General features: G+C 36.4%; 5 protein-coding genes across 13 annotated transcripts; 1 reads left to right on the forward strand and 4 right to left on the reverse strand.

The window, feature by feature from the left end:
• Nucleotides 1-5,421: 5,421 nt before the first annotated feature.
• On the forward strand, nucleotides 5,422-14,220 carry LOC102229312 (heterogeneous nuclear ribonucleoprotein C-like). Of its 4 annotated transcripts, none has more exons than XM_023335862.1 (9): nucleotides 5,422-6,256; nucleotides 7,154-7,263; nucleotides 8,374-8,642; nucleotides 10,409-10,481; nucleotides 10,621-10,671; nucleotides 10,773-10,939; nucleotides 12,049-12,162; nucleotides 12,259-12,437; nucleotides 13,657-14,220. In XM_023335862.1, exons 2-9 carry the CDS (start codon nucleotides 7,259-7,261, stop codon nucleotides 13,765-13,767), a joined length of 969 nt encoding a protein of 322 aa, XP_023191630.1. In that variant the 5' UTR covers nucleotides 5,422-6,256; nucleotides 7,154-7,258; the 3' UTR covers nucleotides 13,768-14,220. The 4 variants fall into 4 exon arrangements, with proteins under 4 accessions (XP_023191630.1, XP_023191631.1, XP_023191632.1 ...); XM_023335863.1 differs by having other exon boundaries at nucleotides 5,422-6,140; XM_023335864.1 differs by having other exon boundaries at nucleotides 5,422-5,561.
• A 3,607-nt stretch (nucleotides 14,221-17,827) lies between these two features.
• Nucleotides 17,828-22,371, reverse strand: LOC102229572 (putative ferric-chelate reductase 1). The gene is made up of 7 exons (XM_005796546.2): nucleotides 22,240-22,371; nucleotides 21,790-21,873; nucleotides 20,622-20,888; nucleotides 19,477-19,590; nucleotides 19,144-19,285; nucleotides 18,904-19,023; nucleotides 17,828-18,669 (listed from the first exon to the last, which is right to left on the reverse strand). The coding sequence occupies exons 2-7, from the start codon at nucleotides 21,865-21,867 to the stop codon at nucleotides 18,617-18,619; spliced, it is 774 nt and encodes a 257-aa protein (XP_005796603.1). The 5' UTR covers nucleotides 21,868-21,873; nucleotides 22,240-22,371; the 3' UTR covers nucleotides 17,828-18,616.
• Nucleotides 22,372-29,760: 7,389 nt separating this feature from the next.
• Nucleotides 29,761-43,395, reverse strand: LOC102229833 (myb-like protein X). The gene is made up of 20 exons (XM_023335825.1): nucleotides 43,301-43,395; nucleotides 41,792-41,842; nucleotides 41,527-41,586; nucleotides 41,386-41,460; nucleotides 41,243-41,308; nucleotides 40,294-40,359; nucleotides 40,054-40,107; nucleotides 39,901-39,975; nucleotides 39,736-39,807; nucleotides 38,888-38,944; nucleotides 38,477-38,548; nucleotides 38,333-38,392; nucleotides 37,657-37,728; nucleotides 37,485-37,532; nucleotides 37,322-37,384; nucleotides 36,749-36,823; nucleotides 36,636-36,675; nucleotides 36,487-36,538; nucleotides 35,341-35,755; nucleotides 29,761-33,851 (listed from the first exon to the last, which is right to left on the reverse strand). Exons 4-20 carry the CDS (start codon nucleotides 41,437-41,439, stop codon nucleotides 32,307-32,309), a joined length of 2,886 nt encoding a protein of 961 aa, XP_023191593.1. The 5' UTR covers nucleotides 41,440-41,460; nucleotides 41,527-41,586; nucleotides 41,792-41,842; nucleotides 43,301-43,395; the 3' UTR covers nucleotides 29,761-32,306.
• A 3,618-nt stretch (nucleotides 43,396-47,013) lies between these two features.
• On the reverse strand, nucleotides 47,014-65,158 carry LOC106700164 (microtubule-associated protein futsch-like). 6 transcript variants are annotated; one of them, XM_023336096.1, is made up of 25 exons: nucleotides 64,990-65,158; nucleotides 64,854-64,888; nucleotides 63,035-63,101; nucleotides 62,241-62,312; nucleotides 62,084-62,140; nucleotides 61,164-61,223; nucleotides 61,032-61,091; nucleotides 60,895-60,954; nucleotides 60,745-60,810; nucleotides 60,588-60,644; nucleotides 57,542-57,607; nucleotides 57,252-57,329; nucleotides 57,114-57,167; nucleotides 56,964-57,038; nucleotides 56,817-56,861; nucleotides 55,418-55,465; nucleotides 53,320-53,409; nucleotides 53,146-53,181; nucleotides 52,766-52,858; nucleotides 52,616-52,666; nucleotides 51,136-51,180; nucleotides 50,401-50,478; nucleotides 49,816-49,855; nucleotides 49,367-49,418; nucleotides 47,014-48,558 (listed from the first exon to the last, which is right to left on the reverse strand). In XM_023336096.1, exons 4-25 carry the CDS (start codon nucleotides 62,298-62,300, stop codon nucleotides 47,697-47,699), a joined length of 2,133 nt encoding a protein of 710 aa, XP_023191864.1. In that variant the 5' UTR covers nucleotides 62,301-62,312; nucleotides 63,035-63,101; nucleotides 64,854-64,888; nucleotides 64,990-65,158; the 3' UTR covers nucleotides 47,014-47,696. The 6 variants fall into 6 exon arrangements, with proteins under 6 accessions (XP_023191864.1, XP_023191865.1, XP_023191861.1 ...); XM_023336097.1 differs by having other exon boundaries at nucleotides 57,542-57,604; nucleotides 63,035-63,142; XM_023336093.1 differs by having other exon boundaries at nucleotides 63,035-63,142.
• A 1,754-nt stretch (nucleotides 65,159-66,912) lies between these two features.
• On the reverse strand, nucleotides 66,913-104,854 carry tep1 (telomerase associated protein 1). Its single transcript, XM_023335726.1, has 56 exons — nucleotides 104,719-104,854; nucleotides 102,445-102,896; nucleotides 101,506-101,697; nucleotides 101,273-101,422; nucleotides 99,810-99,974; nucleotides 99,590-99,727; nucleotides 98,807-98,878; nucleotides 98,549-98,673; nucleotides 97,925-98,082; nucleotides 96,898-97,007; nucleotides 96,740-96,818; nucleotides 96,352-96,541; nucleotides 95,318-95,636; nucleotides 94,361-94,513; nucleotides 93,146-93,214; nucleotides 92,068-92,186; nucleotides 91,908-91,982; nucleotides 91,095-91,235; nucleotides 90,730-91,021; nucleotides 89,770-89,891; nucleotides 89,581-89,694; nucleotides 89,060-89,177; nucleotides 87,938-88,126; nucleotides 86,788-86,975; nucleotides 86,560-86,707; nucleotides 85,810-85,989; nucleotides 85,638-85,730; nucleotides 85,423-85,558; nucleotides 84,780-84,939; nucleotides 83,639-83,772; nucleotides 83,464-83,552; nucleotides 83,229-83,343; nucleotides 81,968-81,994; nucleotides 81,657-81,867; nucleotides 81,367-81,487; nucleotides 80,621-80,745; nucleotides 80,433-80,532; nucleotides 79,992-80,147; nucleotides 78,726-78,941; nucleotides 78,307-78,363; nucleotides 77,515-77,650; nucleotides 76,310-76,561; nucleotides 75,494-75,645; nucleotides 75,274-75,381; nucleotides 74,356-74,460; nucleotides 73,830-73,959; nucleotides 73,657-73,742; nucleotides 71,418-71,544; nucleotides 71,206-71,336; nucleotides 70,842-70,966; nucleotides 70,328-70,471; nucleotides 70,116-70,215; nucleotides 69,183-69,432; nucleotides 68,908-68,990; nucleotides 68,146-68,250; nucleotides 66,913-68,026 (listed from the first exon to the last, which is right to left on the reverse strand). Exons 2-56 carry the CDS (start codon nucleotides 102,892-102,894, stop codon nucleotides 67,907-67,909), a joined length of 7,950 nt encoding a protein of 2,649 aa, XP_023191494.1. The 5' UTR covers nucleotides 102,895-102,896; nucleotides 104,719-104,854; the 3' UTR covers nucleotides 66,913-67,906.
• Nucleotides 104,855-115,197: the final 10,343 nt, after the last annotated feature.

Genomic DNA, 115,197 nt, shown 5'->3' on the forward strand with positions numbered 1-115,197 from the left:
GGTGATTTGTTGTTTGTTAAAACAAGTTGATTCTTCATTCCAGGAAGTTACTCACAGTGAGAAGAGTATCCAGAAATTTTACTAAGTAAACATAGTGATATTTCCTAATAAAATTACCAAAGTGAAAGTAAAAAGTACTGTGTAGTAAAAATACTTTTTCCAAAACGTTACCCAAATAAATGTAACTAAGTAAATGTAACTAGTGTACTAGTTTATACAAATTATGTCAAAAAGTGAAAGTATGGAACTCAGCAAATGTCAGCTGTCAAAATTAAATTAAAACTCTTGGAAATCAGTGTTTTAGAGTTTTGCTTTTAGCTGTATCATCTGTTTAATGATTACTAAACAATATATATGTCAAAATTACCTGTTATTGCAGAGTCATACTTTCATAGCACTCAGTGCCAATGGCAGAAAAGTCAGGTACAGTCTATACATTTATTTTAATTAAAAAGTATTTACAGCTTGAATAAAAGATAAAAAGATATGTTTAAATTGTAACTGTGGGAATTACATTTAGGGAAAAAATGTCTTATAAACAAAATGTTAAATGTGATTTTGTTGACACTGCAATAAATATGGCAACTTAATGAGATGAGAAAAACAATTTTAAATTCATTAGAGGTTTTAATACTATAAATATTGGTTCATAATTTAAAGGAAAAAATGTTCCTGAGCTCTATTTTTATTTAAAAATATTGTGTTTGCTGAGTTTTATAGAACTGCTGAGTTTATGTGAAATCTTTATGTATTTAAATCAGCAGCCAGTTCCATAAAATACGCAAAAGATTCTGACTTTGCTTTTCTAAACTGGCTGTATTTAGTAAGCTTATTATCAAGCAAACATTTGTTTATATGAAGAATTCCAGAAATATTTTTCTATTTATTTCATAATTATTTACCTGTAAATTTTTGTACCTTGGAATTAAATTTCTATTCTGAGACAAACACAAGCTTTTTTGTTCCTTAATTTAAATTTTAAGTAGTGAAGCTGTCAACTTGTACGCTCATAACTGCTGTCACGCAACTTTAAAATTGTTTTATTTGTCATTTAAAGGTCACAAGGAAACGTTTTTGCCATATTTTAATCAGTACCAGTTGCTATAGCTATTCTGTGTGCACAAATAATAAGCAAGTGAGTATTTTGATAATCATTTTTATTGTATTGTATTTTCTAACTCCAAGCTGGACGATCACAGCAGGTGTCATGTTGGTGATATGATTGAAGGTTTGGCCTAATTATTAGACAGCTTCTTTAAATGGGGCAAAAGGAGATTTAAAGGGACAGTATGATGTAAAATTGACTTTTTTGAGCTTTGCATCATGTTACAATGTTATCCTCTCATCAAAAACATACCTGGAGTATTGTTTTGATTCGTTCATGCATGTTTGAGAAATCCTTTTATCTCCATGACAACCATTCAGCTGTACAAAACGCCTGGGTGGATCTGGCTCCGCCCTCGAGTCGTAGCTCCTCCTCTGAGCTGCAGTTTTCAATCTTGTGAGCTTCTGCCTCACAGAGCAGCGAGTCTCCCACTCAGCTCCTTCAGACTAGCCAGCAGCAATTAGCAAACACCTGGTGGAACTGCACATCTGCTGAACTCGTTATACAAACTTACTTCTCAGTGAAGTGGTGATAAAAACGTTGTAAAAGAGACAGCGGCCCAATTTCAAGGTGTTAAATCATGAAGTAGAATTTCTTTTAGGACATATTTGATATAAATGCAATTTTTATAACAACTGAAGGTAAATAGTTACCTGATTGCTCTGTAAAATGGCACTTTGTACCCAGAAAGCACATGATACTACCCTTTTTAAGAAGTGTAAAGTTAATTGTCAACACACAAAAAAATTCCGACTCCATGAAAGGAAGGCTGGTCACTGTTAAAAAAAAGAAGATTGGCTATATTGGTCACAGATTTATTTTCATAATGTCAGAAATGTTTATTGGAAAGTTTTGAGTTGTTTATAATTTTCACTTAAACAGATGAAAATAAAAAAGTGAAAAGGGAACATGTGTGTTTTTCATTTAGTTGCGTAATAATTCTGCACAACAATAGTTGCCCAGTAACTGAACACATTTAGATATTCTCTTAAGAAAGAAGGAACCTCACTTTTACTTTGGCCTGCTATGCTTCTGTTAAGAAGTTATGAAAGGTGAGGCTCAAAACCAGCTTTTGTAGGGCCTCTTGTCACTTTAAATCCATATGAGCTGCTGTTGGCCACGCCCCCAATTCAACGTTTACACTCGCACTGAAAATGTCCGCAAACAGATGCACAACTGTACGTCTTTGAAAGGCACAACCAACAAGAATGCACCGAGTGGTTTCTGGGTGGTAAGTCAACAACAAAACACTTGTCTTTTCAAGCAGCGGTAAAACTAGCTGACCAAACGTTCTGGAAGTTCACTTAGGTTGCTAAGTAACGGGCTGAGCTAGGCGGGGGTTGCTAGGTAACAGGCTTAGCTTTGGTTTTCGGTTTATGAACAATTTGGATTTTACTGAGAGCGCTGTAGTTGGTGAATAATATAAAGAATCTCCCAAAAAAGAACTTGCCTAATTATTAAGGCAGATCTAAAGGCAGTCAGTTTGGCCTTTGGGCATTTTAGAAGCACGAATGGTCTAAATTCTGTTTTAAACTCTACAGTTTGATGATATCCCTATATAATAACTCCCAATTCACAGTGATTATGAGTTCACATGGCTCCTCTTCACTTTATGGTATTTTTATTTCCAGTGGTTTCCCTGCAATTTTATCTCAGTATGTTTGAGGTTGTAAGTACTGACCTCACACTGACCACGTTCTGGTTTCTGGTCTGCACAGTTTCCAATGGTTTATCTCTCTCATCATCAGCTCTGCTGTATAATCCGTAATGGACTGAAACTTAATGACACCCTTTACCCCTCCATTACTGCCAGTCCTGACATTTAGATAGCACAGGGCTTTTATTGTGCCAACATTTGAAACAATCACAATCAAAGGTTGTACAACGGCCTGTCAAATGTCCTGCTTGTCCTCTAGCTGTAAAGAATACACAAAGGAGGCCAACAACATAAAAAACATGTCATCTCTGTACAAGACTGGATGGTAAAACCTGCAAGTCAGTTACATTTCTGCGTCTCGAGATGATGTTCGGAGCTGTAAACAGGTCCACTGGGACGCTGCTGTTCCAAACAAAACCAGATGGGCAAAAACAATTCACAAAAGAACATATTCTCCAGGAAAAATTGGGACATAGGGGTTTCTTCGCTAACTAGATGCAGAAAACAGCTGGTATCAGTCTGTTTTGTTTGCGGCCTTTTCTCCCTAAAGTGGCAAAGTGAAAATTTAAGCAAAGGGTCACACAAATATTTAATCCAAAAACGACACACCTCCTCCTGTGAGCTGCAGTTTATTTTCATTTTTAATGGACCAAAAGCCAAACTGGAAAAGATTTCTTGATGTTGCAATTGGTACAATGTTTTTTTTTCCCCCTTATTCATTATGGATTTATTGGAACTTTCTGGTGTTACATAAAAGCCAGGAAATAAAAGATTAATGTTTTTTATAAAGGCAGTTCAAATGAGGTCATAAAAATTCATCATATCAATTTTAATTTGTTCAGATTGCTAAATGTATTTTGAATTATCAAGGAGAAATGTTGAAAGAAGTGCTGTTGGGCAAGAATAAGAACCAATATTTTATATTAACGTCCACCTGCATGGATCACCTGAACATTTCAACCAAAAAGTTCAGCAACATAAATTACAGCAATATAAGAATATTTAAGTACTTTATTGGGATAAGTGCTTTGGAGTCCTCTGACTTGATAAAGCGATATACAAATTAAGGTTTTTAAGCATTTGTAGTACCGGGTTGGTCCATCTCTTCCTTCAAAACAGCCTTTAATCTTTGAGGGATATGTTCAAAAAAGTGACGCAGCGATTTGGTCCAGTTCTTGTAGATTCTTGCCGTGAATCGTTCATTTCTCCACATCCCAAAGGAGCTTAATGGGATTTAGATCTGGTGACTGCAGAGACCAATGAAACAGCCAGTTTGATGAGATATAACCATTTCGATATTGTAGATGGTAGCCATCAAAGCTCTGCATTACACCAAATTTGAAGAAGCCTGCAACTGAAGACACTCGTTTTCTACGACGGAAAATGGCCCAGTCAAAGTCAACTAAAAATCTCTTTTCTTTTCCATTCTGATGCTCACTCTGATGTACAGAAAGTCATATAAAATATGTTTTTACTTATTCTTGAAAGTTAAACTGTATGTCTTCTCAAAACCACAAAGAAAACACAACTATTTAAACTTCATGGGCAACACTGAATTTCCCAAACACATAATCTTTGTGCCTGTTTTTAATTGTCTCCTGCCTATTTATGCAAACATTTTTAACATCTGTTTTTTTGGGGGGTTTTTTTGGACATCTGTCAAGATATGTTTATTTATAAGTCTGATGAAACAATTCCCTCTGCAGTTGTCAGCCCTCAGCAGCACCATAAATAATAAATAAATGGAAACGTCATACTTATGCATTATTAGCTTGAAGTAATTGAAAATACTGTACACAAAAATCATTTATGTATTTTCCCATGTGTTTAATGAACACGCCAAACCTTTCCTGGATTTATTTGTTTAGAGGACACTGCCCTCTGCTGGCTGCCTGCGGCAGCACATAACAGGCTTTCTACATTCTTCTCCAGTAAATCCAATTTTATTGTTCTGATTTTATTAAATACATATTTTAAAACTTAACATGGGTTTATGTGGCCTACTTTATTTTATCTATAATTATTCGTGTTATTTATAATTTAAATTTTTTTATTTGTAGCCTAACTTAGCATATTTCTACTTCTTCTCCTTTACTTCAAAATAAAAGAATACATGCTTTAGATTTTAGAAAGGTACAATTTTTAATTTACAACAATGCAGATATAATTAAATCAGTTGCTGCTGAGCATGACCAACAATCAAAATATAAGTTGAATCTTCTTTATATAAGAAAATAGGCATGTTATAACCTTTAAAAGATAATTAGGGTAAAATCAATTGAACATGTGCATTTAAAATTCGTTTTGAAAAATTACTGCAATTTAATTCACATAATTTACATAATACCTATCATTTATATTTTACATTCTTGAAATTTATTTTATAAATTATATTACTTTACATTATAATACTTACTTTTCAACTTATACTTTTCTATTTGCTATTTGTTTATTTTAGAATTCAGAAATACTATTTTTAAAATAAAATCTGTGTTCATAAAGTTGAAAGCAAAATAAATATAAATATTTTGCCCATAGTACACAGCCTATCATGTTTTACTCACCTGGTCACACCGGAGGTAGCCAAATTTCTAATGTCGTGCTTTTCGTAGAGACGCCGCCCCTCCAGATTGCTCCGTAAATCAAAACCAACACATCCTTCTCATCACTGCGCCATCGCCTGTTGCGTTAGCTTGCTGTTCAAAGGGGGCGAATCGCTTGTGCACCAAAAAGGACGACCTAAATTGCAATTTGACCGATTTTACGAAAAAACAAGACATTTTGCTCGTACAGGTCGTGGTGAGTATTTTGTCCCCAGACATTTTTTCATTTTTCCCTCCTTTTTCTTTTCTTTTTGGATTTTTTCCACGGTGATTTTCCATTTTGCGAGTGGACAGAATGTGCTGGCTAGCAGGGTTAGCTGGCTTAGCTAACGTGGAAATGCTCGTCCCCCTCAAAGACAAAAAATGCAGATTGTTTTTTTTTTAGCGCCACAACATGTTGGAAGCATGTTAGATACACTTTGAACTATTTTTGCAAGTTTGCCTAGCTTTATATTTTTCTTTGACGGGACTGATTTGTTTTTGGCTCGCTTTTCAGACAGTCGGACAGCTAACGTTAGCTTCAGCTAACATCGTCAGAGGCAGCAAAATTTTAATCCCCTTCAGATTATTGATGGCATATTTATCAGAATTTTTCAGGTTTTGATTTTTTTTTTCACAAAAACTGGTCAGATTGGTTATTTTTTCGTGCCTTTTTTTTAAGTTGGTGGTTAGCTAACGCTTGCAGCGCTAGCCGGCATGGAGCGCTACCAAGGCTAGCGCAGGCCTTGTGATTCACACTTGAGCCCAGAAGAGGGCGCTGTTGGTGTCCAGGCGGGTGTGTTGTTGATTGATTTGGGTTGTTTTTGTGAATCGTTGTCTTCGGACTTTTTTTTTTCTCACTTTGTCTTCACTTTTTTTTAACGGAGTTTTCCCCAGTTTTTCCCTCGCATGGTGATTTTTTTTTTAAAGCTTTGGATTGCAAGTTTTAACACATAACATGATAAATGCACATTTAATTAAACATGATGTATGAAAAGTGTCTTCCTTTGGCTGTTATTATGTGTTTCTCTGCATTCACTTAGAGGTACATGCCCTTAAGGCTTTTACATTCCATCTTCATGTTTAGCATATAAATAAAAGGTTAAAAGTCAATTAATACGTAGAGGTTTAATGACCAATGGGATTATTAGGGAATGGTCCTCAGTCATTATATAAAGAATATAAAATATATCAATTTACATAACTGAGAGACGCCACTAACATGGATGCTGTTGTATGAAATGTTGCTGCTTTTCTCATTGTAGTTAAAAGTAATATTGTCGGTTTATCTGCAGCTATTGTGTTATAAATGCAAAGTCTTTTATTTTTTGAAATTTTTAGATGTCTCTAAACTTTTAAATCATGCTTTGTTGGAGCGAAACACATCTAAGACCTGCAGGACACAGGCGGATCACTACCACAGTTGCCCATCCTAGATATTTTTGCAGCATCTTTACACTTTAGTGATTTAAGTGTGTATGAAAAATTAAAAAAACTGTCAAATAGATGGTTTTACTAATGGTTTGCTTTGATGGAAGATATTTGAACATTTTACTGCTTGAATAAACAGATTTAGTCAAAAGTTATTATATATATGTAATATTTTGTGTCTTAGATTGATTTCTTAACCTTTTTAATTTAGATTTAAATTGATACTGCCTCGCTGTAGCTTTAAGGCGCATTAAGTGCCTGTTTGTTTGGGTGGTGTATGTTCTGGAGTTCCTGCACACACTCCGTCCAGCCCAGGTAAGATTTGGTGAACGATAACCCTGCCCAGCTTGACTGAGGATGTGTTTTCTGTCGCCTCAGTAAAAATCGCCAGGGGGCAAAGGTGAAGGTCCAGACACCAGCCCAAACTGAGCCCAGCCCACAGTGTCAAACGTCAGGCAGACGAGATCCCCGCACACAGACGCTATGGAGTGAGTGAATGTCGAATAAATCCCCCCCCACTGCGCTTTCCTTCTCTATCAGCAGGAGGGGGGCAGAGTTACTGTCCATACCACTGATGTTTTCATGGTTCTCCTCCTGCAAACAGCAAAAATCTGATCTTAAACAGGAACGGCGAGGCCATAAAAATATACAACCAAAACACAAACGAGTGCATTTGTCACGGATAACATTTAAACTGCTCTGCATAACTTCCTTATGTGCGTCAGCTTCACATGCATGTTACAAGAAACCGGAGCTTTATTGACTTTAAAAGCTTTGTGTTTCTCCACGCGAGGAACTGCTGCGTGTGTTCGGTTGGGTTTAGAGGAACATGAAGCGTTTAGGCTGCGTCCGCATGATAAAATATGCGCAGAGGAAGCGTTGCTATGTATGGTTGTCTGTAGTTTTTGCATTAATCTAAAGAAGTCCCTGCTTCCTTTTATGAAGTCGTTTACATGTTTGATGCTTTGTATCTGTTATGTGAGAAAAACACGCTAGTGGTGCATGAATTTTATTTTTGAGTTTGTCACACACCTTCATGTGGTTTTAATTTAAGTTTCTGAGGCCTGATTATGTTTATTATTTTTTCCAGTACAATCAGTGCAGCAGGTTTAATAATGAGAATTAAGATGATTGTTTGAATGAGTGAAACAATTTAGAGCAGCTGAACAGCTAGAGATGTATCGATCAACACTTACCTACAGAGACGGATTTATTAAGAATATTTTAAGGATTATTAATTGAGGCATAGAAGATTTTTCTGGATAGTTTAGAAAGAAAAAAATATATAAACAAAGTTTGTGCTTTTGGTTTGTGTGTTTAGACCAAAACTACTGAGCGTTTTTAATTGGTAGTAAACGGGAGAAAGCATCAATTTTTGACTAATTGATCAGAAATCATAGCAAATAAAACATGAATTGTCAGATTGATTGATGCATCTCTAGAGAACTCCTGTCATTTGTAGATTTCTGCTCCACAGAAAGCTGTTTGAAGCCTAACTACTCAGACTTTCAGAGGACTGAAGCGTCTCTCATCCTTCCTGAAAATCTCAAACCTTCGTATCCGTTTTGTCTGTCTGTTTCTCTCTCTCTTTCCGTCAGACGTTCATCCTCCACTTCCAGCCTCATGGCCAGCAGCAACGTCACCAACAAGACCGACCCGCGCTCCCTCAACTCCCGGGTCTTCATCGGCAACCTCAACACCCTGCTGGTCACCAAGGCGGACGTGGAGGCCATCTTCGCCAAGTATGGGAAGATTGTCGGCTGCTCCGTCCACAAGGGCTACGCCTTCGTTCAGTACGCCAACGAGAGGAACGCCCGGGCCGCCGTCACTGGCGAGGACGGGAGGATGATCGTCGGGCAAGTTCTCGGTGAGGACTTTAGCTTCTGCTAGCGACTAAACCTGGAGATTAATGTAAAATACTTCTCATTAGTACCTTAAGTTTAGCCCAACTTTATTTATCTCAAAGGGAAATTAAATATTGTGACTCGCATCATCAAAGTATCTTCAAGGTGTTGTTACTGGCAGGAAGGATTTCCAGTAGCTGTCAGTCTTTCCACAACTCTGAAAAGGCCTCTGACTGAAACCTGTTGTTGTGACTCATGACTTTAATGACATGCTAACAGCTAAATGTTAGCCAGCAGAGACGATACTCCAGAGTAGCATGTCCTGTTAGCAAGCAATGCTAATCCACATCATTTGCTTTTGCCTCTCTTCTTTAAATCATTGTCTGGCTGTGTGGTTTGGACTAGGCCTAAAGCGACTAATCAATTATTGAAATAATAATCATGTAATTTTGTAATTGATCTTTAACTGTAGTAAACAGACTAAAAAAGGCAATTTGCTGAAAGAAAACATATTTAGAGCTATATTGAAGCCAAAACTTTACAAAAAATATTTAATTCAAGGTAATAAAAAAAGGCGTTTGTTAAAGGAATAGTAAGTTATTGCTTTTAAGGTAACAAAATATTTATTTTCTTATTTAAAAAATGAATTGAGTTATTTATTTTTCCATTTTTCTAATACTGCATTAAAAGAATCAAGTGGTTAAATGAAAAATCTGCAGAATGTGCTTTTTTTTAATCCAATAGTTAATAATAATTGATTACTAAAATAATTGAGCTTCCTCTTTCTCTCTCTGCTCTGCATCCATAAATCCGTCTTCACTTCTGCAGGGTCTTGGGGTCGTAGTTCAGATGTTATTTGAGTTTTTATTTGCTAATCGGCTGCTTCTAGTTGTAAAAACAACAGCTTGTTGCCACGGTTACGCATCTGACTCTGAAAGTTAAACAGAAACAAAAACAGCACAAGTCCTTCCAATTTCACAGAATTTAAGGTCAGAGGGAATAATTCTCCAAAATGGATCGCCTCCACCGACCTCGCTCCGACTGTGGCAGCGGACGACTGAAAGTTTCCGGTATTCTCAGATCCAAAACTTGTCAGCATTTTTACGGCCATAATTGTCCACTCCCGTGAGTTTTAAATTCTCTGAAGAAATACATCTAGTTTTGACACGTTCTGACTACGTGGCTGTCCGTCCTGTAAACAGCGTCGCGCATGAGCCTGACGTTGACGCAACATAGACACACACGTTGCGTGTGGTTACGCATGCAGCTGGTGGATTCATGTTAAAACAAACCCCAAAATGCCTTATATCCTTATGACAACACATGTTGGCTACACATCTGTGGCTTTAGATTTAGTCTCCGAGTTGACCAGTCAGAAATATTCCAGAAAGAATACAAGCATGTCAAAATGAGCTCAAGTCGCTCTCTGGATATTATTGGCTTGGGAAAAGCCATTTTATAATATTATTGGCCGAATGCGGTGTCAATCAAAAGGGCTCTAGGCTGCCCAATAAAAGCGTCATAATGGACACTGGCAGAGTTTAAAGAAGAGAAAAAGGCAGAGAATTCAGACAACCTAGATTTGTGCCATGGATGGGATGCCGCCAGTTAAGGGGTTCATAAATACCTTATTACATAAAGCTTAAATGTTTTTATTTTAATGAATTGATCGTTTCAACAAATGCAGCCATGCAGTTTAAAATGTACTATTTAGGTGAAAGTTCTTCATGTTTTGTCTGAAGTGTTTTTATCGTCCCTGCTTAACGATCCGTTCTATCTTTTATCTCAGACTGTAACCTCGCCGGAGAACCCAAACCACACCGGTCAAAAACCTCCAAACGCTCGGCGGGAGACATGTACAGGTCGGTGTCTGACCCACAAACGGCGCCTTCAGCTGATGCAAAGTTAACAAACTGTTTTTAAAAGAGGCTTAGAGAAACACTCTGGGAATGCGACACGCTGACATATTTTCACCGTGTTGTTTATGTTCTCCCTTTGCAGTAGCTCCTCGTTTGACCTTGACTATGATTTTCAAAGAGACTACTATGACAGGCGAGTGAAAGCCGTCTGGAAAAAAAACAATCACTGAGCGCCTCAGTCAACACCTAGTCTGATTTCTCTTTCGCTTTCTGTTTTTTTCCGTATGGTTCCAGAATGTACTCGTACCCGTCTCGCGTCCCTGCGCCGCCGCCGCTGTCGCGGGCCGTCATCCCGTCCAAACGCCCGCGGGTCAGCCTGAGCGGAGGGAGCAGCCGGCGGACCAAGAGCAGCTTCTCCTCTTCATCAAAGAGCAGCCAGAGGACTTCATCGTCCAGAACGAGTCAGTGCTCTCACCGAAAAATACCTTCAGTTCCTAAAGAACATTCAGCACTGCAGCTGGAAGACGTTTAAATGTACATAAAACAATAAGGTGACATGGATCAGGAATATAAAATCTGAAATTTTCCTTAAAATTTCTGATATTAATCTATATTTTTTTCCAAAATAGAAACCACAAGTGACAGAGAATATACTCAAAAAGTGACATTTATTTGATTAAAAATAAAATCCTGATTTTTTTTTTTTTTTTTGTCAAATCATTTCTGTTTCCAATCTTTTTTATTCTAAAATACAAATAACAGAAAATATTCTCCAATAGTGAATTTTATTTCATTAAAAATTAAATCTCTTGTTTTTTTTCATACCATTTTTGATTTTAATCTATTTTTTTATAAAATAGAAATTACAAAAAATTAGAAACAACAAAGGATATTCTCAGTGTTTTTTATTTTATTTATTTTTTGTCATACCATTTCTGATTTCAATCAGTATTTTTCTGAAATAGAAATAAGTGACAGAAAATATTCTGGAAAAGTACCAAAGACTGAATTCAGATCAACTCTGACAAAATATTACAGCCAGTCTAAGATTTTTTTTTTATTTTTTACTTCCAGATAAAGTTTAAATAGAGACTAAAGCGTTAAAAGCGTTAAAATTACCAGAATATAGGCGTAATATTAGGAGAACAACAGTAATTCTGAGAACTTTTACATGAAAACTAAAACATTTAAATGTGGAAAATTGAGTTAAGTTATGCTTTATCAGTAGTCAAGTTAGAGCAGCGATTATTCATAGTAAAATTACTGAAGTAAAGGTAAAAATAGTCTTTTTTTCCCAAAAAAGTTACTAAAGTAAATGTAATTGAGTAAATGTAACTATTTACTACCAACTCTGGCTACAAATGATCAAGGGAATAATAACGTCATGTTGCATTTTAAGCAAAAAAATGCTTGTTATGTTTTTTAATATTGTGTAAAAAGGCTTCAATGGTTAAATGAAAGCCTCCAGAATGTGCTACTTTTTTATCCTGTAAGTAGTCAGAATAATTGATCAAATATTAGTTTCTGGTTCAGACTGTAGAACAGAGGCTAATCTTTTGTTTCCGTGCAGTGAGGGTGGACGAGCTGCAGATCATCAAGCGTGAACTGTCGCAGATTAAAAGCAAAGTGGACGACCTGCTGGAAAGCCTGGAGCGAATGGAGAAGGACCACAGCAAGAAGTCTGGTACGACGGCGACAGTTTCCTGCAGAATACGGCCGTTAAGTTCATCTGATGCTGCAGGTTTTTAGTAAATTCACATTTTTGATGTTTGTTTTGTAGCAAAGAGCATAAAGCCAGAGCCGGGCGAGGTGACCTCACCGCCGCACTCCAGCAGCAAGAAGAACGACGGCATAAAGAGAGAGAGGGAGAGCCAGGACATGAACAACTCGGATGAGGAGGAAGAGGACGACGATGACGACGAGGAGGAAGAGGATGGAGACCTCCTGGAGGAGGAAGAGGTGAGAGCGGTTACCAAGCCGTCCAGGGTGCTGCGGCATAAAATGACTGATTTTACTTAAACTTTTTCAAAAAGTTGCTACTTTTTTTCCAAGCATCGTTTTTGCCATAACTTGGCATGCATGTTTCCATATTGGAGGTTCGGCTTTCCAGAAACGTCATGAAACAAGAATTTAATAGGCGTATATTACATCAGATATCACTAACTAGTGACTTCTTCTAGAATCTGGAAATTATAAAAAAAAAAGAATGAACCAGATTAATGAAGGTCCACAATTCACTTCTTAATATCTTGGCTGAGTAATTTGGATTTTTCTGTGACATTAAACAAGGAGCAGTGCAACTGAAATGTTAGTAAAATTTTATTCTTTGTTTTTCCCACATTCTCTAAAAAGGCATAATACTCTTTTATGTCTGTGTCAAAGTATTAGGGCTAGGCTAACATAAAACCCATTACAAGAGTAGTCATTTTACAAGAAAAAGTGTCACCAGAAATCACTAATAAAAGTAAAAATACTAGGAGAAAGTTGTAATGGTAAGAGAAGAAGCTTGTAATTATATGAAAAGTCGCGATAATAGTGTGAAATAACCTCCCCAACCCCCAAATTATTAAAACATAATTTAACACAGCGTTGAGGCAGAAACATTTTTCTCGAGGAATTTTAATAATTGAGGTACTGGAATCATTCGAGGAATCGTTTCAGCCCCAATACGAGAATCAAGTCGTAATTTTACATCTCCTACACAACAAAATATTTAAAATTAAAGTGAGGAATGTCTGAGATCTTGTGAAGTTATACTTTAGTACCAGTTTTACAAATTACTTTATTTTTTTATTTTTTAATGCAGGAGTTTGAGGCAATTGTTCAAACGTCTATTTATGTGGATTTCAATGAAAGAACCTAAAAAATTACCAAGCTGATTACGTTATCGAAGCTTTTGTCGTTAAAACCACATTTTTCTTGTAATTTTACTTTTTATTTTGCTAATATTAATTCATTTTTGTATTTATAAAAACTAATGTAATACTACTGCATATATAAACTTCTGAATTTGAAAAAAATGATCACTATTATTCTGGTGATTAGCAGAGTTTTTTTATCCTGAGTGCTAAAAAACAGGGAAAGTTTGGTCTGATTTATTGTACTTTAGTTTATGTATGTTATGATTTTTATCTTTTTAGTAGTTTTAATGTTGCAGTTCTGCTCACAAATCCGTCAGGTCAAGAGTCAGGAGAGGGAGGAAGAAGAAGAAGAGGAAGAGGAGGAAGGCGAACACGTGGAAGGAGACGAAGATGACGGCGACAGCGTGAACGGTGACGACGACTCGTAGGCGGAGACTCGGCGCGGCTTCCAGAAGGAGCTCCGACTCCTGTTTTAACACTCAACGTTGTAGATAGAAACACAAGTGTGCACGAAAACACGAGCATGGTGCGCACACCTTACTGTCATGTTGTCCCTGAAGATTTCCTTTTAGTTTTCGTTTAGTTGTCCAGTATTACTGTAACAGGAATATCTAGCTGTAGGTTTGTGTTTTGTTTCTTCTTGTCTTCGTGTGGAGACGGGAACATGGACTAATAATGTTCTCAGAGACACCAACTCGACGGACATCTCTTAAAGCGAGGACGGGAACTCAGCCACAGATTAGTTTTTAGCTTCTGCGTGTTTTTCTTCCTCATCTGTGAGTTTGTGTATGTTCATGTCAGTTTTTTTACATATATAAATATATAAACACTTTTTAGTTTAACTGTAAAGAAATAAATTGCAATAAAACATTAAAATCAAATCTGAGCCTTTATTTTGCCCAAAAATCTGTTTTAATTACTGCTAAAATTAGGGAAACATTCGACTTGCAATTAAAAGTCGATTAATAGTTTGGATTTAAATTATTTTTAATCGATTACTGTAATAAGGTCCATTTAGACCGCCTTTCAGTGTTGTTTGGCCGCCATCCAGGAGGGGGCGCGGCTGATAATACTTCAGCAAGCCAATAGGAAAAACAAATATGGAGGAGAGTGAAAGAAACGGAATGATTGTTATGCGATTCTGTTTTGAAATATAAACACTCTACAAGGTCATTAAAGACTCCGTTCATTTCAGTTTTCTTTATAAACAAACTTTTTAGTTTAACTGTAAATAAATTAATTTCAATAAAACACAAGTAAATCTTAGCCTACATGTGTTTTTCTTTGGCTTTAAACTGTTAGTAGTTAGTAAGCGGACATTAGTTAATTAGTTTCGGTGTTTGGCCCCAATCCAGCAGAGGGCGCTGCTTGTCATCCTTGAGCCAGCCAGAAGAGAAACAAAGATGGCGGAGGGCGAAAGAGAGAAGGTCCGAACAGAAACGAATGCTGTGTATGAGCGCGGTTCTGTTTAGAAATATAAGCTCCTTAAAGAATCGGTTAAGGTCAGTTTATATGTATATACAAACATACTTTTTAGCTCAACTGTTTAGAAATAGGTTGCTATGAAATTGCTGATAATGGAGGGCGCCGCTGGTCATCCTCCAGCCGTTGATACAGATACAGAAACAAAGATGGCGGAGGACACATCTAGTAACGGGTAAGAAACGATCCAAATGGCGACCGGTGTGGAATCTAAAATGCGTTTTATGCGGTTCTGTTTAAAGTTTAAACTCTCCACAAGCTCCTTAAGGAGTCCATGACATGATAAAACCAATTCAGATTTTTTTTTCTTCAAAATCGCTGAATTTTCGCATTTTCCCATTCAAATGCTTAGGAAGCGCAGCTGGTGAGGCAGCAGCCAGCTGAGCCTCACCTGGGATTGATCAACCTCTGGCTAACTGCACTGCCTGCCATTCTATGGGAGCCCGTTCCTCCTCTCTGTACGTCACCAATAAAATGGCTAAAAAACATTTAGTATATGAACAGATTTTCCATAATTTAGCTTATGTATTTAATGTACAGTGTTTTTTATCACCAACTGTGTGTAACGTGCTTCCTGTGCTGAGGAGCGATCAGAAACGGCAGAGAACAGATTTGAGGTGAGGCAGGCAGTTCTCCTGCTTCATGGCAGGGGGCGCTCATGATCCCAGACCATGTGACTCCACAACTGCAGAGTAAGAGACAGTAACAGCGAGCTAGCCATACAGTAAAGTCAAGTGCAGCTATATATTTATAGTTTTCTCCTCTTACCACAGCAATCACTTATTAATTATCACAAAAACCATAACCTAAAACCATACTACTGCAACAGACTGAATGTTCTGCTCTTTGTGTGGGAAATATTTTAGTGTTTTTTGCGGCATTGTTCTCAGTGGCGCGTAGCTGCGCTGAGACAGAGCGAGAAAGAAGTGGTTTTGAGTTTTACTTTAACAGTTTTTTCCTTTGCTGTGGAGCACAGCACAAAATTAATATCATCTACATGTCCAAGTTTGTTTGAGCGGCTATGGATGACATGTAATCTTTTTGCCCTTCAGCGTTGTCCGCATGCGCGAAATTTCCTTATATAAACAATAACATGCAGGGGGTCTATATTTGTAAATCTGATTTTGATTAAGTCAGTTCCTCACCTGCTATGAACCGCACTGCACGTCACTGGGTTGAACAGGGTTGAAGATTTTCACTAAAAGTAGCCATAAGTCCACTAGTCAGCTAGGGTATGGAGCAACATATTATATGATGAAAACAAGAAATAAATATATTTTTCAAAGTCTGTTCTTTACTTTTTCCCAAACAACAATAAATATCATTTACGTGCGTAACAGTGTTGGAAGGTTGAGCTTGACGATGATGATCTATGAATAAAAATAATGAAATATAGGCAAGAATCTTTAATAACACTTAAATCTCTTTACAGTGTGAGCGGGAAAAGACTTAAATGATGTCACTACCCGGGTGCTGAGGAAATTGGACTGAACCATAATTTATAAAAAAGAGGGATTGGTATGCTGTTATAGGGTTGAACAAAACTGGAGGGACATGATTAAAAAGTGCTACTTTATAAATAATTCATGTATTTTTCTCATACTTCTTTTATTTAGGTTAAAGTATACTAAAAATGCTTATAATAGTAGACATAATTTGCAGTTACTGGCTATTTTTTTTGTTTTATATTCAGTGAAAAATTAACATTGGTCAGTGGGGACATGCTCATTTGGCTGACCTCTATGCTTCAACAACCCATAACATTTTTAAAAACATAATTTTTAAAATATATTTGCATGTTATATTACCAAGACACATGTATATTTCCTTTTCTTGATTTTTCTCAAAAAATGTTGTTTGCATTATATGAGAATCTTTGAGATAAGCCGGGCGGTGACACACAAAATGCACCGAATTCAGAGAATGACCCAAAACAGGTTTGACATGTTGATGGAACTTAACAAATGCTGAAGTACTGAAACCTGTAATAACAGGAAAGAAAGGAGACGTTTAAACATTCCCCACACTTCCTGAGGTACCTGTTATATTGCCAGTAAAGGATTACAACAAATCTGTTGTTTATTCAAGTACCTATTATATGGAGGGAGGGGTAGAGAGCAGAAATTGTTTCGAAACACATCAATGAAAAGATATCATTGAACATTTTTAAAACTTGCCTTATTTTTCTCATTTGTGTTTTTTCACCTACTAAGCTAAATTACAGGTCCAGTATGACAAAATACAAGTAAACATTTCTTTTAGCTTTTATAACCAAGATAGATTGGTTGTATTAAGCCCTGAAACAAATAACACACGCAGATCACCGAGTCAACTGGTGATTGACATGGACCTGAACATTCAGATCCACATAAAGACGGTTACAAAGTCAGCCTTTTATCACCTGGAGAACATTTAAGGAGTTAAAAGACTAATGTCTACAATGCAAGTTGTAGAGAAACTCACCCATGCAATTATCTTTAGTTGCACTGATTACTTTAAAATACTTATGTTAGTTTATAAATCACTGAGTGGCTTAGCACTAAAATACATTAAAGTTCTGTTGTTGTATGAAATTTTCAGACGGCTCAAGTTTTCTGGTTCTACTCTCCTCTGCATCCCCAGAAACAAACATTTAGAATTTAGCATTGAGTTTTTATGCTCCTCTGGTCGGGAACGATAACTTAATAATAATTAGTTTTATTCATAAAAGCTGAAACATCATAAAGTGTCCTCTGGATTACAACTTTGCATTACTTCTTTTTATTTTGCTACTGTAATGTAATATTTTTGTATTTATCATGTAAAGCACTTTGAATGGCTTTGTTGCTGAAATGTTTTATACAAATTAGCTTAACTAAAATGAACAACTGGGGCACCGCAGGGCTTCGTGTTCGAGCACCTGACATACTAATGAATAAAAATCAGAGACAGGTAAGACATTAATCCATATTTTTGGTGATGATAAAACATAACTTTGCACTCATTTAGACAAATGCACAAAAATACTCAAATTTAATATGTTTATTGTCAAAAAATAGTTTATAAAGAAAAACAGTGATGTGGTTATCAACATTTTCTCCTGATTTTTCCATTGTCCTTTGCTAAATGTCTCAAGCTTTCACATTAAGTTTCTTACATACATATCTCGAAGCAAAGCAGAGTGCTCATTAAAATGTGCTTTGTCATTCTATCAGAGTTCAACCATCTTTCATATCCTCTCACATAACAACAAAAGGCATCAACTTGTGCCAAGTGGCTTGTTTTCTTTAGCCGTATTGTGATATCTGGAGCTTTTGACAATAAGATCCAGAATGTTGGTCGACCGCCAACGAGATTGAAATCTTGCGTTCAGTTTAGTCATTTTTCTGGTGTAGTGAGTCCTGGTTTTATTGCTAACTGACAGATGGCTTTATCTAATTAATGAAAACAAGACAATCCTGAGCTGGGATGGGCTCCTTTTAAGATGACAGTCAGATTTAATAAACAGACGAGACCTGCTCACATTTCATTTCACACAGTAATAAAAACATTTAAAGACAGTAATTGTATTAATAGATATGTTTACATTATTAAAAAATATATACCTTAAATCACCAAAACGTTTGCAGAACCTGAGCTATTAGTTTCTTCATCTCATAAGTGTTGAGAACAACCAGTGCAATATATAAATCTCTGAATTAGTTTTGTAAAAACACTTCATAAACAGCATGACACTCAGTTTTTGCTGCGTTTTAAAGCAGCACCCTTCACTGTGTCTTTGTGGGGTTATAATAGCTTCTTCATCTCTGGGTTTGATCAGGCGAACGTCAGGATGGACAGTGTGACGAAGCTGACCAGAGGCAGCACAGCTGGAGGAGAAAAACAGAAAGACGTGTTAATTAGAGAAGGTAATGTGAAATTACAAAGAATGGCACAAAATTTAAGTAACTGAAGATAGAAAACTGTATAAACGAGAAATTTTATGTCAGTTTCGAACTCTGTTTATGGTGAAATGTGGATTTCTCTGCTCTTATCTGAGAACTTTTTTTAATCTGAATAAGAAACCATTTTCTTTTGGTTGAGCAGAAATTTTAGTAGTTTACCATTAGAGTAGAAAGGACGGTTGGCCCCTGATGGTTTTGCTGTGGTGTTTGCCGAGGGTAGGAAGTTGGAAAAGTCTGTAGCATTACTGGTTGCAGCAAGTTGGAAGTTGTTAAAATCAACTGAAAAGAAAATAATTGTTTTTAATTCATGCTTCAAACGTGCAAATTTCTATCATTTACTAAACTGGAAACAGCTAAACACATTAAAAAAAGTATACACATATATGTTTGTGCTCTTACGTCCTGTTCCAGATCCGACGACCATACGAAAGGTGGTATCGGCGGACCTGAGTCCAGCTTCGGTGGTGACATTCAGACTAGCGACGTTAAACGTACACTTGATGTTGGTACCGTTGACGATGTTTTTAACATCTGTCATAGCCTGAAAATTTGAAGTCAGATTCATAAATGCTATTCCATAAATATCTAGTAGATAAATTTTAAGTTAATAAATGCAGATCACATAATATTTTGTGAGTTGTGAATACTCTTACTTTCCTTTTTACCATAAAAAATGTATTCAAGTAATTTTCCGGATGTAGGAACAACGCAGTGTTAAAAGTTAATCCTTACCTTCGCTAGTGTACTGTTCGCAGTTTTATTGACTGCGTTATAAATCGTGGACATGCTGAAGAAAGACCCGTTGTTTGAGCTGTTTTGACCACAGATAAAAAGCATGATCTTTGTCTGTGGAGAGAAGCAATGCAACATTTCAGTCAGAAATTATGAATATTGCACAAAGTTATGACTTTGTTTAATTGTCTTCAGTTTAACTTACTGTACACCATCATTCGTCATAATATTTATGTCGCCTAATTTTATTAAGCTGAGCTAAATAATGTTAAGCTACATGCATTTAATGTAAGCTAACACTTACGTTAAGCTAAACGCAGCATAAATAAATGGAATCAAGCTAAAGTAAGCTTAGCTTAGCTAAATTTTGATGTTAGTTAATACAGTTTGATTAACTTTGATGAGGAATATTACCGCTCAGTTCCAAAATCAATGTCATAAAGCCAGACTAAGCTAAACTAAAACTCGCTAAACTAAGCTGAGTGTCATTTAGCTAAATGGTGTGACAGCGAGCAAGTATTATAAAAATGATAAGAATCATTTTAAAATGTAAAGTTACAGTTTTAGTCAAAACAAACAGCTACAAGATGGGGACAACCTTTGTTTGTTTTTTAAATAATAATTTTAATAAATATAGTTGGATTAAAAGGTTGTGACAGTATTTTTAAAAATCTTTGAAGTAAATTTTTTTTGGCATATCTGTTAACAAGAATATATCAACAATAATAAAATGTTGGCACTATATTGTGTTATATCAACAAATCCTAAAGATTTTTATTGGACAGTTTTGAAAAAATCTGCCATCCACTTCATTTATTCTACCTTCACACATAAGCAAACATAAATCAAAGTAAGTTTTTATTTTACTGAATGGATTATTTAGATAGATTTAACTATTCTACTTAATATGCTACATATAAAGCCCATAAATACCAATACAAGTACAAAATAAAGAATTGTGCTAATAGAAACAGGAAGTTGCAGAAAGGTTCATTGTAATATTTGCAACCATAAAATTTAGGCATCATTAAACCCTTCTCATATATTATGCATATTGTTCAGCTAACTTCCATTATTTTGTATCTCCATGTATTTTTTTCCCAAACATTTATTCGGAAGTACTTTTGAAAATTTAAAATAATTACCTGAGCTTCGTTGGTGAGACCTACGGCGACGTATCCAGAAGAGTTCTCTACGGAAGAGTTCCCTACGGAAGAGTTCCCTACGGAAGAGTTCCCTCTGGCAAAGTTCCCACTGAGCTCAAAGGCCAGGTCGATGCCATTTGGGGCCTTCGACGCTGTGGGGCGAGCAGATCCAAAAAGACAATCGGTGGTGTTGCCTGCGGGGTCGCAGTTTGCAGGATTCTGCACGCACTGTTTGGTTGTGCCACATCCTGTTTTAGAAATATCACCCTACGGAGACAAAAACAAACCCAATAAGTCAATAAACAGTCAACAGATTCTTTAACTTCTTTGTTCTGGTGGAGCTCTAACGTAAAGGTTAGATACTATTTCTGTGTTAATTAAATTTAAAAATCAGATGCTGTTTCTGTTTTCTTGCTCAGCCGCTGAAACGTCTGAGTGTTAAAGCTAATGGATAACTTTCTTCAGTTGTCCTAAGCTTCAAGTAAACCATTGGTTACAGTTTAACAAAACCAAACCAAAAGATTTTGAGCTTTTGTTTGTTTCCTCATCATCAGTCAAGTCTTTCTATTTGTCCTCTGAGTCTTTAAAGGTTATTCAAACTGCAATGCTTTGAAAATTTCCACCAAATCTAAGTAAATTTGTGTTAGTAAGTTGGATTTTAGACATTTTTGTAAGTTCGGCACTGCAAAAACACAAAATGTTACCACATATTATTTACTTAGTTTCCAGTGCAAATATCTTAATACACTTGAGATAAAACGAGTAACTTTTCAGCAAGAAATAAGAGATTGTTTTAAGTGAATAACTCCTTAATATTTATAAATAAAACATTAATTCCACTGGCAGATAAATGAATTTATAACAAGACATCGTTCCCATATAATTAGTGAAATAATCTTCTAATGGAACTAGAACTTTTTCTTCAATATTAAAGAATTATTTACTTAAAACAATCTCTTATATCTTTCTAAAAGGTTTTCTATTGCTTAGTTTTGTCTTTCTTAAAATGTATCAAGATGTCTGAACTAGAAACTAGACCAAAATTACATTAGGTAAGATTTTGTGTTTTTGCAGTGAGATCTCTTTATCTTGTAAGTACATCAAAGTTGTTGGTTATAAAGTAGGTTAAAGTATTATCATTACAATAATAATAATAATAAATACTAACCTGTGACAGTACTGGCTGGAAACTGAGAGCCAGGAAAACCATCATTGCGGCGAAAACCTGCATCATCTTATGTTCCATTTCTGCCTGGAAAATATAAATATTTACACAAATCATGTTAAAAAAATTTGTTTTTAGGATTTTTATTTAACAAAAAACATTAAAATGGATTATTTAATTTTACAATATGTCTTAACTTTGTATACACAATTGAAATTTGAAATGTAATCAGATAGATACATATGATAAAAAAAGGATTTATGATTATTCTGTTCTTTTTCACAGAAATACAACAGAAAAACATAAATAAATCTTATTTAAAATGGTTTACAAAATTACTTTAACTAATTTGGTTTACTAAAAATGATCAGATTTAAAGTTTTAATGTTTAAATTAGTAGAAAAAACCCAAACCGGTTCTTGTAAAGAAACATAAAGTAAAGTCTTGACTTACTGGATGTGAAGTTTGGTTCAGGGAGGTGTTGTTGGCAGCAGGTGTTCTGGAGTTCTGTTCAGTGGGGGAAGCTGATGGAGCTTTTCTACATCCACCTGGAAAGGGGCGGGGCTTAGCAGGAACACCTGTCTGGGTACTAGGATGACACAGGTGTACTTTTGTTTTGTCTTTCTGTCAGTGGAAAAAAAGGTTTCTGTGGAACGAGTTTGACCACTGAGGGGATTTATGAGATATATTACAGTCAGATGAGATGGTCATCTTTAGATCGTACAATCAATAGATTTTTTTAGTGTAATGTTACAGAATCTTAACTGGATTTACGTCTGGATTTAACTAGGACACTTCTAAACCTTCATTTTGCTGCTTGATCCTTCAGCAAAGCAAAAACACAAAATATTACCAAGTATTTTTGGTTTAGTTTATCGTCCAAATATCTTAGTACACTTGAAATAAGGCAAAACTCACTTACAAGAAACTTTTCAGAAAGAAATATAAATTCTTTTAAGTAAATAATTCCTTAAAATTGATTTTAAAAAATGAAATTTTTCCATGTTATAAGTGAAATAATCTGTCAGTGGAAGTAGTACTTCTTTTGTCATCAATGTCAAGGAGTTATTTACTTAAAACAAGCTCCTATGTCTTTCTGAAAAGTTCTTTCAAGTGTGCTAATTTATTTGCTCTAGAAACTACACCAAAAATAACTTGGTATGTTTTTGTGTTTTTGCAGTGTAGTGTCAGTTTGAAATGCTTTGTTAATTTTACCAAACTTTTTGTAACATGGAACAAAATTGTCAAGTCAAAATCACTGGTGGGTCGAGAAAATAAACTAAAAAAAACCTAAAAATGTTGGAAAGGGACGATATTTATTGTAAAACCAAAACTTAAAAAGAAATTTGCCCTTTTGTTGTATTAAAAGAAAAGAGTCCAGTTTTCAAATTCTTTTAGTTTCGGTTGAACAAATTTATTAAGTCAAGCAGTCAAGCAATATTAAGTCAAGCAGTATTTCGGTCGCTGTATTATATATATTTACACAAATTATGTTAGAAAAATCTGTTTTCAGAAAATTGTCAAGTACAGTAAGTTTTCTCAAAACAAAAACATTTTCCTACAAAAAAATGCTTTCCATTGTAAGAAAATTATGTTGGTAATATTTTGAACCTGATTAAACGTTTAATAAACAGGTTTGTATCACTCTTGTACTGCAGATGTGGGCCACAAAGGATCAGTCCAAGGGCCACAATTGGCCCCCGAGCCACACTTTGGACACCCCTGCTCTAGATGAAACAAGAAGTACGTCTTTCAAAACATTTTGTCTCTTGTCTTTTTGACCTTCTGGATGAAACATTGATGCACTTTTGAAGTAATTTTATTGTTATTATCAGATAAAACCTGAAAATACATAAAAAATGTAACTAAATGTGTTTATTGCATCAGAGAAATGGAAATTGTTCAAAATAGGAATCAGAAGATCTCAAGAAGCCCAGGAATTGGAATCAGCCTGGAGAACCCGGATCGGAGCGTTTATACTATAAAGTAAACTTTTTATTACCTGAGATTTTAACTTTAAAATATTAAGTTCTAAAAGCTAAAATCACCAAAATGGTGTTGGGATTTATTTTTCACCAACTCAACAACAAACTGACAAATAATCAGATTTTTTTATTGTTTTTTTTTGTAGGAAAATGGCCCACGCACCCCACTGTGAACACCTTTGCAGTAAAGTCTTTTAAAAACATGTTATTACAGACCCATTCAATAAATTAAAATATTACTGAAAAAACTCGCTTATTTTTGAACCTTCATCACCAAGTAAAAACAAATAAAATAGATTAATTAATTGGATGTTTTCAAGCCTTCGTTTCTGCCAGTTATGTTGATTTTCCACTAACAGCTAAAGAAAACAAGACATTTTGAATTAGAATATTAAGTCAAACTAGTAACAAAATCTTGTTTTAAAAACAGAATTAATCTAAAAGTCATATTTTTGTATTAAATTATCTCTGGAATTGTGGTCGGAGGGCCACAACAAATCCGTCTAATGGCCACAAAATGGCCCACGCTCCCCACTTTGAACACCCTTGCTGTAAAATCTTGATACCTGCTCAGATTTTAATCTAAAAATTACAGTTTCAAAGAATGTAAATGTGGGGTAATACCTACTAAAAGCTTATTAAGGTGAAGAGTATTTACACATAAAATAGTTGCGTTACAGCAGTGTTGAAATGTTTTTCAGGTGATGGGGCCACATGGTAATTAGTTAATAGCATGTGGAATGCGACACCTGAGACGTTTTTAAGGCTTTGACGTCATTAGGCAAAGAAAACTGGACGGTTTGGTGCCATGATGCCAAACCAGGAGGGGCTGCATTCCTTCCTAGCTACGCTCTGGTTTTGCCTTTCGATTAGTCACCTTAATGCTGGACGTTTTCCAAATTACATCATCTGGATTTACAGCCACCAGCGCTGCAATTAAAACAAAAATATATTTAATCTATTGTTGTAGAGGTAACCTATTGATTATATTTACAGGAAAATTTGAGGTCGGTGTTTAAAACTGGATCATGTTTCTGTTGTTACCAGAAGAACTCAGGAAAACAAGTCTAATTTTAAAAAACACCGTAAAACATCAAATGTTAACATTACTGCAAAAAGAAAAAAAAACAATCTATTTCGATTAATCCCACACCGTCAGCATCTTAAATGTTTCTCATTTTTTCTGGTAAGGAAGAAAATAAACAATAATGTGGAGCTGGAAACCTTATCGACTGGATTCCGAAGATGTTTTAATTTATGGAAACTTCTCGTAAAATTGCCCAACATGAACTTCCTTGTTTGGAATAATCCGTTTTTATTCAGCTTACGGGACGAAGGCGGTGAAAACTAATAAAGGAGAAAGACAATTTTAGAGTTGAGCTTCAAATGGGATTCATTTACTGCATTGCATTTTATTTCGTCGTCACTATTTTGATTTTTTTTTTTTGTATAAATGCGACATAACAGCTTTTTTACTTTGGGATCTGTAAAGTATTTTTGGGTTTGAAAATGTCTTTGGTTTCTGCACCTTTAAGCAACTCTACTGGCGATAAACAAAAACATGCATTAAAGTTACCAATGATAAGAGAATTAAAGAAATAAAACAAGATTAGATCATTATTAGCCTTCTTAATACAGTTGGAGATTAACTTAATCAGTTAGTCAGACTTTTTCATTCAAACTAATAGAAAATATAAGTTTAAGCTAATGCATTGAAGTAAATAATACCGTCACTTTCTTAAAATAATAGCCTATTAGACATTTTTTGCCAAAAATGTGGCCAAAAGAAAATAATTTTTGACATGAAATGATAAATTTTAGGAAGGTGACAATACGTAAACAAAACACAAAATAGATTTTTTGGGATGTAAATCAAACTTATAAAAGGTAAATTAATAAAAAATAGAAATGTAATTTTTAATTGAAGTAAAAAAAATATTTAAACAAAACTTAAAATAACTAATTTTATGGGGGGGAAATAAAACAGTATTAATGTTTAAATCCTCTTCATTATGCAATAAAGTATTATTATTTATTTGTATCTCAGTGAGTTTCAGATTAAAAGCTTTTAGTTTTCCTGACAAAAGTAATGATAAAACAAACTTTTCATTATATAAAAGTTTGCAATGATAAAAACATTAAGGAGATAAAACATTATGGGATAATTATTAATCTTTTTAATTTAATTGAAGATGCAAGTAAATGCAATTATTTTTGTTTTTGAACTTAATCAGACTTTTATCATGTAAATTAACAGAAAATAGAAATTTAATGCACTGAAGTAAAGAATATTACAAGACACAAAATAAACAGATTATTATTTTTTTGAAACAAAACAATGAAAAAGTTTAACTTTAAAGCCTCTTCACTGAACAATAAACTCTTATTTATTTGTTTATTGTTGTGCTTAAGACTGAAATTTGCTGCTTTTGTTGGGGAAGCTCATGCATCTGTTTTATCTTTTTGTGATCCTCAACCCAACAGACCGCCTTTGTTCTTTTATTTACTTTCCGGCTCAGAACTTCTCGTGGCCGAACCCGGCCCAGTTACCTTTGTTTAAAGAGCGACAGAGCAAATAATAGAATACAAGAGAGACAATGAGGCCTTTCATTGAGAGTAGGTCCATTTGAATACTGCTGCGAGCATCGCTGACCGTCGCAGAGACGTAATTTAAATAAGAGGTAATTAACTAAACAACCTGTAGCATTGTTGGTTTATAAAACCATAAAAAACCATAGAAAAGAGATTAGTTTAGACTTGAGCCTCTGTTTTGTTTTTGATTTAGGCGTTTTGTGGCGAAGTGTCTGAGTGTTTGAACAGCAGGGTGGAGCCGCATATGGAGGTCAGATCAAAGGTCACCAGGTCTGTTTAATGTTCCATCATGACAGAAAGTTCATGTAAACGACTCCAAGCTTTTAACGACGCAGTCTCAGCTGGTTTTATGACCATTTTCACCCCCATGAGCTCACAGCGACCTTAAAGGTGACCTATTACGCTTCCTTGAACATGTCAGGACAGGTTTATGGGCTACACAAAACACATTCTTTACATGTTTTGCTCAAAAACATTCTTACATGACAAGATTTTAGTCTGTTTTAGTGCCTCTTGTCACTCTAAATCCAAATAAGTTGCTGCTGGCCACGTCCGCCCGACTCAACGTTTACACTCGCACATGCAAAAGGCTGCAAACAGATGTGCAATTTTGCAACCATAGATCTTTGAAAAGCAGAAGCAGAGCCTCCTGCACAAACAAGAAGAATACTGCAGGTGGTTTCTGGATGGTAACTCAACAGTAATTCTTGTCTTTTCCAGCAGCCATTATACAGTGATAAAATCAGTTGACTAAACATCTTGGAGCTCAGCTGGGGTTGGCTGGGGTTGCTAGGAAACAGCACAGAGCCCATCGAATGTGACTTAACTTATTGTTACACAAATTAGCCTGGTAAAAAACCAGACCTCTCTATTCGGGCTGGTGACTTGCTGCTGAGAAACGATTTCTTCCTTTCGATTCTGTTGAAGCTTTAAATTTTACCAAATTTCTAACGTTTAGTTGTGACGTATGTAACACACCAGTTTGACCCTATGAAGCTAAGAAATTGATGTCATTGTTCTGTTCGCTGATTGGTGCGGTGGAAATTCTGCCAGAGGAATCCCAGTGAATGGGAGAAAGTCCAGACCGTCTGTGAATCGAGTGGAATTGCACAGAAAGGCAACTGTCAGGCTGCCGGAAAAAACGCTGGGTGGATTTTTTTAAGTACTTGGGCTGGTTTTAGAAGCAGTTCAAACCCAAATAAAAGTATAAAAATATTGAAAAAGTGAATTTTGCGTAATAGGTCGCCTTTAATGGCCCAATGACTCCTAGTGTAACCCACTAGTGTAAATATCCCACAACAGGAAGCCCAGTTCTTCTAGGGCTGGGCGAGGTGGCTGAATTATCTTAAAACAAATTAAACTGATTATAACTGAATCACATGCTGCTTTTTGTAAACCGGTATTAGTAATAAAGTATTAATACTGGAGACTATTTTTGGATTCATGGGTGGAGACTCTTCTGAGAACCTTTCATTTCAGTGAAATCCTCTTTGCTGTGGTAAACTGGTTTTGTTTTTGAGAACAGTTTGATGCGGTGACTCACAATCATCTCTCACTTTGAAATGTGACGCTTTACCACAAACCAGACGCACCTGCAACTGTTACATTATTTCTGTGCAGAATTGCTTGAGGCAGTTCCAAAACATTGTGCAACTACAGTAGTTCCTTAGTTTGCCACAAATATTGGCAGGCATTGTTATTTTTGAAGGAAGGGAATTTGAAGAAAGAACAGGGAAGAGGTTTTAGATTTGAATACGCAGCAGCAAAACTTCCAGCAGATTGTTTTTGAATGCGTTGCGTATGTTTCTGAGATTAAATCTGCCATTAAATCTGTGAAGCATCCTAAGTTTGAGTAGTGCATGTATATTCTGAGATGAGATCTAGATCTCAACGGGGTTTACCTGATTAAATAAAGGAATATATATATTGGAATGAAGGATGTAAACGTTTTGTTTATTTTCCACATACTTAATGATCTCCAGACCATTTTGAACTGAGAGTTTAAAGCTCTGTACTCATCTGTGGTGAGAGCTCAATACAGTCAAAGTATTAAAAATATACACAACTCCTACGATGGCAGTTTGGCTGAATTGTTTTAATATTTACTACTTTGCAAGGGGCCTGGTGTAGATACAAAAAGAATAGTGAATATCCACCAAGAAGTCTAAAAAAACAAGGACATTTTTGAGTTTAAGAAGTTGAAAATTTTCTAGAAAAAAACTTGGAAATTTCTGAGTTTGAAAAGAAAAAATTGCTAGAAAAAAACCATTTTGAGATTAATCACAGGAATTATTTTTTTTTCTTTTTTTCTCTTTAAGAGAAGAGTTTCAATCTTTTTGACTTTTGGAAATTTTCTGAATTTCAAATGTAATAAAAAAAATTGTAACTTTAAGAAATTTCCACGTGTTTTTCTAGAACATTTCTGAGGTTTTCAAGCAAATTTCTGAGGTTTTCAAACTCAGAAATGATCTTATTTTTTTTCTAGAAATAAACAGATTTTTCACACTTTAACCTTTTTTAATGCCTTAAAAAAATCAAAACTAGTAGATTAAATTCTGACTCAAAACATCATAAATCATGCATGGAAAAATCCCCAGTAAGTTTGGTTTAAACATAAAAACACTGTGTTCTTGTTTATCTTTGTCATCATGCTGGTTCAGTTGGAGGCCAGAACATTCAGAAACTATCTTAAATCTCACGCCTCTAACTTTTCTCCCCATTAGTCATAAATTCCTCTTCTTGGATTTGTTCTTATTCTGGGAACATTGATTTCATTCGTTGAATCTGATCATGGTGCCGGCCAGAACGGCCTGAGAATGTGAGGGAAAATTCTTTACCGCCCGAAAATGAAGTTGTGTCATCAAACACCGGTTGCATCCAGCCGCTCCGGCCTGCAGGTATTTTGTCAAAACGATCACATATTTTTGTCGAAGGAGCTTTCCTGGAAGGAATGCATTAATAGAGAAAAAAATGTGTTTTAGTTTGCTTCAGTCGCAAGTAAACTCCTGTTTTATGTAAATACACACCAGCGGTAAAGGCTCTAAAACTTTTCCAGAGATAAGAAAGAAGTTAAAAAGCATCACCTTTAGTAAATAAGCCCCGACCTGAATGTAAAGAAAGTTTCCCCCGTTTGTTCCTTCAGGGCCCTTTGTCTCCATATTTACAGACTCTGATTAGATATTCAGTTTTAGTGGAGGACAAACAAAATAATCTGATAAGATTATCTGATCCCTGATCAAATGGTTGGTATGTTTACGTTTCAGAAGCTTTCTTGATAAAATCCTAAAAGAGGATACACAAATGTGATTAATTATATTTTATTAAACTTGATGTGAACTTTTTTTATATGTTTTTCAGATAATTAATAAATGTAAGTAAGTTACAACATTTAAATAATTGTTTTCTTACCATTATTTTAAGGTCAAGTAAAAATAATTTTTACTCACGTTTGAAAATGATTGTGATTTGAAATGCGGGGCAGCAGCACCCTCTTGTGGTGGCAGAAGGAAGTGCAACATAACGGTAATCAACAGAAGCGAGCTTTATATTGCTCTTAAGAAATAAACTCTGGGGAAAATAGTTAAAATAAAATTAATTAATTTGAGCTTTAGCATGGTTAAGATTAGGCAGAAACTTTAAAAAATTGAAAAACCCTTTATTTTACTGTTTTCAGACTAGTTTGACATTCTTTTATTATTCTGTTGTACATAAATAGTGTGAATAGTTACTTAAAATGAGTTGTTAACCAGAAGTTTTCTACAACCTACTGGTTTTTAAACATGTAAGAATAAAATTTAACACGCAGAAAGAGGTGTAATGTTTAGCATTCTGGATGTAAAGGAGTAAATAAATACCATTTGATGCTAAACTCAGTGAATTATGAAGGATTTCAAATGTTTTTGTTTGCTAAAGCAACTCATGGGGGCACCAGAAACAACCAAACAGGAAAAGCGCCTTAGTGCTGCCAATCAATCTTGTGTACATGCTGCTCAATGAGCTGATGGCAGAGAAACAGCTTACCTTTACACAAAAACTATTCACAACAGCCTCTGGGAGAGCAAAGCATAGCAGCACACAAAAGCCTGATTGACAGCGCTAAGACCCGCCTCCTGGCTCTGATTGGTTGTTTCTGATTCAGTTGTGTATTTCTTTAGCTGGCACTGGGAGCACTGGGAGAAGGCAGAGAAAGGCTTCTCAGAGATTATCTCTCTCATACTAACCTGTCATGACAGGGTGGCAGTTTGAACAAAACTGTAAAATAAATAAATAAATAAAAGTTACAAGTCCAATATATCTTTGTTTAAGACTTTAACCTTAATCTTTGGTCAGTAACTGAGTTTCTTATAGGACCAAGTTGAACTATTAGAGCCTATCCATCGAGCTAGCTAGCTAGCTATCTAGTCAATTCTAAGCTTTCTGGCTCCCCCTAGTGGCCATTTACTTTACTACTCATAGACATAAAAAACCCCTGTAACAACGATTTTTTTAAAATATATATTTTATTTGTTCAGTAAATAACCAGCATCATAGAAAACCAAGTTTATATATATGTATATATATAAACATAGAATAAAACATTTTAAAAAGCAGAAATCTTGATGTCTGGTTAAAGTGCGCTGAGTGGAAGAAAGTTTGTAACAGTCACAAATTTCAACCCGTTGAAGCTCCAGGTCGGTTTTTATAGCAACCGAATATAAAAAAGCTGACAGTGAAAATAATATTTTAAAAAACTAGTAGACGAAACTATAAGCAGCATTTTGTTTACAAATAAGCACTTAAATATTTGCAGTTTTACCCCAAAAGCAGCAGCGATATAAAACAGCAACAGGCTCCATGTTTCCCACTCAAACGTTGAAAGTTTTGAAAACAATATTTTCAGAGAAAAGTATAAAAAAGTTCAAAACTCAACAAACATAGTTGTGTCAGATCATGACTTTATTATTGTAAAAAAAAAAGACCTTATAGCCATTATTAAAAATGCTTTTGGTTTTTATTTGTCTCTGAAGAAGATTCATGTTAAAACCTCACCGGTGCTGTTTCTTAAAACTGAAATTAAACCGTTGTTATATTATGAATTACTTAAAAAGTGATGCTTTTTACTTACAAACTGTTTATCTGAGGAACTACAACAACTTTAAAATTTAAAGAGAGTATTAAAAAGCGTCAGTATTTCTACATTTTGTAGAAGTTCCATTATTGGTAATTTTTCTCTCAGTGTAAACACATAATGTTTAAGTCAGTTAAAAAGCCCACTGCCCTTAAAGCTGCAGTACGTAACTTTTATAAAAAAATATTTATTACATATTTGTTGAAACTGTCACCATGTCGAGATGCCAAACAGTAAAAAATGAAACAGATAATCTGGAAAAAATCAATTTCCTCTGCCTTCTCAAACCACCAATCAGAGCCAAGAGGCGGGTCTTAGTGCCTGAAGGTTCTCCATGTTGGACCTTGAACATCTGCAGAAACTTTTCTCCATCTTAGAGAAAATCTTGCAGAAAATCCTGTTTTTCCTCTTTTCTGTGATTTTACCACGTTAGTTTGGTTTAGTGTGATCATTTCTTCTAAACTCTGGTTTAGATGTTCAGGCTGTCGTGCCCCAGGGCGTCGTATTTGGACCTTGATCCGTTCCAGCTGTGCCCGTACTCCCTGCCACTTCCTCTCCTCCTCTTGTTGTTGGTTTCCTGCGGCTCTCGAGAAGCGCCTCCAGACGCTCTTCACTCTTCTGCTCTGCTCTTCGTTCTCCCTAACGTGATGACTCGTCTTCCTCTCCCTCGGAGATTCTTTGTCTCTGTGGCTTCGATGCGAGTCTTTTCTTCCCGTTTCCTCCTCTCCGCTCCTCCTCCAGCTCTCTCTGTCTCTGGGGTGACTTCCCCTCTCCTCCCTCCTTTCTCGTGTTTTTCTCCGTCTTTCTCGCTCCAGCTGCTGTGTCTCCTCGACGTCTCAGTTCTCCTCTGGGATTTCTCCTCTTTCTTTCTGCTCATTTTCAGGCTTCGTTTTGATTTCTGGGGTTTTGTTCGGTTCTTTAGACTTTTCAGGCTTTTTCTCGGGTCTCTTTCCAGGCGACGTTTGGTTCCCAGTTTCTTTCTCTTTCTTGCTTCCTTTCTCAAATTGTTCTTTTAAAACGTCTTTTTCTGCTTTCACACTCGTTTCATTTACCTTCTTCTCAGATTTGGATTCAGACATTTTCTCACCTTTGTCTTTTTCCTCCACTTCTTGTTCCTTCATACTCTTCTCTTCCTTTTTCTCTTTCTTTATTTTAAAAATGTCCAACACCGACTCTTTGCTCTTCTTTGGCTCCTCATCCTCCCTTTTTTCTGCCACATCTTTTTCCTTCATGCGCTTCTCCTCTTTTTTCTCTTTCTTTATTTTAAAAATGTCGGCCGTCACCTCTTTGCTCTTCTTCGGCTCCACTTCCTTCTCCTTCTCCTCCACTTCATGTTCCTTCACACACTTCTCTTCCTTTTTCTCTTTCTTTATTTTAAAAATGTCAGCCGTTACCTCGTTGCTCTTCTTCGGCTCCACTTCCTTCTCCTTCTCCTCCACTTCATGTTCCTTCATGATCTTCTCTTCCTTTTTCCTTATTTTAAAAATGTCCAACACCGATTCTTTGCTCTTCTTTGGTTCCTCATCGTCCTTTTTCTCCTCCATTTTTACAGTTTTCTCCACACTCTTCTCTTTCTTTATTTTAAAGATGTCCAACTCTGATTCTTTGTTCTTCTTTGGTTCCTCCTCCTTTTCCTCCATTTTCTTTTCCTTCACACTCTTCTCTTCCTTTTTCTCTTTCTTTATTTTAAAAATGTCCAACACCGACTCTTTGCTCTTCTTTGGCTCCTCATCCTCCCTTTTTTCTGCCACATCTTTTTCCTTCATGCTCTTCTCCTCTTTTTTCTCCTTAATTTTAAAGATATCCAATGCCGTCGTCTCTTTGCTCTTCTTCGGCTCCACCTCTTCCTCCTTTTTGTCCAGTTTCTCCTCCAGGAAGTCTATCTCCTGCTCCAGCTCTGCCAGTTTCTTCGGGTCGGGCTCAAACTCATCCTCCACCTCCACTTCCACCTCCTCGACGTCCTCGTACTCCTCCACCTCGATGCCGTCCATCGTCTTCTGCAGCTGCGTCTTCACCTTGTTCAGCTCCAGCAGGCCTTCCTGAAGGTCTTTGCACACCTGCCGGATCTTGGCGGCGAACTTGGTTTTGGCTCCCTTGTGGAGTGTGTGGGAGTCTTTGGCAAGGAAGAAGATGTCCAGGGCGAGGAAGAGGGCGGACATGACGCCCGTGGTGACGCTGACGGCCTTGACGGCCTTGGCGGCGCCGCCGGCTGCGCCCAGAACCTGAACGGTGCTAATGAGCTTATCGGTGTTGATCATCAGGGCTTTCCCCGCCCGGCTGCCCTCCTTCATCACGTGTTTAATGTTGTGGTTTAGAGCCTTTTTGGTGGCACTTTCTGAGTATTTCTCAAAATCCCACTCCTCCAGGGTGTTCATGCCCTCCTACAACAGGAAGCAACAAAACCAGACGATTAGCAGCTGCCTAACCATAGAACTGCACAAACTGAAATGATGAAAATGAATCATCTTAATGGAAACACTCATGTTTTTTCATAAAAGGTTTGAGCGCTACACTGCAAATAGTTTTTCATCAACTAGTATTGATGAACTAGTTCAACTGGCAGATTGTTTCAATTATAGCATAGGAAAAATGTCTTTTGTAAATGAATTAATCTGCCATCAGGACTGGAACTTTTTCATCAATATTAAGGAATAATTTACTTAAAACAAGCTCCCATTTCTTGCTGAAAAGTTACTTGTAAGTTAGCTCTCATGAAGTGTCAATAAACAAGCAATAAACCAATTAATCACATAATAAATTAAAACAACTCAATAATTTCCATTTGGATGATTTATAGTTTTTCTACCAAAACCTGGATGATAAAAATCTTCAGTCTGGTGTTTTGGTCTCAACCAGCCATTTTTTGAAGGACAGTTTTGTTTGCAGAGACTTTATGATTTATTAATTTGTCATTTCTGTTTGTTTATTTTTATTTTGGATATTTAAAATGTCTTCCAGTTCCAGTTTTTTTGTTTGTAAATGGTCTCAAAACAATATAATTTATCGCAATAACTTCAATTAATCGTCAAGCAAAGTGTTTTATTGTGACAGGCCAACGAAGAAGAAAACAGGAAGTAGAGTTCTTTGTGGTTTGTTGTTAATTTCTTTGTTCGGACAACGTGCAGCTGGCTCCATCAGCGCTCTCTCACCACACACAGTTCATAGAAAGTTTTGTGTCATTTACAGAAAAGCGATCACTCTTCTCTAAAATTGCTGACTATAATTTCCTCAAAACACTGCATCCAAAGCATAAACAGATTGTCGCTCCATCACCTCAATAAGACACTGACCTCTCCTCCTGTGGCTGAATAATCTTATGTAGCTGTTTACATCCGTCGCTGCCATCATTTTAATGACTTATCACATCAACAATCATATTCACGTTTAATTTAATTTCTTATTTAATCAACGCACTGCATTTGTGAAATTGTTTTTGTTCAACATTAGCAGAATATCGACAGGGATCTGCTCACATTTGTAATGGAAATGCAGCTAATGATGTTCGATTTTACAGAAATACCAAACATGGCTTTTAATGTGAGTCTTAATGTGAGACTTTGGCTGTTTCTAAAATGCTTCTAAAGGTCATGACCTCCAGTTCAGCCAGAGTATCCAAAATGGTGTGTTAATGAAATATAAAACTTTGCATTTGCCATTAAAATTTTTCTAATTTTATTTTTTATTTGTTTTCTTGTTTAGAAATCAATGAACGAACTGAACACAGATTGATTTGCTTGTGAATGCTTAAACTGGTCTCTTTTCGGTTTTCTGGAGGTCTTTTAAGAGTTTTTAATGGACTTTTTAATTGAGTTTTCCCACCATTTTCAGGGGAAAAGTTTCCGTTTTGTTGTTTTAAAATAATTTCCTCACCTGAACGAACTCCAGGCACATCCTGATGTCCTGGATCTCCTCCTGGTAGCCCTGGATCATCTTCTCCACCTTCTTGCGGTCCATGTTGGAGTGCACGGTGTCGGTGATGTTGGCCGTCGCCGACGTGATGCTGCCGGCCGTCGCCACGCCGATCCCCACCGCCGTGACGATGATCGACGCCCCGAAGGTGAACGGAGCCAGGATGAGGCCGGTGATGGTCGCCACGCTGCCCGCCACGCTGGCCACGCCCCCTCCCACTGCGGCCGACACCGTCTTCTTGTGGAACTCGTCTGCGGCGTCGGCCATCGCCAGCAGCTCCAGGATGCGGTGCTGCAAGGACGCCCCCCGCTGGTTGAAAAGGTGAACGAAAACACTGGCTGCCATGTAGACTCGATCGGCTGCCTGCTCCATCGCACTGCAGACAAAAAATAAAAATCAAAACATCAGGATGGAAATATGGAAGGAGTTTCTACAGAAACAAATCTGCAGTCTTTGATTTATTGGTTTATTGGACACATTATTTTGTTATTTTGCCAATAAAATAAACATTTAGACTTAATTTAGCTTCTTATCAAAAATATTACGCTTATTTTTATGGGGCTATTATTTGTTGCTGGAGAATGAAATTTATCTTAAAAAATAACAACAAAAACCAAATGTATTCGACTCACTGTGAATCTGTCCACATGATTGGACTGAATGAACTACTTTATAGATTTCAATAAATAAAGTGAATCTGTTTTTGAAGCATCTTCAGAAATGACTGAGTATTTGGGCCATACTAAGAACTAACAAAAAATAAAACTACCAGAAGAGTCATAAGATTATGCCTTTATTCTCTTTCTTTTTTTAAACTTTATTCTCATAATATTTTGTCTTTATTTTGGTTTTTTTTTTTTTACTTTATTCCTGTAATTTTGTGACTTTATTCTTATCATGAGTTCATGCAATTTTATTAATTTTTTACATTTTTCTATTGTGACCCTAAAACACCACTGTGTCCAGACATGTTTTGTAAATTAAAATTATGAATGGACGGATGCACAAATGGACAGAGAAATGCAACATTTTTAAAAAGTAGGACAAGGAATAAAGTCTAGAAATATAATCCCCAATAAAATAAACCTTTTCTTTTGCAGTTCTTACATTTGTTCATCTTCCTCCTGGAAATTTGAGGTCTCGTTCCACTCGGTCCAACCTGGAAACCAGCGGCACAAATCCGTCAGGCAGAGAACAAGAAACAAGCATGAACCAAATTCATGTTAAATTTAAAACCAGTACAGTCTGATATCAACCTTCCGCCGAGTTCCACCACTCCATCAGCTCATTGTTCTCCTGAAAACAGATCCTTCTGTTAATCTGGAGTTAGTCAGTTATTTAACATTTTTTAAACACGTTTTAATCCCACCTGCTCCATCTGGGCCACGCTTTCTTCAGTGGGATATGCTGCCATCTCCACCGGCTCCACCACCACCGTTCTCTCCTGATTAACAAATAGTTCAAGTTTCTGGAGGGTTTTTTTTGTTTTGGTGATTTTTTTAAATCAGAAAAACACACAAATATTTCTTATTCTCATAAAGGGAAAATATTTTTGCTCTAAAAATCTGGATTTCATTCAATCAGAGATGCTGTTTAAGTTCTGTTTCTCTAGGCCTGATAAACACTAAAACAATGCAGGAAGAAACAGTAAAACATTTTAAAGGTTTACAATGTGAAACAGGAACTTTCAGTATGAAATAATTTCAGCTAAAAACTCCAACATCCTTTAATCAGTAAAGGAATAACGATGATTAAAAGTACATGTGCACTATTTAAAAAACTTCCTTTTTAGTTCTTTATTTGTTGCAATAAAAAGCTGGAAAAAGAAAATAATCCTTTAAAGAAAGGCTTAGGATCTGAAGTTATATGTCAATATTATAATAAAGATAAGAAAATAAATAATTTATTTATAAATAACTTGTGGAAATTAATTTATCTTGACCTGTGGAGTGTTCAGCTCCTCCATCTCAACGCTCTCCTCAATCACAGGCATTTCACTGGATTTCTGTATAATTAAAAATAAAATAATGTTAAATAAATGTATCTGTTTTTAATAAAGAAATAAGTCAGTTTCATATGTAAAACCCCCATTAAGCAGAAAATACCTCGTTGGACATTCTGGGAAGAGTTTTCTTGACTCGGAAAGACACAACCTGTCAAACGTAAATAAGAACAAAATAAAACTTCAAGAAAAACTTTACATTTCGCCACTATAAATTACTCCAAACACTGTTTATTATTCTGCAACTCATAAATGACGAAGTAAAAATAACTTGCTCTTTGTTTCTTCTTTATGGTTCTCTTGCAACTCAGTCCGCGTCCAGCAGGTGGCGTCGCGTCTTCATCTTCCTGCAAACCAACAAATAAAGAAACAAAAACATCATCAGGTCACTGGAACATAAAACTGCTTAATTTAGATTTATATTTGATTTTACTCAATATGAACTTGTTTGTATTTTATTTTCTGCAATTAAAATCAAACTCGAGATTCTCAAATTTCAACATAATCAAAGTCAAAAGCTAAATCTTTTATATAGATTAATTTTGCAGAGATTTATTTCAGGTGTAAATTTATTTTAATTTGATCATTAAAGTTTACAGCTAATGAAAAAACCCAAACCCAAAAATATTGTCAAAGAGGAATAAATAATTTTAATACAAAAAAAACTCTTAAATGCTTTTTTATCTTGATAAACTCTGTTTGCCACATTGCTGATACAACTTTTTCTACCACATTTTTTCCTTCCACTCAACTTACCATAATTAGACAGAACCGATCATGAACAGACAGTTTTTTATATTACTCCATGTGGAATGAATCTAATTAACTAATGATTTAAAACTAAAATAATTTAATTTAAAGAACTAGTTTGAAACCTAACGTTTATATTGTTACCAGCAGTAGCAGAATATTTATATTTATTTATTTTTTATAGAATCAGATTGTTTTTACCTGCTGCTCCGTATTTCTAGGTGTTCGTCTGAAAATCCCGGACATCCTGGCTTTTTTCTCCTGTTTCATAAACATTATGAAGGTTTAATTTAAATTAAGAGGGAAAAAAGTGTTAAGACTATAGTGTAAATCTAAGGGTCTTACCTTGGTGGTACTGGAGGTGTCACAAAGATCATCTGTACTGGCTGACAGTTTTTGTTGAGAGGCGCTGTCGTCCTTTAAAAAGAAACATTTAATCATTTTAAGGAGAATTCAAACAAAATGATACAATATGGACAAAACCTTGAGATCATACCCAAATATTTGGACATTTTTAGTGAATTAACAAACATAAAATACAGTTTTCATCAAAAAGGTCTGAAAATATTTGAATTCTGGATTAAATGTTTGGATTTGAGCTAATTTAGATCCTTAAATCTGTACAAATTAAGAAAATAAAGCTTTATGTTTTGCTCATGTTATCGGTTTTGTGATGCTCCAGTGTTTAACTCCAGAAATGACTAAAAGGATTGTTAATGTTTGCTCTAGTCAAAGGTTTTAGGTTTTAGCTCTTACGTTCCCGGCCTCAGTGAGGCTGTCCCAGCTGGACGACAGCTGCTTCGTCAGCGGATCCTGGAAAAGAGAAAAATCATTTCAACATTAAATTTCCAAATCACTTCAGCAATTCATGAGCTTTTATATAACATACTGCAACTGATGTTTGCACTGCACCAACACGAAATTATAGCAAGTAATTTTGGTTTAGTTTCTGGTGCAAATATTTTAGTAAACTTAAAACGAGAGAAAACAAACTTACAAGTAACTTTTCAGCAAGATATGGAGCTTTTTTTAAAGAAAATTATTCCTTAATATTGATAAAAAAGTTCTAGTTCCATTGGCAGATTATTTCACTTATAACAAAATATTTTCCCATGTAATAAATGATATAATCTGCCAATAGAAATTCAATTTTTTCATCAATATTAAGGAATAATTTACTTAAAATAAGCTCCTATATCTTCCTGAAAAGTTACTTGTAAGTTTGTTTTCTCTTATTGTAAGTTTATTAAAATATTTGCACTAGAAACCAAAACTACCTGCTAGCATGTTGTGTTTTTGCAGTGTGGATGGATGTTTTCAGTTTTATTATCTGCCAAAGTTGATGCTAACCATCATAATATTATTACTTTATCACAACTAAGCAAACTGTTGTCATAAAATGAAAATCGTTGCTTCTTCCTAAAGTTTACTGAAACATCAACCGGACATGAAAGTATAAATCCGACTTCAGATTGGCAGGATTTGTTCAAAGTAACATTTTCTGTCTATTTTAAAGAAGAATAAACATGTTGAACATCAGAGGTGAACAGTTTAGGTTTTACAAATAAAATAAATACTTTTAATGCATTAAATGGTTTCATCACCTCAGCAGCAACAGAGCGCGGAGACGGTTTGGGCGACTTTTTACAGAACCCTGTAAGTCCTCCTGTTTTCTCCTGCAACAGATACTCCCTTAAAAATATGCTAAATATTTGAGAAGAGAAACTAAATTAAGTCAAAATGTTAATCTCGATTAAATTTTCTTTTACTTTTGCTGGGTTTGCCTCCTGCAGATCTTCAGCGCTGCCAAACAACGTTGTGTTTTTGCCGGTCGCATTTGTCCCCTAAAGACACAACAGAGGTTAAAATCTGGATAAAGAATAAAACAGAAACAAAAATGTTCAGCAGAGTTTTTATTCTACCTCCTCTGCAGGCTTCGCACTTCTCTTAAACATGCCGCTGAAAATATTTTTGTCCTAAAAGTAGAAAAAAAACCACAACCAGATCTAGAAGTGTTAGACAGGAGGTGGATTCAAAACGAAACATATTTGATTTTCAAACTTTGGAGGAAAAACACATTGATTAGTTTTAAAGGGATTAAAGAAGAAGAAGTGAAGTTCAGGTTTTCGTTTGGCTCAGAGTGTGAAACCGACGGGACTGACCTCGTCTAGCAGGTTGTCAAAGCTTGAAGATCTTTTGAATTTTCCAGCCAGGCCTCCTTTTTTCTCCTGGAATCACACAAACATGATTAATATCTATTAATTTCATGAAAAACTGAAATTGGACTGAATATTGACCATCGAGTTATCTCTGTAGCCGCATATTTAGGCTGCTGGAGAATAAACTGATCACTTTCTCCTAATACTCTCCAATTTCAACTATTTGCTGCAACTTAAACTACGGCTGAAACGATTAATTTGAATAATTTGACCCATATTCGTGTTTATGTTTATAGGAGGTGAAAGAAAAACATTAACACATTTATTAATCCACCAATACGACACTGAATAGTCTCAGGATATTAAATCAACTTTAGCAGCAGCTGGTCTGATCCATGTTACAATAATTTAGTTTATTTAGTATTTAAGGTAGCTTAGAGTTATGTCCTAATTATGAGATCTATGAGATAAATCTCATATTTATATGGAATCGATGTGTTAAGTCAAAGTTATGAGATTTAAGTCAAAAATCTCATAAAACATATCAGTATAGAAAAACGCTCGTCTAAATGCACAAAACTCAAACAACACAAAAAGCACAAACTCTTACCAAGTAATTTTTGTCTAGTTTCTAGTGCAAATATCTTAGTAAACTTCAAATTAGACAAACTTACTTAAAAGTAACTTTTCAGCAAGAAATAGAGGCTTGTTTTAAGTAAATTATTCCTTAATATTTGTTAAAAAATACTAGTTCCTTTGGCAGATAAGTTAACTTAGAACATGAACAATGTCTTTCACGTGTTAAGCTTTAAGCTTTACACTGCAAACATTTTTAGTTTTCGTTCAAATAACCGAATGAAGAAACGTTTTCAGCTCATCTTTGAGGGCAGATTTCAGCTCAGGTTCCCGTTAAAAAACGAGAGGAAGTGGTTTCATGAAATGAAATGGAAACCTTTGGGCCGGTCGGGTCGGTCAGGTTCTCACTGCTGGCGGACAATCGTCTTTCAGTGTCCATGTCCTGCAGTCAGAAGCAGAAAACGGTGAAGAAAAACCCAGAATCAGGAGTTTTGTTTATATCTGATGAAGCTGCAGTACCTCTGTCTCTGCTTTAGCGCCCTCTGCTGCTAGCTTCTGTGTTTTCTTAAACATGTTGCTGAAAATGTTTTTCTCCTACAAATATGACACTGAAAGTCAGTAAATGTTTTGATATGATACTGAAGGTGTTGAGATCCAGACCTTGTTATTCTCAGCCAGGTGTTCACAGCTGGCTGACAGCTCCCTCTGAGCCTCTCTGGCCTGAAACAGAAAGTCATTTAAGAGCTTTTATATACGTTACATTGGACAACTGCTTACTGGAGTCTCAGTCTTTCTCCTTTGGGCGTCTTTTTGAGGAGTCCACCGAACAGACCTCCACCTTTCTCCTGATGAGACGTCAGAATAAAAGCTTGAGGATAAACCAGGAGGAGAGTTTGATGTGTTTTCTGGGTTTTTCCTCACTGACCTGTTTGGTGTCAGATAAGTTCTCAGTGCTGGCCGAGTCAGAAACGGCATCCTGGAAACAAAAACCAGAGACTTTCAGACAGCCACGGTACCCTGAAGAGAGTCGGTAAAAGAGGAAAAATGTTGATTTGATGGGTTAACTGTAGAAGGAAAAAGCATGGAAGAAAGAAAGAAACAGAAAAAGAAAGAAGGAAGAAAAAAGGAAAGAAGGAAAGGAAGCAAAGAGAAAAACTAAGCAAAAAAGCAAGAAAGAAGGAAAAGTAAAAAGTAACCTTCCAAGAAATTCAAGTAAAGGTAAAAATTATTTGGTAAAAAAGTCTACTCAGCAGCTGATTAGTTATAACATCTGATTTTATAAGTAAAATTATGTCATCTGACAGTCAAAATTATTAGTCGTATGTAAATTCTGATATTTTAAAGATATTTTGTTATTTTTATAAAATAACAAAATACCAAATTCAAGCAGAATTGTTGTTTTCCAAATAAATGTCTTCATTATAAAACTTATGAAACTAATACTTATTATAGGTAATGTAAATATACTGTATGTCAGAAAAGAGTAAATTACTTCCAGTGACAAGGTGTGACATCAAATGTGTATATATACAGTATGTATGTGTGATTTCCAAATGGTACATCAGAATGAACATATAGAAGATAACATTACATAGATAGAACATAGATTGTGTTCAGACAGGAGGTCTCACTTCAACATAAATTGTAGATGTGTGTCTGTGTCTGGTGCATTTCTGGTTAAAACGTTCTTATTCGTCATTCAATGAAGTTACTCACAATGGATAGAGTAACCAGAAATTGTACTCAAGAGTAGTAATACTTCATAATACTTTAATCAAGTAAAACTAAAAGGTGTGTGGAACTATTCCTACTTTTGTAAAAAAAAAAAAATGTTACTCAAGTAAATGTACCTAGTTACTACTCACTTTTAAGTAAATAATATAACTGAGTAAATGTAGTTACACACACCTATGCAAAAATGTACGTATCTATAGATATCCATCTAAAGAACAACTGAACATTTTCTATACATCAGAAACAAAAGTTGAAGAATTGAAAGGAGCGAGTGAGGAAATAGTTTAAATTTACTGACAAAAGTTTCCTTCGTACATTAGCAGAAATTAGTTCATAAGACAAAAACCAGAATGAATGAAGCTTAAAATCCACCCGATAGCGACTGTAATAATTACACAGCGTTTTATCACACACTTTCTGTACAATTACCACAGTATTTCACTTGGACAGTGACATCTCTGAAATATAATCGTAAATTATATATATATACATTAAGCAGCACGTATGAATCCTCTTCATTGAGTTGAAGTGAGCTCTGGAAATAGCCGTTGGTACGTTTTAGCTAAAGCGCTCGCGCAAACTTGGAAGCTCCAGAAAGATCGTCTGTGGTCGTAACTGACGTTGGCGTTTAAAACCGTTAACCGCTGTAAGACGGACGAAACTAACCGAAGTTAAATGAGGCCGATCAGCTTGAACCTACCGGAGATCCTTCAGAGATCCCTCTACGATCCTCTCCTCCAAGTTTCAACAGTGATCGATATGTATAAAAAAAAAAAACGAAAACAAATGGGAGGCTCCTTCACTGTCATCAGACTCTCAGGAGTTTTAAAACTTCGCACTCAAGATGCGTTCAGGAGCTGTCCTAAAACATGGAAAAAACAATTATTTCACAAATCTTTTTTTTATTGCATACTATTTATTAATGTTCAAGGGATTTTGAACATATTAATATTCTCAGTTTATAGTATGAAAAACTTCAGTGTTTATATTTTGTGTCAATTTTCATGTGGGATTGACAGTCGTTGGCTTTTTAATGTTGTATTTTTCCCTTCATTTTAAATTTTACACAATAAAAAGCAATTTGTTTACATTTATTTGTAGATAATTTTTTATGCATGTTTTTAGATTACGTTAAATGCTGTGGAAGTGATTATAAACATAATTTTTTATAAATAATGGCTATTATGTGCTGTTTGAACTATTATATAATGTACAAAAATGTATTTTTTATATATTATTTTCTTTCAAAAATAAGATACAGGCTATGAATTTACTAGTTCTTTTAGTGCCAGGAGTGACACTAAATAATGTAAATAATAGTGGATGTTGTGTATAAATGTCTAAAATTTGTCATCACAAATGTCTGTCAGTGAAATAATGATGCAGCTAGTCTGTTCATGCACGTTGCCTGTCCATCCCATGTTCTCATGTTTCCTAAACTGCGTTTATCTCCACGTCTTATAATCCACAGATTCTGACACCACCCAAAGGTGACTTCACCTGTGGAACAAAGCATCTTTAAACAAACCCAAACGCACCCGCAGAGCTTCTCTGCCACAAAATTATCTTGGTGAAACTTCATGTTGCATAAGAAAAACACTTCCTGACCAGCAAAAAGAGACCACTGACCAAACCTCTCTGTGTTTCAAGTTTCTCTCCTTCCTTCAGGATGAAAAGATGATTAGAGAACTTTTGTCTCTTCTCTGGTTTATGGCTGTGAACTCACCTGAGACAAGGGCGTGGTCAAGTTTGGTGGCTACCTGTGTCTGCATGTAACGCATAAATTTCACAATAGTCATGATTTTCACATGTCAATATATGTTAAAAGTGATTATCCAAAATTAGAAAAGGAGGGGGGGAAAAGAGGTAGAAGTTGGAGTTGAAACGCTTGATAACCAGTGTGGAAAATCACTTGCTGCTCGTGTGCGTTGAATGTCACATGAGGAATTCCCAGAAGATCATGTAGCTGAAAATCTTGTTCCACCACATTTCAGCTCCTCTACACATGTGTTGTCACATGTTGAGTCCAACAAAGTTCATTAAAAACATGCAGTGAAAGTTTGTAAATTTAGTTTATTTCAATACCAAGATAAAAAGAGGATTAGAAGGCCAAATATGTTGTATTCAAACACAATATACTAAAAACGTTAAAGTGTAGCTTCATCTGAGTAGCATATAGTTGCTGCGAGAAGTTTTGTATGTAATTATGACAATGGCATAAATGTCATAATTTTGGTTTACCAAGTCATTTTAGTAACTGTCTACAGTGTGCAATAGAAAAAAACACACTGGTATTTGTCTGAATACCCTTCAGCCAAATACCAAAGAGACCTCATAATGTGACACCAAGTTCAATTTAGTGACTGTTTGGAATCATCATCCTGTTGGACGAAAGTTGAATACAGGTTTCAAAAACACTCAGCAGGAAAAAGGAAAATTTGTTCAACAGATTTAAAAAAAAACACTGATGGAAGACCTATAGTCTACAGTGAAGGATGCATTAAAAATTCATATTATTATTCTTATTGTTTGCTACTCCTGTAAAATTAAAATCAACAGTCATAATGGTGTGATGTAAGCTAATGATGCTAATGGTAGCAGGTACGCTACACACCGTAAAGTAGCTTAAGATTGATGAAGCATCTGGTGTTGACATGTTGGTAGGGGAGGTTCCAAATGAAAATATGTTTAGCTTGTACCACTGCATAAATTAAAATATATGCATGGGCTGTAATTCCTGTAAATAATTAAAAAATCTTGGACTTTGTATGCACTTCTTCCCTCGCAAAGATCTTTATAAAACAGACTATAAGGCAGCTAATTTGGGATCAGAGATTATGGATTTATTTATACAATGAATTTATTTATTTTTATTTTATTTTACTTAAAAAAAACAATATACTTTTTTTGGCTGAATTAAACTAAATGAGGCATCAAAGTGCTTGTTCAATAGCAAAACCTGCGAAATGTACAGACGTGGCGCCACTAGTTGTTAGTTTTATAATAAAAATGTATTTAAACTCACATGGACAGTTTATTGCACGTAGAAGTATTTCTAGTCCAGCCTTTACAGAACAAAGAAGACCAATAAATAAACATTTGCTTCCAACAGGCAACAGAGCAGATGACACCAGAACTAAAGAAGACATTTAACTTTAAAGCAACAGTACAATTAGAGGGAAATATCATAATTTGCATACCTCACGTAGTGGATATACAATTGTCTGTTTGGTTTAAATTAACTTAGTTCAAATGTACCAGTTAATTGATATTAAACAATTCAATAACGCTGATTTATATTTTAAAAACTCACAGGCTTGAATTTAGTGATGGAAACCAGCAACATTCATAATCATTCAGGGTGAGATTTACCAGCTAATATTTCATTAAAAAGTCTGGATTAATAACTTTTTGCTGAGATAAAAAACAACGTTCATAGATTTATCCTTGTCAAATGACAACAGAGAACAAGAAGTGGCTAAGAACATGAACTAAACTAAATAAATGATGTAAAAACTCTAAACTCTGATTCACATTTTAACAAAGTGCGTTAAAATAAAGAATAATCTGTAGTTATGTTTTTGACTTCTTCATCTTGAATTTGTCGACAAAGAAACATGTGACCTCATCTGTTAACAGTTTTGACCCTAAAATGTAACTTAAAACTGATCAAATAAGGAGGCAGATTTAAATGTTGCAAAACCCAGTAAAATGTTTAAGATTATTCAAACTATTTAGCTAGGGTTAGGGTTATTCAAGCCTGAAACAATTTCTCATCACCCAGATTCATATCCACTAGTTTCTATAAAACAAAATTTCACTACTGATAGTTTAAAAATTACACCCAGTGACTGCAGCCACCGTTTTAAGGCATCATTGAAAAAAAGGCACCCATCATAATGTAACGTAGAAATCCCAAATTGAGGTGACCCTATTTAAAAAAAAGGTCTGTAAAAATAACACTATCGAATCAATTAAATCTTCAAATCTCACTTCTGAAATAAGACGCGTCACACAATGGCACACCTTCCAGATTTTCTCTATGAACCGCAGTTTAAGGTTGGTTTCCTACTGATGTGGTGTTTTGATTAGAACGATTCAATTTGAAAGTCTCCTCAATGAGACTGGAGAGGAAACAGCAGCCAGGAAGTTTTAAATAAGTTCAGAATGTGTAACGTTTAAAGAGTCCTGTTAAAACTTTAACATTTAACGCAGTCTGCTGTGGGGAGCGGATTATAAAGTTAGACAGTACAAAAATTAACAGCAATATTTCGGCTTATTTAGTCTGTCATACAGAAAAAAAATTTTGTTCATTTTTCAAAGTCACGTTTTCACCATATTATTCATACATTTATAAATCTCAGAGTTCCAAACAAAATATTTAATTCACAAGCTAAATATTTAGGACCAAAATGAATATTTATTTTCCAAACTAAACTTTTAATTTCTAAACTAAATATTTATTTTTCAAACAAAATATTTAGCTTGGACCAAAATATTTAGTCAGCAAGCTAAATAATCTTTTAGAAACCAGGCTAACGTGCCAGCTAAATATTTAGGTAGAGAGATATTTCCAAACTAAGTATTTAGCTTTCTACCTAAATATTTAGCTAGCATCCTAGCCTGACCTGCTAAAAAAATATTTATCTTGCAGGCTACCATTTAGTTAGCCTGCTAACTAAAACACTTAGCTAGCAACTTGAATATTTAGTTAGCAGATCAGGCTAGAGTACTAACTAAATATTTAAGTAGCAAGCTAAATACTTTGTCAGTTTGGATAACTAAGTATTTAATTGGCATCTGATTTGTAAACTAAGTGTTTAGCCTAATTCAATATTTAGTTTGTAACTATATTATTTAAATGTAGAATAACATTGACAAAATATGACTTTGAAAAATGAATCCCTGATTTTTTTTCCTCTATGACAGGCTCAATAAACCAAAAATATTGTTGTTAATTTCTTACTGTAACATTTATAAGCAGCATCCCATAATAGCCTGTTGGAGTCAGACATATTCCCGGTTCTCAAGGTCCTTTTTTATAGCTTTTTAAAATCCGGTCGATCTCATCCTCATCTGAACTCTCATCATGTTTCTCACTTGTCTCTTTTGCTCTCGCCCTCTTTGCCGCCTGCGTTGCCTTCTGGTGTGGTGCTGTGCAGCTCCTCCCAGATGGTGTTCAGCTCCACCAGCCCGTCGTGCAGCTGTGTGGTCACCTCCCTGATTTTGGCTGCAAACTCTGATTTTGCCCCTTTCTTCAGCTCCTTAGAGTCTTCAGCTACGAAGTAGATGTCCATACCGACAAAGAGCCCCGTGAGGACCCCAGTGGCCATGCTGGCGATCTGGACCGCCCTGGCGGCCGTGCTGCCCGCCACGTTGGCGATCTGCACCACACGCATGATCTCGTTGGCGTTGATGAGGATGGCCTTCCCCGCCATGGCGCCGTCCTCGTAGAACTGACTGGTGAGCGCGGGGAAGTCCTGGTTGTACGCACTTTTCTTCATCTTGATCAGGTCGAACTTGCGCAGGTTCTCTATTCCCTGCTTGATGAACTTCAGGCACTTATTGAGGTCGCCGATCTTCTCCTGGTAGTCCTTGACAATCTTCTCCACCTTCTTGCGGTCCAAAGAGTTGTTGACCTGGTTGGAGATGCCGGCCCCGGCCGAAGTCAACCCACCGGCCGTGGCGACACCTAAACCGACGGCTGTGACAATCAGGGAGGTTCCCATGGTGAACGGAGCCAGGGCGAGGCCAGTGATGGTGGTGACGCCGCCGATGGCGCTGGTGGAGCCGCCGGTGATCTGTGCGATCTTTGTCTTCTTGTTGAATTTGTCCAGGCCGTCGGCGATGGTGTTGAGGTCGATGACGTGCTGCCAGAGGCTCTCGGCTCGCTCGGAGAACAGCTTGTTGAAAACTCGGATTCCCTTCTGGACCTTATCTGCAGTTACAGCGAAGGCCCTGACAAAAGAAAAAGATGATGACTAAAAACGTGACAACCAACTAATAGCACTTTCATCTAATTTCTATGAGTATTTTTTTCTATTATAGATGAGAACTTTGTCAAAATCTCTTTACTTATTGTTTACTTATCCTTATTTTGTCTACTGTTTACTTATTCTTCATATTCTTTTTGTTTAGTCAGAAAGTCATTCTCTCCTGATTTTTACTGCTACATGTTAAGTTCTGCTGCTCTTGGCAGTTGGTGGTTACCATAGCAACCAGTAACTGCCAGCTCCTCCCCCTTTTTCTGTTGCAGTTTGTAACTATGGTATGTAACGGGATCGGCTCGGTGTTTTCTAAACTACTATAATATTTTAGCATTTGTATTTTTAATTTTGCTTTATTTCATTTAACTTAAAATGAATGTTGTAAATTTCATCTTTTTCATTTTACAACTGTTAGCTGTTTCTGTTAACTGTTGCTCTGTAGTTAGTTACGGGTTATTTATTCTATTTATTTAATGTGTAGGGGCGAAAGCTGCACGACTTGATGTTAACCACCAACTTGATGTTTCTCTTGTTAGAATAAATACAGCGAGCCAGAGTGGGTCTGATGTTCTATGAAGACTAGAGTATTTTTTAAAACATATTAAGACAGATTTTTAAGTTTTGTAGAAACTACAGAAGTGATTAACTTCCAGACTGTAAATAAATTCAGGAGCAGTTTATAATACAGTTTATCAGCATGATTATAGATAATAAGTGAACAATATTTGCAAAGCGTCACTCAAAAGGTTTAATTGACGTCCATTTCTGCTTCAGCTTACTTGACCTCTTCCTTTTTTGTCATGTTGTCATCTTGAGGCGTGTCCTCCCATGCTATGAAAAAAAAAAAGCAATGAAGAGTAATTTTATGAATCACTTCATGGGTAGCACAAAGACAACAGTATGTTGGCATTGCGGTACACCCATGTGCTGCTATGACAACCATAAACTGTAGCTCCCAGTGGACTGGGTGAACATTAGCAAGGTCAGCGTTTGTTCCCGACGTTTCCAGTGACCCATGACGGTTTTATTGCAGGTTTATTAAAAGATTTTGGTTTGTTGAAGCAGGAAATAGTCTTTTTTCTAAAAATGGACATTGGTGAGGACAACTGGAAGTATTTTGATTTTACTCAAGTGAGTTAAATACTTAAATGAAAACACTAGGATATTAAAAACACTTTTCCTCATATTTTCAGAGAAAAATTTTAAAACAAATAGAAAAAAGACTTACATTCAACATTGTTCCACCAGTCCATGAGATCCTCCACATCCTAAAAGAGACAGATTTTTATTTACATACTTGTTGCTATTGTTGACTTGTAAAGCTGGTCAAAAAACAGACAGTTGGTCTGAAGACACTGAGCGCACCTTTCATATTCACAAAAAGCAAACAAAAATGGAGTAGCGTCAGATTTTAGCGGTTGTAGAATTCCTCTTTTTTCATTGACTCATTGACTCACCACACATACATGGAGGGAACATAAATACACTATGCAGAAAGAGCCCAGGTGGGATTCAATCCTTCTTGCTTCAAGGCAACAGTGCTAACCACAGTTCCTCCTTGCAACCACAAAATGTTCAGTAAAATCAAAAATTACACCAATATAACAAAGATTTCAGAATCTCTTGAAACTTCAATTGTCATAATTCTTTAAACAGTTGACTGCAAATAGATATAAATCAATATACAATAACTAATTACAAGTGTAGGAATGGCTAACAGGTTTGTTTACAGATATTAAAATTATGCATTGTTGGGAAGAAACTGGAAAAGGGGCAAACAGACCCAGAATCGTCAACATATTTAGAAACCAACCTGGCCTTCATCTGGCCTTGAGGGCTCCATACGGAAATCCTCCAGCCTGTCAAATAAAGACCTTTGGGTTTCTTCATTCTGAGAAAACAAGACACAAACAAATTAAAACACGGGAATAAGCGTAACTTTACAAACAGTTCTGCACAGAAGAACAGTGACAGGCGTATACTAAGTAGACATTTGTAAATTTAAAAACCAGCATGTGAGAAGTCATGGCTTCTTGGTTTCGCTATTTCTGCTCAGAGAAAAGGGAGGAAGTTTGAGTTACAACAATTTTAACTCTGGAGACTGCTTTAGGCCGTTTGCAGAAGTAAAAAAAGGACCAAAAGCTTCCATGAAGCCGCTGAAAACAAGAAGTGGAGAAACAAGTCTGGGCACATTTGAGCCTAATCTTCTCATCTTCTCATGTTCATGGGCACGCACAAACACGTATGACGTGTGGGCTGGGTTTCATGTCAGCAGTGGCAGAGGAGCAAAAAAAAAGAAAAACATTGACAACAATAGTCTCTGTTGGGAACTGAGCGTTTACTCTGGAGGCGAAGTGTGTGATGGGAGAATAGGAGGTTGTTTTCAGGGTGGAGGAGGGTGGGAGTCAAGTGACTGAAACACAAAGAGTAAGACTGAAACCAAACATATCATGTACTTCAAATGTAGGTTTCATGCAACAGAGAGGAAAAAGAGCAACAAACAAAAGATACACTGAAAACTTTATTTTATAAAGGAAATATTTTCCACCTCTGCTGCAGCTCCGCCTGGTCTGTTCTTCTGAATGACTTTGGCCTGAAAACAAACAAAACAAACAGAAAATCATGTCCGTCGTGATGCTGATTTTGAAGTACAAAGTTTAGATTTATGGTCAGCTAAAGGTTTTCAGACTGTGCAGACAGGTTGCAGTGAATCGTCCACAGTGTGCTGGACTAACCTCACCTAAATAACCTGACAACGAAAGAGTTTACATCAACAACTAAATTAAAACTAGGCCAAACAATGCAGCAAGTTTCAAAGTTTTTATACAATCATAACCTTTGAATTTATGATTGTATAAAAATGCTCCAGGCGTCACATCACCATCTTTACAGTCATGAGATCTCATAAATACTTTTGGAATAGGCCACATAGTGGTTTCAGTCGGCAGCAGTTACTTCTTGTACAGAAACAGTTCAGAATATTTTAAGAATCAAACAGGTTGCACTGTGATTAGTGCTTTTTGTTTGTTTGTTTGTTTGTTTTTACTCAATTTTACAGCGTCTCACCTGCGGTATTACCAAGAATTACAGTCATAAACATACATGCAGACATGCAGAAAAAACTTGAAAATTGTTTTCCAGTAGCAAACTACTGGAAAACAATTAAAGTAGCAAACTACTGGAATTGTTAATTGTGCAAATTACACGTAACCAAGGGACACCTGAAACATGCAAAGAACTGAAACCTGATGTGAAAAATGTAAAAGAAATCTTGCAAGCACAAACTGCAAAGAACTGAACTGACAGAAAAACCGATATAAACCTTAATAAATATGTAAACTTTATTGGCAGAAACATACTGGATTCATGACATTCAAGCCACTGGAAACCTTAAACCAGACAATCTACTGGAAAGATGACATGAAAACTCCTCAAAAACATGTCACGCCACCTACTGGAAACCTAAAACACATTTTTCATAAACAAATGCTAGTTATTATAAATTTAATTACTTCTTTGTTTGGTTTTAATATTCAACTGCAAACTTCTGTGAACTTTTTCTTGAGTCTGAGTTATAAATGCAGCTGAAACTGAAGCATAACTGTTGTCTGTAGTTTTAAACTAAACATATCACCCAGTTTCATCAGAACTACGTCCTACGGATGCATCGGTGCAAATAGATTATCTCAAACATCTAACTGAGAAATGTTCCCTCAGACCTCAAGATGTACAGCTAATAAGGCACGAAACGAAAGCTGCAGTGAAATCTACATGTTGCAATGTTGTGTCCTATTTTTATTTTCGATCAAATTAAGGCACGGACTAGTCAAAGAAGCTGAAAGGAAGCCATGATGATGAGTCAGCTTACTAAGGTACAGTTACCTAGAGTTGTGCAGAAAGGCCTTGGTAATATAGACTCTCCAGTAATAATAATAAAAACTAAAGTGGATCATTTTTAATCAGAAATGTATGAAACTTTTGAATATGGACACAAACAGGTTTGAATAACTCCCAATTTTTTTTCCTACCTTGATCTGAGGCATGAAAGGATTGTTCTTCTTTGGTTTATTGACTTTGGGCTAAAAACAAACAAAAACAGGATCAGGCCATGTCTATAAAATTAAAACACAAAGTTCCTTTTGCAGCTTTTAGGGTTAAATTAATATTTTACACCAAACCTTGTCCATATTCTCCTTGTCCCCATCTTTTTTAATTTCCTCTTTAATTGAAGACTCTTCTTCGTCTTTTAGTCCCTCATCATCAGATGCAGCCTGACAAAAAAAATAAATAATTAGCCACAAAATAAAACATTTGGCTATAACAGATGCATATTAGGTGTTTGTAAAATTAAGTGATAAATAATATAAAAAATAAAATAAAAAAAATAAAAAAGAACCATAACGATACTTTTGCCATTATGTCAAATTTACAGAAAAATGTTTTCTAAAAACTCTCCGAACAGAAAACAAAAATCATCTCCACCTTATTGTTTTTAAAATAATTTTTAGATGGGAGAATTTGTGAGACCAAGTTATACAAGTCACATTTTGATATTTACCTGAGGCCGAGGCATGAAAGGATTGTGTTTTGGCTTCTTGAATTTGGGTTAGAAGAAAAAAAAAAAAGTTTAGATTTTATTTTTAATGGAAATACAGAAACGCTCTATTTTTAGTTATTAGTCAAATTAACATTTGCTCATAAGCAGCAAAAAAGGTCAAAAACCAAAACAGACCTTTTCTGGTTTTTCCTTGTCATCATTTTTAATTTCCTCTTTAGACGATGACTCATCTTCATCCTTCAGCCCTTCATCATCAGACGCTCCCTGACAATTAAAAAGACAAAAGCATGATTTTTAATGTCTGACTTTTGGCTTTTTCTACGGAAAAGGATTAGGGCCACCGAGAAAAAAAAAAGAATTCTGAGATGAAAGTCAGAATTCTGACTTTCATCTCAGAATTCTGACTTTAATCTCAGAATTCTGACTTTAATCTCAGAATTCTGACTTTAATCTCAGAATTCTGACTTTCTGACTTTAATCTCAGAATTCTGACTTCATCATAAGACCCAGCCTAAAATAAGCATTAACATTACAAAACATGAGGCAATACAAAATACAGAGTTCCTGAGAACAAGGCTAGCTAGCTAGCCTATGCTTATGAGAGAAAGATGGTTCAAATGCCAAAGAAAATGTTCTCAAACTGTATTTACATATTCAGTTTTGGATTAATTAGTCAAAAGTATATTACATTTTAAGGTAGACATGATTAAATGACTGATAAAAAAATCTGTATGCCACTGCTTTAGTTCAAGAAGCTTTAAAGCAGATGCTAGATACTAAAGCTAGCAACAGTTAGCTAGCGGCGCTAAGCTAGCAGTGCTTTCCTTCTCTCCCTTTGATTATTTCTATAAAAATAACTAAAATCCTTCCATACAAACTGTAAAAGTGGCAGAAGATTATTTCATAACACAGAGTTGTTAGCTTTACTACTAAATTTAAGGACTAATTACTTTCTATTTTCTAAATAAGAATCTCAAATGCAGATACAGGTGTGTCAGACCTTGATAGCCCCAAACTAATGCATAATTTTGAAAGGTTTTGCAGTAGTAGGAAAATATGTATGGTTAGTTATGGCAATAATTGGTCATAAAAATGTTTAAAGTGACTTCCTGCTGGTAGATACAGCACAGTGAAAACGTATTTACCCCCTCACAAATGATTTACTTTAAACTAATTTTAATTTCAGATAAAGATATGTGTACCAGCTATTCAAACATTTTGTTTCTACCAGATTAATAATAAAAAAAGAAACATGCACTGCCATTATACATTGATCTAAGTCACACAAGAAACCTGAAAAACTACATTTCACTGAAACTGCTGCTGTTTATCCTTGAATGAACAATTGCTATCTGAGTCAAACATGCTCCAGTTTTTTTAGTTTGGACTGTAAACTCATCAGGAAACATCATCCACATGCAATTATGCGCCTGTTTATTCCTTCAAATGTCCTGTCCTACTTTCTGCTTTTGACTCAGATTTCCCAGTTATAAAATCCATATTATATCCTTTAAAAATCAGCTGAAAACTCACATGTTCATGCTTGAAAAATCAAAATCAAAGAGTCCAAAGTTTTAACACAAGCAACTTAATATGAACAGATAAATCTCCCCACAAAATGTTACCAAGTATTTTGTCTTGTTTTTATTGCAAACATTTTAGTACACTGGAAATAAAACAAAATTAACTTGTGAGTAACTTTTCAGCAAAATATAGGAGCTTCATTTAGTCAATAATTCCTCAATAGTGATGTGAAAACACTAGTTATTGCAGATTATTTCACTTATAACGTGGTAAAATATCTTGTAAGTGAAAAAATCTGCTAGTGGAACTAGCGTCTTTTTAAAATTCAATATAAGGAATTATTTACTCAAAACAAGCTCCGATTTCTTGCTAAAATGTTACTTGTAAGTTAATTTTTTCTTATTCCAAGTGCCCTAAGACATTTGCACTAGAAATTAGACAATAATCCTCTGTTAGATTTTGTTTTTGCAGTGTAACAATGAGCTTGCAGGAACTCCCTCTGACAACAGCCTGAGGGAGTCACATGTATCTTGCATGGGTTTGGCATGACGCAGGCGATAAGGAAGCAGGAGCTGGAAAAGTTGGATCATAACCGAACGGCAACGGCAAATACTCGACATATTCATTTTATACAGTGACAGCATGAACACTGCAGAAGAAAAATATATTTTATACAGTCTATAAAAGTCTTGGATTATTTTGTTTGTTTGGGCAACAAGGTTCAAACCGAAACTGATGATTTACTCACTGGTTTGTCTTTGGTCAAACCAGTGGCCTCTTGTCCTGATTGGCTCTGCTGTAAATTTATAAAATAAAATAAAATATTTAGTTCATTTAAAAAAAATCTGGAAACAATTTTTACATTTGAAAAAAACTACATCTCTTCCTGAAATATGGTCTCATCAGTGGAGCTTCAGCAGACATTTAGTTTCTTTCCGCACATAAAACCAAAACAATTAGACGCACCTGATCAGTTTTGTATCAGATTTGTGCTCTCTCTAAAGTTTTCACCTCCCTACACCAACAGTAGCCAACTCCAATTTTTGCCCTGCATTAATTTGATATTTAATGTCTGCATTAATTTAGAAGATATTAAAGTATTTTTTTCTAACCTTTCTGCCATGAAATGTTGATAAAAATCTATTTTAGAAGCGGGTGTAACAAGCTGCAGGTATGAAATACAGCAATCACTGTAAAACGTGACTTTGCAGATTTAAAAACAACTAAAATAATTTGACATTATCCATTTAAACAGTCTTTAGCATCTCATATTGAACAGAGTGATTATGTAGCTATTGGAGTTTATGTATTTGCCAAAAAGCTCCAGATATTTCCTTATCCATCTTATTTCATGTGGTTAAAAGTTCATATGGAGAAAATTAGCTACTCTGCTGCATCGTGTTCAGCCTTCCTATTATCTGCTGAAAATCTTGTTCTCTCTTCCAGCCTGAGTAAATAAATAGTTAATATGCAGAGAAGGTAATTTAGCTTTTTTGATTTAGGTGTGTTTGAGCTGGAAGGCATTCAAAGATTGCAGGGCAGAAGAACTTCACTGGAAAGTTAGAATATTGTCGTAGAGCAAAGTTTCTTTTAATATCTAGACATCTATAACTACAGGTTAGCCATCTTCAAGTCAATGAAAAAGCCCCAAAATAATACAGATGAAAAAGTGTTTATTCATGTAATATAAGCACTTCATAAATTATTAATAACTATTATCCGTTAATTAAGGATGAGAAGGAGACAATATGCTAAAACTTGTTTACCAATGCTTACTGTGCTTATAACATAGTCTGAAATGTTTAGATAACTAGATAAAATATATAGATGAACAGATTTGGCTCAGTATTTGGCAAGAAACTAGTAGATTTTGTCTTTCCCCCGGCCTTAATTAATGCATAATAAACAGTTATTGCTTTATAAAGTGTTCAGAGATAATTTAATAACATATCTATGAACTATTTATTATGCCTCTATAAGGGGAGCCTCATCGTAAAGTTTACCTAAAGGCTTTTGTATGAGGTTAAATGCCTACAGAATGTTAGGTAAACATAAAAAGCAGCTTGATTTTATTTTGACTAGTCAGAATGAAACTTTAATGAAACCAAAGAGAGAAATAATCAGACATTTTTACGTTCTGTACAAACCTCTTGCTTGTCTTTCTTGCGATGTCTGACAGTTTTGCTCATTTCCTGAAATGTAACCACAGCAGCTTTCTTAAACTGAGATAAGCTGTTTGAACAGATGGCACATAAAAAATAAAAATATAACTAAAGTAAGAGCAGATTTCCCACCTCCTCTGATGGTCTGGGTGGAACAACGGGAGGGTCTGAAGGTTTTCCTTTCTTCTCTCTAGGGAGTTTTTCCTTCTGCACAGAAAAATAAAACTGTTACATTATTTAAAAAAGAGCAATGCACAAGTTTAGATAGGAAACAAAAAGCACCTTCTCCTCTGGTTTTGGTTTTTCCATCTCATGCATGGATGTCGTCTTCATCGCCTGGAGTCCCAGCACAGATTTAAAGCAGAACCGAGAATGTTTTTCATAAGAACCACTTGTAAATATTTGCGGCTGCAAACAAACCTCTGCTCTCGGTCTGCGTAGGACTGGAGGAGTTTCACCCTTTTCCTTCCCTTCTGCCTGGATCAAATTACTCTTGACCTGCCAAGGACAAAAACACAGAGTGAATGACTTAGTGTCCCAGAACAGGAGGTGAAGATTTAATAGCCGTCAGGAGCGAAACAAGAGTGACGCAGTAGGAAGTGTGGAGGAGGAGCTTCAGTTTGGAGGGTATTTTTGTAAGAAGTTGATCGGCTCCACATGCCTGTTTGTGGTCATCGATTAGTTGTGACCGAAGGAAAAAATAGGCTCACCAGATCCGCCTTGTTTTGCGACTGCTTCCCGTTCTCCGCAGAGGTCTGCGTGTCCTCAGTGTCCTTCTGAGCAGAGGACAAAAAGACATTTGTTGTTTTTTTTCACTGCGTTTGACTGAAATGCTGCCATAGCTTCCATTTAAGCTGGTGATTCCTCATTTAATTTGATATTTTTTGTTGTTTTTAATAGGAAGAAACATTTAATTTCTCTCAGCTGCAGAGAAATTGATCGCAGACTTTCTACTGATCTAAAGTGAACATAAAATCAAACGTTATATTTCCTATTTGAAGAGTTGTGGCGTAAAGTCTTTTTCTACGTACTTACTATAGAATATACATAGTAAGTAGATAATATAGTCCTTTTTAAAGGGCCAGTATTTTGTATTTTGCAGGAACATTTTGCCATTTTATAGCACAATCAAGTAACTATTTTACTTTCAGTTGTTATAAAAATGCTATATCTTTCAAATATGACTTTGTATTTTAATGCCTTGAAATTGGGCCTCTGTCTCTTTAAAAAATCCTTTTCTTTCTGAGACTCCACCTTCAGGAAGTCATCACAACATGGCTCCTCTATTAACCCTTTAACAACATTTCTACCAGCATTTCACTGAGAAGCAGCTATAATGAGCTCAGCAGATGCGCAGCTCCACCAGATGCTTGCTAATTGCTGCTGGCTAGTCTGAAGGAGCTGAGTGTGGGTTGCTCTGTGAGGCTGAAGCTTGGAAACTTCCACCTCCCAGGAGCAGCAGCTCTGAGGTGGAGCCGCGCCTCGAAGGCGAATCCATAAACGGCTTCCTCCATTGTTACTGCCGTAAACAGAGAGCTGCTGTTTGACGTCAACGTTCTTCTTCTGTGGATGCCGGGAGCTTTGGAGTCACACAGATTGTGTCTGAATTTAAGCAGCAGCATGAATGACCATGCTGCTAATTATGGTCATTTAAACATCAGATTTTCATAAATCTGATGTTTAAAAAATACATCAAATTTCAGTAAAATTAGAACGGAGCATCAAGTGGTAATATTTTGAGTCAAAGTAATAAAGGATAAAGTTGTAGTATTAAGATTTTATTTTATTACGATTTTATCCTCAAAACTACAACTTCATTCATGTTTTCTCTCGCAATGTTACAGTTTTATTCTGGTACAAGTTTGTTCTCATAATATGACTTATTCTCATAATTTTATCACTCTATGCTCCTAATTTTATTTTATTTTTTATTAAAATTGTCATAATACTCTGTCACAGAAAATACACAAAGCACGGCAGCATCATGAGCAGCGGCATCATAGAAATTACAGCATCTTATCCTACATAACTGTCACCTACGACTGCAGACCGGTCTGATCGGCCTCATCAGAGATAATGACGAGGCCGCTTACAGGGAGGAGGTAGACCGTCTGGCTGAGTGGTGCGACAAAAACAACCTGCAGCTGAACACCGAGAAGACCAAGGAGTTTATCGTGGACTTCAGGAGGAATGCTGACCCACATCCACCCATCCACATTAAGGGGACGGTGGTGGAGGGTGTGGACACCTTTAAGTTCCTGGGAGTCCACATCTCCGAGGACCTGACTTGGTCCAAACTCATTAAGAAGGCGCATCAGTGCCTCTTCTTCATGAGGACCCTGAGGAAGAACCACCTGTCCTCAGAGATCCTCACGAACTTCTACCGCTGCACCATTGAGAGCATCCTCACCAACTGTATTACAGCTTGGTACGGGAACTGCTCTGTCTCCGACCGGCAGGCGCTGCAGAGGGTGCTGAAAACTGCCCAGTATATCGCCGGGGCACCGCTCCCTGCCATCAAGGACATCTACAGGAAGCGGTGTTTGAAAAGGGCCGGGAAAATCACAAAGGACTCCACTCACCCAGCACACACACTCTTTTCCCTCCTGCCCTCTGGGAGGCGTTACAGAAGCCTACGGACCAGAACCACCAGGCACCGGAACAGCTTCTTTCCCACAGCTGTCTCGCTTTTGAACGCCTCCTGACATAAAACATAAACTATAAGGACTGTACTCCCCTATCCTCTCATATAACAATAACACATGGACTATCCTCACACACACACACACGCACACACACACACACACACACACACACACACACACACACACACACACACACACACACACACACACACACACACACATCACGGACTGTTTTCTTCACACACACATACAACCTGTAAATTTTATCTGCCATTATTTATCTTGTATTATATTATATACATATATAATCCATTCCCTAACATTCTTGTATAATCTGTATAATCTGTGCATATAGCTCCCATATTTATATTTATACACAATATCTATATCTCTTGCTATAACCCCTTATAGTCCATACATACACAGTCTTGCACATCCGTAAATAAATATTTATATCTCATAGAGCACTTCTGGATAGATGCAAACTACATCTCGTTGCTTGTACTTGTGACAGTGCAATGACAATAAAGTTGAATTCTATTCTATTCTATAAAAGTTTTTTCCTGTCTTTGTGTTTACATTCAAGTACTAAAAAAGAAAACAAGCTACGGTGATATATGTAGCAAGAGGCAGCAGCTTTATGATGCAAAACTTTCAGGATTAGCATCGATCATCATCAGCAACACTTTCCCAGCCCTGATTTTCCCTAAACGCCACCAGCACATTTATGCACCATCAGGATAGTTACTTTAGCTGCAGAGCAGAACGGATTCAGTTTGTTCATGGCTTCAACCAAGATGCTGTAGGAAGGGAAACATTAAAAACGATGCACAGATGTTACTCTGACATCCTGTTGACAGCTGCAATCCTAGAAAAGCAGTGGAGTTTAAAACAGATGAACGCATTGGAAGCACATTCACTGTAACCAGATTAAATGGTCACTAGATCAACAAATAACTCTACTGGTTTCCTGTCTGGTAACTGGTTTAGCTGGGTGTGGCATCTCTCTTAAATCAGAGTTCTGGCATTTTTTGGTAACTGAAACGTGTCAGTAATGTTTTCTCTGATCTAAAGTTGGAACAAAATTTCACATCTTATCAACTGTATTTACCTGAGACTGGGAGCTTGCAACTTTTTTCTTGAACATGCCACCAAAGAATCCTGTTTCCTGAAAAAAAAAAAAAACTAAATCAATGCTCAGCAACTCGCCTTTATGACCGATACAGACCGATGCGTCTGAGTCTGGATTTATCAGATAAAAACTTCACCTCTGTGTGGTTCTCAGAGAGATTCTCACTGCTTTCAGAAACCTCACTGGCTGCTGATAAATCCTCCTGAGGGCAGGACAGAAATATGAATCACTTATTATCAAGAATAATATTGCAGAAGCAAGATGCATTAATAGTTACAGCTCCCACCTGAGATGGCGCTCTTGCTCCAAAAGGGTTTTTAAAGATGGCACCAAACCCGCTTGGCTCCTGAAGACAGAAATTTAGATTTTTAACACATCCTGAACATTTAAATTAATCTACCTTTAGTTTGAAATAATTCGTACTTTGGTCTTGGAAAGACTGTCGTTGCTTTTCGACAGCTCGCTTTGTGCAGACAAATCTTCCTAAAGGAACATTTTTAAAATAATTAACCAACCTACATTATTCTGAATAACACTAGAAGAGAACATAAGTACCTTCGACGCTGCTCTCATCCCGTTGAATTTAGGAGACTTTGTCACCTTCCCTGCTGACTCCTTTGAACAAAAACACCATAAAAGAGTTAATACAACCAGAACATTGGTTTAGGTTGCTATGTTTTACAGTGAAAATAACAGAGGCTTTTTTTTTTCCAACTGTTGCAGCAGTCGGATAGATGGGCAGAGATGTGCTGATTCAGCGCTTCTTCCAAATCGCTGATGCTGGCACATTTGATCTCACCAAAACAAAAACAAAAAGCTCAGAGGCGCCGGATAACAAAACATATCTGGATACCTGGTACACATACCTTAACATTGGTGAGATTAGGTGATTATATAATGATTAAAAACACTGTAGATGGTCGAGGACAGCAGAGGAAACAGCAGCAAACAACTGAAATCAGTGATGTTCTCATCTAGCTATATTTTACATACAAGTAATGGAAGTGAAGGCATTTTTTGATTATCTACACTTCCCCTTTATGACGATGTATAATGCTGTGTATAGTGCGTTCAAATATTCCCATATGTCTTTCTGTGTGAGGGAGATTTTTAGAGAGCTGCTGAAACACTGTTCATTAAAAGTGATGATGTTCAAAGCAAAGTGGCAAGTTTCTGAAGCAGGGGAAGTTTTTCTTTAAATTTTGTCCGAACACGATAAACCGGAACGATGACGAAATACTTTGTGAGCCAAAGTATCAATGAGTCATATCAAAACTGAGTGAATACATGCTAATGTTAGCCTAGCATTTCACTAAACTCCTCAGCATAAAAAAATAGTATATTGAACTGGTCCAAATCCTCTCCTGGAATGACTGGTTCCCATTTGGCTGTGTTTTAGTCTTAAAATTTGTGTTGCAGTTATTTAAAATGCTGAATTCAGAGCAAAAATCAAAATCCGATGGGATGAGACTCACCTTCATGTTGGTGCTTTCAGAGTGGTTTTTATCATGAGCTGAAAGATCCGGAAGATCCTGGATGAAACATGGCAACATAGCATCATTTTACTGAACACAGAAATGTAGGTGATATAATTTTTACTGTTTGTTTTAATGAAAAGTAAAAGTTGTTGACCTGAGACGGCCTGCGGGTTTGTCCTGGTCGGGGCGATCGCTTCAGTATTCCACCAAACATTCCTGATTTATCCTTAAATGGAAAAAAAGTTTCGAATTTCCAGCTTGTGTGTTTGAAAATAAATAAATAAAAATCACATAAATATAGCAAAGCAATACCTTTGATGATTTATTGTCTGCTAAGCTGTCACTGCTGGCGGACAATTCAGGGTGTTGTGAAAGTAAAGTAAGTAGTAAAGTAGTACTTCGCTAACTGGGGGTTAATTTCTGCTTCAACAATTATCTGATGGGACGCCGGGAAAGACTATTGTTGGGTTCACGTTGTGCTAAAAGGAGTTAGCATATCATCGAAGCTATTCAAGCCTAAAGTAGCATCTCAGTGCTAAACAGGTTTGTGCAAACAGACGTCCTTATCCGTCATTTCTAAAGTATTTTCCCAAAGAAGTTGCATGAATGATCAGAAACACATAATAGCACTTTGCCCCAATCTGACAACAGAATAACCTAAACAACAGATTTAAAAACAATAAATATAGCTCAAATGTCTATTTATTCAATAATTTAGTGTAAAGATGGTCTTCTGAATTGAAAATGTTGTTAAATAGTTGTTGATTGAAACGTTAGTAATTATTACAGACCAAGCAATTACTGACCAGCAGTTTAAACACAAAAACATCTGAATAAAACCCACAGAAATTTGTGACAAAATGTGAAAACTTCAAGGCATTTTATGCAACAATTATTAAAACTTGCAAAGCCAAATAAAAGATGAAGTTATTATATAGAACATGTTACCTGTGCTTTTGGAGATGGTTGTGCAGTCTTGGATGATTTCCTGAACACCGAACAACGTGGCTTTATGCTGGAAGCAAGAGGAGGAGCAGAGAAACGCCCTCACTGGTCCTGCAGCGCGTTTATAATGAGCAGAATGTGATTTAAAGCATCATCAGAATGTGTTTCAGGTCCAAACGGCAAGTCCAGGCCTGAGTTTCATGTCTAATCTTGAAGATCAGATGGCAGTAAAACATTGCTCTGTTTAACTTCCTGAGTAAAATAATTGCATTACCTCATTTTTTAAAGGCAAACAGTGCAGAATGTCAAAATGGCTCCATGTTCTTAATGAGAAATTCCAGTTAGTCATTATTCCTATTGCTCTCAGAGTGTTGTTTAAAAGGTCAGTATTGTGTTTTTCTATTAGCACAATCAAGTAACTGAGTTGTTATAAAAAATGCTGTATATTTAAAAATGAAAGAAATTTGAGTTTGCAATTTAACATCTTGAAATTGGGTCTCTGTCTCTTTAAGAAACTCCTGCTCTTTCCGACACTCCGCCTTCAGCATGTCGTCTCAGCCATGCTCCTCCATTATGCCGTTTACAACCATTCTTAGGAACACTGGACTGAGAAGTAGTTTATATGATGAGCTCAACAGACACCAGATGTTTGCTCATTGCTGCTGCCGCTAGTCTGGAGGAGCTGAGTGGGGGGGGCATTGAGGAGCTGCTCTGTGAGGCGAAACTCGACTGGAGACCGCAGTGAAAATAGGCATCACTTGGTGAGAGCAAGCTTTTAGACACACCTGGATGGTTGCCATGGGAGATTAAAGGATTTCACAAACATGCATGGAAGAGTCAAAGCAACATAAGTTTGTTTTTGATGTGGTAATAACAAAATATAAGGTGATGTAAAGCTCAAAAAGTTGACTTTACATAACAGTGCCTCTTCTAGAGAGAGGAAAAGATGAACTGGGAGTTTATCTGCAGTAATGTGGGTGCAAGTTTGAAACCAAATCTCTCAATTTACCAAACTGTCTTTGTTATAATCCACAAATATGGCCTTCATATATAGATAATTATAAAAATTAGCTTCCTCTATAGCAGTGGTGCCCAAAGGTTTTCCCCCACAAGGACGTAACTGTGAAGCACAGAGTAACTTTGGGCCACAAATACACCAGTCTGTCCATCATCTTTTATTTAATCCAGGGTTGTGACCATAAATCAGCCGGTAAATTGAGAGATTTGCCTGTTGGCTAAGCTGACTCTACACCACAACAGATCATCACAGCAGATGTTACACCAATCCACACATCAGTTTCCTGCCCAATTTCTCCTTAATTTGTGAAAAATACCCAAATACTTTGTTAAAAAACATAAATATTTATAAAGATTTTTTTTAACTTGCTCATTAATAAGCACATGTTTTAATGAAAAGAATAAAGTAGTTTTATTTTTATAGATATCAGGTCTATAAATGAGTCACTGTGGATTCAAAACAAAAAAAATGCAATTTATTACATTTTATTTCTAAGACTAACTTGAGAGAACAGAAATAAGAAATCAAATAAACAAACAAACAACAAAGTGCTTTTGGGGGGGCTTGTCCACCCAGGGCGCCAGTTATACAAGAGCCGCCCCTGGCTGCCATGCTTTGAAACAAAACAAACGTTTAAAAAAAAGGATCTTTTTTTGACTCCACCTGTTTGTTTCCGAACCACATGGGTACCAGATTCTGTTACCAGTTAATTCCGGGTCTCCATCAGGTTACATAAAAGGAAAACGCTTCGTTATGGATCCAGGAACCTGGAAAAGTTAACTTACAACACAAACAGTTACTCACAGCAGCAGATCCAGATCCAGTTGATCCTATCGATCCTGTCAGACAGTGATGAGGGCAAAACAGATTCAAGGGCAATAATTTTAATAACTACTCAGCCGGTATGAACAGCAACTAAAACATGTGATCATTAACGTACCATTAACCCTCCTGATCGGTTTCAAATCCCTCCGTTGAGGTGAATAAAATAAATCTAAAAAAATATCCAATCTGTGAATTTAAAATAATAAAAATAAATCTAAATTGTCTTCAAAAAGGATTTTTATTTCTGAGTCGGACGTCCTTCAAACTGGAGGATCCCGTTTAGTTTCTCTCACCTGTGGTCCAGGAAAGAGGGGCGTGTCAGTCTCACCTGGAAAAGGTGGTGCTGCGTTTGAGGATGACTCGGAAAACTAAGCGTCGTTCGAAAACTAAATCAATCCACCGATCAGCATTTTATGTATTTTACAGATAAATTTGTAGAACAAATGAATAAATAATAAAGGAACGGGGATAAAAAAAAATAAACAACTTTAGTCTTTAGAAAACTGCAGTAAAACTTTACATTTTGAAATGCTGAACTGTGAAAATTAAATTCCAGTCGTTACAACGGAACCGTACTACGGGACAACATAAAAATATAAAATATCCAACACTAGAAAATATTCTTTGACTCTGAGACACATTAAGTAAAACAAAGCATTCCCTTAGCAAAAGTATTTTATTCCAGTGTGCTTATTTCACACTGAAAATGAGGCAATGTACTTAAAGTTTACTGTTCATGGGTTTTATTTACTTAGCATAGTGAAGTATACTTGGCTCACAGAAAAGTATTAAGATAATTCAGTATATAACAGTATGCTGCAAGCAATTTGCTAGACATGCTTAAAAGTATGATTTTAACAATTAAGTAAAATATCAAAAATACTATATTTCAGTTATAACAATTCATAAAAGTGTACTTAAAGTATGCTTAAACTAAATTGGGACTTATGGGATACAATCGATGTTAATTAAAATATGAACCACGAGTATATACCTAGTACTCTAGAGGTACTTGCATCAGAACATGAGATTTTACTGCCTGGTCTTATTACTGTACTTCAGCGCCTCCAGTGGTAGAAACGAGTACTACAAAAACAAAGAAAAAACGAGCCTCAAAATTCAACTTCCTCCCATTTAAATCTCAAAGAACTTTGATTTTTTAAAAACTCTTCAGGCATAGTAAATTTAAGCAGACTTAATATATCACACCAATGTTGTGGTTTGCTCATCTTTAAGGGTAATCTGAAGAAAACGAGAAATCTTAGATTTTTAATTTTTTTTTTTTTTACAATAGGCAAAAACAAAAAAGTCTTTAGATTTGTAAATGTCTTTATAAATAAAGTATTTTCTTTTCTTTTAACACGATGCATCAAGACAGATTGTCAAAGATAAAAAGACTTTCAATTATCCTACATCTTCGATATTCTAAAATGTATTTTAGGATATTTTGCATTTCTTATAAATTAAAAACAACAAATGTGTTAATTTCTCTGCTGCAACTTTATTACTTTTACAATGAATCACCATCTCCAAAGTAATCCACTCACCTTTTCAACTGAACAGGATTAAAACATTTATAGGATCTGTTTATAGTTCACTAAAGATAACCAGATATTACCATCTACAACTTCAACTATTTTATAAAATATTATGGCTTAGGGTTGAACAAAAATGAGCCTTACCTTAAAAATAAATCATGTTTACTGTAAATGTTCTATAAATAAGAACTGCACAGGTAACACAGGTGAAAAAATAATGTACCAAGTATATTTTAATTATTTCTAAGTTGTTATCAACTGGTGTATTTTTCAAGATGATATTCAAAATGTGAAATACATTTTTAAAACCTGCTTCTAATATTTAGTTTTAAACTACATTTTTGACACACTCTTAAAAAAATATTTTCTAAAATATACATAAATATATTACTAAAATTGTACTTTGGATTATCTCCTTAAAATACTTTATATGTTAAATATTTAACATGTTAAATTTCAATATATAGAATTTGTTAAAAATAAGAAAATATGAGACTTAATGCAAGAAAAGAGGAATAAGGGTTTAATTAATATATTTTTTTCCCCATTTATTGAAGATAAATCAAATAAATGCGATCAGGCACAATATAAAGCCACAGATTCCCAGCCTTGTAAACACAGAACAACACAAGAAGTTATGCTTTCTCATTTGCAATAAGTATTCAGGTATTGCACGTTGTAAAACAAAAACAAATCTTTGGTAATCACACTGGTTAATTATTACCGTTTAATTTTAGCAGCAAGTGCTGGGCGATAATCTCCCATTTTGTTTCTACCAAATCCAATTTTAATCTTTTGTTACTTTTCTTTTCTAAAAATGAAACTATAAATGATAGAAAATACTTTAAAAAGTATTTTTTCTATTTAAATTATTCCTTCTGTGCGTTGTACGACGGCATATTAGGGCCAAGCTATGAGTTTAATTCTTGTTTAGCTACAAAAATAGTCATAATAAAGCAGAATAAAGACAATTTTACCAGAAAAAAAAGGTTACAACAAAAAAGTTATTTTAATGAAAAGAATCATCAAGATCCAACATGAGAAGCTCAGTTTGTTTTTTCTTCAAAATAAACTCAGTCGTTCGCACGATCTGCTCAAATCCTTCTGCTGAAATAATTTGATGCTAATGTATTAACAGATAAAGCATTTCCTTATTTGTAAAACTGAAAACAAAGTATAAATTCACAAGATGCTCAATATTCTTAATTTATTTTTCATGTAAGAGTTGTTATAATAATTGCAACTTTATTCTGGTAACATTAACGCTCCTATTTTATTATAGTACAACTTTATTCTCATATTAATACGACTATTCTGGTCATATTAGGACTTTTTTCTCATAATTAACTAATTTAAAAAACGTAGCGTGGCCCTAATATTTTGCCGTAGAGGGCATGGTGAAAAAAACCCAGATTGTCTAGAAATTAAATCTCCTAACATAAAAATTTCCAATAATCAATAAACTTGATTAATCGCCCAGCCCTACTAGCAGATTTAATCTTTCCAGGAGAGGAAGTAAATCTTCCCCCGTCCGTCAGCACAGACCAGCTCACTGGGCTTTCCTGGGTTCAGCTCCAAAAACAGAACCGGGCCTCCACACACAAACATTCCCACCTGAAACACAATCAGAGCACAAATTATTTACTGAAAACAGAGGATTAAATCCAGCAAAACAGATGGATCAGTGTGTTTTTCAGGAAGGAGCAGGTTTGACCCTAAAGGTCGCGGCTCGCCTGTTTTTTGGTGTTTCTGTCCCAAAGCTTCAGCGTTCGGTCGTATGAGGTCGAGATGATGACGCTGTCGGTGAGTTTCAGGTGAGTGATCCTGTCCAGATGCGCCTGAGGACAAATCACCACCATAATCATCATCATCATTAGGATGAAGAAGGTTATTAATTATTCATCTCAATCAAGACCAATTACAAAAACTTGCAGGGACACATAAAATGACTTTAAAATTATTCAACTCCCTTCCTGCAAATTAAGTTTATTCATAAAAGAGACAAACTTACGTACGGCGTATTAGGGCCATTGTAGATAAAATAAGAAATTTATTTATTTTGGCCAAAAAGCTCAGAAATTTAGATATTAATCTCAGAAAATTTCTGGAAAAAAACGTGAAAATTTCTGAGGTAGAAAAGTCGACAGTTTTTGACTTTTGGAAAAAGTCAAATATTTAAACTTTTTCAAACCCTGAAATTCTCAAGATTTTTTCTAAAAAATCTCCGTGAATAAACAAAAAAATTCTCAGTTTTTTATCTTGCAAATATTCAACTTGTGGAGATGAAAAATTTCTGCGTTTCTTGTACATTTGCTTAGTTCTGCCATATTTTGCCTAAAACGCCTCAGTGCTGCCCTCTGGTGTTGAAAGGTGGGTACTGCAGGTGAATTCTCCTAATGTTTACAATATAAAACTGTAAAATGTGTAGCAGTCATGGTATCTGGCCTGTGGTGACTGTAGTTTTGGATCAGATGTGATTTTGGAGAGGATCTCACAGGTTTTCTGTCGCTCCAGGAGGAAACATCTGGATGCTGATTGAACCACATGTTTCCTTCTTCATCTCCACACACAACAAACTCTGAAACACAGAAACATCGCATTAAAACTGCTGAAATAGTTTTTTTTTAAAAAAATACAGGAAAACACAGTTATAACTAATCTGACTGCTGAACCATGTCAGCCATGTTTTTGGATTTGTTGTATTATTCTGACTGAATTAAATTTGTTACTGTTATAAAAACAAGTTTTTAATATTTTATGTTGTTGGTACCTTTATCCACAGTCATGGCAGTTATCAGGCTTCCCTTTTCCTGCTCTTCCTTCTTATCTTCCTCCTTCTCTTCGTCTTTGTCTTCCTCCTTCTTTTTGTCCTCGTCTTCCTCCTTCTCTTTGTCCTCGTCTTCCTCCTCCTCCTCCTTCTCCTCCTTCTCCTCCTCCTCCTCCTCCTCCTTCTCGTTGCTGAACTTCATGCTCATAGAGCAAAAACATGAGTGTAGAGTAGTTTCTGGGCCCAAACCGAACTGAAATCAAATCAAATAAAAAATGAAATAAAACTCTAGCTACATCCATAATTCAAGTCAGAATATTATTTCTTTTGTGTTTTGCTTTTTGCAGAGAAATTTTTTTTTCAATTAAATCACTGAAAATCTATTAACTTTTCAATTAAGTTCAAATATACTGAAATGAATCTGCAGATCGCGACCCAAACATCTTTAAACTAGGCAACAAATGTTGCTGGACAATAAATTGTTGTAGAAATTATTGCGATAATATTGTTATTTTGTGACAATTTTCAACTGATATAATAGTAATGGCATAATAATGCAAGAACACATTCTCAGACTTTAATTCTCAAGAACAGTTGACTCTGGAACAGGAAGACATTTTAAATATCCAAAATAAACAAAACAACAGAAACAACAAATAAAATGAATTATCAAGTTTCTGTAAACAAAATTATCCTTAAAAAAGAACTAGTTGAGATCAAAACACCACACTGAAGACTTTTATTTTTCAGTTTTTGGTAGAAAGAGAAAAACAACAAATCATCCAAAGTTTGCTTTAATTTATCATGCGATTAATTGATTTATTGCTTATTGTGACAGGATTAGTTTAAACTTATTCTGTTGGTGATTTGTCCTTTTAACTGATGCTGCTGTTCGATGTAGTTTTTATTATTGCACAGTGTATTAAAGAAACTCACAAAAAAGCCCAGATTAATTTCTCCGTCGCCTCTACCAGTCAGCCACACACTTTTCTCATCATTACGAACGACACTCAGAATATCGACGCTTTGAGTCCAGCTGAAAACAACAGACATACACAACAAAGATGCACATAAAAAAGGATAATTATCTGCATCACTAAAGTTTAATTCTTCATTTCGGATCAGCAATTGAGAAAACAAAAAGTTACTTTAAGTTTTGTTGGTTCCAGCTGTCGAGCTCGTCTTTGGCCACGTGGCAGAGCATCCCTTGGTAGGTGACGCCAACCAGCAGCGAGCAGTAAAACAGGCGAACCATCGGGTTTCTCGCTTTGTAGCTCCTCGCCTTCACCAGGCTACAAGCAGCAGAAGAAATACAAACTTTTTACAGACAAGGATTAACATTTACTGCTTGGTTTAAACACACCAACTCACCACATCATCAATAAATGACTTTTATTGATTACTTTGGTCAGAATAGTTTTCTGACAAAATTATTCGATTCAGCGACAAATTCTGCAGCACATCTACATGTTAAGGTTGTCAAAGTCAAGCTAGCATAACTGAGCTGCTTCCTTATCTTCCAAAATGATCAAATAAATAATTAACCATTTTAATTTTGAATGATGAATCTTTATAGGATCATGAAGAAAACTGGTTCACTTCATTCCTGGCTGTAGAAGGAGCTTACACACGGATTTGTTATTATTTTTTAATATTTTTTACCTGACTTTGGTGCGTTGTTGGTTCCACACCAGCTTCCACACATCAACAACCATGATGTTCATGTAGGAGACGGCAAACTGGTTATCAGGCATCCAACAGGCAGCCGTGATCGGTCCGTCCGACGCCTGGAATCAAAACAGATGCAATCACAGAAAGAAGACCATGAAATAAAAGGCTGCACAAAATTCATAAATATACAAATTCATAAATATTCATATTCAAGTGAATTAAAGTTTGAGGACTCTACAAACGTCGTGGTGTGTTGTTTTCCTGACTCTCCTGGAAAACAGGAGAGTCAGGAAATTGAAATTGGATTCAATTTCTATCCTGCAAGAACCAACATAAACACCTGGGCTGGATTTACCTGCTTGTGGTCAACCACAGCGTTCTGCTTCCACAGCTCCAGCAGACCCGACTCGTAGCCAACAAGCATAAAGTCGGCAGTCTGAGAGAAGCACAGCGCTGAGATGGGGCCTTTCTGGTACGCAGAAGTGTCTGTGCACAAGTGATGGAAAATGTTTGTCAACTACCAGAGTGATTGTTTAAATCCAGCAGCTGTACGGTGAAGAGATGTACCAGTTCTCCAGGCCCAGCATCTCAGGGAACCGTCTTCAGACACAGTGAGGAATTCTGGGACTTCTCCTTTCTGGGCGACGCCGTGGACGGCGCCGCTGTGACCCAGGAAGGTGCTGAAGTGTTCAACCTGGAAAACGGAGCAGCATTAAACCTGAGAAAATGAGCAGCTCCGAAACGGACGGATCAATTCAAAAGTATCGATAATATTGATACCAACGCGATAAGATCAATACTTTAGTTTCAGTTTCCGTCTAAACATTTTATTTTAGTATCGCAGCTTCTCAACGCTACCTCAGGTTGGACAATATGGCTGAAAAACTATCACAATATAAGTGTTTCTGATTAAACACTGATTAGTTTTTTGTTATAAATATCTGTTTTATTTTGTTATTTTTAAGCCACTGAAATAAAAATGAGGCACAGAGGCGAAAGTTTAAACTGTGGTCCCGGTTGGCCGGAGCGTTAGTGATTAACGAAGCAGCGCTAACCTCAACATATCACGCATCATGCTGGTTTAGTCTTATTTTATTATTATTATTAGTATTATTTCTCTATTTATCAAATGCTTTGTCCACTTAGTCAGCCAGAGTTGATGCGTGTGAAGATCTGAGAAACTCGTCCCTTAAAACTCCAGCAACCAAAACAGTTTCTGTGGCGCTTATTAAAACATTAACAGACACAAAATGGAAGAGCTACTAATACATTAAGTTCAATTAAATCTCCCGTTTGTTGTGCTTCTCTGTGCAGCTTCTGTGTTAGATTTAATCTGGGAGAGGAGGAGGAGTTTAATTGGCCAACCTAAAAACAATAAGTTATAAATGCAGTTTACTAATTTGTATTTGTGAACAAACACAGCTCAAACTCAAAGATTAAACTCACAGCCTCAGATTGTTGCTATGGTAACAAAACAATTTAACTATGAACATTGTCCTTTAGGAGCTTTGATAATCTCAGTAAACAATTTTTACTTTTATATATCTGTGGTTTGTGTTAAAATATTAGCATTTATGGGCCCCTGAAGCCCTGGGGGGCCTTATGAAGCTGCTGACGTAATTTGGATTAAACAGAAGTGCAAATAATTTATATTCATTATAATTTTATTTTTTAATTTGTTGGTTTTAAGATTCTATAGTTGTGGATTAAATTGCGTTTCACTGGCGATGTCTTCCAGTAACATATAAATACCCAGTAATATTTTTAAATTTTCTGCCTACTTAATATCTTTTAATACAAAAACACAGTGGACAACCGATGGACAACCGATGGACAACCGATGGACCGCCGGTGGACAACCGATGGACCGCCGGTGGACAACCGATGGACCGCCGGTGGACCGCCGGTGGACCGCCGGTGGACAACCGATGGACAACCGATGGACCTCCGGTGGACAACCGATGGACCTCCGGTGGACAACCGATGGACAACCGATGGACAACCGATGGACAACCGGTGGACCGCCGATGGACAACCGGTGGACCGCCAGTGGACAACCGATGGACCGCCGGTGGACAACCGATGGACAACCGATGGACCGCCGGTGGACAACCGGTGGACCGCCAGTGGACAACCGATGGACCGCCGATGGACCGCCGGTGGACAACCGATGGACCGCCGATGGACCGCCGATGGACCGCCGGTGGACAACCGATGGACCGCCGGTGGACAACCGATGGACCGCCGGTGGACCGCCGGTGGACAACCGATGGACAACCGATGGACCTCCGGTGGACAACCGATGGACCGCCGATGGACAACCGATGGACCGCCGGTGGACAACCGATGGACAACCGATGGACCGCCGGTGGACAACCGATGGACAACCGATGGACAACCGATGGACCGCCGGTGGACAACCGATGGACCGCCGATGGACAACCGATGGACCGCCGGTGGACAACCGATGGACCGCCGATGGACAACCGATGGACCGCCGATGGACAACCGGTGGACCGCCGATGGACAACCGGTGGACCGCCAGTGGACAACCGATGGACCGCCGGTGGACAACTGATGGACCTCCGGTGGACAACCAATGGACCGCCGATGGACCGCCTCGACCACCAATTTTTTACCAAATTTCCTGTGTGGAAACACTGGATGCTGGTCGTGTATTTACATGAATTCGGGTCAATATAAAAACATCCAGCATCGCACATGTCTAAGTGTTGCACATAAAACATATTTGGACATTAGAAGTTTAATTTAATGAAGTGGGCGGGTTTTATCTGCTGTGAAATACCTCCAGAGGTTTCCAGAGCTGCACTGTGCCGTCGTCTGAAGCTGTGAAAACAGTCAGCTCTTCTGGTTTTGTTTCCTTCTCCTTGTCTAGAGACGAAATTTCAGAAAAAGTTAAAAAATATTGGCACCAAATTTGATTAAGAACAAACGAGGAGTCTAGAAGAGTTTCAGCACCAGCGTTTGGGAGCAGAGAGCAGTGGTTTATACGTTGCTTGTGGGCGGAAATGTGGCAGATTTCAGTGTTTTTCTCCCAATCCCAAACATGCAGGGATCCCTCTGAAGAGCCGGCGATCACATGCTGACCCTGGAAACAGAAACAGAAACACCTGTAAGACAAACTTTTAACAAAATAACAGGAGCAAAAGGCAAAAATTATCGACCTCGCTTAAATTTTTCGGCTTTATTGTTTCTTCCTGCCTTTTTCCCGTTTTATTGACGACAGTGGGTGAAGAAAGGCTAAGCTCTGGTGCAACAGTTCACCTGTTCCTTCCTCATGGCAGAATGTGCCTCCATTGTTATGTCGTTACCATTAGATCAGTATAAAATGGTCTTCAAACAATATTATTGTTTATGGCAATAATTTTTCAGACAATTAATCGCTCAGCAAAGTTTGTTATCGGCCTGAGAAGCAATAAGGCATGTACTGTATATGCTTCATCCACACGCCAAATTATAAACTCTGAGTTCATAATTTGCTCACCAGGCAGCAGACGGAGGTCAGCGGATTCCTCCAGGAGATTTCTTTGAGATGCGAACCGGATTCCAGGTCCCAAAAACAAAGCCTCCCGTCATTTGATGAGCTTATCTAGAAGAAAACACAAGAAAGACAAGAGAAAATACTAAATGTAAAGAGATTTTTTAATAACCAGTTCAGAATATTGGAGAGATACAATCAGTGTAATCAGAGTCGAATAGTTACAACTACTTGAGTAACTTTTGAAAAAAAAAAAAAGTACTTTTAGGGAGTATTTTTACAATGCCGAGTAATTTTTTATATGAAGTTTCTCCACTCTTGAGTAAAATTTCTGTATTTTCTACCCACTGAATGAAAAACATGTTTTAACCAAAAGTTTGACAGAGATATTTCTACAAATAACTTTGTTGCTGTTTGTTTGTCTTTTCCAGAGAAAGTACTACTAGTTCACTGCTTCTGCGTTTTTCTGTCTTCCAAATGTTTGTTGTCTAAATAATCATGCTGAGTTTTTCTTTTAAGGGGTTTCCTGTTTTTAAGCTCGCAGTTGGCGGTACGATGGCGTGTTAGTAGAAAGAAGAAAAAACAAATTTCTGCCGAAAGACATTGCAGAAATGTCCTTGTTTTTCACGAAAAGTTTGAATAGATAAAGATTTGGTTGAAAAAATCTCAGAAATGTTCTAGAAAAAAACACAGTTTTAAAAGTCAAAAATGATAAACTTTTCAAACAAAGAAGTTTTTCAAAACTAAGTTGTTGTTTTTTAGAAAATGTTCAAATATTCAAACTCAGTATTTTCTTTTTTTACTACTCTTTCTTTTCCTTCTGTCTGCAACAAGCCGTCGTACGACAGATACAGAATTTAGCCAAACAGTTTTCCAGATAGAGTCAGAAGGGGAATATTTCATTTGGAGCGGAGGTGAACTCACAGCGCAGTCGGGAGTCCAGGCGCAGCCGGTGATCCAATCTCTGTGAGCGTTGGGGAACGATTTCAGCCGAGCTGCTTGATTTGGGTCGGCGCTCCAAACCATCAAAGCCTGAAAACAAACCCAGGTACCATCAGAACACAAATACTGCTTTGAAACTGAACATCAGACATGACGACGTGTGAATTAAAGGTCGGCTGACTAAACGATCTGAAGGGGTCACCTGATCTTTTCCACCTGACAGCAGCCGCGACCCGTCGGGACTGAACGCCAAGCAGGTGATTCCTCCCTGGTGGCCGCGCAGCAAAGCCTTCGCCTTCAGTTTGGAGGCGTCGGTCAGATCCTTCAGAGGCGTCAGCGCGATGCTGAAATCATCTGTTTCAGGTGGAAACAGTGAAATTATATATATGGGCGCACCGATTGTAGTTTTCTGGCCGATAAAGATCTGTTGATTCTGGTTTTGGTCTATGACATTCTTTTTTTAATCTGAAATGTCGCCAAGTACAGTATGAAAGTCGGTTAGTTGGTAGCAGAGTTGTTAACTGCAAACGTGCAGACATGACCTGATGCTGGTCAAACGCTCAAAATTAAGGAAATCGGTGCCGATAAATCGGCCATCGGTTCAACTAATTATAATAACTAGCTCATATATCTCGTTGAAAAGTTACTTGTAAGTTAGTTTGGTCTAATTTCAAGCGTACTAAAATATCTGAACTGGAAACTAAACCATAATTACCTGGTAAGATTTTGTGTTTTTGCAGTGAAATGACCCTTTAATTTAGCGCTTAATCAAATATGTGTTTAAATAAAATTTATTCATTTAAGAAAAGTAATTTGAGGCCCAGCTGAACTTTTTTTCCTTTGTTTTTGTTTCAACTTTTCATGTCTCCCCCAAAGCCATGAAGCCCTGAGCAGCCGCCATAATCGCCTAGATCAGACTCACAGGAACCAAACAGGCATTTTTCACTGATATTAACTGATTTTAGGTAGAAATCACTCATAACTCAAATGAAACTTAAAGTGTAACTGTGTGTTTTACCTGAAGCTGAAGCCAGAACCGTCGAGTTCTGCCTCATCGCCAGGATGCTGCCGGTTTGCATCCCGATCGTCCTCAGGTGTTTCAGGCCTTCAACAGCTCCCTCCTCTCCTTCGATTTTCCTCCACAGCCTCAAATGTTTGTCGCTTCCTCCAGAAACCAGCAGCTCCGGCCCGCTCCGCTCCGGGTCCTCGGGAACCCACAGCAGGCAGTTCACGGACACCCCGAGATCCGTGGAGGCCCAAATCTTTTCACCTGCAACGACGACAAAAAAGTCGTTACAAAGTAAATTTCATCAATTTATTTTGAAGTTACACAACGTGATCCATACTGATGAATTATTTAAATCACTCGTCTTTATTTTTTATTAAAACTAAGTTTTACTTTCTTTTAAACAGTTTTAAGAGATTGTTTTACAGCAATTTTCTTTTTTTTACAAATTACTCTTGAAAATAATTTTAAATAATTTTCAGAAATTTAATTGTACAAATCAAGTTTTGCTTTCATATTAACAACTTTAAAATGTCATTTCAGAGTATGCTAAAATGTTCTTTTTCTAAAAACTGTACACTTTAGGTTTGTTTTAAATAACTTTATTCTACAAACTGTCATTTTACAGTGTGCTGTCAAAATCCTTCTTAGGAATTGGACACTTAATGTTTATTTATTTTTTTGGGATTTTCAGAAATGTAATTCTAAATTACACAATTACACAAAATTTACTTACATAAATACAATTTGTTATTATATGAAAATCATTTTTTAATAAATTGGCAAAAACTTTTTTCTTTTTTGTTTTCACTGTTTATTTTACCTAATTTTCAGAAATGTGATTCTGCAAAGTTTCAAATAAAAAGGTCATTTTACAGTTTCCCATCGAGATATTTTTTAAAATTGACATTTATTTTAATAATTTTCAATAATTTAATTCTACAAACCACATTTCACTTACATTTAAACAGTTAAATCATTTTACAGTATGCTATCGAGTTATTTTTGACAATCAACGTTTACTTTAAATAATTTTCAGAGATTTAATTGTATAACCCAAGTTTTATTTTCACATAAACGGTTTTAACGGGACATTTTACCAGGCGGTATCAAGATCTAATCTGATTTAGCTAAAACAAGTCATGTTTTCAAATTAAAAATCACATTTTCTCTCCTCTTAGATAAACCATTTGCTCGTCTGTTAAATTAAAGCTCACCTGAATCAGTCCTGAAGAGTTTGATGCCGTCGCCGTGGTAACCCACAGCAGCGTAGTCGCCGCTCACCGCCACGCAGAGCGCGGCCGGATCCGATGTTGCGCATTTAGGCTTTTTGTGAGGAGGCTCCAACTCACACTTAAAATAAAAACAACAACAACAATCATTTGAAAAGAACGAAGATAAAACTTCTGTTTTGAAACGCTAAAACATAACAAAACGACTTTATCCTTAATCCAAACACTAAATGGACCAAGTCTGCAAACACAACACAGCTTTAAAACTTTAGCTATAAAGGATTAGAGATAAGTAATGTTTTTAACTATATATTAAAAAAATGATGTTTTAGTCATTTTTTCTGTTTTTTTCATAAAACATTTGCACTGAACTTCCACAGAATGACACTAAAAGTAGAAGTTATATTCTTTAGATTTATTTGTCTTGTAATCAGTTTGGACACTAAATGTGTTTTTTTTAATAGTTATATCAAATAATAAACAGTTTTTACTATCTTTTGGTGAAGGTTTTCAAAAATAACACATTTTCTCAAGTAAATATTTATTAAAAATGAGTTTTTTTTCTTCCAAAAGCAACATAAACATCTGCTTGCTTTATTTAACTGGATTGAGGAAGAAATTGGCTTCTTTTAATTGATAAAGTTGCAGACTTCTGATCTAGTTTTAATCTTCAATTTGGGATGTTTATAAAAGGCATTCAAATATAATACAGTAGTTATAACTTCAAATTAATTTAATGCCCAGAAAAACATTATTTATGTAAAAATATTAGCTTACTTCATCACTTTTTAAAGCAGCGACTGAGCGACCAAGTCCTCCTGACCAGAGGTGGAGCTGTTTCACAAACGAAGAGAGACGATCATTAATGTTTTAATGAATGACGGAGTATTAGGGCCACACTAAGAAAAAATAAAATTATGAGAATAAACATGTACAAGAATAAATTCACAATATTGTAATAAGTTGTATGAGAGTAGTGATAATATTACGAGAAAAAAGTCTAAATAATAAAAATGTAAAGTCATAATAATATGAGAATATATAATATTTTGAAAATAAAGTCAAAATATTATGACTTTATTCTCGTAATTTTATTTATTTTTTTTTTTAGTGTGGCCATAATACTCCGTCACATCATTGCGGTTTTAAAATTTCGCGTTCATCTTATTGCAGCAAATTGAACCTGATTGCCTCACGTTGTGATCGGAGCCGGCGCTCAGCAGCATGGCGCCGTCCTCCAGGAAGGCGAGCGTCTCCGCGGCGCCGCTGTGAGCCTGGAAGACGCCCACGCAGGTGGAGGTGGACACCGACCAGAGCCTCACCTGTCCGGACACGCAGCCGGAGCAGAGCATGGAGGAGGAGGACGGGGAGAAACAGAGGCTGCGCACCGATCGCTGGTGGCCGCACAGCGACTGAGGGAAAAACACAAAATATACCGCTACGTTTTAGTCCGACTTTCTGGTTTATCCTACAATGATAAATATCTAAAACAGATTCACATTTTTTGTGTGTTTGAACAGTTCTTCATTCACTTTTCCTTCAATAAAATTCAAACAATTTTCAAACTTTCCCACAACTACAACTTGGATAGAAAAACAACACAAACCAACTAAAAAAAGTCAGTTTCAATCCAACATTATATTTGATAATTTAGTACTGGAAGCTAAAATATAACCAAATTTTATGTTTTGAAATGTTTCTCTCAAACACAGAAAATGCCTGACAAATCTGAAAACAAAACACTAATTTGATTAAGAAAATAAATCTAAATAAATCCGGCAACCCGGAAGGAAGGAAAGAAGGAAGGAAGGTAGGTGCTCCAATTTAATAAGATTGTCTAACTTTTTAACGCCAATTACAAATATCAATAAATAATTGAGTCATTAGTAATCATAAATATTCATTACACTGAAACAATCCAAACAAACCTTGTTGAGGTGAATGACCTTCCTGCTCAAATTAAATGTTTAAATACAATTTACAAAATAGTTATGAAACATAAATCTCTAAAAAAAGGTTCTTGTTAAGTTTTCTGAAATTTACCAAATACAAATTATTTTGCTAATTCTATCTGAGCTAAAACAAGAAAAGTTTTAGTCGGATTTAATTTCAGTGAGGAAAAAAAACCCTGAAAATATTTGATTTCCACTATAAATCACGTTTTCTAAATATAGGCTTTTAATCAAACGTTAAATTTAATCTTATTGCGAAATAAACAACCCAAGACTTTAAACAAAACAAATCATTTTCAAGGATTTCAAACACCAGTACAAAACCTGAATATATTATAAAGGTTCAAGCACCAACACGATTTGATCATTTATAAATTTTTAAGCAATTTTCTATTGAATAAAAACATAAAAATGCTGGAAAATGAGAAAATCTCAATATTTACCCATAAAAGATCAAAAACAACTCGGATTTTAAATCATTTGCAGCTCTGCTGTCAATATAAAACTTACAGTTTCTATTTTATTCTGCAGCCAGTTCCACACTGTAACGTTTCCATCCCAGCATCCCGCAGCCAGCAGGTGACCCTCTGGGTCAAAGGTCACACAGTTGAAGGGGCTGGTGCTGGACAGAGAGGCTACTTCGTTAGCTTTAGCTGAAGACCAAACCTAAGAAACAGAAAGTTTGATTCAGAAAAAAGGAGAATGTTGGAGACCTGTCTGGAGTCAAACGTGCGAGTAAAAACGTTTTCTGCGTCGACACATTTCAGGTTTTTTTCTTAGAACAAAAAAACTTTCCCACCTCGTAAAAGTTCACTTTTTAATAGATTTAGTTTGAACCTAAGTCTCTTCTGTCACTCTCAGGATGTTATTTTGAGTTAATTGTTGCTGCCTAAAACCAATAAATAAGCACAGCGGCATTTTTGGTTTTAATTAAGCGAAGAGAAGACCAACTTTCAGCGTGAGGTCAAGGGACACAGTTGCGAGGTGTTTCCTGTCCGGAGTGATGTCACTCGCCGTTATCGTATTGGTGTGGCCGTCTATCAAAGCCGTCCTGCAGCAACAAGAAATTACTCACAATTTAAGTCACATAAAATAATAACTATAAATAAATGTTTAAATGGTCTCAGCTCTCTTCCCACCTGCATCCGTTCTGGACGTCCCACACCTCCAGTCTCCCGTCGAAGGAAGTGGAAACGAGCTGCGCGTCGTTCAGGAAGACACAGCTGGAGACGCCGTCGCAGCTGCTCACCAGTGACTTCACTTCCTGTTCACAGGACGGAGGAAATCCTTACAGCTAATCCTCACAAAGAAGAGTTGGGATGACTGTTCTCATAATGTTACGATTTTATTCTCACGATTTTTCTCATAATATTATCAATCAAGTTTATTTGTAAAGCACATTTCAGCATCGAGGCGCTTTACACAATAAAAACCCCAAATTAAAAAGTCACAAAGGAAACATCACACAGTCAATAACTGAACAAACATTACATTTTTACCAGTACCATCACCAAAATCATAAAAATCGAATATGTTGGTCAATGTTTCATTTATTATGGTTCAAAAGAAACTCTAAACAGGTGGGTTTTTGTCTTGATTTAAAGGAATATGACTTTATTCTTGTACAAGTTTATTCTCTTAATATTATGACTTTTTTCTGAATATTCTGAATTTATCTCGTAACATTTTGACCATTCTCTCAGTTTTATTTAATTTTAAAAATTTTTTTAGTATGGCACTAATATTCTGCCGTATGAGGGAGAGCCGTGAAATACAAGCATATAAAATAAAGAGACCTGCTCTACAGAAATACTGAAAATACTGTATAAGACTGTATTTTGTGGCAGGATTAATAGCAGAGATAATCTGAATATAATCTCAGTACCTGTCCAGTTTGTGCGTTGACAAAGTGCAGCGTTCCCTGTCCAGTACCAACCACAACCAGCTGTTTGTCCGGACTCAGAACCACACAGGTTGGTTCGGAGGAGAAGGTTGACACCAGCGCACTGAGGTCAAACACAAAAAACTAAATCTTTACAAAAACCTCAACAATAATATGTTCTCTAATTTAATCTAATAAAAAACAAAGCTGTTTGCAGACTTTAGTTTCTAATTATAAGCTAGTTGCACGGAGGCGAAGACGTCTCTAACTGCAACCATAAAAATAAAGTTTACGTCATTTCTGGAGCGTTGCCTTCGCTGCTGTTCAGACACTCGATCACCCGGACTCCGCGTTTCCCCTGCAGGCCTGCAGCCCAGATGTGAGCTGATGTTTGCGGAGGCTCGTTAAGCGCCTGCTGGATGAAAAGCGCCGGCCACATGGAGAGCGTTGAGGTGTGGCGCTTCAGGAAACCGCGACAGTCGTCCAGATGTTTATCCAGGTCAGCTGATGGAAGAAAGGTGACATGAGCGATGAAATGTTTCGGGAACAAAACTTCATATCCCGTAGTGAAATTATTTCTAACAGTTTTTCTTAAAAGACTTACAGTGAGGTGTATTTTTGGGCTGTTTATCTAAAGAGAGAGAGAGAAACATTTAAGAGAAAAGACCAATTATCAATCAATAACCAAAGAAAAACAAATCTGATTGTTAAACCTCATTTATAAATCAAATTAAAGGGGATGTATTATGCTTCTTTGAACATAATACATTTACATATTTACACTTAAGTGTGAAAATGGCTGCAAACAGACGCTTAATTATACAGCCGTACATCTTTGAAAAGCAGAACTGAAGCCTCCTGCATAACGAGAAAGAAAACAGCAAAAGCTTTCTGGATGGTAAGTCAACACCAAACAATTTGTCTTTTCCAGCAGCCATTGTACAGCGCATACAGCGATAAAACCAGCTGACCAAACCTGCTGGAGGTCAGCTGGGGTTGCTCGGTAACGGAAGTACCTGCTGATTTGTGATGTTACATTAGACTTAGACTTAGACTTGTACTTTATTGATCCCTTGGGAAGACTCCCTCAGGAAATTGCAGAAGGTTTTTGAAACAGCTCATTTTCCAGACACTAAAAACATTAACTTATTACCAAAACATGGCTGTGTGGTTTTTTTGGGTGTTTTCACACCTGATAGTTCTGCAGACTCGGTTAGATTCTTGAACAAAGTTGCAACGCTTGTTACATTTTCAGCTGCTCTGTGTCAAACGAACCAAACTAACTGATAAAACCTGTTCCCCTCCTCGCCTGCGGTGGCGCTGCACCAAGAACCATTGAAGGAAACAATATGAAAACCTCAGAAAAGCACAACTTTCTTTGTCAAAAAAGGGGAATAAATGAAGTATTGTCAGTAGGATTTCTCCTTTGTCTTTGGTAAAAGACCACAAGCCATTTCTCCTTGAAGCAACAGACTCTCACATTGGTTTAGGTTGTTTTACCCAGAATTCTCTATGCTGTAGTCCACTTCCTGTTTTTGGAGCGGTCTCCGGTCCACTTGGCATTCAACTGCACCAGAATTCACTTCAACCGAACTGAGACTGAGGTATGCAAGCAAACCAAAGTTCACTTTTTTGGTCTAATCTCACATTCACACCTCCCAAAACAAACCAGACTTTCTAGTAAAACAAACCAGAGTTGGATTAAAACGGATTAAACTGCGCTGATGTGAATGAACACATAAAGCGTTTGGGTTGTTTTTAGAGTCAGCTGAAACTCCAATTTAAAGTACAAAAACTGAAAAAGTGAATTTTGCGTAATAAGTCCCCTTTAATCCGTTTCTGTCATTATCTTAATTCATTCTCACCATGCAAGTCGTACGTCTCCAGCAGGTGGTGAAGGAGGCCGTGGCTCACATTGGCATGCAGGAAATAATAATTGGAGAGAAGCGAATCAAGAGCCCTTTGCTGTCCAATCTGAATCTATACGAGTCCAAACGAAAGCAACAAGGAGTTAAAAGTGCTTTTTCTTTGAACAGGAGTTATGAAATATGCATATAAATAAATATATTGTTTTGTTGTAGCGTTTAAAAGTGAACAAACCAAGCTTGATGGCAGATGCATGAGCGCATCGGCTTCAGAGTGAAGGAAAGAGTCGTTTCCCTCAGGGTCAGCCGTCGCCCACAGATAACCTGTTCAATCAGAAACATTAGAGCCCATTAAAAATAACAAAAAATAGCTGGTATGCTTATTTAAGGAATGATGGTGTTTGGTTTACCGGCCAGAACAAGGTGAGCTCTGTATCTTTCGGTTTCTGTTGGGAGGAAAAATCCCTCAAAGCCTCTTTTCACCTCTGGGTTGCTTAGAGCCAAAAGGTTGTAGGTGTATTGGCAATGAGACGGAGCGGTCAGGCTGCAGGAAAAGGTCCAAACAGTGAGAAAAACACAACCTTACAGCGCCAAAATGTCAATACATCCTTCTCAATTTAAATCTGTAAATATTTAGCAAAGGATTTATCACAAAAACCATTTAAATTATAATTTTAATAAAAGGTCAAGATGTGAAAAGGACACTCTTAAGTATTTCAATTTAAAAAGTGTTTAATCCTCTGATATTTAGGTCAGAAATGTTCTGGAAGCTTCTCTGATCAACAAAGATCAAAACTAATTAATCTGATGTCAATTTGATCTTTTTCAGTCTTTCTTTTTTTTTTTTTTAAACAGTCAAATTGCATTTGTACACCAGGTCAAATGGAGGTCAAGGAATTCTAACTAAAAGATCCAAGAAGTTCTGATCATATAAAAAATTTACATTAAAAAATTAGGAACCATTTCTTGTAAAATAAAATAAAATTATTTTTTTTAAGTTTTAATGTAAATTAATTAATTAATTTTTTTTCTTTTATTAAAAACAATTACACTAAGAACAAATTACACCTTCAGTCCAGTGAAACAAAATTTGCTTAGAGCCACAAAAACTGAATAACTTTGTTCTTATAATACCTACTATAGGAAATTTGTTAAGATTTTTTAATTAACTTGAATAAATTTTTAGATTTATCACATTTCCTTCAATATAACATTTGACTTTTTAACACAATGAAATATTAATTACAAAAAACTGCATGTAGTTTGACACTTGTATAATGTTATATAATGTGGGAATATTTCCTGCTCTATTAGTGTAATTCTTTGTTGCCTTTGAAAACTGCTAAACATTTTCATTTACCTTTATATTTTAAAATATTGTGCAATTCTTTGGTCAAAGTCACTAAAAGCCACATTTGGCTCCGGAGCAGCAAGTTGCAGATCGATGGGTTGGACTTTTCTAACTTTTCCACAGTAAATTTTATTCTACTGTAACTAAAGTTTATATTTTAAAGCTTATTTACTCATTAAGAGCTGTAGATGGCGCTGTACCTTTGTAAGTTCTGCACAATGCGGGTGAAAACTGCCATGGGAACCCGCCCTTTGGGCTTCCTGGAGAGCTGCAGCACCTCCTCCCATGAGACCTGGCCGTCCGGTGAAGACAGGTTGCTACACGTGTTCAGTACAGAGTACAGGTCTCTCTCCTTCAAACCTGCAGATAAAGAGGAAAACACAAACAGACCAGAATGAATCCTTTCTCTAAGTCAAGATTCACACTTCTGAGAAAGTTTGGAAATGGTCCCAGTCAAATGTCGCTGTAGTGAAATCATTTATGAATAGAACATTATGTTCATGGCACAAAAACAAGAAATATTTCAGTTTTTGTGCAAATTCTGAGGTAGATGCCTCATAATTTCAGCTGCAGGATTCTTTACAGACAATACATTGTTGTGGGTTGTGAAACTGAAAGAGTGATAGCCAGGTCGTTGAAGTCAAAGGTCATGGTTCTGAATCGGAAAACTGTGACCTCTGGAGGTCAGACTTCAACCTCCTGCAGTGACCCTTAAGGCTGCATCTTTTTAAAGATTAAGCAAACTACAAAAACAAGCATGCAAATGTAAATTATTGCTCTTGTTTTAATTTATTGTGTGATTAATTGATTTATTGTTTATTATGACATGTTGCAGAACTTTACCGTTTTTGCTGACAGCGAGAGCTGCGAGGCTCAGACGGAGTCCAGGTATGTCTCTGTACTGGTTGCAGAGTCTCTCCAGGCTGGACTGGACCAGCAGACTCAGAGACTGAGGCAAACCCTGCAGAGTTTCCTTCAGCTGAAACACAAAAACACTGCATGCTCTCACTCCCATCAACTCCTCAGGTTACGAAATAAACCTAAATATGAGTCTATACCTTTTCAAAGGAGGCAAAGTTCTTCAGGTCTTCACAGGCCAGGTGCAGGTAGAGCGGACTCACAGCTCCTTTCTTTGTTATTAAAGTCTGGAGCTGAATTTATAGCACAGTTTTCCAGTAAAAACAAGTTCCAGTAACATTCAGAAAGAGACAGAGGATGTAAAATCAGAACCTGGTTGTTAAATGCAGAGTCACTGAGCTTCTTTCCAAAAACATCCAGCTCCTTCTGAACAATCTCCCTCTTATCCGGCATGCTGAGCTGCCCCAGAGGAAACGGCTCGGCTCCTTTTTTCTTGGCTAAAGTTTGCAGCAGAGGTGAACCGGACGCGACGCTCAGCACCAAGCAGACACCCTGAAGACAAACAACTAAATATTTATATATCTAATCTCCAACTAAATAATCTTACTCTCAGTTTTAATCGTCTTGTAGAGCTCGAAAATATGCTGGAAAAACGTATCACGATATAAGTGTTTCATATCAGTCTGTGTCGATAATTATTCATTCGTTTTTGTTTCAAAAATTTGAAATACAATCAAACTGGTGGGACGACCTTTTCCTGTTTTATCCAGTTTTCTCTCCACACAGTTGCTTTTTATTTTTAAGCAGTTATGAGTCACGGTGACGAAACCTTAAACTGCTACTGCGCCGGTTACTGAACAAGTCGTTGCTAGGTAACCAAAGAGTGAGTGAGTTGCTAGGTAACCAAAGAGTGAGCAGTTTATTTTACCAACTTCACTAAGTTGGCAGAGTTGGGTTGAGGAGTTAAAGTCTTTCCTCAGCCTGAATCTCCCAGAATGCTGTGCGGCTCTGAACCGAAGTTCAGTGAATATTCTATCAGATGTATTATTTATTGATATAGATCGTGTATCTATAGCGATATATACTGTTGTTGATTTATTGTCCTGTTCTCTTGTAACCAACCTGAGGAAGCAGCTGTGGGATCCAGTCAGAGCTAAACTGTCCTTTGCCATCCTGGACCAGATCCACTCCATCAACCAGAACCACCAGAGGTTTATTATTATTCTTCTTCCTTTCACTCAGAGTGGAGTGAAACTCCGACAGCAAGTCCCTAATGTATCCAAAATTAAAAGGTTAAAGCAGCTGGAGAGAACTGCTGGTGCAGAAACTCTCCATGTAGGAGTTTCTTACTTGTACAGGTGAGGAAGAGGTGATTCCTCCTCTGTGTGTTTATTGTTTCTGAGCCACTGAGCAAGGCATCGAAGGAGGTTTTCCACGGAGCGCGCCGACTGGCTGGCAGCTGTGGAGTAAGAGATGACGTCGCAGTGGAAGTTCGTTTTGGATTTCAGTCCAGTTCGAAGGGAATCTGCCAGAGCAGCCTGACAGTAGGGAATAAATGCAGGAATATTTGGTTTAACAGTGATAAAGACAAACAACTAGGACACATTTACAAATCATTTTACTGAAAAAGATGTTTCCTTGTGATCTATTTGGCTTCCAACTTGGGCTGAATGTCTAAGAAGTTGATCAATCACAGAATAAAATAGAAACATAAAATAATACAGCTGTTTTTCTAATACTTAGAACAATAGTGAGTTTAAAGGGGACCTATTATGCAAAATTCACATTTTGCACATTTTTTGTACTTCCATTCGAGTCTCAACTGCTTTTAGAAATAAAGTGAATAAATAAATAAAAAACACCTGGAGGTTGTTTTTGTTTGACAATAAGTTAATGCTTTTTGTGTGTGGAAAATAAGCCCTTTCAAAAACCTCCTGATTGTTGAGTCATACTGAACGGTCACTGCGCCGTTACCTAGCAACCCCAGCGGAGTTTTGCCCGTCACCTAGCAACCCAAGATGAGCTCCTGCATGTTTGTTCAGCTGATTTTGTTGTTGAAACTTCTTGCTGCATTCTTGTTGGTTGCATAGGGGGCTCCACTTCTGCTTTTCAAAGATGTGTGGTTGTATAATTGTGCATCTGTTTGCAGCCATTTTCATTTCAAAATAAGTAGAACTGAATAGACTAAATTCTCATCATCCAAGAATGATTTCGTGCAGAAAATGTAACGAACAAGTTCTGTTCAGCTCATAAACTGTTGAAGCATAATTAGTCACCTTTAAGGTTTTCTTTATTTTGTGCCTCTAACTAGTGGACTTTATTTAATCAGACAGGAAATCCAGGAGAGAAAATGCCACTCAAATAGAATTTGAAAACCTTATATGGATCCACAAATATTGATATTTTATCGTCATCACCATGTCTTCATAAGCTGTTTGTAATTCTGCCCAGGTCCTTTTAACATAATCTGGATTCAAACCACCTGAGGATGTAAATTTACCATGAAGACAGTTTTCCCTTCTCCAGGTCCTCCTTCTATCACCACCATTCCTCCCTTGTTTTGGACCCGCTCCACCGTCTCCACAGCATTGGACAGCAGCTTTGTCCTGCCGAAGAACTGCCTCTGCAGCGCCCCCTGGTGGACCTCCTGCTCTGAAACCTCCAGAGCAGTCTCTGCCTCCACATCCTCCTGCAAAAAATAGATACTGTCGTATTTCTGTCTAGTTTCTAGTGCAAATATATCAAAAAACTTGAAATAAGGCAAAAACAAACTTAAAAGTAACTTTTCGGCATAATATAGGAGCTTTCAAATAATTTTTAAAAAAGTACTAGTTCCACTGGCAGACTTTTAAACTTATACTGAGAAAAATGCCTTCCTTTAAGTAAAATAATCTGCTAGTGAAACTGGTAATTTTTCATCGGTATTAAGACATTATTGACTTAAAACAAGTTGAAAAGTTACCTGTAAGTCAGATTTGTCTTATTTTAAGTGTTCTAAGACATTTGCAGTAGAAACAAGACAAAATACTTGGTAAGATTTTGTGTTTTTATAGTGTACTTACTTAAATTAGTGTGATTTATATCACTAAACTGCACAAAGTCACTGCATTTCATTATATTTTGGAACAAATAGTAGAGAATATGGTAAAGATATAATTTCCAATAACACTCAGTTTAGTTCTTTAATTAACATTATTAACTGAAATATGATAAGAATCAAAGTTCTTATCATGAAAAGAGATTTCTCACAATAAATGATAAACGATATGATAAATGGCAACCTCTAAATGCAAGGCATGAACATGCCTAAATATGGAAAGCGTGTGCAAGTAGAGAAGACCGTGTTTAAAAATTAGAGCTATGTGTTGGGGAAAGTCAGATGTTGTACTGCATAGTTTCTAACTGGAAGGGTGTAGAAGAATTTGTGCTTAAAGAGCTTGAAGGTGACCAAGCTCCAATAACCAACATTAAAATCTGTGAAACAAACAGTAAATAGGCTGAACTTCTTACACTCTCACACTAGAGCCACATTGACAGTCATGCACTAATATCGGCAGATGAATGCCTTGCTCAAAGGTACATTGAAGGAAACCAGAAAGTGGATATTTGATCAATTATTTACCTCAACAAACAGCTTCTGAACAGCCAACCAGAGGTCTTCCAGCACAGCTTTCCCAAAGTCCTCCAGCTTTTTCACGTATGGCTTCCCCTCCACAACGCCGCCCCACATACACGAGTAACTATGAGACAGTAAAAGAGTTTAAAATGGAGCTAGAAAAGCTCTTTCTTAACCATTTCCACAACAAACACTCATTATGCTGATGGTTGCGATGATTTTTGTCTTTTAAGTTTTAAATTAACTGTTTTCTAAACAAACATACTTCAAATTTTTAACACAACTTTGTGTTATTTGAATGTATAAAACTTTTAGCTAAAAAAAAAACAATTTATACATAAAATGGTCACCAGGAATTCGTCCAACATCAAATGATTCAGCTCTTTAACATCGTCTGTAGTTTCTATAAAAATAACAGTTTAACACAAACGTTTCGGTTCGATTTGTTTTTCTCACATGCTTCTCATTAAAATGTCTTATGTCATTCACTTAATTCACGTCAGCTCTGTCTACATGTTTGGACTCACTTTTCAGTGATTTTAACTCCGTCATCCAGGAGTCTTCTCTTCAGAGAAGAAAGTTTCTCCTCAGCGTCTTTTGATTCGGCGGCAAAATCGGATCTCCAAGCCACCGGAACGGATCTGGACGCAAAACGGGATCAAAGAGCGGTTAAAGGTGAAACAAACAAGGCTGAACGACTGATGTTTTCTGCTTACTTGATGATGCTTGGATCTCTGAAGTAGCAGAACATCCGCTGCTGAGCGGCGCCGGGGTAAAGAGCCTGGAACTGACGGATCTCCATCTCTGTGATGGAGAGACCGGCTGGAGCAGAAGCCAACTGCATTTTAAAAATATCGTTATTTACCTGCTTTAGATGAAAATTCAAACTATAGACACGTTGCAACGTGATGTCATGTACGCAAGAGCTGCTAGCTGACGCTGACTACACCAGATGTATAAAAAGAGAAGCAGTGCTTTTCTACTACTTGCCAACACTATGACAACTGAATAACAAGGTCAGGAAATAGTTTTAATTAAGAAATAGCGAGGGAGCTTTATGCTAGCTTGACTTTGACAACCTTAACATGTAGATGTGCTGCAGAATTTGTAGTGTTTCAGTTCAGTTAAAAAGAAAAGGTGACCCACATATGAACCATAAAATGTAAAGTTGACCCACATGCCAACTCTGACAGATCGTTAGTAGAGCACATGTCTAAATTAGCTAATCATCCACCGCTGTGTTCAGACAATCACTTAATAATCGCAAAATAAACGTCAAGCCTGAAAAAATAAAACTGAATGTTCTGCTCTTTGTGCGGGAAATGTTTCCGTGTTTTTTGGTGGTGAATCCTGATACGTTAGTGGAGCTGTTGTCAGTCAGTTGCTACGGCAACAGGTCTGTGTGTTAGTGTAGCCGACACAAAGAGCGAGAAAAAAAGAACACGAGTGGTTCTGCGTCATTCTTCAACGGTGTCTCTGCGTTGATTTCCTTTTTCTGTGGCGCACTGCACTAAATTACTAAAACCAACTTCTCCAGGTTTAATTCATTTACTTGGATTGTTCAAGTGCAGCAGCACGGCTACGGACGGCAAGTAAAAATCTTGTCTTTTTGCCCTCCGGATGTAATCAATAACATGCAACGTGTCTATAAAAAGCGTTGGTATGACAGGCCGTACCCAGCTGTACTGCGGCAGGTCTGGAAGGACGGGTCTGGGAGGAACCTGGCCGTACCTCTCCCCCAGGATCGCCACCAGCATCTGGCTGTGGCACACCTCCGACAGACACAGCGCCGCGGCCCGCTCCGACTCCTCCTCCGTCACGCCCCAGCGAAGCTCCACCTCCTGCAGGTGGAGACAGTGGGCGGCGGCGCGGCGGCGGAGCTCGGGGAAGACGCAGCGCACCAGTACGTCCCGTTCGGCGTGCATGTCTCTGAAGGTGGAGGAGATGAACACCCGAACTCCTCTCCATCTAGGAGCAGCAGGAACGTTTAAATATCAAGTAAACATCAACTTTAACCGCTGAATCAGTTGAGAAACTTTACCTGAGCTTCGGGGCGGCTGGCACTGAAACAATGTTTGAAGTCTGTGGTTCTTTGGCTCCAACTGGTGGTGGGATGTTGTACAGTTTGTCTAAATGCTCGACGTGATCCAGCAGCCTGGAAGATCCTCGCTCTGCCACAAATCTGGTAATTTAAAGAACGTTTACTTTGGTTAGCAACCTTCAACTGTTTAATAGTGTTAACCCAAAAGAACTAATCATAAATATTAGTTACACTGAAGCGCATCTAATATTTTCGCTTCAACGAGGGCATTACATGTTCTATAATGCCCTCAGATATTGTATTTATGTTTACATATTGTTCTATACATACAGTGTTTTAAATAGTTTCTGTATGTTTCTTGTTTGAAATAAATATATTGGGGTAAAAAGAAAAAAAGGATTAGGAAAGGAAAAGGAACTGCTGCATAGACAGTTCCTCTACTTCAAAATAAGAGCGTGAACATAAACGTCCATCTACTTGAAGAAATCTGAACAGTCAAAACAAAAACCTCAACACATATCTGTCAAACCTTATTCAATTGAAAGTTTACAAAAAAAGCCAGGTAAGTAAATTTGTGCTTAAGAATGCATCTGGCAAAATAATTTAAAGGGAAGCTAAGTGCTAATGTTTTCAAAGTTAGCAAAAGTGCTAAGCTAACAATAACCAATTGGCTCATTAGCGGAGATGAGAATAAAATTAAACGTTTTGTTGTCATGAAAAACTTCAGAATACAGTCTTTGGTAAAAGTGAGTGTAACAAGGTTTTCATATTTGCCTCATTTCCTTTTGGATCTAAACTTCTCTCCATTTTTACCTCAGGATTTGCTCACTGAAGCCCTTCAGCACCACATGGTTTCTGTCACGAGGTTCCTCTGGGAGTCCAACATGGCTGCACAGAACAGAACAGGATGAGTCAGAACCCACAAAGCTTCAGAAACGGAAATCAATGCAGAATGGCACATGAAAAAAAATACCTGTCAGATATGAAGATATCGACACCGAGAGCTTTTTTGTTCTTGGTTTTATAGTTCTTGATAGCCCAAACAAGTTCATTATCCAGCCAATTGTGTGCGATTGTGATGATGTTATCCACCTGAGAAGATGGAGAATTTAGCTCTGACATTATTCAGACTGAAATCCTGGCTGCAAACATACAGTCAGACCTGAAGCTGCTGTATAATTTATGCCAGATTGCTGCATTAGGAGAGAACTGCAGGTAAACTGGCATCAAAGTAAACAGGAGCTGTGACTTTTAATGACATTTTTGCATGTATAAGTATTTCAGAAAAGCTATTGGTTTCTGTTGGTTTCATTAAAGGTGATTAAATATGTTCCTTGAACAGGTTAGGACAGGTCTATGGGTTATATAATACATTTTTATTGTATAATTTGCAGAAAATCGTCCTTATATAATGAGATTTCAGTCTGCCCAGTTCTGCATATTTTCAGAATGAGCTGTTTTAGGGCATCTTGTCACTAAATCCAAATAAGCTGCCACAGGCCACGCCCCCTAAAACTCAATGTTTACACTTGCATGTGAAAATGGCTGCAGACAGAGGCGCATCCATAAATCTTTGAAAAGCACAAGTTGTTTCTGGAGAGTAAGTCAACAACAAAACACGTGTCTTTTTCCAGCAGCCAGATACATGGATAAAACCAGCTGACCAAATGTGCTTAGGTTGCTAGGTAACGTGTAACCTAAGCTAGGTTGCTAGGTAACGAGGCAGCGCCTGCTGATTTGTGACTTTACATTCTGGTGGTTTTTAAAACAGCTCATTTTTGACATTAACCTACTGTCCAATAGAGCTGCGTGTTTTTTTGTTGTTTGTTTCTAGAAGCAGTAGAAACCCAAATGTAAATATAAAAATGTGTAAAATGTGAATTTTGCATAATAGGTCCCCTTTAAATCATGACCAAAAACATTTTAACTGTAATATAAATCATCAAACAATCTGTATAAAAACATTTGGCTCCTTTTAGAACTTTAATATCTGTACTATTTTTTGTATACTGTGTTATTTTCTTCTGTTCTTGACCTTGAATAGCACATACCTTGTTTTTCTTGGTGAACAGCTCGTAGAAAAAGCTACAATCCATGTCTCCGTGATGATCGGTCGATTCCTGCGAAAGAAGAGTCCATACAACATCGTTACCTCTAACAGCGCAACAAGACGTCTGTGCAATCGATGGATTATCTGGCACCAAACTTCTGGATTTAATGACTGTTGGTATAAAAGTATCTTCAGTTTTCAATTATCTGGAGGACTGGAACTAACAATTATTTTAGCAATTGATTATTCAGACCATTAATTGATTAACTGGTTAAAAATAATTGGCAGACTTTTTATTTATGTACTAAAGCCACTTTTATAACACATTAGAAATACAAAAAACTAATAATTCAGCTCCTTTTATAAATAAGACCTTCTATTGCCTAAAATGCAATAAAAGCATTTCTTTATTTGATTATAATTTACAGTTATTTCTTCTGCAACAATTGTTTCATAATTACCATTTTTAATCACAGGACAGCTTTTTTATTCCATGTCATTACAGGAAAAGTTTTAAACTCTGGTCTTTTATGCAAGCAAATAACTAGTAAATGTTTTAGTAATCGATTATTTTATCAATTATTCTGACAATTAATTGATTCATTGAATAAAAATATTTACACCATATTAGAAATACATAGGAAGATGCAAATAAATAATTGAATTCCTTTTAAACATTTTATTGCAATAATATAGAGTTCCTTCAATGTACACTTGATCATTAGCAAAGGATGCACCTGCAGTTAAAAAAAAAAATCAGCCATTTCTGCTTGATTTAGCATCAATACAGTGTAGGGCTCATCTTTTGAAACATTTTTGGATTAAACTATTAATATTTGGATTTAAAAAAGGTGCTTAATAAGAGAATTTATGTCCAGAATTTGAACTAGGTGAAGCTACAACTCTGCTCCATGAGACGTTCTGCGTAGAATGTGTTTACATATATATATATATATATACTTTATATATCTTAAATAAAAAATTTATATATTTTGTAGTTTTGGCTTAATCACTGCTCTAATTATGTTGTTCGTTCTCACTGTGTATACTCACATTAACTAATCTAATACTAGAGCAGTTGATTATTTCAAAAAGTGATTAATCACTGTTAATACGATTCTCCAATTCGCTAACTGGAATCTTCTCTCCATGTCAGAGTTTTTCTTAATGCTGCACCTCAGATTTCATGATGCACAGAAGCACCAAACGTCCTGACCTTCATTTCTTTGGCCAAACTCCGGGCGTTTTCCAGCAGGACGTCAGATCGCAGCTCCACTTCGTTGTAGCAGCTGTTACAGGTCCTGAAGAGCCGGCAGTTTTCTGATCTGTTCTTGATCATCAGAGCGAGCAGAGCCGACACCTCCATCATCTGCAGTAGTTCATGAACACAAACAGAACCTTACTGGGAGCTTTTCTCCACCACAGAACCGATTATCAGTCATTCAGTTACTTTGAATCGTTAAGCTGCTTCCTTAAAGCGATTCGGCTTGTTGGTAACATCGTAACGTCTGACGTATTTGGTGACGATGTATCGTACACGCTCCGTATTTCACTTTAGAAAATATCCAAGATGGCGTCGCGGCGGAAGCACTTCAAAATATGTTTATATTTCACAAAAAAAGACGATAAAAGGTCCGGTTGCAACATGCTTAGCACTTTAATCACAATAAAAAGAGGAAATACCTCCAACATCCTCAAATAGTTGACCACATAGCCTGCAATCGATTTGAACGAAAGTAGAGTGTTTGATAAGTTGCTTAGCAACAGTGGTGGCTCAAGGGGGCGGAGCTTCGAGTGCAGAGTTTCCTGCTGTGTGCGTGAAACTTATTGTACTAATGTTAACTCCATACTGAATGAATAATTTCCATCTCACAATAACATTTACAGTCAGATTCAATAAATTGGAATATATTTTCAGACGAGGCTCATTTATTAAGTTTCATTTCATGTTAAAATGTTCATTTTACAGAGGACTTCTTATTGTTTACCAAGTTCTACATGTGTTTTAATGGAATACATTATGGTGCATATTTTGAATTAAAGAGTTTGTTTCCTAATTTGATGAGAATTGAAAATAGAATCGATAAGCAAAATCGATAATGGAATCGGTATTGATAAATTCTTAGAAATTTCCATCCCAAATCAGGTTACTGCAAAACCAAAAGTCACTCACAGTCGGAGTGAGAGGGTCGTGCTCTTCCTCTTTTCTCCCACGCTTCTTCCTGCCATCTTCTTCTTTTTCTCCTTCTTCTTTCTTTTCTTCTTCTTCTTCCTTTTCTTCTTCTTCCTCTGCTTTGTCCAGTTCCTCCGGGTCCGGTGGGATGCAGAAGTCCTGCTTCCTGCTCCAGGACTCGTCGTTCCACGAATGGGCGACGACGAAGAGGACGGTGTTGCCGGGTAGCGGAGGCACGTTGTAGTTGCAGGAGATCTGGATGGCCGTCTCCAGAGCTTTGCGGTAGCGGTCCAACAGGTCGATGCTGTAAAGCCTCTGACTTTAAAACACAAGTCAAAAGATTATGCTGTTTCAACTATATCGGTTTTAATGTTCATTTTTGACACAAATGTAATATTTAAAATGCAGATTTAGGACTGGATCTAATAGTTATTGTAGTAACTGATTATTCTAATAATTGATTTGATTAAAAACTGGCATATTCTGCAGATTTGTCCTTTATGCAGTATTAACAATACATTAAAACAGTTCCATTCCTTTATTAAAGAAGGAAATAAACATTTTATTGCCTAAAATGCAATAACAGCAAATGTGTACGCTGTATTATTTGTAGCAAAAGATGTATCTGCAGAAATACTTCAAACATCAAATTTAGATTTTTATTTTGAAAGAATTTGGACCAAGTGGAGCAAAAACTTTGCTACTTGGAAATTCTGGGTAGAAAATATTTACAAATGATTTTTTATTACTATGTAGAAAGCAAAATGTTTGTTTTTTATAACGGCTTTGGCTTAATTACTGCTCAGAGTGTGTTGTACTTTCATTAAATTACCTTTAGTGAGGACTTGAGTTGAGTCTGTATTCTCCAATTAGCAATTAATCGATTACTAAATTAGTTAAGATTTTTGCAATAATCAGCTAATCACACTAAATCCAATTAATCACAATTAATCAGAATAGTTACAATTAATCATTAATCATTTCATCACTAGCATCATTAATGTCAAATTTTTACAGTTATCATCTAATCTTACTTGGCTTTCAGAAGCTGGGCCTTCTTGTTCTTGTACAGTCGATAGATGAACGGCACGCCAAGCGTCAGTTTTATCCTCCCTTTCTTACACTTCTGCCAATCATGCCGGCTGCGCGGACTCTTGGGAACTTTCTTCAGGATGTTCAACAGGATTTCTTTGGCAGGTGGGATCGCTTTCTGGGACGCAGAGACTAAAAGGAGGAAGAGGGTTTTTAAAAAAAAAATCTTTTCAACCTTTAATGTTGCATATGTTCTGTATCTAAACCAAATTCATGAGGAAATTATAAAAAACTAAACGCCACAATAAACTAGTGGCTTTGCAGGTTATATTTAACAACCTTTTCTGCATTCAGTAAGCTGAAGTCCTTCATATTTATGATGCGTCTTACCTAAAGTACGAAGCTCCAAGATAACTTTGTAAGCAGCGAGGAATCGGAAAGGAAACTGGCGGCTCTGAATTACTGCTTTCTGTGAAAACATCCAAACATCAACATCAGAGACATGTTTTAAATTCAACCGATCTGTGGCTCATCACAACGTGTCGCACCTGATTGGTCAGCCTGCGCAGGATCTTTTTGTGATGAGCCTCACTGATTCCTTTAGTGATCATGTTCCTCAGGTTCCTCAACATGGCCATGAACGGCAGAGATCCGCTGTCTGAACAGGAGAAACGAACATTTATCACCAACTTTTAAGGCTTTCTTCCAGGGCTGAGCGATAAATTAGATTTTATCAAATCGTATTTTTGGATTTTCGAGATTTAACTTTTGAAAAATGTTTTTTTACCCCCACAATGCATTCCTTATAGTTTCCATAGTTCAAAAGGGATGTCAATGCGCCCATGGCGGCCATCTTGCTTTTCAATTGTGTTTAGCAGCTTCTAGTTACTTGGACTCTGAGTTCAGGTGATTAAATATTAGGGTTTTTGTTTTTTAATTACTAGGGTAAAGTCATAATATTATGAGAATAAAGTTGTAATTTTTATGAGAACTAGAACACGACAAACAAAAACTTAACCAGCTCAGTTTGTGTTCATATTCTGCTATTTTCCATATTGGAGTTACTACTTTATTCTCCTAATATTACAACTTTATTCTGGAAATATTACGACCTTATTTTTGCATTATTTTGGTTATTGTCGTACAACTTTATTTTTGTTATTTAAAAAAAAAATAAGGAAGCCTGGCGGTAATATCACACTGTAGGGTTGAACTAAAGTCAAAGTCTAAATAAACAGAAACTGTAAAATACAATTGTCAAACAAGATGGCCACCACTGGGATGTGATGAAACACCTAGCTCATTGAGAACTATTGATACATTTTGTTCCCAATTAAAAAAAAAAAATATGCCACTGGGCTTGCTGACATCACCATGAACTATAAAAACCCCCCTTAAAAAAAATTCTGGATTTTCCAAATTTTAAATCCTCAAAAGCCAAAAAAAAGTTGACTAATCAATAAAACGAATTAATTTCCCAGCCCTGGAACAAACAATGTGGTTCATCTTTTGTTCCCCATTTATGATAAACTAGTTGACACCAACGATGGATGAGTTTGAGTTTTACTTTCAGACCTATGAGCTTCTGCCAGGTGGCGGCCTTGTTGCCCTCCAGACTGACCAGTCGTTCCCACGTCTGCGGCTCTTTGAGCTTCATGCGCTGCCCGGCTCTGTCCGGCTCCCACACGCCTTTTATTCCACTGCGGGTGAACGCCTTCGCATCGCTGGGGTACCTGCAGAAAGTCAGACAGAGACTTTAAGACGGTTTTCTGCTAACCTCAAAAACTATTTTAAACATTTTGCCTTAAAAAGGGGCAAATAAATAAAAAATATCACCAATCGCAACTGTTTAGGTTTTGGTTTATTGAGTTGTTTTAACAGTTAAGTTGGGTTTGGACTGGGAAAAACTTTCTAAAATAATTGCCACAAAGCTAAATGCAAAATAACTATAGCCTAAGTTTAATACAAATTCATACCAAACAAAGTCTATAAATATAAAGTACACTTGGTTTCAGCTCCAGGGTTTTACTTTTCTAGACATAATAGAAACAATCTGGTTATTGAAATCCAACTTAACAATAATGCAGTAAATCAACTAACTAACTCCTGAATGAGTAGATGAATGAGTCAAAAATTAATCAACTGAACAATGCAACAGTCTCTGGATGTCAGGCTCCACCATCAGGATGTGTGTCTTACTTTTTTCCCAGGATTGCCATAACAAATTCAGCAGGTTCTTTAATGTGAAGCTTCTTGATCAGCTTCTTTATGCTGAACTCGCTCTGTTTTTTGTCCACCACCTCTCTGCTGCCCTCCAACTGGAACTGGACAAAAATTAAAAAAACGCCTGTTAGTGTTTGAACTGCAGCAATTAATAATAATCAGACTGCAGACATTTTATTTTCCATCTATGACTTGCTGCAGTTAAAGTAAAAAGTAAACAAAGTAGTAACTTACAAAGTTCTTCAGAATTTCCGGATCAGATTTGAGAAATTTGGCCCATTGTACGAGGTCTGATTTAGATGGTTTCTGAAAATAAAATCAGACAAAATACTGAAAACAGGGAGCTAAATCAGTCCAGTGATGAGTTACAGAAACAAGTCGACTCCACGAAAACGGACCTATTATGAAAAATTAACATTTTTGCACATTTTAGTTCTGAACTGCTTCTAAAAAACAGAACTTTGAAAAAAACAACAAACAAAAACAATAAGTTAAAGTTTTTTGGTATTTGGAAAGTGAGCCGTTTCAAAAACCTCCTGGTTGTTAAGTCAAGACAGGCAATGTGCCACCTAGCAACCCCAGCCCAGCCCGTTACCTAGCAACCCCAGCCCAACCCATTACCTAGCAATCCCAGCCCAGCCCGTTACCTAGCAACCCCAGCCCAGCCCATTACCTAGCAACCCCAGCGGAATTCGTGGGGCGTGGCCAGCAGTAGCTTATTTGGATTTAAAGTGACAGAGTCCCTAAAACAGCTCAAAATAGGCAGGACTGACCAGCCTGAAATCTAATTATCTAAGAATGATTTTGTGTAAAAAAAAATGCAATAAATATGTTTTGTAACGCCCATAGATCTATCCTAACCTGTTCAAGGAAGCATAATAGGTCACCTTTAGTGTAGAAATCAAAAGGATTTTGGACAGGTTTTTAACCAGCAGCACACACTACATCTGTCATAACATACAGTTTTCACCAAGTAAAAACCTGGTACCTTTTGCTTTATTAAAGTAAGTTGTCTACCTTTCCTTTTGGTTTCTTCCGGCTGTGTTTGCAGCGGTGTTTGCGCGTGTTGTATTTGGCCAGCTGGTACTCGCTGAACTGCTTGAACTTGTCGACCATCGCCTTCTTCAGACACGTCGGAAGGCACTGGCTGAAGCACTGGAAGAGGGTAATCAGTTTGTTTAGATAGAAATGGAGAAATGGAGGCTGGATGGAGAAACTGGTGCTGACTCAGACTTACTGTAGAGTAGATTCTGACTATTTCCAGCCAATCGGAGGGCAGCTGCACGGCAGCGCAGAAATATCTGCGGACGTGCGGCTTGGTGGGGTCCAGATTGGCGGCCAGAGCCAATAAAAAGTTTGTGGTGATCCTGATGTTTAATTCTTGCCTGGTGTAAACAGCAACCTGGACGGGAAACGAAGAGCAAACACACAGATTGATATGATGACATGCATCATAAATCCTTAAGTCCTTACACCGGCACCGGTGTTTTTGTTCATCTAATTAAAAAGAAATGAAAGAGAAAAGCCAAGTCATTTTAAATAACGCTTCTGCTTACAAGCAAATGATTTCAAATGTTTGTTCTTTAAAGAAAACCAGCATAAGGAATTTAAACTTTTAAAACACCTTTCCAATTATTTTTAAGGAGATATGAGGCAAATTAGTAAAATCCTAAACTGCTGCTGCGCCAGTTACTCAACAGGTTGTTGCTAGGTAACCAAAGAATGAGTGAGTTGCTAGGTAACCAAAGAATGAGTGAGTTAACTTGCTGAACTCGCTGTGAGAGGTTGAGCGGCTAAAACCTTTCAACTGCCTACATCCCCCAGAATGCAGTGCGGTTCCGGATCGTAGTTCAGTGATATTACGTATTATCTATTGATATTGATCACATGTCTGTCAGGATATATATTCTTATTTATTTATTGGCCATCCCTACATTTCTATTACACATAAATTTTCCTGTTTTACGGGACAATAAAGAAAATTTCTATTAAACTATAATCAGGTGACCTCCACTCCAATCATTGTGAGATTCATTCATCAATGGACTGAATGTCTGATGAATTAGGTCGGTCGCTTTATTATTTTACGTTTCTTATTTGTATTTGTTATTATTTTATAGAAGTCCTTGATGTTAAAGGAAGCCTATTATGCAAAATTCACATTTTGCAGGTTTTACTACCATTTGGGTTTCCACTGCTTATAGAAACAACCCAAGTACTTTTTGCTGTTTTTTGAAAATAAATTCATGTTTTTTGGTAACGGAAAATGAGCCATTTCAAAAATGTGTCAAGTCACATTCAACACTTGGTGGGTGCCAGTTTGGCACAGTTACCTAGCAACCCAGGCAGCGCTCCAGCATGTTTGGTCAGCAGGTTTTATTTTTGTTAGTTGTGCAGGAGGCTCCACTTCTGCTTTCCAAAGGTGTACGGTTGTATAATTGAGCATTTGTTTGCAGCCATTTTCACATGTGAGTGTAAAAGTTGAGTTGGGCAGCTTATTTGAATTTACAGTGACAAGAGGCCCTAGAAAAGCTCAAAATAGGCAAAACTGAGCAGACAAAATGCCATCATCCAAGAATGATTCTGTGCAAAAAATGTATTAAACATATTTCGTATCGCCCACAGACCTAACCTCTTCAAAGAACCATAATAGGTCTCCTTTAACGGGTTATATACTCAGCAAACTGTACAAAGGCCGACCTTAAGAAGGAACTCCGGGTCCCGATCAGAAACGTCCTTGGCCAGTGCAGTGATTTTGGTCCAAACGCTGTCCTCCGAGTTCCAGTCCGGCTGGCCTGGAGATTTGCTCTTATTGACCAGAGAGCAGCAGACGGCGTTCAGCAGGAGGTACTGAACGACACAGACAGGAATCAGCACCCAGGGGTCAAAGGTGACAACTTAATTTTTGTTCTTACAGTAATTAAAAATAAAACCTTTTTATCTTTCAGCTTCTCTAAAGTGCTTTTATTTCCTCCGTCCAGTTCTGGAAACTCTTCCTGTCTGACGGCGTCGGAGTCATCAGGTTTCTGGGTGATCATGTCCATTTCTATGACTGGCGTCTCCATGGCGATCTCAGCGTCCTCTTCATCGTTTTCCTCCTCAGAAGACATGTTGTCTTCATCCAGCTGATGTCCAGTCACATTACAGAAATCAAGACAAGCAGTCAGAGCAGCTTCAGTGCACATTTTCAGTTATTCTGTAGTTTAAGCAAAATATTTACAGACATTTCATAGAAAGAACAAGTTTTTTTTACTGATTATAATCAGGTTAATTTTTCCTTATTTAAGTCTGTTAGGATTATTGAAATTGGTTCAAGTTGATAAATGCCAGAATTAATATATTTTCTTATTAGTTTCTACAAAGGCAGAGGTTTTCACAAAGATTACCATGTCTTCAAAAATTGGTTAATTAAATTATATTATTTAAAGAAAAAGGAAAAAGTACTAGTTACCCTGGCAGATTATTTAAACTGAAAACAAAACATTTTTACTATGTTATAAGTGAAATAATCTGCTACTACTAGTACGTTTTCCATAAATATTAAGGAATTATTTACTCAACAACTTCTATTTTTTGCTGAAAAGTTACTTATAAATTAGTTTTGTCTTATTTCAAGTGTACTCAGATGTTTGCACTAGAAAATAAACCAAAAAGCTGGTAAGATTTGTGATTTTTGCAGTGAAATCATTCACTGCAATTCTACCTACGACTAAAGAAAATGTATATGAACAATAAAAGAACAATGAAAGAAAACAATTTTTTAAAATTATATGTATTTTTCTCCTTTTCTCCTTACATTATAAATAATGTAAGTGAACTAAAACATAAATCTTTTAGCATTTTTAAATAAGAAATAGAGAGTTTTTCTCTACCACGCTTGTTTCTTCAAAGGATGACTGCATTTCTTCTGATATTTCCTCTTCTTCTTCTTTTGCATCATTTTTCTTTTCTCCATCTTGATTCAGGAATGAAGGAGGATCAGCGAAGTGGTTCACCAGAGAAAGCCCAGTCAGTGATGAGGAAACCAGAGCGTTGGAGGTGACAGTGGAGGTGAAGGAAGAGGTACGACTCTGAGACCCGGAGGAGAGGAGTTTGTTCTGGGTGTTGAGGAGAGGAGAACTGATGGAGGAAAAGGAGGAGAGCAGAGAAGAAGAGGTGGAAGACAGGCTGGTTGGCTGAAGAGACGGAAGGGAAGAAGGATGAGACCCGGATGTTAATGTTGACCCCTGGGATAAAATTTTATTCTCCAAACTTCGAGGGCAATAGTTGGAGGTCTGACTTCCTGAAGCCTCATTCCGCTGCTGCAAGGCCAGCGCCTTCATTTCTGCAGAGACACAAAGAGTAAAGCATTCACATGTTCTTACTTCCACAAACATTGCTGCACATCAAATACCAAGACAAAGCATCAATCAATGTTTGCGCCTTGTTTGCCACAGTTGACAGGTTAATAATTCCTCCAGTGACTGTAGCATCTGAACTTCACTCTATCAGGGCCTGCAATCAGTTTCTTTGCAGAAAAATGTAATAAAATAAGAGGGTTAATCTGCACAGCAACATAACAAATGGAAAGAAAATGGCTAAATTTCACCAATCAATTAAACTCTTCTTCCTGCAGTCTTGATATTCTACCCACAACCTTTTTAAAGGGGCAGTGGTATGTGGTTTAAAGGCACATGGCGCCAATTTATAACACAATCAAGTAACTATGTTACCTTCAGTTGTTAAAAAAATACTCTATGTCTAATATGACTTAAAGAAATTATACTTTGTAATTTAATGCCTTGAAATTGGGCCTCTGTCCCTTTAAAAACTCCTGCTCTTCCTGAAACTACCTTCAGAAAGTCATCACATGGCTCCTCTATTAACCAGCACCTTTAATGAGCTCAGCATTTCCACCAGGTGTTTGCTAATTGCTGCTGGCTAGTCTGAAGGAGCTGAGTGGGGGAGGGATGCTCTGTGAGGCAAAAGCTCAGAAGCTTGCAAACTGCAGCTCAGAGGAGGAGCTGCGACCCGAGGGTGGAGCCAGGTCCACCCAGGCGTTTTGTACAGCTGAATGGTTGCCATGGAGATTAAAGGATTTCTCAAACATGAAAAAATTTAAGACACTCCAGGTACGTTTTTGATGAGGAAATAACTTTAAAACGTGACGTAAAGGTCAAAAAGGATTAAAAACATTGTTTATTGCAACTTTATTCCATATCTTTCCTTTTTATTTTCTTAAATTGTAAAAATTTAAGAAAATAAATTAAATTGCTTTGTATGCATTATGTTTTTTGGGTTTTATTTCTTGTTTCTGATTAAGTTTGTGTCTATTCTGATTTTTTTTAGGTTTCCAGTAAAGCACTTTGATAAACTCTTTGTATGAATGTTAGGGGTAAACAAATAAAATCGTCTTGGTTTCACAGATAAAATCCAAATGATCTGACTGAGCATGAGCTGTTTAGCAAAATAAGAGCAATAATTTTGTTAGTAGATACACAAAGTTGGTGGAAGTGTAACTCAGGAGACCTGCAGCTAAAAATGCGTCTGCAAAGCATCAAATCAGGAACCTGAACAAAAATCCAAGTCCCTCCCTTTTGGATTTGTAAAATAAATATTTAGAAAGCCATTCAGTGTCTTTTCTTCTTCACAAATTTCCACTACTGTGTGTTGGTCGATAACAAGAAATCCCAGTTAAGTTTTGTGACTGAATGTGTTTAAAGAGGTCAAAGGGTGAATGGAGCCACTCCTCCGAATCTCGGTCGGTCCAGGTGCATTCTTTCTGCTGACTGAGCAAACAGGTAACGTGTTGAGCAACACAATGATTAATTCAAGTCTGAAAAAGAGAAATAATTCAACGAAATGAAATACAGCTTATTGATTTAATTAGGATCTAGATTATACAACCGGTATTTTTAAAAGTTGACTTTCTGCAAAAGTTGACTTTCTGACTTTCCTATATCATAGAAATGATATAGGAACTCGAACGAGATTCTCAAACACACAAATAAGTTTTAGATTTGTCCAGAGCTTCACATCATAATCACTTTGCATGTGAAACCAGAGAAAATTACCTCAGTTCAGACAAGAAGCACAACGTCCTCACTAGCAATGAATAGAGTAAATAAAGGTGTGACGGTCAGCAGACAACAGACGCGGAAACTCACCAAAGATTCAAGCTTCACTTGAAGAGGACAGACTCTAATCTAAAATATCTGGACATAAATTATGTTTCCCTTAGGTGTCCAGCTGTAGTTCAGTATTTCTACGAAGCCAGAAGTACCAGGGACTTTGCATAGCTAATTGCTATGCAACGTAAAACGTCATACGTCATATAGGTGCGCACCATTTGTGTGCCGGTATACCGGGCGGCGTTAGCCTGAGTAATAATTTTAATAATCTTCTTTCAGATTTACATAATGCAAATAATAAAGTCAAGTTAATCAGTTAATATTATGATCAATCACATACCATATATAACAATAATAATAATAATAACAATTATTATTATTATTATTGTTGTCTCTTTTACAAATGCCATGGTCGGACGAATCTATTTTCAGAACCCATTGCTATTTATTTAATAAAGCTATCTGCACAGAACTGGGCGTGTATAATTCTACATATTTTGAAACCAGATCCGCCAAAAAAAAAAAAAAAACAAGAAAACTCCTCCCACTCAATCATTCTGTCCGAGTCCTCCACCGGCGGATTCTAAAGGAGCGCTTGCACATTGATCGGTATTTATGTTTATAACCGGCAGTGATTTATATTTTTCTAAAACATCTGAGCTACCGTAACCCACATACTGTTTTCATTTAATAAATGTCATTATTCTCACATCTTACATCTTAAATAAAAAAAAAACGCTAGGTTTCTTTTTTGTTTTTGCTTCCGAGAAAAATAAAGGAACTACAATTAGGACATATTAGGGCCTAATAGAGAGAAAAAAGGAGTAAATTCCAGCTAAAACGCTTGAAAAAAAACAATTACATTTCTGAGCTTCAAAAGTTGAAAAATTACTTCTACAATTTTGAGAATCTCAGAAATTTTCTGGAACAAGGGAATTTGAGTTTGAAAAGTCGAAAATGTGAAAAAAAAATTATTTCTGAGATTTTTGGTGGAAATAGACTTTTAAATTTTTTTTACAATGGCCCCATCACATTATTGCAGACAGAAATGTTATTCCATAACTTGTGGCTCTTTAAGGGACAGAAGAGTTTTAATGCCCAAAGCAGAACTGCACCTACATTTTCTGAAAAGCATCCATTTATGTGACATTCATATCTCATTAAACACTGAATAGAATCCTGAAAATTATTTATAAAACTTGCATATGGTAAACATATCTCAGCTTGGTTAGCAAACACTAACCCACACAATAAAACTTCAAGCTCAAGTCCTTTAAAACAAATTAGTTTATTCAAAGATGTCTACATTTGTAATGTCTTAATGAACAGAGGAGGCTCGGACTAAATTCGTATCTCTTTATTGTTGTGCTATCCTTCTGGTAACTACACAGAGAGAGCTTGCAGTCACAGAATACAAGGACTGTACCAACGCAGGAAATCACAGGGGTAAATACACCACAACATTGAATAAAGACATTCAGTAATGCATTACTTCTTTGGCAATAATGCTTGAAAAAACATAGTATATCCCCACACCAACAAGAGCTGCATATGAGTCCGTTATTATATAAAGTTTCAAGTCACAGCCCTCTCTTCATATTAAACGCATGATACTTTTTACTCAGAAGTAAGAGGAATAATCTGAGAAAATACTGTCAAGTAAAAAAGTATTTGATAAAAAAAAACAGTCAAGTATTGACAACCGTCTGAGCTTATCAATTAAACTCAGGTAACCGATTTCACGTTCTGTGCAATTTTTGGCATTTTAAAGAATAAAACAAAACACTTGTCACACATAAGACAAGTAGATTTACAAATAATAAAGTACAGACATCAGACAGACATTTTAAAATTGCACAGTACATCAGGAAATGTTTATAATTTAGCATGTAAACAATTTTCCTTATATTCACATTTCCTCCAAAAGGCACAGCAGGATCAGTAGATAAAACATTTCATCAGAAAAATAAATCTTTGATCATGATAAAAAAATATTTTCCTGTTGTTGAGACGTTTACTCCAGACACGCACCATAGATGCACGCACACTCAACTACGGACACAAAGATTCTGCACAAAAGCCTGTTGTTTCATATGGACACTTTCTGTAGAAACGAAACTTGACTTTAGCTCATCGTCTGACCACTAGGTAGTGACGTAACACACCAGCAGACCAGGAGGCGGACTTTAGGATATAAGCAAGGTGTCTTCCGTGTTTGAGCAGATGCTGTATAGATTCTGGCCTTTACACTTGACATCCACATAAGCCTGTAAGGGTAAGCGTCTCTTTCTTTTTAGCGCTAAAAAGAATAAAATAAGTAAACTCTGATTATTTGTGTTGGCTGATTTCCTGTTCGTGTGCTCACACGTTTTGGGTCCGTCGAGTTTAAATCACAACACTGTCTAGTGACATTAAAGCTTCAATTGGTAATTTTTGACTTTTTTTTTAACTACACCTATGTCCTTACAGTTTAAGGAGACAATTTATGGCAAAAATGAATAACAAAAAAAACATAAATACAACAAAAAAAAATTAAGGTTCTCTTGACTCCTTGTGTTTCTATGAAATTCAACGTTCCCGGTCAGAAACGACCAATAAGAGGCAGGAGAAGGATCTTCGCTCTGTTAACAAAGATTGCTGGTTTGCAGCAGGTGTGCTAAAGGCAGAGAAACAACCGAACCGTTACAGAAAAACTAATTTCTGGCGTTCACGAGGGCAGGAACTGTGGAAAGAGAACTGTACCGCAGCAGAGAGTGAAGAAAGGGAACTCTGAAGTGAGCTTGTTCAAACTTTCAGGCTAAGTCTGTAGTTTTCTCTGCAGAAATCTGCAAAGTTTTTCTCCATTAGGAAATCGACCTCATCTTCAGAAATGAGTTGGGGAGCTCCGTTGTTAGAGAGGCAGAAGGGGCATGTGAATGGTTGGAGAAGTTGAAAAACGTACAGGTCCTTTCTGGTCTTGGGAAGTAGCTGAGGACTTGCACTGGGGACAGAAATGTCAACATTTATATCAGTTAGCATTAATAATAGCATTGCTAACTAGGTATCCAAAGGCAGAATAATTCTAATGAAGAAGAAGAAGAAACAAGACGCTTAAACCACAGCATAAGCCAGGGCATTAAATCAGTATATTCACTGAACTATGATCCAGATCCGCACAGCATTCTGGGAGATTTAGGCAGAGCACAGGCTTTAGCCATTCAACCTCTCACTGTTAGCTAAGCAAAGGTGGTGGAATCAACTTGCTCTCTCGCTCTTCGGTTACCTAGCAACAACCTATTCAATAACTTGCACAGCAGCAGTTTCAGGTTTTAAGCTATGACTGCTAAAAAATAAAAAAAACAACATGGAGTGAAAACTGGATAAAACAAGAAAGGTCACGTCACAAGTTTGACACCATTTCAGATATTTAAAACTAAACACTAATCAATAATTATTGATAGACAGTTATTGATATCGACTGATGTGAAATGCTGGTATCTTTTTCAGCCCTACCACTGTAGTTAAATAGGCTTATGAAATATACAAAAAACCTAATCATGATAATATTTAAGTTTTTAAAATATGAGTTAAAGACTGTACTTTCTTTTTATGAAGTTGTTTACTATTTAGAATATTGCAGTTTAGCTCCATGTTGAATTAAAGTTGGAACACAGAAACCTTAAACTAGAACAGATCAGGCCTAAACTGAGCACAAAGACCTCCTGTATGAACCTAGCCTTGGTGTCCCTAACATGTATTTGCATTATTATATTATTATTTCTCTTTATGATGCAATAATTACATACATGGACTTACCTTCTTTCTAAAGTACCATACAGCAAAACCAGCACCAGTAATAACAGCAGCGATAACAGCAGCACCAACAAGATAAGGGAAAATAACTACAGCAAGAACAGCAGCAACAGCAACAACATCTTGGTTTGCAGATCCTAAAAAGATAAAACAAGATAATATAAGAAAATAGATCCAACATGATCTAAACCCCCAGTAATGTCTCGATGTCCAATCCCCCAGATTTCAACAGCTGAATAATCTGCTTGGGATGCAGGCAAATTCTGCAGAGCCCTACTAAAAACCTACTTATTGGATTCAGGGATGCTAAAGCAGAAACACATCTAAATGTTTGGAGTTTGGAGACATCAAGAGTTTAATGTCCTTGTTCTAATTTGATCGGTAAATCTCTGGTGGAGGACAGAAGTTATGTTACTAAGCAGCAATACATTTTCCAACTGGTTTAAACCAAAATGCTCTTTACTCCTCAGTCTTGCTTCCAGATCTGGAACAGGACTGGATCATCATTGCTGACCTGGTTGCTATGGCTACAATCAGATTATTGACAGAAGTTTTAAAAACATTAAGTCAAAGTGAAGCTGATAGGATTGTTCTGCCTACCTTCAACTGTAACGTTGTACTTTCCCAGTAGCTCATATCTGTCTCCTGAACCCCATGCAGAGTAAACTCCACTGTCGGATTTTTGTAGGTTCATTAATTTCACAGATTTTTCATCTCCAAAAAGCTCAATTCTTCCAGTGTAGTTCTTCTCCACTGTAGGTTTGCCACTGGAATTAAACACCACTAATATAGCTTTTGAATTAAACCGCCAGTAAAAAATGTCAAACTTCTTAAGAACGTCTTTTTCAGTGATATTAAGAAGCAAATCTCCTCCAGTCCGCACAGAAACATCGTTCTCAGCACCTGTGAAACACAACAAAAGGTTTTAAATTTATAAACTCTTTACCCTATTAGTTTGTGACTCAGTTTGTTTTGATTTGTTTATTGTATGAACAGAGCAAATGTTTTTCATTTTTAAGGAAAACACTGCTGACTTAAGAAAAAAACAAACAAACAAAAACAAATAAGATAATCGTTACCGTTAACACTGTCTGGAGGAAGTAGAATCACAATCAGAGGAAAGAGCAGCAGCATCTTCTCACAATGAGGCCTGATGACATATTTCAATAGACAAAACAAATACACTTGAATATTTAGATTACAAAACATTTAACATATTTCAATTAAAGAAAATAAGTTGCAAAAAATAAATATTATTGTCATGTTTAAGTGAAGGCTCAGCAGGTCAGCTACATTCACCCAGCAGGTTCGATCATTGCTGCTGTTTTATTTTCAACACTTTTTAGCGTTTTTTGTTTTAAACTACAGGTTTCAACTTTTTATTGCAACTTACTTCAAGTCAAACCCTGTAGGATTAACAAAAGTCTGAGTGAGTTAATGCTAAAGCAAAAATATAATAATAAAAAAGACACATAGACGAGGCAACATCAAATAACATGCTAATAACAACATTATGTGCCTGCCAACAACAATAATAGGTCATAAACATAATACTTCATGTTGACTAAGGAGCAGAAAGTATGTAAAGACAAATGATTAAGTGAGTCCTGGATGATTTATAGATATACCCGAACCCAAATGTAATATACTAGTCTATTAAAAAGTAATATTATGTCCGCAAAATACAATACGTTTACTTAAAAACAAGTTGGTAATTTTCCTTTTTTTTGTATTTAATATAATAAATTTAAAATTTTATTATAGACAGAAAACCGGCGAAACGTTTCTTTGTCTATTATTAATATGAAATTAGTTTTTAAAAAACTAAATATTCAAGAATAGTGTAAGTATTTATGACTGGCAATGGTTCCGCTGTCAATCACGTCTCCTTCCTCTGATTGGTGGGAGGAGTTAGCATGTTGTTACAACCGAAGTCAAAAAAATGGATAAACTGAAAATATAATAAGCTGGTGTGGATGTTTAAATGAATTGCTCCTTAAAACTACAGAAACGATTTTCTACGGAAACGTCAAACACTCGCTATATTGCAGAAAAACGCACCGGCTTTCCACCAGGGGTGCTGGTCCGGTGTCTCCTGCTCTCGTCCTGCTCGACGATAAAACTGCTTCTTCTAAGGTCACCAACACGCTTCTAAAGTTGCTTTCCCAGGACAACTTCGATAATTTAATGAATGAAAAGTTGTCTCAATAGGTTAAAAGAATCACAGAGCTACGTCGAAAAGGCGTGGGTAGCCAAATACTACTACTGATACTGATGCTGCTGCTGCTGCTGCTGCTTCTTCTTCTTCTTCTTGAGTTTAATGGCGGTTTACACACTTTGTGCATTACCGCCATCACTGGACGGAGATGTAACTTCAGAAATACATTTTTTACTATACATCTTCAAATAAAAAAATAAAAAAACTACATTATATTCATACTCACACACATATACATACTAAATCCTCTCAGTTAATTTTGTATCTTTTAAATATTTAATAAGTGTTGAATTATGTCATGTGATCGATGCTTCCCTAATAAATTATCTAGTTACTAAACTCCCCATTACTCTTTCCAGTTCTTTCCTCTCTTTTATATATTTCCTACAATAAATCAACACATGTTCTACTCCTTCTGTTTCCCCGCAATAAGAACAATCACCTGATGGATGTTTCCCTATTATTTTTAAACCACTATTTAAACCAGTATGCCCAATCCTCAACCTGTTAATTCATATTTCCTCTCTCCTATTCATTATGCTATTATTTCATATGACTACATCCTTCTGTATTTTATGTAAATGCCTTCCTCTTTCTTCTAAATTCCATCTCTCCTGCCATATATTATTTATTTTATCATTAATAATTACTTTTATTTCTGCTCTACTTAGTGGGACATCATATTCAATTTCTCTTGCCTTAACTGCTTCTTTAGCCAACTTACCTACTTTTTCATTACCTGCAATTCCTTTATGTGCTGGAACCCGTGTGAATTGAATACTTATCTTTTGTTGCTTTATACCATATATCAAATAACTTCATCTAAAATATCTTGACGGCTTTCAGATTTTCCACTTATAATACTGGTTAAGCAAGACATTGAATCTGAACAGATAAGTACTTTACTAGGCTTCACCTCCAGCAGCCATTGCAATGCCAAAATAATTGGCAACATTTCTGTTGAAAAAATGTATAAATTATCCGTTTTTATAAAAACTTTTTGCTTTGGAACATAAACTCCTGTTTTACCATTTTTCTCTTTTGATACAAACCTCCACAGGACTGCTCTATTTTTATGGTTTCTAAATTTACTATTGGCATTTCAAATAAACATGGAGCAATTTTAGATTTAATTAGTTTTACAGCATGCTATATTATTTATCCTCAACTGATCTGCATAAATTTTTTCTTCTTCTTTTCTATTATGGCGGATAGCAAGCAACTTTAAGGTGCATACCGTTACCTACTCTACACGAGTGTGTAGCAACATTACATGTATCAAATTCTATTTTTTAATTTTGTATTCTGAAGATAAATACATACTTTCCTTAATCTGTAAATATTGTTGAGGAAAAATGATTATTTTTAGTGCTTAATACAGTTAATCTTACGGCATGTGTAAAAGGTATATTGAACACTCTTATTTTGAACAAATTTCTTTATTTTGAACAGGTTTGTGTTAAGGATTTAAAACTAAACCAGATGGCCAAGTATTCAAAGTATCCCCCAAATGGGCCTTCCGCTGTGCTGCCTGAGCACAGGAGGCCATAAAATTAGCATATCCTGCAGGGCAGAATCACTGGAGCTTGGGGGAGAGAAGCCTGTTCTGTTCACAGCAGATCAAAAGCCTTCCAGAAACCAACATCTGGGATGGTGTGAAACTTAATACAACATAGAAGGTTGAAACCACTAACATTTAATTTCTAAGACATTTTTCTAAGTATTAATACCATGTTTTTATCGAAGATTGTATTATCTCATTTTAAAACTACTAATCTAGTAAATGATGAATGTATTTGAAAATTGTACTATCTGTGACTATATCAGAATCAAATGGAAATTGTTTGAACGAAAATGTTTTGTTTAGTATTAGAAAATTGCTCAGGAATTATACCTCATTTTGTTCTGTTGATTTTATGTGTTATTTTTGGCAGGACTCAATCTTTTGAGGTGCTGACTGTAGAGGAGCAAAACTGGGGTTTGTAAAGATAACCTTTCCTTGAACCAAAATCACTGGATTTAAGTTTCTTTGAGAATTTGTGTAGGGAGAGATAATGGGAGAGACCTCGGATTTCACAGGTATCTGTGAAATCTTATCTCAGGTTTCTCTGTACCCAAAATGACCGTAGAACCACAGGGGGTCAGGACGCAGCTGTTGGCTCTTTTGTTTTTAGCAGAGAGCAAATGGTCTTTGATCTTTGCCGTAAAATTAGGGGGAGTTTCTAAGTTTCTCTGAATGTCCAAGGTAGCTTCCAGTTGGCCGACGAGAGCTACGCCTTAAGTGAATATATTAAAAAGACAAGACACACCTTTAGTATAAGACAGGAGAAAAATTCAGAAAGCTGCCAATATTTTGCTTTTTTGCATCAGCTATCTCCAAAGACGCGTCTTTGCCTTTTCTTTGTTTTTTCTTTCTCTATTTTTCCTGTCTCAAGGTAAAAATGTATATCTCTGTCCCTCTGCAGTTCTGTTGTTAATTAATGCGTTGTATGGGATTAAACTCTGTGATTCTGTGACGTCAACGCGCAGCGTTGTTTTCCCTGTGGCTGCACGTCGCCCGCTGAGAGGACTCGGAAGTTTAAGGAAGAGAGAGCCAAACGTTTTGTCCAAAGTTAATTTATAAATTATTCTTCCTTAATAATATCCATTATGTTTCCTTCATTTATCAATATTCCTTTGAGACTCCATCATTGACCTCTCCTTCCAACCATTCTTCTCAATTTTGCCCTTTCAGGTTCATGTCTTAGCTCTACCGCCACCTTCTGGATTGGAGCGTGAATAAGAACAACAGTTACAAACATATATTTTCTTATAAATAGCTGTTGCGCTTTTACAATAATAATTGTTTTGACTAGTCATAACTCTGATTAAAGATATCTTGAATGACACCACAAATGTATTAGGTGCATTTTGATGGGATTTGTATATTCGACTAGTGCAAAAATACATTTCAGACATCTTCAAGCAAATAATTAGGCAAAACTAAATTAGAGATAACTGTAATTTTCACCAGTCAAAATTCATTTTAAGATTTCTCCAAGTGAATTGGAGCCATCTTTAATTAGATGGCTTTTCTGTTTCAGATATCTATAACACTCTGAGTAGTCAGAATGACGTTACTGATGTCTTGAATAATTATTCTGTTTAGTCAAAGTGAAACAGATTTACACACAATTTTGTGAAATTTCAACAAAACAGTGAAAAAAAGATTTTTGAAAATGCATATTTTCAGTTTGGAAATGGGATGAGAGTAGAACTTTTAGCTAAGAGAAAAGGTACAGCTAAAAAAAGTAGATTATTGAAGGTCATTTAAATTTAATATGCAAATTACTTTAATTCATTACAGTGTTAAACTTGGCACAAGCTTGTGTCCCATTTAAATTAAACATAATTATGTTTTCACATTATGTAGGACATAAATTAAATGTCCTATAAACATGGTAACATGTTCAAAATGGAAAAACAAACTAGATAAACATTGAAAACTACATAAAAAACCCCAGAACAAATCAACTATGTACTGTATATACAGGAAATGCAATAAAAAGTTGCATTAAATACTTAAATAACATTACAATTTATATGTTTGCAACAATATTTGTACTGTATTTTCACTTCATGAATTAAAATAACTGTATTCTAGTTTAAGAAATAAATGGTAACTCAGAATTATACACCTTTAAAAATCCTAGGTGGTTTTATATGTTTATACATTCTCAACTTCTTTCTACAGAAAACTGGTTGAAAATGAATCTATTAATGTTTGTTTGTGTAAGCTGGAGATGGAACTGCATATGAAAACAAAACCTTTATTAACCATTTAGAAAACCAAAACAAACAAAAATATCAGATGACTTGGTTACATGTGAAAATAACTCAAAAATTGTCCAAATTACAGTTTCTTTCTTTTCCTTCCTACAGAAAGTTTCTCTTATTTATATCTTAGAGTCCAGATGGAAAGTCCATTTTTAATCTGTTTTGTTTTTGCATTTTGCACACACGTTTATGGTGCATTTTTAATCTAAAGGAAAAGATATAGAACTTCAGAAATTTCACCAACAAGATATTAACATGCATGTAAAACCCTTACAAAAATATTATATTATTGCAGAAAGGCTTTCAGCATGAACCATCTAGAACATTATTGCAAGAAACTGCAAAAGACAATTGAAAAAAATCCTGAAATCCTTTGGAAAAAGCTCAGTTTTAAAATAAAATGTAAGTAAAGCTAAACTATTTGCACTTATATACAAATGAAGGAAATGCTTTTAACTTTTGGTTTTATAAAAAGTTTAAAACGTTTTCCCACTCCAAACATTATGTGCAAAACTAGGAATCTTTTTTAGCATAAAACTGGACGATATACTGAATGCTTCTTACTTTCTTCTTCCTCTTGGTGGCCCTGAACTTCTTTGGGAAAACGTCTGTGTTTCAGAAAGCTTTATTCACCTCGGCTGATCGGTTTGTAATTTTTGGTTTTGGAAATTAGAAAGCTGCAGCAGTAA

This window comes from Xiphophorus maculatus, chromosome 6 (assembly GCF_002775205.1).
Source record: "Xiphophorus maculatus strain JP 163 A chromosome 6, X_maculatus-5.0-male, whole genome shotgun sequence".
Taxonomy (NCBI): domain Eukaryota; kingdom Metazoa; phylum Chordata; class Actinopteri; order Cyprinodontiformes; family Poeciliidae; genus Xiphophorus; species Xiphophorus maculatus.

Coding starts and splice junctions, on each gene's coding strand:
- LOC102229312 (XM_014474976.2), top strand. Junction 10,482..10,620: donor TCGGCGGGAGACATGTACAG/GTCGGTGTCTGA, acceptor CTCCCTTTGCAG/TAGCTCCTCGTTTGACCTTG. Junction 12,438..13,656: donor ACCTCCTGGAGGAGGAAGAG/GTGAGAGCGGTT, acceptor CAAATCCGTCAG/GTCAAGAGTCAGGAGAGGGA.
- LOC102229572 (XM_005796546.2), bottom strand. CDS start 21,867: ATGGAACATAAGATGATGCAGGTTTTCGCCGCAATGATGGTTTTCCTG. Junction 20,889..21,789: donor TCCAGCCAGTACTGTCACAG/GTTAGTATTTAT, acceptor TTGTCTCCGTAG/GGTGATATTTCTAAAACAGG. Junction 18,670..18,903: donor CCGTCCTTTCTACTCTAATG/GTAAACTACTAA, acceptor TTTCTCCTCCAG/CTGTGCTGCCTCTGGTCAGC.
- LOC102229833 (XM_023335825.1), bottom strand. CDS start 41,439: ATGTTTAAGAAAACACAGAAGCTAGCAGCAGAGGGCGCTAAAGCAGAG. Junction 40,108..40,293: donor TTGACAACCTGCTAGACGAG/GTCAGTCCCGTC, acceptor TTCTACTTTTAG/GACAAAAATATTTTCAGCGG. Junction 37,729..38,332: donor CTAGAAATACGGAGCAGCAG/GTAAAAACAATC, acceptor GTTGGTTTGCAG/GAAGATGAAGACGCGACGCC.
- LOC106700164 (XM_023336096.1), bottom strand. CDS start 62,300: ATGTTTGGTGGAATACTGAAGCGATCGCCCCGACCAGGACAAACCCGC. Junction 62,141..62,240: donor AAACCCGCAGGCCGTCTCAG/GTCAACAACTTT, acceptor TGTTTCATCCAG/GATCTTCCGGATCTTTCAGC. Junction 55,466..56,816: donor GCAAGAAAGACAAGCAAGAG/GTTTGTACAGAA, acceptor ATAAATTTACAG/CAGAGCCAATCAGGACAAGA.
- tep1 (XM_023335726.1), bottom strand. CDS start 102,894: ATGAAGGCGCTGGCCTTGCAGCAGCGGAATGAGGCTTCAGGAAGTCAG. Junction 88,127..89,059: donor TTCAGAAGCTGTTTGTTGAG/GTAAATAATTGA, acceptor TATTTTTTGCAG/GAGGATGTGGAGGCAGAGAC. Junction 75,382..75,493: donor TGTCAGGTGGAAAAGATCAG/GTGACCCCTTCA, acceptor GTTTGTTTTCAG/GCTTTGATGGTTTGGAGCGC.